A 101,079-nucleotide genomic window follows, 5' to 3' on the forward strand; every position below is an offset into this window, starting at 1 on the left:
AAGAAATCGTTTAGAAATGTTTACGAAGAAATGTTTACAAGCACTGCACAGCCACAGATTGTAATTTTCACAGCAAATGAATGTCCTCAATAATACATCTCAGTAAAAGAAGATCCAGCTATCACATTTTATCCTGTCACTCGTTGAGGGATAAACTTTATCTAAGACTATTCTACACAACATTTACATCAAAGACTTTTGCAGTTTCGAACCCTGTCAGATCTGTGAATGTCAGTATCCACCAGGCTGTCAGGAAGCTGAACTCTCCCCTGCCCTCCCACTAATTAGCCTTTTGTTTTGCTCCAAGGGTTAGAGGGTTATACTGAGTGAGAGTGGGCCTATGTGCAGCACTACATATGGGAAACTAGCAGCTAACTGAACTGAACTGAACTGAACTGAACTGAACTGAACTGAACTGAATCGATGAAAAAGTGTTAGTGGTTAGGCTAAAGGGCGAATTATAATAAATTGCATAGTTTGCAATCCCAAATTCTTAAGCTTCCTTCTTATCTTTAAACCTACAAGTGGTTGGCAACCGGTCTGTAGCTTTACCATTGTCTTCTGTGGCTGAGATCAGTCACTGCTGGATCAGCAGGGTCCCAGCTGTCCTCATGACGTGTAGCTAGACCACCACCATCCGGACCTTGGGCAATATGGTTCACGAAGACCAAGAGACTAAATGGCAAGCAAGACAAATTATTCAAGATGGACAAAACATAAAAAGAAATACAGAGACATTTGAAATTATACGAGTTTGGTTTTGGCTGTCTGACACTCACACAAACGAGCCATTAGCCACAAAACCCCGAAGGTTAATAAAGAACTACAAATCCCGGTGCGCCAGCGAGAAAAACAACGGACCCCCACGATTGAGGTGTTTGGGTTCATCGGAATCTTTTCCTTCAGACAACATCGGTATTTATTGCTCTCTGCATTTTCAGACCGTTAATGTTTTTTTTTATGTTTATCGTTTGGCCAAATATTTTATGGTATTCAATCATCATGACATATACGATGTAATTTAACCTAGTGACAAAAAGAACCCTACAGCCACGTGCTTAATCAGTATAACAGAAGCTTGTTTCACACCGTAACACGCAAATACAGAAATATAAATACAAAAGTGACATTTTCAGTGTTCCCTGAAGTGTTTATATTCAGATTTGACTCAAACTAGCCCACTAGCCTGACCCCCCACGTGATATTGCACACAAAAAAGAACGGGTTAATGTATTTTCCTACCGTACGTGAAGGGCGCAGTAGCAGCAGCAGCGCCACCGCATCAAACGGCTCATTCAGTGAGTGGCCGCCGCTTAGACAACAACAGGCTACCTCCCTCAGTCCTGGGTAAGCCCTCTCACATCTCCGCTATTCTTTATTACTCTCAACTTTGACCAAAAACAAGCTTTTTTTTTTTTTTACAAAGCTAATGCACACGCTTCCTTCATTTTTACTCATGGTCGCGTTACGATTCTTTTGAAAGTGATCACTGAGACGTTTGTGAACGGCGTACTCTTTTGTTCTCCTTTGACCATCAACCGGGTGATATTTACTTTTAATCGCGGCGACACTGTGACATATTTGGCATTTGATGACTTGGACATTGAGCTACGATTAATGTTGAATTATTATTTCATTGTGTCATGTTTATTGGGCTGTTATAACGAGACATTAACTGGGCAATTGTGCCATAACGTTAGAAGTTAAAACATCCGAGCTGTCATGTGAAATAATCGCCTCTAAACGTGGCTACTCTTTAAAACGTGGGTTATACAGTATGTCTCAGTTCATGTTTTCTATGTTTTTGTATGTTTTCTCATAGGATGCTGCAAAGCTATGGGACAAAGGAATCAAAAACACCTCCAGGCTGCTTTCTAACATAGAGCCATAAAATAAACAACTTAGGTTAGGACATGCTAAATCCTTTAGATAATTAATAAGTATTATGGTCACAGATGAAATAGATTCATAAGATATAACTTATTTGCCAATATTCTAGTGATGCTTTGGACTCCAGAGTTGAGATACCAGTGTCGTCATTGTTTAGTGGAGGCTGTTTTGAGCTGATGTGCTGCCAGATCAGCTGTAGTAAGACATGAACAGGAGATGCACATAACTAAAGGGGTGTAGTGCGCCCCGGTTTGATCGGCAGGGCACAGTATTAGCTCTTGTTGCGGCTCACCGTGTCCTCATGTCAGCCGAGCCAGGAAGAGCCATCCCCAGCTGCACCATGACTGACCACGACGACACTGGAAGTGACTTGTCCGAGTCTCTGGAGATCAGAGAGCTCCAGGACCAGTATGTGGACCCTGAGAATAGCTTCAAGTCCAAGAGTCTGCCTATTCTAAACGGACCCTGTGAGCAGGACAAACAGGCTGAGGAGCCGCGGCTAGTGGTGACTCATGTGGACCAAATCAAAACACCAGACTCAAGCCAGGCAGAGACACCTTCCTCTAGGACGGACTTCTCCCCATCTGCCTCCAGCATGGTGGGGCTCAGCAGCTCTCTGCCTGTGGAGGGGCACAGAGGAGCAGGGGGTAAAAAACTGGGCTTTTCCCTCGCACACCTGATCCGAATCCCAGCTAGAAAGTACGTGCAGGTTATCCTCCGAGACTCCCGCTGCTTTCTGTTCTGCATGTGCTACCTGACCTTTATTCAGTCCCTGATGGTTTCGGGCTACCTCAGCAGTGTCATTACCACCATTGAAAAGCGTTACAGCTTGCGCAGCTCCGAGTCTGGCCTGCTGGTCAGCTGCTTTGACATCGGCAGCTTGCTGGTGGTCGTCTTCATCTCTTATTTTGGGGGCAGGGGTCAGCGGCCGCGCTGGTTAGCCGTGGGTGGTGTGTTCATTGCCATAGGGGCAGCGCTCTTCTCCCTGCCACACTTTATCTCTCCCCCGTACCAGATCCAGGAGATGAACTCGTCTGCAGGCCATGAGGGCCTGTGCCAGACAGGGAACAGCAGCGGGAGAGACATGCTGGACGTGTCGTCCTGTCCTCGTGACCAGGAGGGCAACGAGCACAACCTGTATGTGGCACTGTTCATCTGTGCACAGATACTGGTGGGCATGGGGTCAACGCCCATCTACACCCTCGGACCCACGTACCTAGACGACAACGTGAAGAAGGAGAACGCATCTCTCTACCTAGGTAAGACAATCTAAATAATAGCACGGGGCATTGAGCCAGAGAGGAAATCACTTACACTGTGTAATCCATTTTATTGCCTTGGCTGTGAGTGACATTTACAAAATGGTTTGAATTAGGTTAGAGCACAAAAGCAATAAGGTGGTGACAATACAACTTCTGTTTTCATTTCCCTTGCACAGCCTTTTGGGCCACAAATCTATCTCAAAATTAATTGAACAGTGGTCCTCGATATGAGCTTGTTTTTGCCCTTGTCACATATAAGGTCCATCCATCCATCCATTTTCTTCCGCTTTATCCGGGGCCGGGTCGCGGGGGCAGCAGTCTCAGCAGAGATGCCCAAACTTCCCGATCCACACACACTTCCTCCAGCTGTTCTGGGGGGACCCCGAGGCGACACCAGGCCAGCTCGGAGACATAGTCCCACCACCGTGTCCTGGGTCTTCCACGAGGCCTTGTCCCACTAGGACATGCCTGGAACACCTCCCGCGGGAGGCGACCAGGAGGCATCCGAAACAGATGCCCGAGCCACCTCAGCTGGCTCCTTTCGACGTGGAGGAGCAGCGACTCTACTCCGAGCTCCTCCCGGGTAGCTGAGCTCCTCACCCGATCTCGGAGGGTGCGCCCAGCCACCCTGCGAAGGAAACTCATTTCGGCCGCTTGTATTCGCGATCTTGTCCTTTCGGTCATTACCCAAATCTCATGACCATAGGTGAGGGTGGGAACGTAGATCGATCGGTAAATCGAGAGCTTTGCCCTCCGACTCAGCTCCCTCTTCACCACGACAGACCGATACAGCGACCGCATCACTGCTGACGCTGCACCGATCCGTCTGTCGATCTCACGCTCCATCCGTCCCTCACTCGTGAACAAGACCCCGAGATACTTGAACTCCTCCACTTGAGGTAAGGACTCCCCACCGACCTGGAGAGGGGAAACCACCTTTTTCCGGTGGAGGACCATGGCCTCGGATTTGGAGGTGCTGATCCTCATCCCGGCCGCTACACACTCGGCTGCAAACCGCCCCAGTGCGTGCTGAAGGTCCCGGTTTGTTGAAGCCAACAGAACAACATCATCTGCAAACAGCAGAGATGAGACTCTGAGGCTCCCAAACCGGACACCCTCCGGCCCCTGGCTGCGCCGAGAAATTCTGTCCATAAAAGTAATGAACAGAACCGGTGACAAAGGGCAGCCCTGGCGGAGACCAACACGCACCGGGAACAGGTCTGACTTACTGCCGGCAATGCGAACCAAGCTCCTGCTGCAGTCATACAGGGAACGGACAGCCCTTAGCAGAGGGCCCCGGACCCCATACTCCCGGAGCACCCCCCACAGGGCACCACGAGGGACGCGGTCGAACGCTTTCTCCAAGTCCACAAAACACATGTGGACTGGTTGGGCGAACTCCCACGAACCCTCGAGCACCCGACGGAGGGTATAGAGCTGGTCCAGTGTGCCACGACCAGGACGAAAACCGCATTGTTCCTCCTGAATCCGAGGTTCAACTATCGGCCGGATCCTCCTCTCCAGCACCCTGGAGTAGACCTTACCGGGGAGGCTAAGGAGGGTGATTCCTCTGTAATTGGAACACACCCTCCGATCCCCCTTCTTAAAGAGAGGGACCACCGCCCCGGTCTGCCAATCCAGGGGCACTGTCCCCGACCGCCACGCGATGTTGCAGAGACGTGTCAGCCAAGACAGTCCTACAACATCCAGAGACTTAAGGTACTCAGGGCGAATCTCATCCACCCCCGGAGCCTTGCCACCGAGGAGCTTTCTCACCACCTCGGTGACTTCAGCCCCGGTGATGGGCGAGCCCACCTCCAAGTCCCCAGCCTCTGCTTCCTCATCGGAAGACGTGACGGCGGGGTTGAGGAGGTCCTCGAAGTACTCCTTCCACCGTCCGACGACATCCCCAGTCGAGGTCAGCAGCCCCCCACCCGCACTGTACACAGTGTTGGTGAAGCACTGCTTCCCCCTCCTGAGGCGCCGGATGGTTTGCCAGAATTTCTTCGAGGCCGACCGATAGTCTTCCTCCATGGCCTCCCCGAACTCCTCCCAGACACGAGTTTTTGCCTCTGCGACCGCACGAGCTGCAGCACGCCTGGCCTGCCGGTACCTCTCAGCTGCCTCAGGAGTCCCACAAGCCAACAAGGCTAGGTAGGACTCCTTCTTCAGCTTGACGGCATCCCTTACTTCCGGGCGCCACCACCGGGTTCGGGGATTGCCGCCGCGACAGGCACCAGAGACCTTACGGCCACAACTACGAGCAGCCGCATCAACAATGGAGGAGGAGAACAGAGTCCACTCGGACTCCATGTCCCCCGCCTCCCCCGGAATCTGGGTGAAGCTCTTCCGGAGGTGGGAGTTGAAGACCCCACTGACAGAGGGATCCGCCAGTCGTTCCCAGCAGACCCTCACAACACGCTTGGGCCCGCCAGGTCTGACCGGCTTCCTCCCCTGCCAGCGGATCCAGCTCACCACCAGGTGGTGATCGGTTGACAGCTCAGCCCCTCTCTTCACCCGAGTGTCCGAGACACGCGGCCGGAGGTCAGATGACACAACTACAAAGTCGATCATCGACCTCCTGCCTAGGGTGTCCTGGTGCCACGTGCACTTATGGACACCCTTGTGCTCGAACATGGTGTTCGTTATGGACAAACCGTGACTAGCACAGAAGTCCAATAACAGAACACCACTCGGGTTCAGATCGGGGAGGCCGTTCCTCCCAATCACTCCCTCCCAGGTCTCACTGTCGTTACCCACGTGGGCGTTGAAGTCCCCCAGTAGAACAATGGAGTCCCCAGTCGGAGCACTATCTAGTACCCCTCCCAGGGACTCCAAGAAGGCCGGGTACTCTGCACCGATGTTGGGCCCGTAGGCCGAGACAACGGTGAGAGACCTGTCCCCGACCCGAAGGCGTAGGGACGCGACCCTCTCGTCCACCGGGGTGAACTCCAACACGTGACGGCTGAGCTGGGGGGATATGAGCAAACCCACCCCAGCCCGCCGTCTCTCCCCGCGGGCAACTCCAGAAAAATGGAGAGTCCAGCCTCTCTCCAGGAGTTGGGATCCGGAACCCAAGCTGTGCGTGGAGGTGAGCCCGACTATATCTAGTCGGTATCTCTCAACCTCCCGCACAAGCTCAGGCTCCTTCCCCCCCAGCGAGGTGACGTTCCATGTCCCGAACGCCAGAAGCTGTGCATGTGGACCAGGTCGTCGAGGCACCCGGCCTCGACTGCCACCCAGTCCTCTTAGCACCCGACCCCTACGGATCCCTCTGCGGGTGGTGGGTCCACAGGAGGGCGGGCCCACGTCGTCCCTTCGGGCTGTGCCCGGCCGGGCCCCGTGGGCAGAGACCCGGCCACCAGACGCTCGCGTTCGGGCCCCAACCCCAGGTCTGGCTCCAGGGTGGGGCCCCGGCTGCGCCATGCCGGGCGACGTCTCGGTCCTTGATTGGTGTACGTCCATAGAAGTCTTGTGAGCTGCTCTTCGTCTGACCCATCACCTCGGACCTGTTTGCCATGGGAGACCCTACCAGGGGCATAAAGCCCCAGACAACATAGCTCCTCGGATCATTCGGGTACTCAAACAACCCCACCACGTTAAGGTGGCAGCTCATATAAGGTATTATGGAAAACATGGATCTCCTTTTTTATTTTCAAAAGGATTAGGATTGGCTTGGATTAGATTATGTTTTTCAAATGAATGCAGTGATCTCTTAAGCATCATATTTGTTTAAATAAGTGCTCATGAGTAATGGTGTAATCTATATTCGGCATACACTATCTCTGAATTGTCCACGGCTGCATGTGACCAGTGCAGAGACATGTGCCGCATGTGCGCAGCAAAACCCTGAGAGTTGAAGATTGCGATCATCCCACCGCGTTCTGTCCCTTCTGATTTAATCTCCGCGGCACGCAACCTCTGCACCGCGCTGAGGTAAATACAGAGAATGCAATGTCAAGCTCAGACCAGAGGCACCTGAGAGAGGAGCAGCCTGGATGGAGCAGAACTGGGTTGGAGATGATTTATGTTCCACTATTTCATACGGGGTGTATCTGATGCTTCCTAGTGTGTAGCACAAGTTCCTCCAATGTCCTTAGACTTGCATCCCCTGCGTGCTCTTAAATAGAAATAGTGCTGAACATTATCGTCTGTAATTATTGCAATTGCAATTAGATTTTCCATTTATAACTTAACGATTCTGTTTACAATGCACATTACGTACAGATAAAGCAGCATTAAGACCCAATGGAGGAGTTTCTTTTGTTACTGTTATCAGAGGAGATTGTGCAATAATTAATAATTGCAGACTTTGCAATTTACAACATTGTGATTTTTATATTTTCTTCCAATTCAATTCCTAAAGTTAAGCATATTTCCACTCCCACACATTTTAATACAGCAGCTATTTTCTAATTTATCCCGTGTGCTGCAGCTTCAATTTCATTTATGGTTATTGGCTAGACACATCATGCATAGCTGCCATCCACAGTAGCTGTCCATAACTCTGAAGGCGACTGTAGTGGAAATGATCCTTGGACTTTGAAGTGGGGGTTACTGGGACATGGGGCGCCCCTCAATCTGCTGCAGTGTCTCATAAACACGGCGCCGTCCCACTGACCTGTATTTGCTCCACAGTAACATGATGGTACGTTCATTATTAATGTTGTGCCATTAAGCATTACATGAACAATGTGCAACCACAATTCTTGAAAAAATGGGGCACTGTGTAAAAAAAAAAGAGAGAAAAAAAAGACATTGAAACATGACATAAACTGCATAACAGTGTGCATACAAATTGCCAAAGAAACATAGTAGTTATCTGGACAGTCCGATATGACCCGATATATCTAAATCAAGGTTATCAGACGCCAGTCATGTCAAGCTGCTTTTAGACTCTAAAATGTGGCACATTATTATCCACCGTGCTGACAGCCTCCAGTCTCCAGCACACTGCCCAGGCGGTGGAGCATATTTGCTATTGAATGCTCTCCCCGGCTGCTCGGCTGCCCTCAAGACCCTGCATCGATCCGTTTACTGCATCGCAGGGAGCCAGTGCTGCATACCGTGGAGCTGTGGACGGAGACACAGTAACAAGACTTACTTCTCTGCCTTTACAAATGCATCGGGAGTCAAGGAGTCAAGAGGGTCTAGTGAGCGCTGAGATCCACAAAGAACAGTGATTGTAATTGTATGTAGCTTGAAGTACATGACACGGCGACCTTGCCTGCTTTTTTTCTTTGTAATCGCTCTGGGACAATGTGTTCCACCATTTGACAAAACAGACGTGCTCCTACATGCAATTAGCAATTTTACTGGGACGCTTGGGTGATTACAGACACTTCCTAAAGTAACCATTGAGGAACAGCTGTAGGTGGTTTGACTAGATCTGTTACACAATCTTTTTGCTGTTTGCACAAGCCTGTTTACTCTTGCTTTTTAATGAAAACCCAAAGGGATTGATATTAATGTATGTGTTTTTATTATTGGAAACTACGTTTGATATATTCATATTCAAGTCAGTGTCGAGCACATCCAATTTGAAATGACTCAAATATAGGCCACGCATATGCTAAGGGGTTCCCTCTATTTTCACCTAGAGGGGTCTTTTTCCATCCCATTAATAACTCAATTTGCAGCGGCCCAAAAGGGAGGAGCGGCCCGCGTTTGTAGGACGTTCACACTGAGGGGTACTTCTGGTGCCCTTAGAGCCTGATTGTGAGTCTGTGTGTTGTAGAGTGTGTTTCTTTGTGTTCGGATGTTATCTTTGTATTTGTGCGCATTCCCCTTTTGAGCCTCTTGTTCCCTACCCTGGCCCCATGTCACTATAGCAATGTGATAGCAGTGGCCTCTACCTCTCACATAATTCTTACAGTAAATTGCCTGTAAAGAAGGTACAAGGTCCTGGCTCTAGTTTCAAAGCAGCCACCCACATCCACTTATTGCTGTGACAGTTTTACAACATGGCATTTTTGACGTTACCATGGTGAACTGCACTCTGTTTTGCATGAACATGGCTGGTGGTTACATGTCGAGGTTGGCGTCTTTGAGAAATTCAACAACAGTGTGATCCAACTCACAGAAACGCACGTGAGGCTGAAGGCTTTCTGTTGTATGCCCATTGGCTGTCTTTTGCTGAACAAGTCTGAGCTATGTATAACAGCTGGTGTTTAATATGAATGCATTGTGAGGAGTTAAGCTACTGCCAGCATTTCTTGAGTCGGTTTCCTTACGTTTGCAAGATAAGACAGAACTGCTACAATTCAGTAATGTAGATGAAAAGGTCAGTAATAGACCAAGGAAAAAATAGTTATAGTCTGGATTCTTAGCCCTTTTTTCTGAGACTGTGGCTCTTTGGACAGAGCACATTTCTGGCCATAATTGTCTTACTTTTACAGGGCATGGTTAAGGTTAGGTTACGGTACATTGTTGTACCCGTATATAAAAGTGTCCTCTGCATTTGCCGCTGAGGTGATCCTTCTCCAGGTCTCTCTTGACCCATGGTCATAATAGCTGGGCACCTGTCTTCAGAAGCTTCTCACTCTTGCAGTCAGAAGCAATTCAGGTTAAACACACAAACTAGACGTCTATTTAAATTCAGGCCACTCTTGAAGCCATGGCTCAGGACTGCCATAACTCCAGGACTATTTTTAAATGGCAAGAAAACATTTTTAGCAAGAGGCAATGAACCACTGTTTCCGTAAAATATAAGAAAATGTCAAAACCTATTTCCATTATTGAACACCAGAGCTTGTAAACCTGAATAAACTGATTTATAAGCTGTTACTACACACACTTTATAAGCTGTGGCGTCTACATAATGTTTCTAACCTGACTCTCCTTTTACATTAGATCGCCCACGCTGTGCTGGCTCTTTACATGCTCTGCCTCTTTCATATGAGGATAAGGTTAATTGATTCGTCCTAGCTGTCTGTCCCCACCCCCACCCTTTCCAACTCCAACTCCTGTCAGTGCATTTACTGGTCTTTACTGAAGTAACATAGCAGCTCCTGCATTATTAATCTTTCATTAGATGCTCGTGAATAAAAGCTAAGATGTCCAGACTCGCTGACATAACTTTGCTTCTTGCTGGACACAGCGGGCCTGTAGAGGAGACTGTTTATTTACTGAGTAGGTGGGAAGGGGTGGTGTCTGCCTGTATAGACGCATAGTGCACATAGGTGCTGGAGCTCTCCCTCGGACAAATTTAGAAAGAACAGTTGCTCTGGAAGGGTTAAAAAAAAAAAGGAAAAGTGACATGCTGTACAACGAAGAGTTCATGAGTATGGGACAGGTGGTTACAAAAGAAAAAGCAAAACCAAACACACACAAAATAAGAAATTAAATCTAAAAGTACATGAAGACCTCAGCCAAGGCACTGGTTCAATCTTGCAATATAAAGAATATCCCAGATGTCCTCAATATGGTGTCCATAGCAAGAAAAGTTGAAGAAGACCTTATAATTCAGGGGTAGATACTCTTCTCATCGAGCCCCAAATAATTTGTGTTGCTCCGATACCAGTTTTTCTGATCTGACACTGATACATTCAGAGTATTCGCCGATACCGAGTACCAATCCGATACCACTATAGAAACAATAGCGAAGCCTGTAAAAAATTATGCATAAACAAAGTCTGTGCACTGTGATTATGCTGCTTGATTCTATGAAGGCAACATTTAAAAAAAAAAAGATACAAACGCTAATTTGATTATTTGGGGTTTATAGACTGTATAGCCCAAAATCACAATTTGGTATTTGAGGTTTATCAAATGAGTTTAGGTACTCACTGATACCGATACCAGGAAAATCTGTGATTTTGGCATAAAATCTGATACCAGTATCAGTTTCAGAACAACTCTACAAATAATAATCATGACCTTTCTTAGATTTTCATGCACATAGTTTCAGAACAACTCTACAAATAATAATCATGACCTTTCTTAGATTTTCATAGCACATAACATATAATCGTGCACAGCTGTTGGTTCTTTCTCACTCACAAATGCTTTATGTTTGCGTTTGTTAGTCAGTGCAGTGTCTCGCTTCCATTAAACAGTGTGTCCTGTTTTGCTCAGTGGCAGCCAAAGCAAATGCACATAGCACATACACACAGAGATAAACACACTGCTCCCCAGAGACGTCTGCTGCATTTCTGCCCCCTCAGCCTCCTCGGCCTGACAGATCAACTTTCAGGACGGGCACACGTTTGCGCCTTCACACACTGGCACACGTATAGAATCATATAGCAGCCGCTTCCGATATCGCCAAGGTCCCTACTTTGAACACTGTGTACTGTACCTAGTACAAAATTACCTCTGAGTACTGTTAAAGCACAATTCATTTTTTCAATCTTCCACAACATAATGACCAGGTGCAGGGGATTTACAAAGTCAAACAGAGGCATTACAGGTCAAAAAATATAATTAAAAGCCATCACAGTAGCATTTTTCTGTACATTTGCGCTAACAGTCGGAGGGTCATAAAGGATGAGGAGTGTGGGGTTTTCACTCTTAATTTAACTTGACTAATTGGGTTTTACAGTGCTCTGAATTCACTTTGCTAAATTTGCTATATGCTGCGGCGCTGTCCCTCCTCTGGGCTCTTGAATCATTCAGTAGGAACGATGTATAAAGTCGAGAAAGAAGAAAGCGTGGGAGTCAATTTTCTCTCCAAAGGCAGCGGCCCTAACTGTAACAAGCAGGCTGCGGATGTCGTCGCCTAACCCCCTGGTTCACCACTGACGAGGGGCCATTTTTCAGCATTGTGGCTGTGTTTGTTTTGACCATGTGGGGAGGTTCCTGGGGAAATGCCACGAGGGCCGTCGGCGATCGCAGGAACACTTTGTCTTTTTAACTGCGTTGAGAGAGTGCGGGGGAATAATGACATTTTTCCTTTGTTGGCTGTAGCTTTTTGGTCCACTAAATCCTCCTTGATCCCCGGCTTTCCGTGGCCCGGGCCTTCAAATAAAATATTGTCCCAAAATAGAAGGGAGGCTGGTTTATTGGCTCTGATTAGGAATTGGGTTCCCATCTATTGAGCGCTTTAACGGTTTAGATTGTAGATAAGCAGTGTTGAGCCCGGGACAGCCATTGAATTCCTGAATTGAGCTTTACTTCCAACTAGAGGAGTAGCCAAAATATTTGAGTGTAAGATTTTACTCAAGATTTGATGTAAGAGAGGGTAACCAAATGTTTTTAAAAATATTGATTAGTTTACACAAGTACAAGTAAAAAGAGTAAATTTAACTACTCACATCTGTTTCTAACAAATCTTGCATTCAATTCCTTGTTCATCTGGTCTCAACTTTTGTTTTTTTTCTTGCTTTCTCAAACACTCGGCTGCTGCATGTCTTCCATGATTAGGCTAATCCGAGTTGGAGACAAACATGTTGTCCACTGCCAGTCCCATCCAGTCGGGAAATGGAGTATTTTCCCATAATTCTCAGGCCTTTATCTGTCCTTACTAGAAGGAATCAGCCCGGACTGTATGTTCTGTCATAGGATTCCAGTGCAGGCATATCACAGTCAGGTACATTACGCTCTTATTATTCAGCAAAGTGCGATGGTCGGCGTTTGCACCCACACAGCCCTCCAAGTCACTATTCAGGATAGTCTCAAAGGGTTTTTTTTGTTGTATTTTTTGGCCTGAGAGATGAAGAAAAATATCTCCATGCCCTCTCAGTGTTTAGCTGGTTATTGTTCTGCTTGACCTCTGCTCTTCTAACATCGAGACCGAGGGAAGAAGAGCCTCTTGGGAGCAGCGTTGATGGCATTTGCATAAAACCAATCTCCGCCTCTGTAAAATGAAAAGCATTCTCATCAAATTATCAATGCGTGTTTTAACTTGTCTTTGTGGGCGGCCTCTCTCGAAATTTTTTTTTTTTTTGCTTGTCCTTAAGTCCCACCCCTTAAGCACTGTTTCTGGGCAGAGTCCCTGTATGACCAGTAGTGTCATCTGATTGGTCAGATAGTCACTTCTGCTTTCCAGGCTAGAGACGCTCCTTTATCACTGTCTCCACTGTGACAAACTTGACTTACAAATAACCCTTTATCTTCATGGAAAATGTCAGCAGTTTTAATATATTGTATAACGCTCTCTTGTCTTTTGTCTATCATTGTCATGGTAAGAGACATTTATTGCACTTTTCCACCCTCCTCAAAAGACCATTATGTCACTTGATTACATCACATTGTAACAAAATGCCAGGCTGAAACATAGCAGCACAACGAAATGCCACTGTAAGTTACTTCGTGACCGCTGCTGTGGGTTTTGTAACTTTGCTGACCTTTCGCTCAACACCAAATGGCCCGTAGTAAAGCAAAGCGTACCATTCAGAAGAGCTTAAGGCTTTCTCTATTGTTGCATGGTAATACTCCTGTGTCCTGTTTACATATACTCACTTAAAACGGGCACGTGCCCCCCTCCTGACCTTCAGCTGTTGCCCTACTGTGCAGGCTGCTCATAGCAAACCCATCTGTGTGTTCGGAGCTTCCTGGAGGGACAGCAGCCTTCTCTCAGAAAGAGGGATGAGTCTGACCTCCGCCTGTGGGGCACGCACACACATGCTACTAGCACGCTAACACGCCCCTCGCAAGCGTTAACTCCACACATGCTAACCTCGCACACATGCTAACAGAGTCAAAACACATGCCGCCGGTGCTGAGAAATCGGCCTGCTGCTTTCACCAGTCTCCAACATGACAGTAAATGTAGCGTTAAGCTGGTTGTGCATTATATAAGAAGGATATTACGAGATGCGAGGGAGATACAGCTCATTGGGAACACTTTGTTTTGACTGGAACTGTCTGCATACATTAGCTGACGGTTTAGGAATGGGAGAATGGGCTTTGCATATTATGTGAGGGTTACAATGTGAAGGGCGCGTGTGATATTCCAGCAGTAAAGAAATACTACTTGCTAAACATTTCTCCATAACATTTGTGGATGAAAATTGATTGTATTGCTCTAAGAAGTGTATATTTTTGGTAGAAATAGTGACAGACCAAGGCCAAAAATAACACATTTTGTTGACGAACCGTAGTGTCACTGAATTCTGTATCTTTCAAACTCTAAAGAAACTAAAAAAGTCCAAAATAATCATCATCATGCGGACATATTGTGACATATTGAGATCTTGTGCAGCCCTAGCAAAATTCAGTCCCTCAATAAAGCTTTTGTGGCTGAATTGATCTCGGCCGGTATAGACCAAAGTGGCTGAATGCAGCGAGAGGAGCGGCGGTGCACCTGCAGTGGGGGTGGTGAGGTCTGTATAGCTTTGGGGGGTTGTCATGTGGAGCACGGGGCTAAGTGTGTGTTGAAGGCAGGGATGGCGTTGCTTTGTTTTCCTCTGAGCGTGCGGCGCTATTTGAACATCTGTGCCTGTTTGTAGACACTGCAGAGAAGTGTAGGCCACCAGTGACAACACAAGCGCTATGCTACTGTCACACTGTGTGGGAGGCACCTCCCGTACCTGAAAACAACAGTTACTGCAAAGGGGACTGTGCATTTGCTGGGGACTTGCTTGGTAAACATGAGATAATCTTAGCTAATCGTGTAGTTGGTTCGGGCTTTATCCGCAGTGATACAACACAATTCAATCTGGCCATTGTTGTCACAGAGCTTCCAATAGATACACATTTACAGAAAACGCCATCGTAATTCGTTACTGAATGTCATTTTTGTGAGATGACTTTAGACAGCTGAGTGAAACTGTAGCAGTGTGTGTGATTCTAAAAGCTTAGTGTATGAAGGTGTGAACAGTTTTGGAAACATTAACATTTGAGAGAAGAGAGACAAGAATCTCGTGAAATGTAGAACATTTTTGTCAATGCACAATTAAACAACACAATTAGACAGATTATTTAGGTGTTTGCAGCCTTTCTGATTGACTTTTTTTTGTTCTGCCCGTTGAATGGGAATTGAATACGATTGATTTTGCAGCCCTCTTTTAAGCCATATTAAACTTTTTTTTTATTTTGTATGCAATGAGAGTTCATAGTAGTTTAAAATTGAAGGTAAAGTCGCCTTTCTGCAGACCGAGCATGTGTTAGCTAGATCACTAAACCACTTCCAAGTTCCTAGCAGCCCTCGGATACAAGTGTTTTCAGCTGCCGCGAACGCGCCACATTTCTACAGTGATTTTGGACCACTCACCGCCTGCTTAGTGCGCGCAGCTCTTTCACAGATTCTTGGCATTGCCGCCGCACACCATATTGCTGTCCAATTTCAGTGAATGAGAGATGCTGAAAGGCTGCAGGTGCTCCCATCCTGTTCTAAATGCCACACTCCCTCCCGATGGGGTAAGGCGTCTTTATAATGTAAGTTAAGGTTCACAAAGATCCTCATTCACTGCACCATCAGCTGCCACACGCTAAAATGCTGGTGCTTAATCAATTCAAAGACAAACAAAGCACCCACAAGCTTGTTTTCCTAACAAACTGTGTGTGTTGGCAAGAAGCAATTAAGTGGCAAGGTTCTCTCTAAATTGGCTGCAGACTTACTGGTATGAAGCGCTACTAATTGTCCAAATTTCTTCAATAAAATAACTCCTACTATAGGCTTTGTCGCACAAAGAGGGGAGCTTTTCTTCTGAAAAGCATGAACTCAGTTAACTTGCGAGAGATTAATTTGAGTCGAGGACAGCGGGGGAATAGTTAGGTAAGAAATAACAAGGTAAGTGGGTCTGAACAATTTAAGAATAAATACCACAGGTTTGAAAGGGAATTAGCACATTTTTAAGGCTATTCAGGGCAGCGGAGCCTGGATTAGCTTTTCACAAGATCACTAAAATTATGTAACACTACTACTATTGCTAAAAGTGCTTAATACTAATGCAACTTTTAAAGGAATAGGCCACCGTTTTTACATACTAAAATATGTTCTTACCTCACTTTAGACGTGTTAATATATCCCCGTCTGGTCTTTGTCCGTGCGCTCTGTTACGCAAACGGAGCACATACGCAGCCTCTCCCACATGTCACATAGCTCCGAAAAAGCTCACGATAGAAGCTACCAAGCTCTTCCACGTGTTCCCTATTTAAATAAAGTTACGTGAAGTGTTTTCATGCTAAGTATATTTACACAGAAATGTAACATGTGAATTTTATAAGCAGATAAAAAGGGGGACTATATTGTGAGGCGTAATGATACGAGGAGCACAGCGTCCGCGTAGTAACTCCTAAAGACTTCCCCCGCTCACTTCCGTCAATAACCTTTAGGAGTTACTGCGCGGACGTTTTACTCCTCGTATCATTACGCCTCACAATATAGTCCCCTTTTTATTTGCTTATAAAATCCACATTTTACATTTCTGTGTAAATATACTTCGCATGAAAACACTTCACGTAACTTTTTTTAAATAGGGAACACGTGGAAGAGCTTGGTAGCTTCTATCGTGAGCTTTTTCGGAGCTATGTGACATGTGGGAGAGGCTGCGTATGTGCTCCGTTTGCGTGACAGAGCGCACGGACAAAGACCAGACGGGGATATATTAACACGTCTAAAGTGAGGTAAGAACATATTTTAGTATGTAAAAACGGTGGCCTATTCCTTTAACACCCTACGCTAGGGCTGAAATATCTAAACATCTATTTGCAGCTTTTCATTTTGCGATTTTGATTGCGCTTTATCTTGCAGCCCTACTTTGCACAATGTCCAAACTGGATTTGCATTTGTTGATTTCTAGATGAGCATTCTCAAAAATATGCCCATAACCTTCACATACTATCCTATACACATCAGCAGAACACTGTCAAAGAAAACATGAACTCTTTTGAGACATCAATATAATCCATAATACAGGATTTCTGCAGATTTTTTGTCCTGACATGGCTGAACCCATTTACCTGTGATGACTAATTCTCAGAATAGCTGGGCAATGGTTACGTAAGAAATACAAAAAAAAGGGTATAATGGTTTGGAAAAGTCAGAGTCTGAAGTGTGAAAGTATGAAGAATGTGAAAAGGGCTTTGTCACATTACGTCTGACTGACATTCAGGCACCAAAGAGAGAGATTGCTGAGCTGAGTCCATTTGAATTTGAAGTTAATTTGGATCTAGATTTCAATATAATGTCACTCCCTGACTGTGTCCTTTTTTTAAAAAAACGTGCGAACCAGTAACTTACATTGTCACTTACATTGATTAACAGTGGTGGAATGTTTGGGACACAAAAGAAAATCACAAAATCCAAAAACGAACGACAAAAATTGAAATACTGGGAAAGAAAGGCCACATAAAAAATGAAGACATTACTTTGACTGGCGTTCAGCCCCTAAAGAGAGCGCTGGGCCTTTCATTTGCCTGTCACTTGGTGAGAAGTGAAGCAGAAGGGAAAGGGAGGAAGGATTTCCAACCGTCTAATAAATAATGCTGTATAACGTCCCTCGGCCTCCCATGGCCATGCCTTGACTGACATTAAAGCGAAATTGCTTTGTGCTCCCTTCATTCACAAGAATCCTCCCCCACAATCCAGATGAAGGAAGGGCCCAATACGACTCTTAAGACTCTGCAGTCTTTTGATCCGTTGTACAATTGGTTGTTTTGACAAAACATTGTAAACAGCCTATACCTAGAAGAGATATGATCATATGAAGATAGATATTGTGTTGCCACTGTGTCAGAGTCTCCATTAGTGTAATGTTAAACTTATGGAGATTTTGAAATGTATAATACTCAATTATGCTTGTATTGTGTGTTCTTTTATCAATGGTGATCTTGAAGATATTCCACTGCTCTTACCAACAAAATACCTCTCGATCTGGGACTCTTTTGAATTGGAGAACATTAGAATTTTATTTTATTTAAATGTCAAATGCAGATATTGTAACCAGTTTTAATGCAGCCTAATTGCGGGGCCTATCTGCATGAAATTAAAACTGGCTTGTTGTGTTCTCTATTACTGAATTATAGAGAAATCATTTTCTCACAATAATATAAAGTAAAACAACTTTATTCAATCATAGAGACACAATTATTGTCTAACGGACTTAAATCTACAAGATAAATATGTCTAGTTTGTGGACCCAATTTCTACAGAATTTAAAAGGTTTCAATATATGACTTTTCAGTGACTCGCCCTCCATCTTAAGTCATTAATGAACTCACAGGATGCTGTGAATGCAACCTATGAAAGCTGCTAGCTAAAAGCAGCCACCTTTAACTTTGTGAGACTCCATATTCCCCACGCACTGACTTTAAACCTTTGTGAAGCCGACAGTGATGGATTAGGGGCCCCAGTCACATGTTCAAACAGATGAACAAGCTGCTTACTGACCCAGCATGCATCGCTGGTCCCAGCTCTGCTTCCATCACCAACTTGCTCTTGATTTTTATGACTTTGCCTTTTTGGATTTCTATACCGTGCACTGTCCGGCCCCTTCGGCCCATTTGAGTGCACTTCAGCAGCAGATTTGTCAGATTTTCACAGTCAGCTCTGATCCCCGAAGTCTTAAGCTAGCATCAATATCAGCAGAAAGTGGTCATGTGGAGGGAGTGAGGATCCGTGACCCCACGCACAAAGTTGTACGTCATACGGAGTGGGCAAATAGGAATCCCACAGGAAACACCTCAGTAATAAAAAGTGCTGTGTGTAACATTGGGGCACTATATCTCCTTCAGAACTATTAGACATTCTGTGCAATATTCATCCATGGTAAGCACTTTCAGGGGCGCCTGCAACTGAATGGCTATAGCAAGCATTAGATCCAGTATTACATCACAGCTCGATGGTCCAAGGTTCGAACCCCGTGTCTGCGTAGGTTTCCCCCGGGTACTCTGGTTTCCCCCACCACTAAAAATCCTTGCATTATGGTGTATACGTATGTGAGAGTGAGTTGCTGGTAGTGGTCAGAGGGACCGATGGCCCAAATGGGCAGCCTTGCTTACGTCAGTCTACCCCAGTGGCTACAAAGTTAGATTACTACATGCATGTAAAAATGTCCCATGTAAAGCACTATGTGACCATGTCTGTGAGAGGTGCTATACAAATAAAGTCCTTTCCTTTCCTTCCTTCCTAATCTTAAGTTTTAGATCAATGACATTTATCCCTAACTTGCAACATTTGGGCCAGAGTCAGATGATCAAACAGGCGTTTTCAGACATCTTTGTAGGCACCTTTGGTAACAGAGTTTAATAAATTGAGAGAGCTGGATACATTTTGATACACTGTTCCTCCTAAAACTACATTTGAGATTTTTAACAACTCTGTAGTGAATAACACCTATTTGTTAAGGTGGCAACAGACTGTGCTTATGTCTCACCTTCATATTCATCATTTTCTTTGATTAAAAAAATCACTTTCTAGTCTTCATAATTAAGTCCAATGACTTGTAGCCTTGCAAGAAGGTTGAAAAGACAGACCATAGTTGCTCACTTTTTTCCAAACCACTCAACCAGACAAAAGTCATGTCTCCATTGTTATTCCATATATTATTAATGCAGACAGCGTGTTCTTTCACACTTTCGTTGACTGCCGAACCATAGCGATGTCTCAAACTGCCACTGAGGAACAACTAAAAATAGAGAATCCCCTCCACTCTCTTTTTCTAAATATTTGATTTAGGGAAGTGAGCTCAGGGAACCCCTGCTTAGAAAGTAAAGCAGCGTGCATGAAAAATTGATCAGTGTTCTGCTGTTTGGGGCCTTTCTGTTGCGACAAAGAGTTTGGATTATTGCACTGCAGTGAATTGGCTTCTAAGACTTTCACAGATGACAAGAAATGAAACCCTCTCTACTCAAGTAATGTATGCTATTAAGCCAATGTCATATTTACCTGCTGAATTGACCAGTTAATCTTGCCTCAACAATAAAAAGAAAGAAAACATGTTGGTTTCTGAAGTAAACACTAACACACAAGTGCAGTCATTTGCATATTGATGATGGAAAACATATAAGTTGCTTTATTCTCCCTTGGGACTTGTTGCTTGTCAATACAGTGACAAGTCCATCATTGGCTCTTGACCTGTAGTCAGAAGTGAATGAATAACTTTACCTCTCCTGTCAGTTGTCTCTGTGAATGCTTAGCTTATCTCATAGATTTATGGACTCCGTCTTCACCTGCCATTGGTGCGTGCGTCTCCTATTCTAGACTCATCACTCATGCACTTCCTGACCTGAATATGGATGAGGCTGGTTCACAGGGTCACACTCTGGCATATGGAGCAGAAGGCTAAACAAGGAGGAGACAACCGTAGCAAAGGCCTCTGGCTATGCCCTTGTGACGAGGATGTTTTCAGGGTTTATCGGCGGAGGTGAGTTCTTACACAAGGGTGCTGCTGATGGGTGGCCCGCGCTGTGATTTTACTTTGATGCTGCTGTGTGTTGCGTTAATGGAGTCACGTCTTCCTTATGAAGTCTGAGCTGTACCACTGTGTGCTGACTTGGCGGCAGGATCAAGGTACTTAACTGTACTTTATCCATTAACATATCCCACACATATTCTGTATTTGAGCTCATGTTAAAAGGCAGGATCTGTATTACACTAATCTTAAGCTGTGGCCACACACTTTTATCCTGCTTTCATCTTATCTTAGCTATTACACAACCTTTAAGTTCATTTGGTCTGGATTCTGGAAATACACAGGTTTCAGAAAGTCAGGGCAGGTCTCATTTAATTATTTGATTCATCATTTAATGTCATGTCCATTGGCCATGTCCATCTTCCCCCATTCTGTTGCTCTCAATCACAGTTGCACTGTTTTTTTAACCCTGGTGAAACTCTAGGTTTGTGGTAAATTCCATTTATTGTACATTTCAAATAAAAGTAACTCTATGTGTTGGTTTATTCAAGGACTTCAACATAACATTGGATTAGATTGGTGAACTTGCTATACATAGTGTGTGAAAACCAGAAACAAAGTGTGTTTTGTGTACAGTAGTGGGTCTCGGTGGATATGACATTCCTCCACACAGTGATCATCCAGGGTTGATTTAACACATGGAAGAAAGTGACCCAGTTGTACAGCTGCCTGCTCCAGATAGTTGGTAGTGAGAGCTGAATGAGTTTCCTGGTGTTGTCACGCTTAGTGCAATGGGTTTGTGTGTGCTGACTGAGTGAGGACCGCAGGGGAATATGGTTCACCGTACCACAAGTGTCTGCACAAGCTCGCATAGCTTTTCTTTGTTTTATGTGCAGCCTGTAATCACAGAGTTCATCTCCTGCACCTGACAAAAATGTTGTGAACCGTAAAATAGCAGCTCATAGTTCCCTGATGTGTCTTTACCAGTGACCACTTCTGAGAGAATGTTAGTTCCATCTTTCCTGACATATTCTCTGTACAGACACATTGCCCCCTTTCACCTTATGTTTAATGCAGCGCCTGCCCAGTCATGCAGTACAGCTCCCTGTCTTTGTGTGTTGTGTGTGGTTGGATGTATCCAAACAACTGGTGCATATTAATCCATTTGTCCCACTGCCCTCTCTCTGCCTCGGAGAGGGGCCATGGTTCCTGTATGCCCTATAGCTAAAACTGTAAGGTAAGAGCTTGTAAGAAGACACTGCTTCGTCAGCAAGTTGCCATGACAATGCCGTCGATCCCAGTTTCATTGTCTTTCTGAGTGGGGAGGGTCATGGGACTGATCCTATACACAGGGATATATGGAGCCCTGTGTTCGTGAGCCACTCATCCTCTGTCTTCAGCTGTGGCCCCAGTCATTGTGCACACTTCACTTATTTAAGTTTTTCATATCTGAGGTGTCATTTATGAAAACTGACTCTGATTATGTAAGAAGAATATAAATCTGCCTGGACGCTAACAAAATGACAATAAGCTTTAGAGGTTACAATGTCTCTGAGAAAAACACACAAGGTTGCTGCGTGCTGCCAGCCATCATTCCCAGACTTGTTTGGAGGCTGACTGAGCTACGTAAGCTAATAGCCAGAAGGAACGCTACATAATTCATTGAAACTAAGTTTGAAGTCAGAGAGCACAGAGGAATTACAGATTACACATACCTCTGCACTTTATAACAAACATCCGTACAAGAGATGCAAAAACTACTTCACTGTATATGGGCGTAAACAAGTCAGTACTCGCCTCTGTTTTCAAGCGTGATAAAAGTGCTACTTGCGCCTCAGTCTGCCCTTGACCTGGCTGTGCCGGTCTTTCATTTGGTTTGTTCCTAAACTGTAATGCATTTCAGTCAGAATTACTATTAGCAGAGATTGATTTGGCCGTTGCTGGCGTTGATTGGTTTGAGCGGCTGCTCTGCATTCCCCTTCAGCCTGGAGCCTGTGACTGCAGGAGTCTCAGGGGTGTGAGCTGAGGAGAACAGAAGGTCAGTGGAGATGATGGTGGGGGTGGGCTGCTCCGCCATTTTATTGTTATGGCTGAAACTCCATCACAGCCAAAGCAGCTTGACTGGTGTCTGAGGTACAGATTTTTGATAGAACTGCAATCAATATGATCTGATTAGTTTAAGGTGGTATTGTATAAATGAAAAGATAGCTAAACTTTAATGTTCAGTCCACCATTGATATTTCCCTGTAGCCACCTCAGCATTGACACATGTCGCCATGCTGCTGCTGTTTGTTGTATAGGTCTCACTCATCCCTTGGAGCTGAATGAGTCAGAGTGAGGCAGAGGAGGAGGCAGAGCCGCTCTCTGAAGGTTACATTCTGTAAAGGCACAGTGCTGAGCCAGCTTCGTCACTCAGTTACACAGGAGGATCAGTCGTTTCTCTGCTCCCTCTCTTCCCCAAACTCCTCAGCGGCTTTTATTCCCCCGTATGTCTGCCGCTCGCCACGCCTGATCACTTTTATTTCTTGTTATTGAGCCATCCCCCTTTCCTGGGCCATCGATCACACACCACGCCTAAAAGACTAAATTGGGGTCAATGATGGTCCATAAAAGCCTTTCACCTTTTTCTCCTTTACTTCTCTCCTTGATACAGTCGCACCTCTTGGTCACGTGTGGCGTGATGTGCTTCATGTGTGCTGCAGAGGCAAGAGGCTGACCTTGGGTGACTTTAAAGCCACCAGGTTGGAATGACGACAGGCAGTGGAGGGGCAGTAAATGGCTTGCCATGGGTTTTAAACAGCATTTAAAAACTATTCATGACACTTCAGAAAAGCTCAATTGACCTTGATCTTTAATGGAATCCTTGGTAAATGCACCATGGACCAAGGTGTCCATGGTTTAATTTACTTTACAAATAGTATTAGTTTTTATTTGGAAGCATTTAAAACAAGAACAACATTAATAATTATGGTACATTTGAGGAATAAAGTCTATAAAACCTTTAGCTTTTATTTGTTTTGTACAGATAGTGTATTGTGGACAATGCTGATGTTTAGACTGTTGACTTTGTTTGCAATAAAGAGATGTGGGAAGGTTTTTCGTTCCTTTGGTTAATAGTTTTGTTTTGTTTCATTTTATTTTATGAAACAATAAATAAATGTAATGGAAAACTCCCAATCGATTACCTGTGGTGTGAGGGGAGGTAAATGAAGCCTATAACTGTGTCCTTCACGTCCGGACACTGAAGGTTTATTGCTCAATAGTGAAAGTAAGCGAGTGGCTTCATACGTTCCTCATTGGCATGCACCCCTCGCTCCACAGCAGCCCGCCTCCACTGTGTGAGTGTTTGCGGGTGATGGAGCGCCACTGCTGTGCCAGCATATTCCTCAGCCTGATGCTGTGCCCTTCAGCCCGAGCTGCACCTCTGCATGCCTTTATCCCAAACTCAGTGATCCCTCCCGACCAGTGTGGAGCGGGCACACAGTCAGGTTTATGACCCACTGTCCTCCAGCAGACCAATGCTGTTAATGTGATGGATGGAGAGGCGCGGCGACGCTTACACAATCACACCAGAGAGGCCAGAAATATGGGCTGCCTCTCAGGGGCCTGGGAAAGGGGAGAACGTGGGCTAACCAGGAGAGCAGAGGGTGCACTGCAGACTAGCCCTGTGCGTTGTCCGGTATAAATGACTGTAGTGTGGTGCAAGGTGTTATGCTTGGAGCGCCAGGGGGTCAGCCGCCTGAAAGGTGAGGAGGTGGGAATAACGTTCACACAGCGGTTCCTTTGTGTGGAAATCTATGTGCAGTTTTATCTGTCTTCTTTACGCCTCTCAGTTTTCTTTACCTATGAAATTCAACATTTTTGCTCTTTGTACATAATTATCATCTTACCGCTAAAGGCTTTTCCAGGATAAAACAATTTTCCCGTGCCTTGCGCTTGCACTAATACTCAAGATTTAAACCTCTTTGCCCTGACCCTTCCTCCTGCATCTCAGGTCGCCCTTATCACGGCCCCAGTCCTGTGCTTTACGATTGTTCATAATTCTGCTGCTTCACCGTGTAAAACGCAGGTTATGTGAGGTGTTTTTGATTACAAGATGGAAATAGTGAGATAAACCGTCCCGCCATCTTTGCCCATTTTAATGAATTGTTTATGGAGCGCGCAGTAATATCCTGTTACTCTGCAGGATATGAGGCGGAGCTGTGTGAAAGATGAATTACAAACACAGAGCACAGAGAAAATGAGAGATGCAGTGAAAAGGGAAGGACACCTGCTTTAGGTACGTACTTTAAGAGATTAATTTCTCAACAGGAGATTTGTTGGAGATGGCACGTTCGCTCAAAGTCTGTACAGGCCTAGACTTGTCTGCGACTCAGTTAATGTACATGGCACAATATAGAGACCAAAGCTTCAGGAAATTGTAAGACAGGACGATTACAATCACACTGGGTCAGCAAAGAGAATAATTACGCATTTCTTTATTTCAAATCATGTTTTAAGAAGAAATCTTAGTCTTCCTGACACTCTTTATAAAATTGTATGGACTAGTTGACTAGTGGATTAGTAAAAAACAATAGGATGCTGTGAAATCAATGTTACATTTTCATTTTGGAGGACATAACTCAAACATTAGATTCCCCACCACAATATTAAATGGCTCCATAGAAAGTTGTGATGTTGCAATGCCACGTGAATCTATTTAGAATTTGATGTTAGAGAAACACGTGGCAATGTTCGAAGACTTTGAGTGACAGGTACGGTGCTTTTTTAGTTTGTGTTCTGCCTAAAAGCATGCAGTAGATGTAGATTTATGTGTTCCCGGGAGTGTTATGTAAGCAGACAGGAGGTGTTGGCTGCGGATGGCGCTGAGATGAGACACTTGGATGTTGATGTGGACACGCACACCTGCTGCCTCTGCACTCAAACGAGTGCGAGTGAACAGACCGCCACGGGCTCCGATGCCAGCGTGAATCCAGCAATGTGACATTTGAGAGACACAAATAGAGAAAGTAGATAACTGCTCGAGAAAGGGGCATCATATGTTTTGTTTATGGTCCGATGTGAGCCTTCGAATTTCACATTGTCTTAACTTACTGTATGGAAAATGAACAAATAAAAGTCACTTCTTCTTTGATTCACGGCCTTATGACATCATCAGGTGGGAGATGAGTTTTTTGAGCTCTTGAGAAACGACAACATGGTAAAAAAAAAAAAGTTCAGAATATTATAGTTCCTTTTAGTTCCTGTGAAAATGAGAGAGAATCTGCTGTGCGTGAGAGAAATTAATTTAGTGAAACATGTTATGAGATTTCCACGCAGGCCGCCTTCATTAAAAGATTATCCCGGCCGTATACGCAGAGACACTCTAACGCCTTGGCGCCCGCAGCTCTGTTCCAGGTGTAATTATAGAAAGTTTGCCCTCTGATCACTGCTGCTAAATGGCTTTGACTCACGCCTGGGCTCCGTGTCCGCGGGAGCTTTTTCCACTTGTCCAACTGGGGTTATCTAACTTTAATGAGTTTTTCCCTTCCTGTGGCAGTGTGTGACGGGCTATGATTGGCTCACCTCAGTGGCAGCCTCCTGGAGTTTGGTGGAACAGGAAAGCAAAAGACCACTTTTTCCAATTCTCTGTGTGACCTCTGCGGCTTCATGGGCCGCTGTTCAGGGGTCTTGGGAGTGCGAGCGCTGACCCGAGGCAGCGCCGGGGCAGGTTGACCGTCCGGACAGCGCACCGGGGGGAACCAGCAGATGTGATTTAAACATTCAGACAGAACTGTGTCATCCGCAGAATTAATGAGGAGGAGGAGGTGATGGAGGTCCTCTTCTCGCTGTTTAAATGAGACCGAAAGTTTTCAAAGAAGGTCTTGGATTGGTCTTGAGAAAATACTCTTCAGAAGTGGGGCAAGTAGGACACAGTACATTCCAGTGAAAGCTTGAATACACGTTGCGAAAGATAGGAAAAACAAGAAGAATTCAGGGAGTGCTGACCTCAGCCAAGGCAATGAATGGAGCTTATTTATGTTTAAGTAAATCTTGTTTTCCCCCACAAAACATCTTATTACTGGTTTTATGTGATTTTTTTCTTCTTCTCTTGCAGCTATCATGTATGTGATGGGTGCCCTGGGACCTGCAGCAGGCTATCTGCTCGGAGGCGTCCTCATCGGCTTCTACGTCGACCCCAAAACCGTAGTCAATATCGACCAGAGCGACCCGCGCTTCGTTGGCAACTGGTAACTTCTTCGAGCACCTGCATTAAACCGAGTGTGCCAACCCTGCCTCCCCTTTAGCAACGCTGTCTCCTCTCCCTCAGGTGGAGCGGGTTCCTTCTGTGCGCCGTCGCCATGCTCCTGGTCATATTCCCCATGTTTGCCTTTCCCAAGAAGCTGCCTCCACGCCACAAGAAGAGGAAGAAGAAAAAGATGAGCTCGTCCGGAGACGTGTCGAGCGACGACGAAGTCATGAAGGAGAAGTCCAGCACAAAGAGCCAGAATGTGACCTCCTCCATGGGCTTCGGCAAGGACATCAAAGGTCAGAGGGAGGTTTTATCTCTTCCTAGGAGGTTCCTTCCCTGCTTTAGTCCTGAGGCGAAGCGCAAACAACGCTATTGGTGAACAAACGGCCTACACTTTAATCAATTGCAGGATTTGTCATCTTGTGTGAGGTCCAGCACTGATAGTATTGATTCTGGATGGGTCGTCCATACTGCTGTCTAATGAAGCAGCTAATTCACAGCCAACATTGCTGTGTTTGCTTTGAGAAGTTAGCAGTAAAAAGGGGCAAGGTTAAACACTCATTTTAAATTCAATCTTCAGAAATAAGGGCTCTTGTGGAATGCACCCTATTCCAGAAAACGCGCAGGTATGAACATGTACTGTTATTAGGCTGTTAAAAGCAAGGTCTTACAAATGTCAAGTCTTAAATCTCAGGTTCTGTCAGTCAGTGGTTCTTAAAGGCACACTGTGTAGCATTTTAGAAATCATGCACCTAATGACCAGAAAATGCTATTATTAAAGTGGGTAATTAAAGACTGGATTTGGGTGAAAACCTAACCCAAATCTCACATTTGGCTGCCTATTTCAACATCTCCATGGAAACGAGCTGGAGTCGTCCCTGCTCCCAGTAAAGGGTTAGGTTTAGTCAGGTTTTAGGAGAGGTGAGACACACAAGACACATAATTGTTTGCTCATTTTTTAAATCACTTTTATCTACATTTAGACAACAATACTGTACAGTACGTTAACCATGTACGCAAATATGCAACCAAATCTGTAAAGCTATTCTAGTCCAAACTCAAAATGATCAGTAAACATGAGACTACTCCTTTTCTTATCTGCCGTAGCTAACTGTGGAATAGCATGCCTGTTCCTTCAGTCTAAGCGTCAGGGATGTTTTTCTTCTTTTCCTTCTGCGGCGGACTCTCCAGGTCTATCCCGGTCTTCCCTGGGAGATCCCCGCTCTAGTTATGTTCAATTGTGCTCCAGTGTTTCCCAGTCCTCTCTCTGGTCTCTCTCTGCCTCCACAGTCAGACAGCTCCTCTCCGTCTCTCTCTCTCGCTCTCTCTCTCCCCGCTAAATGAGCTCTCGGGGGAACTCAGTCACGTTTCCACACACAGGCGGAGAAGACAGACTGCAGCCGAGCTAAATGCCGAAGCTTTATCATACGCAGATAACCGCAGTGAATCCAAGTCCGTGTTTAGCGTAAGCGCCGGGCTAATTATCTCGCGCGAACAGACAGTAAAGTATATTGGGTGTCCGCTCCTGTCTAGCTCGCCAACCCTTCCCCTCGTCCCAGCAGGTCGTATTGTGCGCGCCGTGGCCATTTCTGCCAACGAAAGCACTCCCCTATTTCAGATCCGTAATGTATTTTCACTCCCCGCTTGTCCCTCTCTGTGTGTGTGTGTTTTTCTTTTTTGTCCATCGCACCAATTCAGCATTTTCTGTGAAGGATCTGCTGTATTCAAGTGATGCTTTCTGCCCTTTAGATCGTAAACGAGCGGCGAAAAATGCAAACGCCTTACATTTTTAATAATGCACGTCTAAGGGACAGGGTTTTTGATTATGGCATTTTCCAAACTGTGGTCCACTGAAAACAATTATCAGCGTTCTGTGGCCCCATGGGAACGGGAGAATAATGGAGTGCCGCCTCGTGTCGTACAGTGAAGTGGCAAACAATTGATTAATTGATGAGATCGTAGGCAAGATAGTGTTATAAACTACTGTGTTGTCCCTGCACACATTTTACTCATGGTTTTTGAGTCGTGGCTTGTACAAAGAAAGCGTATTTTCACACTCTCCAAAGGGTTTGTCGGTAAGTCATCGGTTTCTTACTCCAGCCATGAATGCCTTTTCTTAAATAAAAATACTAAAGGTTTGATAGATGATGGATTTCAGACAGTTAAGTTTGGTTCCAGATAGTGCAGCTTGTTGACTAATTCAGAGTGCAGCTGCCAAAGACGTGGATATGTACCCCCACCATCTGTGCCCTTCCAGACCGAGATTAGCCCCAACTCCCCAGGAATGAAATAATTAGTGTGGCCGTTTAGTTGGTACTTTTGATCCGCCGTATCTCCAGCAGATGCCACAATTCCCCGTCCCCTGACGAAATTAGCCAAATTAGTGCCAAGATAGTGACGGCTGACTTGAAACGCGCAGTAATAGGACAGTTAGCTTCCTAAACCTCCCTCGCAGGAGATTAAAATTCACTTTGTCCTCACTCGGCTCGGTGACATGTGTGGGAACTGTCTGAAAATGCATGAAAAACTGGCCTCGAAAGGGAGATTTTCACAGAGAGGTGGGGAAGCTGCCACTTAGACAAGTCCCCAGACAAATATTTTAAGACTTAAAGCAGAAATACTCATGGCAGACCACACACACACACACGCTCACAGACAGAGCACACTGCAGCTTTGTTTGGGAGCTGAAGTTTTCAAGATAAAATACAAAAAGCTGATTAGAAAGTTTGAGTCTGGAGGGTGCAGATAAACTCCTCCTTTTGGCTGCTGTCCATTTTGTCAGTCCTCAGATAGTTCAGTCAAGGAGAGATTGGGTTGGAACTTATGATAAAGCAGCCTTTCTTTTCTAATTTGCAGCGATTCCTTGTGAAATATGTTACGGCCGGGATATGCAGAATTATACAACACAACAGCTTGATAAACAAATGGAGATCAAAAACAGGGCTCACAGTCTTGCGCAAACTATACAAATTAAAGTCATAGAGTGCTGAATGTACAAACGCAATTATCTTTTTTTACATTGTCGGTTGGACTTGACTAATTTCTTCTGATTGGGTTAATGTACGGGCGTGATATAACATTGAGCTCACCACCTTTTGCCATAGAGCCAGTTGTACTTCTACTACTTCTACTACTGCTTCTATTTAACATTTGCAAAGTGCGGCGTGAATGGAGGCTCCCACAGGAACGCACAGATCCCATTCTGTCACACAGTGCTCGGAGCCTCTTACTCTCAGCCTTGTGTGAGAAAATGACCTTGGGAAGAGAAATCTGCAAGCGACTGTTCAGGAAAGTTATAGGAGAAAACTGTATGCCACGGGTCAAATACGTAGCCTGCAGTGATCCCTCTTTCCTAATTGGTGGTTGCTGCAAAAGTTTCTTTGTTGGCCACTAACAAGGGAAACTATAGCAATAATAATTGCGCTCTATTTACAAATAAAAACCTTTGCAGAGCTTTAGTAATTGTTTGTGCTTATAAATGACTAACAATGGATGAGGAATGACTTTTAAACTTAATGCAAATTATACATTCTGTGAAAATCATCAAATAGACAGACATAGACATGGTCAGGCAGTGTAGAACAAACTTGCTGCAATACTTTCCCCGTTGGTCAATACTACACACTGTTTATCGCGCACAAATCTCAAAGCTTTCCTGTGGCCTTTATTTTTTATTGGGAAGTGCCCCAGAGATCCTGATCAATAAAATAAAATGATTTTCGACATAATCATAAATACTAAGCATTTCGCCCAGGCCACTCTCCACTGTGAGAGCTGTAGGGACCTTCCTCTATACAGTCCGTAGATGCTCCTTTAACAACATTGTGGAGAGTGACTAATCTAATCTTTAGGTCGAGCAAAGATAAATTGCTTCTCCATTTAGCCCCCCAGAAGTAGCGGTGAAGAGCAGCAGGCATTCCTCCCCGCCTGGTAACGCTAATGCAGCCGCAGCAGCACATGACCACAGTGTGATCATATAGACAGTGTCCTTAAGCCTGCCCTTGATAACTGTACCAGGACCACTGCTGTAGATTGGATTTGCAGAGCAGAGCTGTTTCATGCACATCCGCGTGATGGAGATGCCTAAGCCTCTATCTGGGATCCTCCAAAGACTCGGCACAAAATGAAAATGCATCCGTTTATTTCATTAATAAAGCCTAATGGGAGGGAGATTCATAATGACAGGATTTATGTTTGTTGTTTGCTCGAAGCCATGCGTGAAACAAGGACAGTTAGCCCGGTGTAATGGGGCACGCTCCACTGTTCAGATGTGTGTGTCTGAGACAGAGGCACTTAGAAAACCCCGTTAACTTTATTACGGAGATACAATTGTGCTCAATCTTAATGCAAGATTAATGAGATATTGTAAAGCATTCCTAATTAAAGCTTTCAGTGATGCCATATTGACTCTTTTGAAAGGACGTGTTAACAGGAACAGTGCAATGAATAGTTTACTTTACACACTTCTGGATTTAGTTTGATGACATTTTGCGGGGTTCGTTTTGTCTTTGTGCGCAGACCTCCCGAAAGCCGCACTGAAGATCCTGGGCAACATGACGTTCCTCTTCGTCAGCCTGTCCTACACAGCGGAGTGCGCCATCGTCACCGCCTTCATCACCTTCATCCCAAAGTTCATTGAGTCGCAGTTCGGGATCCCGGCCTCGAATGCCAGCATCTACACAGGTAAACCACACATGCACATGCACAAGACAGAAATATGAAACAAACAATCCACAATCCTGCAACCCTGACACTGAAAGCATTTTCCCTGTGCGTCTATTCTTTTCACATGTGTTATTCCTGTAATTACCATTCAATTTGTGCTCATCCGTGCTTTCACCTCGTTCTCTCACCTCTCCATGTGAATGAGATGTTCCCAGTCTTGTTGCTATGAGTCACAGAGTCGTGCTGCCTTTCATTCAGTAATAAGCGACAATAACACCTGCCTGCTGTAACATGCTGGTCTCTTTTGACAGCAGGGCGCTACAATGTTCATCAGCAGCAATTGTACAGCATATAGAGGAAACATGAAGCCCGTAATCCCACCGTCTGAGCCACTGGTCCTAGGCCTAATCTGCCATTAGGATTAATGCAGCAAGGGGTGATTGAAAACTCAATTACAGCCCTGGAAGGGGAAAGGCGTGCATCTCTTTCTGTGTGTGTGTCCAAGTATTCCACTGGCTAGCATATGGTGATTTTCCCACATAAACACCGGCACAAAGGCATTGCCTCATCTTAGCTGCTGTTGCCAGGATACAGGGGTAAGGGCAAACGGGTGGTGCAGTTACCATGGCGACCCGGAGGATGCCAAGCTGTTGGGATGCGGTGATGGAGGAAGAGGAGGACGAAGGGGACGGGGTTCTGTTGTTGTCGCTGGGTGCACGGTGGCTCACTTAGGAAAGACAGATGGACCCCGTCCCACTGTGGCGTTCCCATGATGAAACTGGACACCAGATCACACATGCATTCAGTGTGGCATGCAATTATTCAGGGGGGTTATTGTATAGAGAGTGTCCAGTGATAATTTGTTTAGGTAATATATGTAACTCCCGTAAATGCTGTGGCTTAATAGTTTTTTGAACATACCACTTACAATTATTATTTTTTACCCCCTTTTCTGTTTCAAAGGGACCTTTTTTGTCTACTCTCCTGCAGTGTCCCTCCCGCCTTTATTCCAGAAAAGTGTCCCTCAGCTAGACAGATAAAAACTCAATTGTGTTCACTTGCTGTAGACTCTGGTGGGAACACTGCACACTTTTATCCTCAGCCACTCATGGCCACACACATGTCAGGGTAAAATAAATAGTCATTTCTGTTACTGCTGCATCTGATGGGACTTTCTGTGCTACATACTCATTATCCATGGCAACAGAAATAGCTGTTACATCTCTCTCTCTCTCCAGCTCCCCATGACTGTGTGCGCCACTGCAGTCCCCAGGCCGCGCACATCAGGCCGGCCCTGTGTTCCTCAGTGTGGTGCCTCACGCTTCTTATCTGAGCAATGCCCACTTCCCATCATTATTTTTATACTTCCTCGGTGTGGCCGCAGCGTCTGTACTGTAAAGCGCTGTAGCTGGTCGCTGCAATCTTTCTATACTGCCCCTTTCAAAACACCGTGCAATCTTCGAAGACTGAATAGAGATTAAGTTCTATATGGATCGCAGCTGTTACATTATATCATAAAACACGTGAATTGTATCAAATTGCAACCCATTAGAAAAACCTTTGGCATAGTGTGGCTTATGTCGCTATGGTCTGATGTTGCTTGTGCGTGGACATGTAATCCCTGAGAGCGCAGAGGTTTAGTAGATACTGTGGGGAGAATCACTCCACGGCTGTTGGTTGTGAGACAAAGGTGACTGGTTTCAACACTTGTTTTAGATAAAGTTTCAAGACACTACTGAGACACGCTCCCCTACAGAACTGAAGAAGGAAAAAAAAACAGGGCTCTCCCATCTCTGTACAAAGGCTTGTACTGAGCTACGATGACACTTAGCGGCCGCACCATCCTGCCAACAGCCGGTGGACATTAAGCCTGCCGGACACGGGGCACGTGACTGGTCATGGCACAGACTCAAATGACTCACTGCTCCGAGCCCACAGCGCTTGCCCGACCACATCGACAATCAAGTATTTCTGTTTGTGTTAGAATTCACTTTATTTCACCCAGCTTGGCATGCAATCACGAGACAACTTGTGACCCGTGAGACTGCGCTACTTTTTACAGCCGCAGATAAATTCATTCAGTGTTGACATCTTTTCACGGCTTGAAGCGCCATTTTCTGCTGTCCAAGCTCGGAAAACAGACCTGGAGTTGTGCTTTGGTTCACTCATGCATATTTGTTTTGATCCTGTATATTCAGTGTCATACTGATGCACAAATTTGAGTTTTTCTCTACTTTACTTTACGTGTTTACTTATCTGTTTATGTGCAATGGTTGTGAATAAATATGGGGCTTTTGTCTTCACATTACAGGCCTCATCATTGTGCCCAGTGCCGGGGTGGGCATCGTTCTCGGGGGATACATCATTAAGAAGCTAAAGCTGGGAGCCCGAGAGTCGGCGAAGTTAGCCATGATCTGCAGCGGAGTGTCCCTGCTCTGCTTCTCCACGCTCTTCATCGTAGGCTGTGAAAGCATCAACCTTGGTGGCATCAACATCCCCTACACCACTGGGTGAGCACAACTGGGGTCAATCAGGCGGGGATGATTTCATGAGCAACTTTCAGGAATAAGAAAAGTGACCTGGTAATGTTCACAAACCCCTCTCAGTTAAGAGTATACATACAGGAAGCTCGAGGTGATGTGTTTTAAAGAAATGAATCATGCTTTCACACATCCATGGAGACGTTTTTATCCACTTGTGAGTGTGAAGTCGTACTGCCACAGGGGTGTGTGTGTGTGTGTGTACGCCCGGGCTGGTGGCACCTGTCTCCCTCATGTGTTGTGGCATTGTGATGGAGTGTGAGTGATTAATTATCAGCGCTCGCATCTGCTCATGGCTCCGCTGAATCGCTATGCCACCTCTATTTCTGAAGCGGAGCTCGACACCGCTGCAGCAGCCAGCAGTTAACAGCCTCACATACACAAACACGCCGTGCACGTCTGGCATCCTCCGCACGTGCTCGCAACAACACCTATAGGCATTAGACGCAGTGCTATGCGTGCCACGACCTTGGGATCTTACAACATGTGCCTGGTATGCTCATTGTTTAGTAGTTCTACGTGCCATTCCGTTACCAGTACAGCTGCCCAATAAAAGAAGCATTGAATATTTAATAACTGTCTTGCAATATTTTACTACTCTCAACCATTAAATTAGGTCACACTCTTGTTCCGGCAGTAAATTTCCCATTAATTTTTCCTGTCGTTTTTTCATAAAAAGAAATTGATGGTAAGGCGGCTGCACATGGTCTCAGCATTGTGGGTTCGAGCTCTGTGACCATCATGACCAAAAACTAGACTATTTCATTTCGCATATTTATCTCAAACTTTATCAATTGGAAAGCATTTTGTCGCATTTTCAAGTACCGTATTTTCCGGACTATAAGTCGCTCTGGAGTATAAGTCGAAACCAGCCAAAAAATGCATTATGAAGAAGGAAAAAAACATATATAAGTCGCTCCGGAGTATAAGTCGCACCAGCCATGGCAACTGCCTGGCCCTGGAGGCGTAACTGAACCTTTGACGAGCCTCCCCTGGCAGCACGTTTTTCAAGCAAATACGGTACTCTTTTCCAGGAGTCCACACTCGAATTCTTGTCAGGCAGAGTCAGTGTTAACACTAACAACTTATTGATGGTACATTTAGTATGAAGATACAGTCGAGTTCTAAGAGAAGGGTAAATCTATTCTTTAAATATTTTATTATTCTTTGTTATAGACTCTGGGTACCGTATTACTCACTTCATACAACATTACTTTAAGTTCAGTCTTTTCTGTACTGTTAAGCACTGACTTTTCTCCTAGTTAACCGGTGTGATTATATCCCACATATTTGCCGCAGCCTTTGGGGCCTGTAGTGACCCATTAATAAGTGTGGCCTTTGTTGGGGCCAGTTTTTCTAACGGGGTCAGCAGGATTGTGTGAGCCAGCAGGTCCACTCATTATGAGGAGTCCCGCTCTGTTAGCGCTGTTAGCACCCACATGAGGAATGCTAGGCCCAGCCCGGTCACTCCAGCAGTCTGCAGCTTAGAGCCACAAACCAAAATCCCACGGCTTTTGATATTTTCCCCGTGAACAGGGCATGTCCAGTTATGTAACTGGACTGCAGTAGCGTTGCAGGCTTTGGAATTGGGCAGAGAGTCAAATAGCTGCTTCAGTCTGAACCTAGATTACCAACAGACCTTTCTCTACATGTGCAATATTGATGGGAGAATTATTGCCCTGTGTTTGGATCCAGTTATAGTAAATCAGATTAGGCAGAGTGTCCTTTGAGCTGTGTTGGGGCTTTTTAAGCAGCGCCGCCGCATGCTCGCTAACATCTGGAGGGTTCAGCACAGGCCGCGGTACATCCAAGTAAGAGGATGTGTCTAATCAGTGCAGTGAGGCAGCAACTCCCAACAAGACAGGTGCCTTTTTCAACATGCACCTACAAAGTGCACTCACACAAAGTCTATCCTGGGGCAGGCCATATTCAACTAACTATCCAAGTGTGGATAGATTTCTGTCTTTGCGTGTATCTATTGCCCCCTTAACCATCCAATTTTGTTCAGTGCTTTTGCTGAAGTAATGATTTAGACGTATTTCTTAAACTTGTGCTGTGCGCTGTGATTTTTGGATGTCGCGGTCCTTTCCGCAGAGCTCAGAGCAGAGATTTCTAGAGAAAACCCCGGCCTCGCCTCAGTGCTCCCGCTTTAGTCCAGGCAAAAGTCCTGTTTGACTTAGGACTGCTGGTTCCCATGAGAGATGCCACCGCCTCACTCACGCCATCTCGGCCCAGATTACAGCTTCATTAGCGGGATTATGTTCCAGAGATCATTATGACAGCCATGTAAGGGATGTTCTGCTAGAAGAACAAGAAATATGAATTACTGAATTACCATTTTTGCTGAGCATGGCCAAAGGTGAAGTATTGGCTCAAAATTTGAATTCTACTAAAGTGGACCATGGTAAAATGTGTAGAATAATATAGTTAAAGGGGCTAGATGCCATTTTATACTCACTACTGCCATCTCAGGTCATACGTGTAACTGCACCTTCTATATTAAGCTTGTGCATGACGGCACTTGAAGTAATACCTTTTTGAGTGCAGGATTTAGAGGCAGTTGTGGTGAATAGGTCTGGGCTCATTCTACACCTGAAACATACAGGGGGAGGAAAATACTTAGTTTTATTTTTTTTGAACTCTGTATTGTCCCTTTAATAGTTAGTATAATTATTTTTCCTCTTTTCCCCCAGGCCTACACTGACACTGACGCACAGGAACCTGACGGGCAGCTGTAATGTGAACTGCGGCTGTAGGATCCATGAGTACGCCCCTGTGTGCGGCTCTGATGGTATCACCTACTTTAACCCCTGCCTGGCCGGATGCAGCACTGTGGGCAACGACAGCACCGGGGTGAGCCTGAACGCAACGCCGCCATCCCCTCTGCGCTTTGTTCTGCTGTCTAATAAATAAGCAAGACACATAAAGGCCTTTGTGCAGAGTGAAGAATAGAAAGTCCTGGATACAAGTGGTTTAGGCTAAAACTGTGAAGTCGCATAAAGTTATGACATGGATTGTTTTTGTACATTCCTCTCATAAAAGTACAGGAAATCTGAGGCTACACTACAATGTAGATGGAGAATTATAGCAACATAAGGAAAGGAAATGCTGAGATTCTTTGTTCTGCAGAGCCACAAAGTCTGGAGACATTCTCATCATTTGTGTTTGGGGTAGTAAGAGGTTGAGCCCAGAGTCTTTATCCATAGGTTTTCTTTACAGACAATTTTTCAAACGGTCAGTTTGCAATTTACCACCAAATTTCTCTTTAAATGTACAATTGATTAGAGGCAGAAAATAATAATAATTAACATAGAATTGCAATTGTATTTTTATTTGACTATTAGTCATACCAAAATTCAAAATAACGATCACGTTTTACAACTTTGTTCCCCATTTTTGTCACATTGATATCTCGTAAACAATGCGATGTTAATGTCTCATTGTCATTTGTTTGCTCTGTGCAGATGCGTAACTACACAGACTGCGGCTGTGTCCAGAGCAGACAGGTGATAACGCCCTCTACAGGTGGACAAGTGAACCAGCTGAACCAGCTGCAGCTGGTCATTGTCAAGACGTACCTAAATGAGAACGGCTACGCGGTGTCAGGAAAGTGTGACCGCACCTGCAACACACTCATCCCCTTCCTCATCTTCCTCTTTATCGTGACCCTCATCACCGCCTGTGCCCAGCCTTCTGCCATCATCGTCACGCTCAGGTGAGACCCGCTGCAAGGCTAGTTCATACTGTGGCCTACAGGAGAATGCACACTTTGATTTTCTCTTTTTTGTTTAGGTCTGTTGATGATCAAGAGAGGCCTTTTGCATTAGGAATGCAGTTTGTGTTGCTCCGAACTCTTGGTAAGTAAAATATTCACACATGAATGCAGGCATTGATGGATTCTTGTGAATTCTTGCTTTGTCTAAACAACACATTTCACAGATAAAAGGAAAAGGTAATGGTATTTGTCTGTGAATTTAAACATTTTTTGTTCTCAATCACACCCTATTCACACACATCCTTTCTGTCACTTTTTGCAACCAGAATCATAAGTAGTGGTGGTCAAACATTTGAAATGCAAAAATAGTATAGACCATCCATGATAAGAGTCAGATCTTTGATTATACAGATTTCACTGTTTGGGTCAACGTGTTTTTCTTTGACTCAAAAAGATACATTTAAGCCGATTTTATTATGGGCTGCTGTAATTAATGTTCCTCACACTTGTCGGAAAGTTTCTGAGCCTCACTGCACATAACTCTAAGAATGCAGCGCTGCAGTGAACTTGTGTGCGTGTAACAGAGGAACCCTGGGGGTTAACAGGCCATGCTCTGACATGTCTCTGATCCTCTTGGTATGACTATGTGAACATTCAACTGTCTCGCTGAATCTTGTAAACCACGGTCATATAGTGGTCAGCCATCTTTCTGTAAGACCTTTACCATAAGCGGATCACATCGGTTGTTCAAGTTTTTCACTGTTCGCCTTAAGGTTATTTGGTTTGGTGTTAATCTAAATAAACGTTCTAAGGGTATAGTGAGCATAAAATTCAACTTTAAAATATATTCTTGTGCATGATTGTGCCACCAAGTGGTCAAAGCCTGGTACAAAAATTGCATTTTGTGCGTGCTGTACAATTTCTAAACATAATGGTGATGTTTCCTTCTTGGATCAAAATAGTAAAAATTATGTGAAGTGTAAGTAATATGAAAGTATGTTTTAAAGATCTGACCCTTTCTTGCTACAGCCTACATCCCGACGCCCATCTACTTTGGGGCAGTGATCGACACCACGTGCATGCTGTGGCAGCAGGACTGTGGGGTTCATGGCTCGTGCTGGGAGTATGACGTCACCTCGTTTCGATTTGTGTACTTCGGCCTGGCCGCCAGCCTCAAGTTTGTGGGCTTCGTCTTCATCTTCCTCACGTGGTACTCCATAAAGCACAAAGAGGAGCGAGCCGAGCGCTGGCGCCAGCACCTACCCCCTCTGGGCACCGTGAGTGAACTGATCTGCCATGTGGGGGGGCACAAGAGCCACGCCCGCACGCGGTCCTGTCCTGTCTTCATACCGCCCCGGCCTGAGCCACCAGCCGCTCTGCTGCTCAACCGCGGCCACAGCAGCCTCAGCTGCCCCGGTAATGCCCTCAAAGCAATAACCCCTCCTATCCTGCTGCCCCCCCACCACAGAGGCTCCGCCCACGTCTGACCTGACACGTGCCTTCATCTACACAGATCAGGCACCAGGGGGTACTCCTCTCACGCCCTCATGACCACTGTAAAGGGCTGTCCATCAGAGACTGAGCATATCATCAGCTGCATCACACACAGAGGAGGCGGGACATTCTCCAGGTGCTACTGTTCAAAGGCAGGGCATTATTGTACAGGCCGCATCATCACCACAGCGTCGAAAGCACAATCTGTACTATGCAAACCCTGTGTACAGCTTCTTCACATGTACCTCCTCAACTATTTACATTGTGTCAACTCATGAGTCTTTTAGTACAATCCCTCTTTGAACACAGCATCACTATTGTTAGTCTGATTATCAGTTTCTACTTTACTTTTTAATTCTCTTTTTGTAACAGTGCCTCTTAGGCTGTCTGGGCCAGTTCAGTTGTGTGCCAGCTTCCAGGCTAAGAGCTAGCACAAGAGCCAGTCACTGTCCTCTCAGCTGAGTGACAGCGTTTTGCTTTGTCGCCCGCGGCTTTTGTTTTGAGTCACTTTGCCTTGACATGTATGTAGCTTAAAGCCAAGAAGCCGCAGTGGTACCATGTTAGATCACATCTCATGAATCTAGATATTTAGCCAAATAAACGACAGGCGTATCATCTTTGTCCCTGTGCTGAAGCTATCGTATGTCCACAACATTGGATTTCACTTGAAACAGAATGCAAAAACAGAATATGGCCCTTATTATCAGTGAAACTGTTGCATTCTTTTGGCTTTGTATTGTATTATATTCATTACAATGGTCATCAGATGTATATAGTAGTTCTCGTAGTCTAGGCATTTTAAGTGCTGCAAGCATGTAAACAAAGGAAACCCCTTTAGTCAGCGGTCCATACAGGTCCGTCAGTTCTTGAGTGTTTGGCGCCCTCTAGTGGACACGATTGTGGGAAGGCAGGTGAATGTTGCTGTTGTCAAGACCTACTGTAACTTCGAGTATGTGTGTATTAGTGATCGCTACACTAAATTTAATACTCCAAAGACTGACTGAGCAAAAGACGGCATTTATTTATTTCTAGGACAGAGTTGGAGGTTGTGCAATGTGTTCATGTAGATGTTCATTTTATACCACGGCTCATGTTCTATCCAATGCCTTTTTTTGATTCTATAAAAAGGAGTGTGTTACTTTAGTATCATCTTTGAGGGATGGGTTGCGAGTCTAAGATAAGTATTTTGTGATTTTTGATGACAATTAAAGTAAAATCAATGCAGTGAATATTCTTCTTCTTCAATATTCTTGTCAAAGACCCTATTCTGCCAGCTGCAGTGTTTCACCTGGCGATGGTCGATAATAGTATTGTGATTTCAGTACCTCAAATGATATATCAATAAGTGATTATTGTGTACATACCGAAATGAAACATATTTTAGAGCTTACATACGTAGAAGCATATTTATGAACTAATCCATGACATTGTAGGAGGAAATTAAAATCTAAAAAAAATGTCTTGTGCCTGAACAGTATTCACCCTGGGTATAGGGTCAGGGAGGGGGGTATCTTACCGCCATGTGTTTTTCAGTCCAAAGAAAAATGATCGAGATCTGCATTTGTAATGATTCTCTACTCTCCTCGTGTATTGATTTAAATGTTTAAGTTCTCCCAAAAACAAGATTTGCTGCTCCCAGGCTCAGATAACCTAGCTTTGTTTGGAAGTGCTCCTTTCACACTGGTGCAAAACCCCATTGTGAAAGAGTAGGAAAAAATACTTTGACAGGATGCACCAATTTCACTGGATTGGTTTGAAAATGGGAAATAAAATCGGGTGCTACAGCAGCACATTTAAATTACTATTTAAGTACTACTTTGCAGAGACATAATACTCAGACTTGCGGGAAAAAAAATTGGGACTCCGAACTCTACTCAAACAAACTGGGACTTGACGCTGACTTGTTCCTGAGGGACCATGACTCAACTTGAGGTTCAGGCCAGGGGTCTTGGCCTCAGACTTTGACTCAGACTTGCCTGATTTAGCGCCCAAGTCCTTGGTTCTACAGACATCTGAATATTCGATTTTCTAAACAGGCTTTTAAAAGATGGTTTTAAGTTCAAAGCTAGTTACTGTTGTTCCTGTAAGAATTCATATAAGTATTGTGTGGACACTACTCGGGAATTAATAAAACTCAGCTTGACTTGTGACTTCGACTTTGTTTTAATGGCTCAGACTTGGATCTGCGCATTAAAAACTTGGCTCAGACTTGGATCTGCGCATTAAAAACTTTGACTTTGACACTGATTTGATGGTGACATTGACATTGTGATATGACTCCTGCTTCTTTGACCTACTTGTGGTACATAATTTGTGCTGCGTTGGAAACCCCAAAGCATTTTCTTGCACCGGGAGGGGTAGAGAATCAACCCTAATTGCCAACATGTACAACATGCAAATGCGACACCGACGCGCTCTGTTCTGATGCCTAAACTACCACTGCGCGATGACTTCAACATTTCCTGCATTCGAGTTTGGGACAGTGAACTCCAGGGAGTCGAGTTGTGACCTGAAAGTCGAGCTTTTATTGCTTTGTGTTCCTCAGGAGCAGAAACCGAATTGATGTTTGTGAACTTTTGGTTTACAAATGCCTTGAATACTTGATATTTGTCATTAAACTAAAACAACCCAAATTACTTGTCTTATTTCACTTAGAATCGCCATCTTGTGCATGCAAATTACATCACATTAAGGATATTGAGCCAGTGTCTCAAAAGGCTTATTTGTTCTGAACTTGTTGAACACCATCTGCAAACATATAGGTAATTGAAGCTGCAAGCACTGATAAAGGCCCTGGCTTGTATACATCTCCCACTCAAAGCGTTCAAATGTTTTTTGTTTGGTTTCAAGGAGAATATATTGCAAGCATATCATAAACTGCAATTCTAGAAGATATAGATGGGTAGGCGCTATAGCTGTGAGTGGTGCAAATTTACTGACCTCTATTCATTCTGCTTCGGTGATTCAAATTAGAGTAAGATAGGACTGTGCCTGTCAATGATGTCGTCAATGTGACTCCGGAAGCAAAAATGAAACTGTTTTGTTATAGATATGTATACATTTTTATCATTCCCTCAGGCTAAGGAAAGGTTGTGTGTACGCAAGATCGCAACATCGCCTCGACTAATGTTGTCCTTGCGCCAGGCGGAAGATCGGGCCCTTAATGTATAAACCAATACAACAATAAAGTTTGTCTGTATCTATAAGCCTGAGGCAAGAACACTCCAGGCTTAAGTTGACAACAATGAACAGAATTGGATGAAGATGGATGAAAGACGTGAACGAGGTTGCAAGGGTTTATTTCAGCTTCATGGCTTTTGAACATACATTTCCAGACAGCATCAATGTTTCTGTAAAGCCATTGAACCAGATGGCACATGTTTAGGCGCACCATAAAATACATAGCTCATTGAAACAAAGAAGTAGGATAGTTTTACATGAAACGGTTTTGATCACTGCTTAAAAGTTCAAACGTTTGCATTTGAAATGAATGGGCCCTTTGCAACACTACACTGTGGATTATCAAGCACTACATAGCGCATACAGCAAAGATTTATCTGGTGGCATTTCCAAAAAAGTTACACAACACACACCTCTCCCATGTGACCCCCTGTGATAATTAATGATCAATACCCTTTACATTAAAAAACTGCTGTGAATGTGAACAATGTGCAAACGCTGCAAATTAAACTGGTGCAGTGGTGCAACTAATTCATGAATAGTGCTCTAACATGCAAAGTAAAAGCTAAAGCTATGCATTTCTCTGACCTGGTGGTACATTAAGCAGATCATTATAATGAATATATGCTTCCAACAGAACTGTTTCAAGATTGTCCAAGGTCATGACAGCGTTACAAAAAAGGCATATTACGTTTCCAATTAAAAAATATTTAAAAGCACCTTTGAATAAAAATGTTATTTATGTTTCTGTAACCTTTTTAGAAATGTCTCCAGCTCTTGCTGATGCTTTATAAAGTAGTCAGTAGAAATAAAATATTTAATAAAATCTGAATTTACACTGGACAAATCTCAAAGACACAAACTGGAGTTTGTGTGGGAAAGTGCATTTGGGGTGAGTGGTCCATCTGTAACAGAAGGGAGCGACTGAGGACTGGGCTGTCCAACTAAAGAAGTATTCACTCAGATGTTACAGGTGCCACCACTCACTGAAACATCCAACATCTAAGGTGTTATTCCCATCCTCTTTTATCCCAATACTCGCTTTAGCTGCATTAAGGCTCTTTTCTAAATATAGATTTGAAAACATAACACTGTTTTACTAATATGTAGGCACCTGTAAAAAAATAAACAATAACTTTAATACTTAATATACAACTCTTGCTGAGGTGGCATCACTCGCCTTTGGCAAGCTCATCTCCAAGTCACTGTCCCTATGACAACAAGCGGCTCACTGGCAGCTTGGCTTAAGGTCCTCCCTCAGAGTGTCTGAGCAGAGGGCGTAAGGTCCTCCCTCAGAATGTCTGAGCAGAGAGCTGAGGGGACGAGCCACTGCCCTCAAAGTCCACAGTGAGAACAGCCCCCACACTGTGCAGAGCACTAGTCTGTCCAGAGGGGGCACTGGCCTTTTCTGTGGGCCTTACAGTCTGGGGGGCGAAGGGGAGGTATCCCTGGGCCTGGAAGATGTCCTCCTCCTCCTCATCCAGGCGCAGGCCCGGGCCCCTGGGCTGTGGCTGCAGGCTGTTGTGCGTGCGCAGCAGGTGATCATGTCTTGTCTCTAACTCTGTCAGCCCATTCCCACTAAAGCCCTCCTCTACCTCAATGTCCTCCAGCTGAGTCCACACGGGGGCGCTATGCACACTGGCTGACTTGACAGAAGGAGGGAGGCTGGCGCGAGCGCTCTCTGGTAGCTCATTGACTTGAGTCCTCAGTGTGCTGTCCGGTAGAGGGATGGGGCTTTGTGTAGCTGGTAGAGTTGTAGTCAGGGCGGGGGTGGTTGTACTCGGGGTGGAGGTTGTAGCCTGAACCTCAGTTATAAATGCAGGCCACAGGTCTCCACTGCCCTCGTCCAGTCCTCCCCCAGCCCCGGAGCCCAGCTCTGGCAGGGTGGAGTCGTCAAATGTTTGGGTACGGTTGTGTTTGTTTAAATCAAGTAGCAGTGCAAACATGTAATCTACTTCCTTCTCAAAGTTGGCCCAGTTGTCTGGGCTGGGAGTGTAGTCAGGCCTGAGTTCATAAAGGCTTTCGTTGATACTGTAAAGGTCCTCCAGGCCCTGCCAGTTCACCTCCTCATCCGTCAGGTTGGGGAGCTTAACCCTGTCGTCCGTCCCATGATGGCTGTGTTCTGTCAAAGAGAGAGCACTGTTAGACCAAGAGAGGAGATCTTTTTCTCTTTATGCAAAGCATGCAGCAGTGCCGACTTCTTGCTCTCTCAATTCCAGCTTCACCACATTTAAGGCTTAAGCGACACACAGATATGTTCTGAGAGCAGCATTATTAACCAGAGCACCAAAGCATAAAACCGCAGCCACAACTAGCCAACACATGCTGTTTAAGCAGTTTGCATTTCAAAAAGAAACCGCAGAAACATGTGCTGCACAACAAAGTTAATGGAACACTTAATGACAGGCCTGGGCTGGACCAAATAGTCACCTGTAACAAAAATAACATAACTGAAAAGAAGAAGCAACAGAAACCGTGTAAATGCGGGATCCCAGGACAAAGTAAAGTCAAACAGAGAGGGGGCAACTCCGGTAATATTAAAAGCCAAAATAATAGTTGGGCTCAGTGCGTGTGTGTGTGAACTAGTGGCACTTTCCCTGAGAACAGAGCTTTAAGACTCACAGGAAGGAGAGGCTGGGTCTCCTCTTTGACCACTTTCGATGCTGCTGCGGCCTGGTGAGCAGGGCCAAAACACAGTCAGTGAGAGACAGACGTTACAGAAACAGTCTGAACCACGGCTACAAGCTAATGGCCACAAGCAAAGGCCAATGTCATTCTAATGTTCAATGAATGTTCAATGGGTGGTTGTGATGGACATGAGGATGATGTTTTATGACTTAATTCTAGTGCTACATCCACACACTTTTTGTTTTTATAGATTTTTACTTTTGGCATAAGATTAGTGTGGAAATAGCTACTCCTTACATTTTAATGCAGCTGGATTGGCCAAGCTGTTTAAGCACTAGCTTAAATATTTTATAACAGGCAACTAACAAGCCAGGGCTTAAAAGGCTTTTCTGTGTTGAATTTGACTGGCAGATTAAAAGAGAAAAACTGAGTGCACAGAGACGACACGAATGAAGCTGCATCAAATGAACAATGATGGTTATAATCTGTTAGCACAACCCCAGCATGCAGCCACACACCACGGTCAGCGCTCCAGAGCCAGATTAGTGGAAATGAGGCAATCAGCCCATGCAGGTGTTAAAGAGAAGCCACTGAAGACAAACAAAAAGACTGATACCTGTGGGGCTCATAGCTTCCTCCATCTTTAACTCCTGATCAGAAAAATAAAAGCAATGATTGTTAAACGCTTTGATTCAGACAGATGTGTGAGGGGGACAGAACATTCAGACTGGAGTCTCATGCACTCTGCTACTCCTGCAGACAAATGATGCAATCATTGGAAAATAAAGGGCACAAGGTGACGAGGAGAGACTGAGAAATGATGTGCATAAAGTGAGTTTAAGGGTTCAACAGGGTTTCCCTCCTCAGTTTAACACTCGCTCATGACGGAGGCGATGATTAGTCTGAAGTCACACTCCACAAATGCATGCATTTAACGGCTACATCCATTTCACTCAACTGGACTTTTTAATAATCGCCTCTTCCAACTCAAACATCACCCGATGGAAGCACAGTATCGGTTCGCAGAGCTGGCGTCGCAACCATTTGAGGGCAGCCTAAAAGATTTTGAGCTGTTATGTGAAATGTGCTGGCATGCTAATGACAAGTGCAGTTTGCCAACTCTGAAACACAATCAGTTTTCACAGTGCAGCCTTGCTGCTCTCTGCACTGCTCTCCAGATCCTAATTACAGACGTGGAGCTTTATCCTCGAGACATAATCAGTGTGGTCGGTACCACACACAAATGCTGTGGCTGACTTAGGTCATCGTGTCATTACTTATTAAGCACCTAAAATGGCAGGGACCGGAGCTTAAGGCAGGTCCTGCCTATAAAATACTAAAGCGGATTACAGAGGTGATGCATGAATGTTTTAAATGAAACCACAACTTTAACTGCAGCGCTGACAGAACACTCTAGAATCTTTCTGACGCTGTGCAGCTACAAACGAGGAGTAAAGCTTAGATATACAGCTGCTGGAGTGACTTCTATATGATGGTTGTAAGAAACTGAAAAGATGTGAGTGCAGATGGATGTGATGGTCTTCAGGAGAACACAACGGGCTGGTAAAAAAAAGGTAATGATTATGATATTGACATACAAACATGTGACACTGTGATGAATGGAGCTCCATCTGAAAAAGTGTGATATAGTGTAATACAGTGGATGGTCGACATGCACATGCAACATGCAAGAGAGATACAACCACACCAGAGACTGAAGCAGATTCTTCACATTTGCCCAGATTCAGGGTTTTGGTCTGTGTTCAATCTGTTTCAGTCTACGTTGGCATGACGACTACTTCTACACCCAGTGAACCGTTTTCCAGAGCACACGGAACATATGAAAGACCAGGTGCATTTCATTTACCTGAATCCAAGCCTTTAGGACGCGGATTACACTGTTTGTACCCCTGACAGCTCCTCATCTCCATTAGCTGAGCATGAAGACTGTTCAGTACCTCCCTGTCCACATTGTACACCGCGTTGGTTAGCTGCAAAACAAAACTTCAGAGAATTAGCATTTCTACAAACCAGATGGGCAGGATATTTCCTCTTGTTATCACATAAAATGCCTTTCAAATTACAAACTAGACTTGGGCCTTAATGAGGTGTGCTGTGCGTTTTTATAGCGGAACGCAGATGGACAGGGGTAGAGGAGATGCGGGCAGATGTTCACCCACCTGGTAAGGGTCACTGTTGAGGTCAAAATACTCCAGGAAGCCCGTGGAGAACTCGCAGAACAGAGTGTTGTGCGTCTCGTTGATGGTTCGTAAGCACCAGTAAGTGTTGTTGTTGGAGCTGGTGCACGCGCAGAAGCCGCCCACTGCAGAAAGGAACAGAAACGCAAGTGAAAAAGGTGGCATTACGCTTTTCGCAATTATTATTATCAATTCAAACACACTATCTTGCACAGCTTTTGGTTGATTTTATTTGCATTAAAAACGACTTACAAGACCAGAATGGCGCCGTTTGCCAGTGGTCATTGTTGTGTGTGAAACAGGTCAATCCGGGCAGGCTGCAGTCATCCCCCTTTTTCAGTCTCTTCTTCTCCTTTCTCTCCTTCTTGCGCCTGCGGATCTCGTTGTACAACTGCACCCGAGCGTCTACCTCATGCGCCGCTTCCCTAAGGGACAGAATTGAGAAAATGTGTTACAACCATGACATCAGCGCAGTGCGAGCAGCCGCGGCGGTGGATTTAGGGAACTTCCAGAATATTTAGACAAGGCGGCAACATGACAGCGTGTTTGTTTTTATCTTTAAGCTCTTATAATATTCACTTCCACCTCCAAGTGTAAACAAGCCACTGCTTTGTCTTCCACTGACAGCTGCTTTGTTTTGGAATAATGTCGTCCCAATGTTTTTCCCAATCTGCAAGATCGTCAGTTGCATCTTACCATCTTTCCACAGGGCACAAAACCAAAAAACAGACACAAAATGTGCATGCACAACTGCAGTCATTACATGCTCTTTTAAGGTAATAAAGTCTTATTGCAAAAGTCACAAAACAGATATGGTCATGCAGTGATGGTTGCATGAAAGGTTATCTCATGAGAGGAAATGAAGCAAATGAACAACATGTGAACTCACAACTATAAAAACAATTGGCAAAACAACTTAGATCAAATGCGATGGCTGTTATGCGTTATATTGCGGAGATGGTACTGCACAGGACACACAAAAGTACCAAAACTCACTTAAAAGGGTGGAGCTGATTTTTCTTGTTCTTCAATTTCTCCTTGTTTCGGATGCCTTTGCTAAAATAGCTGGTTTATAAACAGACAAATAAGATTGAAGCCTAAAGACAGAACTATTTTTGCAGCGACGTGTGAAAAGCGTACCTCTTTTTGCCGCAGTCGCACTCGTCGGGGCGCGTCCTCTTCAGGTGACCCCTCACTTCACGCAGGTTTTTGATCTTGTCCTGGAGCGCCTCGATCTGGAAAAGAAACATTTTTCAGTTTTCATTCAGCCACTACTCGGGGCATAGATGACCTCTGGCTGTAGCAACTCATTGTTTAAAGTAGACTTTGAAGATGTTGTTTAAGCTTTATTTTCAAATTCAAGTTACTGTCATTGTCAATCATCACAAAATCAAATCAAAATTACTCGTTAAAAAAAGTCAAAAATCTAACATAAGTTCACATGTATCTGTGTTTTCTGTGTCCTTGAGAGTCAGGGAAATGGGGTGTGCTGAGAAGCTATATTTTGAAAAATCCATCCCATGAACTATCAGTAAAAGTTAATTCCATAGATTTAATAAAAAAAAATCAAGATCAATCCATATGAGGAGAAGAAATGTAAACGCGTCACACCGGATTGCAGCCTTAGGCTAATTTCAATGCGTCGTCCTTCAAGCGCACTCTCAAACACACTCATTCATCCTGGTCTATTGTACATGTTTTTAGTGGTAGGGGAAAGTACTCAGAGGACACGGGGAGAACATGCAAACTCCACACAGAAAGGCCCCGTCCAGGTGGAAATCAAACCCAGGACCTTCTAAGCTGTGAAGCACTGCTGCTACATGCGTCAAATAATATTGTATTTTAAAGCCATAGTTTGTCAGTGATGACAATAAAATGGCAATAACACAGAAACTGATCTGGGAGATTATAGTCGATACTTTTCCAGCATTGCCATTACATAGAGGCCAACAAGAGGATGATTATTAATAATTAAGTGTCACTGAACAAAATAAATGTAATTTATAATAATTGTGAACACTCACCTCTTGATCTACATAGGTTTTGTGGTCCTTCCAGGCTTTAGAAGACTGGTAGATTTCCCGTTCACAATGGACAGAGTCATTCACCAAGATGTAGCACCTGAAATAAACTACGGGTGAGTAAACGTGTTAGAAAACCTAAAGTCTTACTTTATAAGTTTCTCGTACTTGTGGGTGACTCTGACTGAGTTGGGGTATCCCACAGCATTGGTGTCGTCTGCCAGCATCTCCTCTGAGCCGTCGTCTGTTCCCAGGGCCACGTCCTCGGGGTTGTAGTGGCGTTTGGAGATGACCCGGCGCCGCACAGCTGACTGGTCGTCCGCCTGGAGGTCCACGTCGTAAATCTGACCTTCAAATTCCACTGAGAGGGACCGGGCGGAGCGAGTGTGGACGAAGCGTGGGCGGAAACCTGCAATTCAAAAGACAAGTATGGTTATGTGCAGCTGAGGAGTCGGCCGTAGTTTGTCTTGGCTCCACAAGAGGGCATGAGACTACAGATAAAGCAGTACACGTCCCTAGTCCTTTTTTTGATCCTTCAAGAGGAATGTCATTGTCTTGTTGTGTCTTATTTTGTATACAACCAGTACTTTAGACCTCTACAAACCTGTTTAGGAGTTCACAGTTCAATAAATTCTCCTTCAAATGTAAATGCACCTGTTTAAAATGTGAACTGTATCGCATATCTAGTTGCCATACAGCAAAATGGCTCTTGTGCTCGTGTACTCACGGTGGCCTGGGGGGAACTGCCTCTGTGAGCGGCGGTCGGCCCGTGTCGGCTTGAGCGGGGCAGCGTCGCAGTCACAGCCGCGTTCTCTCTGGTCGTAGCTAGTGCGGGGCCTCAGGCTGCGGGCCCTCTTCCTGGAGCCCTCCTTCTGACCCCCCTTGCACTTCTGGATGCGCCACTTCCCGGTGATCTCCTCCACACAGTGCCATTTCTATCAACACAACATAACTTGTGGTTACATATAGTGAAAAGTCTTCATCTGTGTCTGTTTTACCACACAGATGAGAACCACCCAGAGCTCATGGCAATCTGTTTTGTGAAACTTCGAAGCCAGAAAGATTTACCGATAAAGCCAGCTGTAAAACGAAAATAAAAAGTCATCTTCGTGGATACTGCTCTGTGAAGATTTTCCAATAACATTTGCTTTTAATAGAATTTCTGTCACACCGAGTAACAAATCTGTGAACAATGGGGCAGCGTCAAGAACGGGAATCCAGCATAAAACCATTTCAAAATACTTTACGCCACACTTGGATGCTAACAATGTGCTGTGGCGACCGCAGAGAGTATAAAAAGTTGTTTATTTTCCCAACGAAAGTCATTAAAGCAGCCTTTGAAGAAGAACAACAGCATTCTCTCGCTGCCACATAACATAAATATTACTAATTATGTTTCTATGTCGCAGGCATCAGTGGTGGTCGAGGCTGCATCGAGGAGTACTTAGGGTCCTCTGCACTTCTAGTCTTTAATCAACAGTCAAGTCCATGAAAGCTTTGTCTTCCCTTGGGCTAAGTAGATGGTGGTACAACAGTCTTAGGTGGTATTTGGCGTGAAAAGTGCCAGAAACACTGATTTAGATCCATGTGGAAATCCCTTATTCTCACACATGTGGTGCCAAGTGCGTCATCGGACAAAAACACGCACGCACACCTCTAAATCCCCTCCGTTATATTTCTCAAAAGTTCATCCCTGCGTGCAGTGGGAGTCGGGGGGCTAATGGACGAGAAGCTGGTGATGTTTTGCAGCAATGGAAGAGAGACATCTGCAGAGAGAGGAGCGCATGATCCGGGGCAAGTGTGGGAACAGGGGTCCGAAAAAAATCAACACAAGGTAGATCATGTTTCCTGTGTGAGGACTCTGCAGTGATGGAGAGAAAACGGGCGACTCACAGCTACATCTGAAGGCACAGCGGGGCCTGGATTATAAAACTTAAAAGTGAGAAGATTTCAAGATCTCTGTTTAGACTTCATTTTGAGATAATACATACAGTTTATTTTAACTTTCTATCCAAGCGGAGGAGCAATTTTATGAGAAAACTTGCACCATGCCCGTTCACGCAGTGTCGTCTTCTACGGGGAGTCAAACTTGTGTCTCCTCCACTGCCTTGTAACTCCGGCCGTTCCGTCCAATAGGATTAGCGACATGTTCACAAACAACTTATTCTGTTGTCATGTGGTCAAAGTCCACAGACTGTGCCCTCGTAAGAATGTGTCCAGTCAGGATTATGTGGTCAAAATGATTCTCTTTCAAATCTAAATCATGTTGGACTTTATTCTTTTGAAAATGTCCTCATTGCGCTTCTGCATCGCTTTGTGGACTCGTGTTGTAAGACGGGGACAAGTGCGGCACAGAAAAGGGAAACAGTAAAGCCATAGCAGCAGCACATAGGGCCATTTTCTCAGCTTTATGACCTCTTCGGGCGCTTACGGGGAGGCCAAACTAAATCACGGCAGACAAGCCTCTTATGACTTGTGTAATTCAGCTCAACATTCTGATGTAATAATACCTCATTTACACCGTTTCTACACGTCCCCTTCCACGCGTGCTCCGTCTGAGCGCCGCAACAAAGTCAGACTTTACATTACTTTGACAAAATGCGCATTAGGTCTGGATTAGATCAGTTAAACCGCTCAAAAACTCACTACCTGGGTCGTTTATTGCGCTGAACTCCCAAGGCCGCGCGCTGTAACGCCGGGCCGCCACGCTGCCAGCAAATTAATGGGCCAAGATTAGAGACCGGCACAGAATGCGAGTGAACCACAAAATAGCGCTAAAGGGTGCAGTTATGAGCCAAGTGATGTTCCGTAAATGGCCGTTTGATTTGCGGCGGGGGGTAAACGAAAGTTCAGCTGTAGCGACGCTCAAAAGGTCACAAAGGCGTTGCTGCAGAAAAGGAAAAAATAAAAAAAAACACTAATGGGGGGATAAAAGGGAGGAGACGCCTTTTGTTTCGCAGCCATTTGAAGATACAAAGTCGCTGCTTTGGGTGTGTGTTTGCTTTACCTGCCCGGGCTGCTCGCATGGCGTCTGGAACTCGGCCTGCTGGCACGTCTCCCTCACCTTCTTGTATTTGGGCAGGCTGTTGGTGTGCGTGTTCAGTGAATCATCCTTCTTCCTCAATATCTTACTACACACACACACAAAAGGAGATTCAATCAATACATGCAAAGAAAACAATCTGCAGTCTAGAAAGGCGGCTTAAAAATCATGTGACGAGCTAAGAAGCGGGTTTGTTTTTGTTGCTTGCTGCAGTATTTGGGGCACAAGTAAACCACAAGTAAAGCAGCAGGATTGGTGGAAATTCAGTATTTCTTAACCCTTTAACCCCCACCTGAACCGGGTTTATTTTGTTTAGTTTGACCCAAATGTAAAAGCTTAGTAAAAATAGCGAGGACGAAAACGCAACAAAAGAGTGACAAAAAACGTGCTGGAAAAGCAACAATAACACAATAAACAAGTGACAAAAATACAACTTAAAAGTGACACAAGAGCAAGGAAAAAAAGCGATGAAAACACACACAAAAAAAACTATGAAAACACAACCAAAAAAAGATTAGCAGCTTTTGTAGGTCTTAGCTTTCAAATGAGGCTTTACACTGGCCCATAGTCTGTAAAGTCTCCAGTCAAGACGCTTTTAGTTTTGGGTAAAGCTGAACTGGAGAAAATGCACTCGGTTAAGGCTGCTTTGGGTGTGTGTAAGACATTCAGCACAAATGAGACACAAAAGACGCAGGAGCTCGTGGACCTTATGTACAGTATAGTTACATGGCAACAATAAAAAAAAAAAAAAAAAAGGTCAAACCAGAGAAAAGCAGGTCTAAAATCGAACCTGTTAAGAAGCGTTACTTTACTCAGCGGTACAGCACTAGTTCATGTACACCTCTGCTGTTTTTACATTTTAAAAGCTTCATCTGTTTCCTGACATCTGCGAGTGTCTGGGTCCCACACCAGCGCCCTTGCCTTCAGGCCAAGTTCTTTTGACCCCGCAGCTTTGGCAATGGCACCGGTCCACTCTGTCGCCTTCTCATGTGCCACTGCCACCGGGCCTGGCCAGACTTCGCCCCCTTCGCCCATGCCAGGCACCCTCCCTGTTCCTGGCTTTAGCCGCGGCCCCGCGCCAACACGGCTCTTAGCTCGAAATGACAGTGAGAAAGCGAGAGAGAGAAAGAAAAAAAAACACGGGCCATTTAAGACTAGCCTTGTTGTCTTGTCCGGAGTTGTTTACCGCGGGGGCTCCAAAAGAGGAAGGCGGCCAAAGCGCTCACACTGTGTGACTGGGCTGGAGTCTGTAAGGTTCTAGCCAAGGGCGATTAAAAAGCTCACAGTTGTCGTCTGTGTCACTCCCTGATGGCTGCATTATGTTGAACTGAAGTATACTCTCAAAAGGCCCAGCTGTCAATCAGATTATATGAGCTCACCGGTGGCATAGGGTTGTACGAGGGTACCGACAGCACAACATAGCGGGGGAAAAAAACATTAGCCTCTGTGATTAAATGCCCCCTGACAAGTCGATGGCGAAAAAGCAAAAAAACTTTCTCATAAACAGTGAAATCGCATATGGGGACAAACCGCCAGATGCCACGGCGTCTCACCGAACTTGTATAATTGACCGTCGCTAACTCGAACTTCTATCGGTGTTGTCAGACAAAGCAAAAGGAAGCCCGAAGCGTGGTAATTTTATTTATCCTTTTATTGGAAACGTGTCAGACATTGACGCAGTTTCTGGCAGCTGGGAAACGAATGCGTGCGTCACAAAGCAATTTGGTAAAGTCGAGGATGTGGAGAGAGCATAGCTGGGGGTGAAAACAGCTGCTGTATCAGAACGTGACAACGAGTACAAGCAATTACAACAACAAAAAAATGCCTCTGTGTTTCCTTTATTTAAGTTGTGTTATAACGTTGCCATGGTCTCAACTAGGGTGGCACAGTGTATCGGCAAACGATCGTGTTCTCCACATCCATATCGCAAGAAGCTATTTACTTCTCATACTGTGCAGCCCTACTACACTGTGAGCTCAATCCAATCGGCTATCTAATTGCAAGTATTGACACGACAAAGGATGAGCAGATGAAACATAGTATCGTGCGTGGGAGGCAGAGACGAGATTAGCGGCGTAGATTTCATTTAATCAAAGCAAGATCTGACTTTGTTTGTATTGTCGCTGATCAAACACAATGGCTAGTTATGTGGCAACCGCTCGTTCGTCCGTTTTCTTTTTCCTTTTTTTTGGAAATCGCCAAAGCGTGTTTTATTCCATCGAAGGATATATTTTAACCTCTTCCACCGTAGCCGCGCTCCAAGTCCGCTGCGGTCAGGAAGTGTCTATCAGATAACGCGGAGGGGACTTGGAAATGCTGGAAAACCGCGCTTGATTTTTGGACGCAGTCAAGATGCCGGGTCAGGGCTGTAGACCCACTGTGAGCTAAAATGACATGGACTTGTCTGTGGCGCAGAAATGAAATAAAGAGCAGCTTACCCCCGCTCCACCAGGAATGTGTCCCGCCAGACTTTGGGTTTCCGGTTGGGTTTGAATCTAGGGAAAACAGAACGCACGAGGTCTATTAAATTCATAAGAGCTACAGTACAGTAGAAACTCGGCATATTCATAAAGTGGTGCCAAAAGCACAGCTGCACTCATCCTGGATGCAGTTTACAAGATATTTCACAGCTCTGCAAGCAGCCTGCTTAACTACTGTAGCGGCAGAAAAGTTATTCCCTTCCGAGTATCACCTTATAAATATTTGACCGTCCAAGTAGAACTAGGCCTTGGGCAAAATCAAAGCAGGACAGATCAAAATTGTAAACCATGTCTAAACCAGTAAAAACACCTAACTTAGCCTCTTAACCCCGACCTGAACCAAGCACGTTTTCTCCAGTTTGGCTTTACCCAAATCTAAAAGCTTCTTGAAGAAAGTGTAAAAATAGCAACAAAAATGAGGATGGAAATGCAAATGAAAACGACAAAAATGTGACAAGGCAATGAACAAGTCACAAAAAAATGCAAAAAAGCAGCAAACGAGAAGTGATGAAAAAAGTGACGAAAAAGTGACAAAAATACGACGCAAAAGCAACAAAAAAATACAAAAATTTTACATAAATGTGACGAAAAAGTGACAAAAAAAAGACAAATGTAATGAAAAAGTGACAAAAATATGACAAATGTGACAATGACGTGACAAAAAAAGACAAAAAAGTGACAAAAACGCATTTGAAAAGCAATGGAAAAAAAGTTAGAAAAGTGACAATGCGGCAACAACATAAGGAAAATAACCAGTTTAGATGAGTTTTTGGGTAAAGCTGAACTGGAGAAAATACGCTTGGTTAAGGCGGGGGTTAAGAGGTCAAATACATTTGTAAAGTATAAATGAAATAACCTCAAATTCTAATGAGTAATCTCTAAAATGGCGGATTGCTCCATGTTGCCTGTAAGAGGTAATCATACTCTGCTGCATCTGATGGTTCACATTTCACCACCACTCACTCAGACCAATGTGAGAAACGCTTCATAAAGTGGACGGCATGTGTCTGTGCTTAGTTTTAGAGGGTCACATCATGATTTGATTGCACACCGTCGTCTACACTTTTTATAGTTTCTTCTGCAAATGATCAGTGGCCAAGCATCGAGACCCATTCAAAAAATCCAGATCGCTTGGCTGATTCTTGTGAATAATAAAATAGGTCCTTGAACAGACTGCAGCGCTCGGCTGCATCTAAATTAATCACTGGACGTGGAAAGTTCCTTTTGCACAATAATTGCGAATGGGCAGTGTTGTACGGCCGTATTTTGCACACAGCGTAATTACAGTACATGATGTCTCCTGCCCTGACAGCCCTCACAGACCTGTTCCCAGTGCGGTCCTGCTCCAGCAGCTTGAGGATAGACTTTCCATCCATGTCCGGAGGGGTGTCCAGGCCAGCGATGTGGAGGATTGTGGGAGCCAGGTCGATGTTCAGCACCATGTGAGGGTTTCTGATGAAGCACATGCACAAAAAAGGTAAACTTTAAAAAATCCAATTACGGTACTTCACGAGTGGCGTTTCATATTTCCCTGGATGCAGTTTACTTGGAGGAGTCACATGGAAAACTCCAATATATATATATATATATAACCTTATTTCAATCCTATCCACTTTATTTCTGGAGCACACTTTAAAACGGGACATTTCCAAGGTGTTGCTCATAGTTGATACACACACAGAGCATAAAGAGCAAAGTACCAATACGCAATAAATATGAGTGATAAAAACGAATAAAACAGCCCAATTAGAAACACTGTATTTTACTCACACGGCGCCTCGTTCTATGTTTGGTCCTCGGAGGAAAAATGGGACACGGATGTCAAAGTCATAGGGCATGGATTTCCCCTTGACCAGCCCAAACTGTCCGATGTGGTACCCATGATCCGCTGTGTAGATGATGTAGGTGTTCTCGAGCTCTCCGGTTTCTTCTAGCATCTCGTAAACCTAACAGGAAATATTAAGGTCTATTAAGCCACAGTTTTTCTCAAACGTGATCAGACGTTCGCATTAGAAGACTCACTTTCTGCACCGAGTCGTCGACAGACATCAGCGTCTGCAGCCGTTTGCGGTGGAGGAAGTTGGTGAACTCCATGTGGATGGGCCTCATGGGTCCCGTGTACTGCATAATCCAGTGTTTGTCCATGTTTGGGGCATAGTTGTAGCTTGGAGTTCTGGGAAAAAGATGATGTCAAATAGATTGGTGCCAGAGTAGCATAGATGTATTAAAATGATAGGTGTGTACAGCTACGTGCGGGTTATCATTTCTGCATCAAGATCCCCAAAACACCTGCCTGATACATTCTGCACTGTGCCGTCGAGCAACAGGTGCCACATTTGTCCACAACATTTTCGACATGCATCAGTAGCCTCTCTGTTTGTTGAAGGAAATGGCTAAATACTGAGCTGCTACTGCTTTAGCCATTTTTCCACACCTCTCTCCCAGCCATCCCTCTCCTCGCACACAGACGAGACTCTCCCGCTCCGCTGCACTCTTGGCACTGGCCCGTCATTTGTGGGTTGGCACATGCTTAAGAAAATAATAGGCCCCAAAGTCAAGTTTGCAACAACTTCTGGACCAAAAACGTATAAGTCATGGTCATCTGAAATGCAGGAATAACACGAGTGGGTAAACAGCACCAAGAGCCAAGAGAAGCTCTTCATCTATCTGTCAAGTTACTGCCCAAAATATTTAGAAATAAAATTATTTAAAAACCCTCACAACAAGCAGCTCCTTCAATAAGCAACACAACTACCTGACTTCTGCCCTCGTCTCCCCACGAACACTTTGTGAGAGGTGAACTCCTACCCACTCAGCTCGGCGGTCTAATAAGCTCCACAAAGGGGCCTGTCTCTGGGCAGTGGGCCACCGTGGTATGGGGTCCTGGGCAGCGGGGACCAGGAATGTGGAGGTCAGGAGAATAGAGTGAGTCCATAGGTGAGGTCACACCTGCCACCTGCTACATATATGCCCAGGGATTAGGCCTGGATTATGGCAGCTCAAAGCCTGCTGTTCACCCCAGAACTTTAAAAAAAAAAATCTCCTGACACTATGAGACTCCAAGCCACTGCCTAGAGCAATTTGTCACGTTTCAACTAGACTAGAATTCAGCTAAGGTGTACTTACAAACCACATGTATGTGCTCAGAGAGAGATTGGAACGAGCGAAGATCTAAGATACTGAGTAAAAATACCTTCAGTGAGGAATGTTAATGGCATTAACAACAAACCCGCTCCCTGCTATTGTTCCTGTCAGAAGTACAGACACCCGTTTGATTTATGAGGCGACTCCTCCGCTGCCACGCCGTCTCTTCTGTAAGACTTTTGCCATCATGTCTGCCCAAAGAACGTAGCATAGTAACAGGCAACTAAATCCCTTCAATCCATTCAAAACAAATCTATAAAACAAATTTCTTTATTGCATTCAACTGTGAAATTTTCCCACATTTTTTATAGGCTTGTATTGCCAATAAATATCAAAACATACACCCACTCGGCACAACAACCTGGGCATCCACGGCAACCGCTGACAACAAATCTGCAGCTAACCACAATGAAAAGGGGCAACCCCCTTTAGTCAGCGGCGGATCAGACCAGGCCCTTCAGCCAAAGGCCCGAGCTAAAAATAAATTAATAAAGTTTCAAAGGGTGTTCCGAAGCACACAATGCATTCCTCTCTGCAATGGGCACACTGGTGCTACTACTGATTGATATGGACAGGGTCAGGAAGCCCTCTGTCTGTCCTCGAGTGAATGAGGAAAGACGGGAGAAAGACGGGACAGGCAAAACAAAAGGTGAAAGTATTTTTGCTCACTTCACTGCTCTTTGGAAATGCATTCATGTGAGAACTTCTCAAATGAATGTCCAGTAGTTCAGGCTCTATTGCTACATCATATTTTTTTTGGTCAATTTGTAACAGCTTCATAACCAATCAAAAACCATCCCATTTCTGCATTGCCTCCCCCTCAGTAGAGAAAATGAGAGAAATCAGTTTGGCCCAAATGCTAGATCATATCCCTGATATTTTCCCCAGCTATTCTTGGATAATAAATCACAGTGATTTCACGCTTGCCCCAGCAGCTTCTCAGCAGCCTGTCATCGGCGGGGTTAGAAAGGCATGCGTGCTGTAATGTTATTGGATACACAAAATCATTATGAGTGAAGGTGGATGTCGATAGCAGCAGAAGTGGATTAGACAGTAAATATGGGTCTTGAAGATGCCCGCTGACCCTGTGGTTTCATATGATCCTGAATGTGGCTTACATGTGCTGGGAGGCGTTGGGGAAGTGTTCCGCATACTGCGGCGCAGAGTCCTCCGGGCCGTGGGGGGCGGCGTGACTGATAACCATCATCACAGGTCGGTGAGGGTAGACCCTTTTGGACATGCGGAAAAAGTTGATGCTGTCATTGGTGATCAAGTCCGTGAAGTAGTCCTGGGAAAAGAAAACAACCATTTTAATGCTTTAAAAAGGAGAGGGACACAGCAAAAAGTTATTTACGGAGAATACACAACAGCAGCATTGATAAAGTAGCTCACAGCTACACTTTCAATCACGGTGACATGTTTTCCTCTTGCAGTAATTTTCAAATAAATGGAGAGGAGAGCGGCAGTGAACCGGGGCCACTGAGTGCACTGCTGCACCAATCTGCCGAGTCAACAGCTGGCCGTCTGCCTGAGAGTAAATCCAAGAGTGTGTGTATACAGTGTATGTATGGGCTGCTGCCACATCAGTGACTCTCCCTCTATTCAATGTGACATGGTTTGATGTGAGAGCGGCCTGGTGTCTTCGATGGTATGCCGTTATGACAGCGAGCCCCCTCCTTTGTCCCCTCTGCCCATTGTATCTGTCCTCTTTCATCATTTTGCTCAGCTCAATTTTGTGCAACCCTTTGAGCCAATTTCAATTACATAATTCAACAATATGGGATTACATTAAATAAGACACAGTGAGCCTGCTCAAAGTGCAAAGAATCCAAAGTGATAAATGGTAAGAAGCATCGGGGAGGACACCCAGTAAAAGCAAATCACCTCTTACGAGAGTTTAGATCATTTGTCATGGAAACTTCAGAAAGGAAAAGCTATAAAGAAAAGGGAAATCCCTGGGTTAACGGCACGCCTCGTATTTGCATGGAATCAACCATTTTGTCATTGTAGTTTTATTTTCTATAAAACTACAATGACAACATGGGCAAAAGGGGTTGATACACAGAAGCGGTGACATCAAACACATGATGAAATGCCGTTTTATCAAGTTCTGTTGGGAATATAATTCATACAATGGCTCACGCCCCGAATCAAAACAAAAGTTTCCAGTAGATTAGCCACACTACCTGCAGTTTTGGCATGCCGTGCTGCTGCCTGGCATTCAACGCACGGAAGGGAGTGCCAGCATTTGAATGAAAGGGGAAAGGGTGATTTCCCTGAAATGTCAGAAGTGGGTTTGGCTGGTGCATCCTGTCACTATTAATAGGCTTTATAAACGGGCTCGCTTTAACGGCCCGGTGATGCATATGGCAATAGAGCCTGTGGATTATATGCACCTGGCAAAAGGTACAATTTTACTTGATGCTGCTAATGGTTCAATAATATGGGCAACTGCAGCCAAATGTCCAGGCAGGTCAGAACAGAAGTGATCCTTAAAGCAGACATTCAAAGTGTAAAGTATAACCAACTGTAACAGGGAGACTATCAATATGTGGCAGCTATTAATGATGTGATATTAAAGCCACACTGCAGAACATTGGTCTGGGGAAAGGCTTAAAGTACTTTAGAAGTACTTTTTTTTTTCTATTTGTGTGAAATGTGATGGCTTTAAACACATTCAAAGTGAAGAAAATGGCACTCCAGGTCCAGTTACTCTTCATCACATTCCAATAGCACCTGGTAAATCCAACTCGGGCGAACTCGCCATCCGGACTCTATAGAATAAGTGGAACAAATCCTTAATCAAAATGTCAAATAAAAGTCCTGGATCTAAAGGCGTCAACCTCAATGAACTCATCCTCCCACGCACGGAAAAACTGAGCGCATTTCTCTTCGAATCATGTGTGATTCGAGCAGCTGCGATCTCTGTGGTCCTCGCAGGTCGAAGACACCCATAAGCCCTCCCCCCCCCTTAGCCTGAAGTAGATTCATGGGTTTTCACAGTCAACAGCAAATAGTGTCCATTTGGTTAGTCGGCCATAATATGCTGACCGAGCCCTTACACTGTAAACACTTTGGCGTGAGTGAGTTTGCGCCCCAGTCCGACTTGGCACAGGAACAGCGGCGCTAACATTCGGGTGTCGTTTGGACAGGCCTTTTTGACACAGATCCAAAACTCTTCCTCTTCAATTCCCCATGTCTTTAATACCTCACTGCCTCGCATAGTCTCAGGCGAAGCTATGAAAATAAATTGAGTACTTGGTAAACACTCGGGGAGGCTGATGAGTGAAGGCCACAAAAAGGCCACCTTAGTCAGCAGAAACGCCAGAAACTGAGGCGAGTGTTAATTTCGGACAAAAATCTCTAAAATTGGAGGTTTTGGGATATTTAAATTTTACAGCGTCTGACTGCTGAAATGTATCATAATAAAAGGCAGAGAGCACCGACGCCACACGGAGTCAGCGCATTCCCTGTAATCCGCAGATAAGGATCCCTGCCAGCCTAGATAATAATCTTTGATACGGCTACTGTCTGTATTTAGCAACCCGGCGCAACCTCCAATTTCATCTCACGCAGTCTTCATATTAAGTCATACTGGGGGGAAACAAAGTGTGATTGAGTTAATGGGACTCCCTTTAAAAAGAAATTATGGGAACACATACCTTAGCGTACTCAGCGCCGTGTTTCTCCTTGTAACCATTTCGACAGACGGTATAATTATAGAAGCGGGAATTTTTGATCAATCCAACCCATTCGCGCCACCCAGGAGGAATGTAGCTGCCGTTGTACTCGTTGAGGTACTTGCCAAAAAAGGCTGTCGGGAAATAGGAAAGGAAAGTGAGTTGTAAAAGAAATCATAGGTCATACCGAAACTATAGCATACCTCCTGCGTGAGCTTATCTGTGCGCATTAAAGCAGCACGATAGGAGAGAGTAAAAAAAAAAAAAAAGCTCTATTCGATGAAGATCTTGAATATTGTGAGAATAGAGCAATGTTTTACTTAAAGTGCATATGACAGGTTAAAAGTTAAAAGTTAAATTATCATTTCATTTAACCGAAGCAGCAATTTGAAAGAAGAAATGTTGGCCAGAGAAGTTTTTTTTATTTGAATTTTTAAGCTGCTGACAGGAGGTGACATGTAAAAGGTAAAGTTCCCATTGCAGTTTGACTTAACATGGTCGGCACGGCAACAGTTTAAAATCGCTTGCCTTCATCTATGTCACTTCCTGTCAGTTTCCAATAAGGAAGTGAAACTATAAACTTCACAAAAATGGCCAAACTAAAGAAAATTAGTAACAATCTTTAGCAAAATCTTAAATATAATTGTGCTAAGCAATGTTTTAGCAAAAACTGTGTCTAATGTGCCATATGCACTTTAACCATGTCAGCACAGTTCCACTAATTTACACATTTCTTTCCAGTAGTTTGTGTGACTTAAAACAATACTGAATCAGGACTAAACTGAACTTTTGCACAATTTTAAGCTACCATGCATTGTAGTTTTAGGCCATGCTGCAAAAAAACCAATGTGTCAAAGACCTTGGAAATGTATGGATATTGCATCATTAATATTGCAATAACAATATATGGTGTATCTCTAATGTGCTTGTGTGGTAGAGGCCTTACTTTCTTGTGTAGGCTGGGCAAAGAGCCAGCCTGTTGCAGAAAAAGCTAATTGCACAGAGAACTAAAAAGGCGTGCTGCAGCCTCTGGACCCCACTGGGCCGCCCAGTGCAGCGCCTGCCCGTCACTCACACATACGCGTTCTGATGGGGCATGACAAGGAGCTGGCACACTCCCCATGTTTGCATTTCTCACAGCCAGACATAGACACAGGCTTACGGTAATTTCTCTATTGATCAACACGAGGGCAATGCCAGGGCAAAGTTTAAGCTGGATTTGTCTATAGAGCCTGTTGGCAAAGGGCCCGGGGTTAGAGAGGGGTTGTGGAAACCAAGTGTAACGTGTGGACATACCCGTTCTGTAGCCGGTGTTGTTGAGGTAGACGGCGAAAGAGCGTGGTTCGTGTTGAGCTTGCCACGAAGGGGACGAGCAGTTCTCATTGTTGGTGTAGGTGTTGTGGTTGTGGACGTACTTCCCCGTCAGCATGGAGGAGCGAGACGGGCAGCACATGGGGGTCGTCACGAAGGCATTGGTGAAAGACGTGCCGCCATCTTCCATGATTTTACGTGTTTTGTTCATAACCTGCAGAGACCCTGGGAAAGTAACAGTCATGTCAGATCTGTTCCTGAAAACAACATATGTCGTGATAGTCGTGACCATGATTTAAATCTTATCTTATTTGTTGGACACATTTTAGTACACTGAATAAATGTGTTGTTTCACAGAGCCGAGTCTTTTGTAGCCTCCAAGTGCTAAAATAATAATTATTCACTATGTTAATAGACCAGATGGCCATTCTGCACCGGCTTATGGCCTCTGTTTAATATTTCATAGATGAAGACCACAAGCCAGCTACAAAGAGTAATGTAGTGAAATTAAATGTGCACTCAAAGGCTTATGTAGAGAATGTTTGCCGCTCAAATGAAATGAGATGGTATTGAGAAACAGCAGGAAAATGTTCTTACCCAACTCCACGTCTTGGTCGTCGGTCATGATGAGGATGATGTTGGGCCGGATGTTTCTACGGTCTCTTTGGATGCGCCCCCTCAGCCCTTGGGACCTGGTGGTGAAGGCACAGCCTCCTGGAGCCCAGTCTAAGGAGAGCACGGCCATCCAGGCCAGCCACCGCAGCAGCATGGTGCCCGCGCAGCACACAGGAGGGCAGAGCTGGGATTACTGCAGGGCAGGAGGGAGGCCACTCGCACTGCCGCTCCCGACGCCACGGTCAACTGCAACAAGGAGAAATGAAGAGTTGTGGAAGTTAGGAAAAGGGACTTTCAGAAATACATATCAGAAAAACACATGAGCACCACTGAAACTATACTGCCTAACTTTCTCAAGTAGAAAGTAAACTGCAAGCACTACAAAAGCAAGGCATTCTCACCATCAAAAAGTCTCCAAACGCCTTTCTACATCCTCCTGTACTTTCATGCACTCTGTTCCTCTGTCCCTCAGCCCACTGTCACACTCTGGAAGTCTCCATATCCACTGAAGAGATGTTGTTCAGCCAACTGTGCCGTGAGAGCACCATTGGCTGACCACTCTCAAACACCCACAGCCACTGTTCGGCATTAGCCAATCCCGGGGCACCTTCCGCCTGTCACTCAAAAGTCAACCCCTGGTGAGTCAAGCGTGACAGAGGCTGGTGGGGAGGATGGGACCACACTGAGGGGGAGGGGGGCCAGGGGCACAGAGGCGGAGAGAGGGTTCTGCTACATTAACCCCAATGCCACTGTCGCCAATCACACATTATCACTGAGTCATCGTAGCACTTTGAAGCCTCCTGCTCTTTTCTGGAGTCACGCTTGACCATGAAGCCTAAACATCCTGTCTGCAACTACAAAGATCGTTACAGTAGAGTTTGGCCAAGCCCTGTCACAACTCAATGTAGTGCCACATCGAAGCATATTTCAGAGCTTAGATCATATGTAGCAGAAACACTGAAGGGCATGTTCTGAAGCATGAAGCTGTAATAATGCATCGTCCATCAGCGCCTGTGGAAACAGGGCTCCATGCTGTTCTCCTTTCTGAGCTAATGGCCTGAAAAGCGACAGCAGGTCCATGACACCTGAGCCTGGTACTACCCACTGGGCCGCTCCAGAAGCAGATTTAGCCCAGATTTGCATTTACTATTATTGCCCATCAGTCAACAGCAACACTGGGATATTTTATTCAACACATTAAGGAAGACGGACGATAAGGAGAAGGCAGTGCACTCATTACTCTATTAATTATTCCTGTATTAGAGTCAAAGAGCAGGCTTTTTATAGTTGGCTGCCGTGCCCCAGAGCGTCAGGACCAGCCGCCCAGTCATCACAACATGCCTGTGCAAACACTGGCTCCATTTGGACAAACATGCCTCCAGCGCAGGGTGGCAGAGTGCACAGCAGCTCAGCCTGAATCAGACACAACACAACTACTGCACCAACAAACTCTGACATACTGAAGCACATATGATCTGCTTACTCAACAAGCACATGTGAATTGTGTCTTCACTGTGCACTGGACAGACAACTACTGTAATATTTGCCGTAGTCTTAAAATTCAATTTAGCAAGCAGTACCTCTCAGCAACGGTGTGTTCATGCAAAGACAAGAAGTGAGAAAACAGACAAGGCGGCGCATTGTGGAAAGAGACACAAACCTTGTGGCGCTGATGTGGTTAGCCTTGGTGTTATCAATAGCTACACTGTGTGGGATGACTGAGACGGCAGGGCTAATAAAGTGGCATGCATAATGGCCTTCCGGATGTAGATTGAGGCTATGAGAGCAGCCCTCCCTCTGCCCTTTAGGTTACCTCTCGTCCTAACTCAATTTCACCTGATCCACTTTCCACAGGGTCACCCGAAGTTCACTTATGAGGACCTCCAGTAATGGCACACATAGATCATCTGACAACTGTCAATTTCAAAGTCAGAGAAATCAGCAGAGTGGCTTTTGATGAAGCTTTCCTTATGACAAATGGGCTGTGCCATGTGTGAAGTGCTCTGTCGTGGTGAGTGTTAAGTCTTACTTATCTTATCTCTGGTTTCCTGTTTAAATAAGTTGTACTTACCAGCCTTGAGCCTCAAGTGTCAACTGATGTGGATGTAAATATTGTTTCAAAGCCATATTTCACAGCTATTACAAAGTGAGGTCATGGAAGCACAAAGGCTGCAGAGTGCATTGTGCAGTGTGACGGTCAGGTGACGTTTTGTCGTCTCGCTTTTGCAGAAACATTGATTCACAATGAACCATAGAAAATGTGAAGACTTCGGCTTTTAACGGCCACCATTCAGTGAGTGAATCAGGTCAGTTCTAAAGAGTTGTGTTTTGTAAACATGGCTGACAAAGTGTTATCCGTGCGCTGTTCTTGCCCAGGGGCACTCTTGTGGATAAGAGCTAGTGAGAGATCTGCACCACTGCAGTCGCACAGGAAAGACACAATAGAAGAAGTGCTCAAAGATGTTCCAAGCCTTACATGTGTTACAGCCCCTTTATTTTTAATTAATGACTTATGACTTGAGAACAGCACGATCCAAGTGAGCAGACTCCTTCCACACATCAGCTGTACACACAAGGGGTCTTTATTCTCGGACTGGGAAGCTCATAGTTTCTTCTTCCTCATTGTTTTGGAGGATTAGCACTAATGACCCTTTAAATGGGCCTTTGCAGCAGTCATCGCGGTTAAGCCTGGGGAGGAATACTGCGGATGGACGGAACATAAAATGCCCAATGGTTCAAAGGCCTTGAACAAAAAGGCCAGTATGGACTGTAGGGACCCACAGCTGGCAGAAACATAAAAAGATTTGCAATTTTCAGATTAATGGCCATCAACACTGGGACTTTTAGAGCACCTCAGGATTCACTAATCTCTGCTCTCATAGTTTTTTCCACTTGCAGAAGAAGTCTCCCTCCTTCCTTCGGCACAGGCGGCACCGCTGACTCGGAGCGGCCGCTGTTGGAGACAGCTGTGCTTTGTGTGCGGAGTAAAGCGGAGCGGACTGGGACCACTGCTTGTGTAACCGCGCAGGGCAACAGTATTTGGCTGGCTGGCAGTTGTGCCCTTCACTTAGTGCCTCAAAACCGCACACCCCGCTGCACCCTGACCCTCCCCTGACCCGCGTGGTAATATGGCTTTGATGGCGGCTTGTTTAACCTAACCTCAGCAACCTGAGGCTACCCACACACAGGGGTTAAGAGGGGAAATTCAGAGGGAAGGAGAAAATTAAGTCAATAGGGGCGCACAGAGGAAGTCGGAATGTAACAGTATTTGTCACAGCGATGGCTAACAAGTTGAACAGGCTGAAAGGGAAGGTACAAAACATCATACAACACCTAAAGACTTATGAACCTAGAATAACTAAGGTTTTAAGTAACAATTTCACAGTGAAATGATTTAGACCTCTCAATCACAGCAGTGCCATTGTTGAACACTCATAAAAGCTACATAAAAACATAAACAAACTAGTATACACTTTCAGTTCCAACTGTAAACACTTGGAACAACATGGTTTTCAGGGATTAGACAACTGCCATCGGGCCCAAGGTAATACAGTGTTCAGAGGTGAGCGGGTTCGCATTCCCCAATACAAGATGCAAGTCAAACCCAAACCAGATGCAATGCCTGGCTAAAGTAAATCAGCCATTCATAAAAAGCCCCGTGCTATTAGGGACAATGGGTATTTCAAAGCACATCAAATCCCCTCTTATTCCTATCCATTCTCTTGCTCTCCCTCGCCCTCACGGTTTGCCCTGGCCATCTCTAAGGCGGCCAAGTCATACAGGAACAATGGTAAAGGGAGCGGAATGGCATAGTATGAAGTCGGCTGGCTGTGACTTTATACTGACGACTATTAGAGGCAAAGATATAAGGATTTACAGCATGTCAAGGAGGCATTTATAACTCCCATTTCAACTCCGTTGTCTTTGGTTGAAGCGGATGTCTTTCATTATAAACAATTTACACTCTGTAGTCACATGGAAGTGACTAAAGACCTAAACTTGAAAACAACACAAAAGCACATGTGTCATTTTCATTCTCACATCCCCAAAAGTTACAAATTGACAGTCGAACCAAACCAAGTTCACTGAATGGACTAACATCGAGCTGGAGCTCCCCTCTTTTTCTTAATGGATCACCAAACGATTACTGTGTGAAGCAATTGAGAACTTAACTTACCCCACTTTACTTTAGAGGCTCCACTCTGGCACAAAATTACTATATACACACACACTTCAATATAAGACATTTTCCAGTACTCTCTGAACAGGCATGACCTCGCTCCACTGCTAAAACTGATAATCGAGTGCCGTTTCCTGCTCTATCTCTCGCCACAGACACAACAATCTATGAACATTTTTGCACATTGGCTTTTTCTTTCTTTGATACTTTTTCCAAAACCTTTGAAATTGGACCTGAAGACGTTCTGAACCTACTTCAACAAGTGCTACATGTTCATTAAAGATGGAAACGAGCAGAAGATAAAACACCAGTGCTAATACGAGCAGCAAACTTTTTAGTGGCGTCTGATTGCTCCCACTCCGCTTCACAGGGGAAAAAACTATTAAGCGAAGCCTTAGATTAATATTGAGGTTTGTCCAAATATTTCTGTAAACCAGGCGCGTTTGGCTCGTCCCCTGCCACGAAGACTGATGAGGGCCTTTCCACACTGAGAGGGGCCTATGTCAAAGTGCAGCGCGTCCAGCCATCTTGAGGGGCAGGACAGTGCACCCATCGTCCCGGGACCCCTCCGAGCTGAACTGTAGCCCCTCTGTGCCGCTCACACACACTTTGGCTGCGGGCGCGTTCTGGGAAAGGGCTCAAACTGCGGTGGTGTTTTCAGGCTCTTAACTCCGCTGATTTGTTTGACCCAAGACGCCCAAATTGGTGCAGGATCTATGACAAAATTCCATGGAGAAAAAGCAAGCGGAGCAGGGGTGCGGAGAGATCACTGGCTCTTTGTTCCTCCCCATGTTTACGACCGGATAAGTCCTAAAACTGACAGGCCCGTTCGCAATCTTGTAATGTTGCGTGCTGCTATAAAAATTAACAATAGGAGTGCACAAACAAATTGTGAAAGCAGTGGGTTCAGGAAGGTCATATATCCCTCCATTTATTCCGAAGTTTTCATGTCGGAAAGTGTCCTAAACCAACTGCATTTGCTGATACTTTGCAGAATAAAATGCGTTTTTGAGCCGCACAACATCAAATGACTCTTACCCCAATGGCATAAGTTCATATTTGGGGGGGAAAAGACCAGTTTAATGAAGAAAAATGGCCCTATTTCAGTGAAATGTGAACCCTGAGTGCTGGTGGTTTCCCGTGCATCAGTAAGAGACCCTTTGTAGTGCCAAGGCGCCCAGGCCACCCCATCAATATTATGGATGCAACCTATAATGTACAATTAAAAGAATCCTGCTCGCATGGAACTTCAAAGAGAATTTATGCAGGTGGTCTGCGGAGAATCACCGGGGGGACTGTGGAGCCAATGAGGGAAATGATTATCATGCACAAGGCCATTGCAGAAATGAAGAAAAGTGGTCCCATTTATTTGTACGGGAGTGCGTGCATAACATGTGGGCCAGTGCTGGAGGTGGTATGTATTTAAGTGTTTATATCCTGAATGAACACCTTTAAATTAGGCCGTAAACCAAAAAGATCCAATTTTACAAGAGGAAAAGCATATTTACCCTTCAGCGGGGTGAAGGGAAGGTGGGACAGAAAGGGGGTTTGAAAGTTGCAGAAACCACCGCACTAATTCATGGCTGGCTATACCGGCAGAGTATTGCAAAGTAATCAGAAAATAAATGTCAAATGCCGCACGCTTTGAGTAGACACACACTTGTGCAGTTGTATCGGTGGAGTGGGGTTTTAGTAATTAGCCTACACATATAGAATATGTCCTAAGCCACACTGAGAAGCCGACCAAGTATAAAGAGGGTCCATTACAAGTTCAACGCAATTCACTTTAGCTTTTAAACATTAAAGCAGTACTCATGCCCCTAGAGGCCATATGTGCCACTGCAGGTGTTGTAGCACGTTGCGTTTTTTTACTCATTGACTGTCCGTGAGAGTAAATACTACGCTGACAGAAAAGACGGAGGTAGAGGGATATTGTAAATCCAATTACACAATGGAGATCTTTTTTTTTCACTCAAACTTGACTGTAAATACTGTTTAAGTGGAGCTAGCCCACAGTTAGCTTTGTCCGTTAGCCTGTTAGCTTCTTCCATTAGTGCGTATTGGTGGCTCCGACTCGGAGGCAGCGATGTTACAATTGTGGTTTTCTGGCCAGAGACACCAGGGGGAGATGAAATAACCCCCAATCATCCCATTAACACTTGCATTACCTCCAGAGGGACTACGAAAAGAATTTATTAAGGTAAACAAGTTGCTTAGTACTGCTTTAATACAATGTGGTGTAATAGCACGGTGCATGGTGAACAAGCACAAACTTATACATGCAAGTTAACCAGAGTGCTAATATTTTAGCTTTCATTTCTCAATACAAATCTGCCTAAGCCTTAGGGACTTGGGCTGACCCTGGTGCTACTGTAATGGGAGGGAAAAACACGTGAACGAAAGTAAAATTTAAAAGAATAAATATGAGGAAGCGCTTCAGATGAGTGGTGTTAGGGAGTGAAACTTTTTAAGCCATTGTTTTTGTTTTATTGATAGAAGTTTAAATAAATAAGTGGCTGAACTAAATTGAACATCGGCCCGAGTTGGAGTCCAGTCACCAGTTTTGTAAATTATTGTAGATTATCGTAGTTATTGGCTCCGATGGCTGACTTTTGGCATGAAATGTTTTTTTTGTGTGCTCCCATCAAAAACACGTCATCAGTCCATGAGAGAGTCACTCATGGGTGGCTTTCACGTCCTTTTGACACATCAAATATGTAACCCAGATAAATAATTCCCGCGACCACAAAAGAGAGCTATGGCAAATTGCTTCAATGGGTTTCCACTGAGGTAATTGTCAAGAATAAAGAGATTGACTTCTTTTCCATGAAATCAGCAGCACAGTGGCAGCAAAGAGGATGCAGAGCCAGAGGAAACCTGACAGCGAGCGAGCGAGTACAAGCTTAAAATGTTGGATGGTCTTGAAACTTTAATGATTACTGACTTAGGAAGTGCATGTGGAGTAGGTTTTTCTAAAGCTTTGAATTAGTGAAACCACAAGAGTATGAAAAAAAAATGGTCAAATGTGTCGACTTCAAGATTTAGGGGGAAAAAGTGCAATAAGCTGTGAGAGGAAAGCTACAATTACATCACAGTCTTCAGTTCAGGGAGTTCAGGTAGAAATTCATTAGTCTAGTTGACAAGTGTTAATTGATTCAAAGCACTGTCTATTATCTCTGGGAACCAATTAAGTGAAACCCCCCCAGGCCTGAGGTGGGGTCGTCGCAGTCCCAGTATAGTGCTGCTTCTGGCGGTTGAAACTGAACACCTCTTAAATATGAAGCATGTGCAGGCATATTCAGCAGACCCATAGACAAACATAGATGAGAACCAGCCTGCGTGACCCGGGATGCCATAAACTTCTCCACGACACCAACACGATACCGCTCGTAAAAACTCGATTTGTCCCGACTGCACCTGCATCTGCGCCTGTGGGCACATGTGCGTGTATTTGGGTATCACATTCACCGAGTGTCACTCAGTAAAGAGCATGAGTGAGTGAGTCAGGCAGTGCTGACTGCAGACAGACACACAACCTGTAATTTGTACACGGGGAGCTCTCCTTTCTATCGCCTGTGGCACTGGGTGGCTAGAAGAGCATGCCACAAAGTCATTTGTAATTTAATTAATCTGAGCCTGGCTGGGTAAAAATCTCAGGGCAGGCAATTGAGACAGGAGTTTTTGAGAGATTGACTGGTTTCTAACTTTTAGTCAGTGTTGTCAATTCCTTATTACAACAGCTGAAAGACAGTGCATTATGCAAATCTCAGTTTAAACAAGCTTTAATTCAACCCTTCATTCTGTCACTTTGTATCCACGCGGCAATGTCAAACTGTTGAAATAAGGACAAACAGGACCAGGGGCTAGGCCGCAGCACATGTCCAAGTATCCGCAGAGTTCTGCACTTGTACGTGCACACTCCACATGCACGGCATTGGCAAAGCCTGAATGTGTTTGTTCGCTCCGGGGGAGAGAGGAAGAAAAGAAGCAGAAGAGCTGAAACAAACGCATGCTGGCTTCTATTAGTCGAGCTGTGGAGCGCGATGGAGGGGCGAGAGAACGTATTCATTCCCCCTGCCCACCCCTCCCAGCCCTCCTGTCCCATTATCTCCACTCGGGATAGGCCGCAGATGAAAAGGGACAGCCCCCCCAGTGACGGCACTTCTGCCTCCCAACTTTACACCGACGCATTCTGACGGCTGCTTAATTGTACGTGATACAGGCAGGCCTTTCTCTTTCAGATCTAAAACAGATTGCTTCTCCCTGGGGAGGGGATTACTGGACAGGAGGAATGACAAAGCAGGGACAGTGCAGAGTCTACAGAGGGGGTAAAGCTCTACACGTTTCTCTATGTTTCTCTTTGTACATGCGGCTGTCACAAGGAGATTATAGTGTCCATGTGTTTGAGACGCTGCACGTGTGTCACAACGGGACGTAGCCTGCATATCTAACCTCTAATCAGGACTCTTCAATCTCCTCTCCTCACTTTCCCTTCACCTCTGGACTCATCCCTCTTTCACTTACCGCTGTCATGTCATCTTCCACTTCCCCTTTGTCCGTCTTGACCCAGCTTTCCCTTTCGGCCTCCTAAAGCTGTGCTGCGCCTACCACCACTGACATGCCAACAAAAGCTCCTTCGGACATCCCAGGAAAGGCATTACAATCCTCTTTCTCTCCTTTCGCCTTCAGCCACTAACGGCAACCTCACACTTTCCTGTCGCTCCATTCATTCCTGGGCTGAAGCTACAAGGGCCTGGTCAGGGGTCAATCCTGGTTACTGCATAACTAAACCATCGAAAAACACATAAATCATATATACTTTTCACAAAATCACACATTTCGACCACAACTGCTCGTCAAATCCACGCCACAGACAATAGAAAAATACCAGGCTCGCTCCAAGACAGGAGAATGACCTTAAACCAAAACTCTTGGGGGTGCTATTGTGAGCTCCAGATACCAAAATAGAAGTGTGCAAAGTTGCTGCCGGCATTCACATATGCATGCTGTATATCCCCAGAGGCACGTTCTCAAGAGTCAAAAGCTAGGCCTGTGTTTGAACAAACTGAAAGCATTGTTTGATCAGAGAGGACAACAAAGCGCCCGGGAAAGTGGCTGACTCATCTAAAGATAGCCTTTCTGAAGGGAACATGCAGGAACGAATGCGAGCCAATTGCTCCTTGTTCTAATACTGGTCATTTGCAGCGATGGGAGCCGTGCAGACAAAAACCAACCATGCAATCTGGCCGGAATAAAGGAGACTGTCATTAACCTGAAGAGATAAACAAGGGAAGGAGGAGTGGGCGGTTTGAGGAAATCTTTTCCTTTTCAAAAACAGGAACACACACACAAGCTTGTTGCTGGGCTCCAAGCGTACAGCAAACTACCACCTTTGATTTCCTTTGACTCTTCCCTTCAGGATTACTCACTGAGACTCACCTCCCCCCATTGATTTGCATGATGATGATGTGGCAGAGGTTTCCATCAGATGCCCTTCCAGGCAACAACCCCTCATCAGAGCTTGAGGATAATGGGAAATGTTCACCAAGTTATGCCCTCTTGTGGATATAGTGTGTATTGTAAACTACAAACACATCAAACTACTAGACCTTTGAAATGTGCTTGGCATATAGCACAAGATGAAGCAAAAAGAGAAACAAAGACTGATTAAATCATGAGCGCAGCGTTTCCGAAAACAGGGTGAAAGTATTACCCAGACTAAAAGCTGCAGTGAAACCTTCCCAGCCCTGCATAAAATCAATGGGGAACAAATGTGCAGCGCTTTATGTGTCATAACATGTTGATTTAAGGCTTCATGCATTTTTTGCAATTGTCCAACGTCAATGCCTCTGTCTGTTTTCATCAACCGCCGTGTATGAAGTCATGCAGGATGTCTGGGTATCTCTGAATCACTTTGGCTGGCGATTTCAACACGACGCAGTCGCTCCGTGCCTTATCACAAAACTGAATTCCAACTTTTACTGCGTTCCCACATGCACAAAGAGCACAGACTCAGATGATGGCAAAAAAACCGCTACTGGAACAACGTTTGTCTTGGCAAAGCATGGAGCCCTCAAACCTAATTATTTGCAGCAGCTGCTCACGGTCTTGTTTGTAGCAGAGTGAAGCTAAACTGTTTAGAGGATCTCCGCTCTTTTCTCTTGTGAACGGGCGAGTGTGCGCTGCATTTAAAACGTCCCCCCGCGCGACGCTCTGCTGCGCTCCGGGGCAGGGTAATCACAAATTGAATCTATACACCGCGGGGCAGAGTTTAAGTGAAGGGGTGATTTATGGACTGAGCTGGTCGATGCTGAAAGCTTGCGGTTTTTCTCTGGGTAACTTCACTTTGGTTAATGAACTGAATTAATGATTGTTTGCTTTTAATTCTGCTAATTGCGACTGGTGCTGGATATTGGCTTTGAGATGGACCACAGCTTGAAAGTATGCGTAAAAACGACTGAATGCAAATGAACGTTGAAGACCAATAATACAAAACTGTATACATGTAGGTTGAATAAATTGCATTTTTGATAAAGGACACCTTGCAGGGTTTTCAACACTAACATGGCACCTATCCGCACACCATATCTCAATATCTTCAACAGACCTCAAGACATACCCATCCCCATCTCCCGGGGATTTGCAACTAGCAGGAAGTGGAGCTATGGCTGGTTTACCAAAGTAAACACACAAAGAGACAACAGGAGCTTTCACCTATGCAACCAACCTCTCCACAGAGCCAGACTGCTGTCCACAAAACCTCCACAGCTGCACAATCTCTATCCAATCTCTATTTTCACACTGCAAAAAAAAAAGGACTGTATGTATTGCCTTAGATAGCCAAAAGTTAAGTGGGTATTTCCAAAAGTCATGCCTTCTTGACATTTGGGTCGGAAAGCTCTCTTCAGTAGCTCATCCATTCAGTGCAGCCTGACAAGATCTGCCAAAACAGGAGTGTTTTTGGAAGTAGATTTATGAAAACTTATTTGGACCGGAGTGGAGGAATGTTAAATTGTTTTTACATGTTAAATAAATATGCCCTGTTCATTCCCCTTAGGCAAAACTGGCACGCAAAAAAAAAAGCAGGTAATGCCATAATGGGCTTGATGAAAACTTTTTTTTTTTTGGAAATCATAAATCATTTCAGCGGACAAGTTTTCCCCCTAAACTTGCACAAGATGTCACAGGGAAACAAAATCGTAAATCTAAACTAACAGGTGAGCTCTTGTGCATTAGGGCACAAAATATGACATTAATGGAATGCGCTGCCTTCTAATCCACTGAGACGGAGGAATTTGCGACGGAGGGAATTCCTGTCATTCAGAGGGAAAACTATGAAGTCTCCGCACACGCACACACAGAGCGCTGCTGTACGGCGCTGCACACAGACCCGCAGCAGAAGCGAGCTCCGCAACAAATCCCTGCTTATACGGCAGGCTGCGACTCCTTCACTGTGAGCTCAACAAGTCCAAAAATCTGTGCAGAAAAACTAAGTGACAAAAGTTGGGGCAGTACCTGAAAAGGCAGAGGGCGCAGAGCGGTGTCCCAAGTGAGTAGGAATCCTCGGGGTTGAGCTTCTGCGTCCGCGTGTTGCTTCTCTTGCCGGGTCCTGCTCTTGCTCATAGGCAGGTGGGGGGGACACTTCAAGCTTTTTAGGGGCTCAGGGAGTATTGAGGAGGGAAGAGAGAGAGAGAGAGAGAGAGAGAGCGAGGGGGGGGGGGACACGACCACACAGCCCCTTGGAAGACAACCTTCTCTGCGCTAATCCCCGCTCCGATGTGATGACACTCTCTAACCTCCACCATCTGTTGAAACACGTCCCGGACCGGTCGGCAACACTAGCGCAGCACCACTGCCTCCGCGGCCCACCGCTGTTGCTGCTGTGTCAAGAAGCCCCCGCGCACGCTCTCTGCCCAATCACAAGAGGGGCTGCCGGGTAAAGGGGAGGCTGGGACAGAAAGGACACAAGGCAAAGGGAGACACACACACACACACACACACACACGCACGCTCACATTCAGCACACACACTCCGATGCAAGACACTGTGCTGAGAGAGTGAGGCAGGAGAAACCCCCCCCAGTCATCGTAACCTGAGAGGCGAGAGGAGGAGGAGGAAGGGACAGCGAGAGCAGAGAGAGAGAGAGAGAGACCGAAGGGGAGGAGAGAGAGTGGCCAATGCACAATGCCAGAGATAAGAAATAGTCACCAAGAAAGAAGTTACTGTCTGAATTCATGCGCATGTGAACATCTGTCCATTGTGAGGGCAGTCATTGATCACCTATTGACCGACACCTAGATAATGCGTTCATGTCGGACTTCAGCATATTAGAGAAAACATTTCATTAGAAGTTGATTGGTCGTTTCAACTTCTTTTATCACAAACCTCTAAAACTGGATAACTTACCTGCCATAACTCTACTCGAGTGAATTAAAGCCCTCGCTGTTGACATCCAAAAAGGATAGAGTGACAGTGACTGGGGAAGTTTGTTTTCCCTTGGCAACAGCGCCCCTAAACAATTAGCAGGGCTGGTCAATATAGACACAGGAGATTTCTTTCTTGTCAAGTCAACTTCAGAGAGTTGTATTCCGCTATGAGCGTATATAGTGCAAATATCCTAAAGGCCAGTGGTTCTCAAAGCTAAAGCTAAACAAACATGGCAAGCCACAGATGGGGGGGGGGGGGAATCCAATTAAATGAAAATCCTATTATAATCAAATACACATTTTGTTTTGAGTTCTGTTGATTCAGACATTCATTAGGGATGCTCAGTTTCTTTAGTTGATTAATTGCTTTATTTAAAAATGATCAAATACCTTAACAAGCTGTATAGGAAATAGAAAAAAAGCTCTTTCTGCCATGAATTTTAATGAACCGTGATAATAAAGTAGGATGATCAACTCAAAACAGGAAACTCAATAGTACTTCATCATCCGTCAACTAACGATTACCTGTTAGTATTTCTTTTATCGCTCCAGCCCCCGTCAGCGACCCACCCGTTGGGAACCACTGATCTCAGCCCTGAAGATAAGAACCCTGCACATTTATTTGACTTGCTGACGTTACTTAGCAGCTCACATAAAAGCCTTAAGAGACACATATAAACTTCTCCCCCGTCTGTGACCCCCTTCGTCCCCTGCAGCTACGGAGTATGTGGTCCCGAAGAATCGGAGCTCAAGTGGCCATAAAACGCCCGCATTGGCTCCGCGGTGGGACTGCTGTTGGCACTAAACTGTTACATCTGCAACGGCACGGCCCGGCGCAGGCAGGCGGCACCCCTCGCACCTACGTGTGATAAATCCTTACTGTCCCACGGCTGCATTCCAGGCCATCACCACCTATTGCCTTAAGTTAAAGAAAGGAGGGCAGAGGGGAGGACACTAAAATTACAAAGCTAAGACGAAAGAGAGAAAGAGGAAAGCAGTTGAGATAAGCAGCGGGGTTGGGTTTTTTACGGCGGGATGGCAGCGCAGCGAGAAAGAGAAACTGTGGCTTTTTTTTTTCTTTTTTTATGGCTAACTTTACAAAAAACACATTGAGGGGAAAGACATTCATCATTTTGTTGAGCCACTGTCCAACTCGCTAAGCCATTAAAAAAGGATTACGAGACCTGGGCTTCAAAGGCTGGCACTAATGAGTCGATGCTTGTTTGATATCCCGCAGAAGCAGAGAAGAGTTAATCAGAGGTGTGACATCATTTACATACTAGAAGAAGCGTCAACTTTCCCCCCCTCCCTCTTTCGCTGCCCTTTGATGCATCCTTGTGTATTAGTTTGATCAATGGCTCGGCAAAACAGTACGGAGGTGTGAATGGGACCTGGGAGGTCACGGGAAACTTGCCCTCCCCAAAACACGCTCAAAATTTACAGTCGGGTATCGCTTACCAATCCGATTACGCTGCACAAACACGCAAATATCAGAGCCCCCCCCCCCCCATCTTGATCCCCCTCAAGGTTCACTTACAAGGATATTGGATTAAACTAGATAAAGCCTATTTTGTACCCGGGATGTGAAACTCTCCGTAGCCCCGGCCTGATGTTTGCTACAGCGGCGAAGGAGAGAGAGAGAGAGAGAGAAGGCCCTTTGAGGGGGGGGGGACAGGGCTCAAATTAGATTAGCAAAATTCACAAAGACTGTCCCGTACGAGCCCCTCCTGCACGGGCACACACGCACCCCCCCGTTCTCACGGCCGAGAGGTTTCCAAAGGGCCTTCAGGCGGGCCAGGGGCTACCAAATCCCGGCGCTCTTTACTGGATTAAAAGATGGCCACCCCACAGAGGAGAAGCAGTGTTTTTGCAAGCGCTGAGAACATCTGTAAATAACAGAATCCCATGACGACAGAGGGTGATAGTTTTGACAGAAAACAACCTGGAAAAGAGGACGTGGCAACTGTTAAGGCATGGCCAGATCTAATCAGCATTTCACTTTTCATTTCTTCTGCAGTGACACAAAAGCAGGGATTGAGGGAGGTCTATTAAACAGCCTGATCTTATGAATGACTAAGTGACCTGTGGGGGGTCAAACTGAATCCAAATTCAAAAACACCTCTTAAAGAATTGATGTAATGTACGATAAAACACATTTGAAAAGAAGAGTCTAATTGGGCTTTGCGCTTTAGTATGGACATGTTGTTCATGAGTTTTGAAAAATGTTCCCGAGTTTCCCGCAGCCCGCCATGGGCCGGCGTGCAGGTGCAGGCAGGGGCCAGTGCTGGGGGGCTGCTCGGTTCACTAACCTCATTCTCCATGGCTAACTGAGATACACAGAAGTGTCATAGCTGTGATCCGGCCTCTGTGTCAGTATGAAGGGAGCGGAAGCAACAGATTATAGCCTGAATATGAATGAAAGATGATTGAATGGGTATAGAAAAGAAAGAAATTCTTGATAGAAATGGTTGGGAATAAGAATCCATGGACCACTGTTGATGAGAATTGGTTTGTTTCACTTTCTGCAGCAAGTTATATATTTTAAACTACTGAATTAGTGCAAAGCTTGCTTGTAGTCTGGTTAGATCAGGGGAGTCCAATTAATCTTTTAGTCGAGGGCCACATACCGACCAATACACAGTGAAAGGTGCAGGGCCACAGACTTAAAAAGGAAGAAAGTGTGCAGCTTTATTACAACAGGTCCCAGAATTCATAAGTGATCTTTCCGAATTTAATCAAGCAGCTAATACTAATCTTGATGCAAGTCCAGAAATGTGCTCATGTGCTCATGCCACAGGGCCACAGCTGAGAGGAGGGGAGCCCCAGCGTGCAGCAGGGAGGCAACAGAGGACACGCACAGTTGGTTATGAATGCGCAGAGGAGAAATGAAAGGCACAGGACGGGACGGCGGAGGGGGGAAACAAGAGATATATGTACAGTAGGGACCAGAAGCAGCAGCAGCAAGGGTAAAAGAAAAAATAACACGGCCCGTCGGGGGAGGGGCGGGGACCCGGTGGCAGCTGAACTTGCAGGACATGCGTGTGGAGCACTTTCACAGAGCGGTCTCCCTCCCGCTGGGCCATACATGCGCCCCTACGCTGCACACGAAAACCCCACGCACGCACACATGCTCGGCTTCATCTGTCACAATAATGCATACAGTTCAAGAGTGATTAATTACCTACTGGCGCATTTAGATTCATTTGGGAATATCGTAAGATTGGTGTGTTTTATCACTTTTTTGTGTAGGTCGCTGGTAAGTATAGCATGCTCAAGGTTTTAACCAAATATAGTAAATGTTTTGTGAGCTCATGCGATGTAGAAGTACACCTCATCTTCCCTCATCTATTTCATATAAAAAATGTGTTTAAAGATTTGCAAAGTGGCTTTCCAGACACAACACCCTGTGATCAACTTGAAATATACTATGTATGCCCATGACTAATCCATCAACAAATACTACAGTGGCAAAGTCTCATGTGCCTTGTAGTTACATGGCTTTTATCATGTTGTATATTGCAAGTGACAAACCAAACAGCGATGCATTTATATTCAAAACGTGTCCGAATTCAAAAGACTCTCGATTTTGACAAGTCTATTGATGAAAGAGTGTGAAAGCGGTCGACAGGTAGTTCCGCAGACAAACGCAATGCGCTCGCACATAATGAAGCTATTAGCAGCAACCTGAGATCAACTGTTAGCTAATGGTGATAGGATTTAGAGGCCCGTTCATAATGACATACAACAACACGCTTGAGCCAGGAGCCAGATGTGCCTTTCCTTCAAGAGCAGAGCGAGATGCTGATCAAATGCAGCTGAAAATGCGAGAGTAAACTTACTACGGTTTTGTGTGTTTTACCAAGTTCAATCAAGGAATCAAACGGCGAGGAAGAACAGCACCCATTCATGTTCAATTAAAGAGATACTGATTGGCAAAAGCAATTATAGGAGTTTGACAGCCGACGTGGAACGACTTAAAGACACATTTCTAAGAATACATAGGAACAATATGACAGTAGAGCAGTACAGGGGGGAACAAAAGGCAATTACAGATAGACCACCAGAGCAGCAGTTTTCTGAGCTAGATTAGGACTTCTGCTAAAGTGAAGGGAACTGATAGCTTGTGAAAGCCAGTGCTATCATTTTCCTGATCATGAAAACTGCAGAATGATGGAAGTGACTCAGGAGTGCGCCCTCAAGGCTCTGCGCGAGGCTGAGAAGCAGTCCTGGAAGACGAACAGATACAAGATACTGCAGATTCACCGGGAGATAGTGCTAATCACTGAGCTCCAGGATGACAGACGGTCTGACGGGCAAAACAAAAGGATCAGCGGAGTGACCAGTGTCTGCGGACAAGCCTCCAGAGCATGAGAGGAAAAAAACAGTAGTCATCATTACACATACAGAAGAGTGTAAGAGAAATAGTGCCATCAACTTACAATGGTAATGACATGTTTCTGCTTGTCAATAATGGGGAGTTTAATGAATGCTGTAAATGGTCCAATCAAGGCTAAACTAAATAGATCAAACAGATTTGTGATAACAAGACGACAACAGTTGGGGCTCCCTCTTTGCCCTCAACAGAGCCTGAGGGAACCATAAATCATCCATCTTAAACAAAAGGAAGACATTCTTTCCTCCCTATGACAACTTATTTTGAGTTGGGGATTGAAGTTGGGCCAAACTATTTATTTTTTTGTGACACATTTAATCCAAAGTATGACGTTATTAATGGAGTCTTTGAAAAGCTCAAACATTGACAGCCATATTGCACACTCCCAGCAAATTATTGTTAGAGAGACTTTAACTGTACAAAGTGACTCATACCCCTAGAGGCCAGAAGCGCCTCTGCAGGTGTCGTAGCACGTTGCGTTTTTTTACTCATTAATTGTCCGTGAGAGTGAATACTACACTGACACAAAAGACAGAGGGGGATATTGTACATCCAATTACACAATGGAGATCATTTTTTCACTCAAACTTGGCTGTAAATACTGTTTAAGTAGCGCTAGCCCACAGTTAGCTTTGCATGTTAGCTTCTTTTTCGTGATTCCATTAGTGTGTATTGGTGGCACCTACCTGGAGTCAGTGAAGTTGCAATTGTGGTTTTCTAGCCAGTCACCAGGTGGAGATGAAACACCCCCCAATCACCCCATTAACACTTGTATTACACCCAGAGGGACTACAAACAGGGTTTATTAAGGTAAACAAGTTACTTAGTATTGCTTTAAGTGGGAGAGACCAACATTTTACGATTCAGCTTTTTGTCCATGACTTTTGACTGATAAAAGCACAATGAATCAAATTTTTTTCATCGATTGCCCAGCCCCGATTTGGAATATAATACTAAACAATACAAGTATATTAGAGGGTGAGCAAGGTTTGAAACCCGCCGCTTGGAAAGTGATGCTTTTCAATTTGTTGAATCGCGGGGACAAGGATACACAGGGTGAAAGCATTGAACGTACAGGAAGTGTGTCATTACATTCAAAATGGTAGATTGGAAATGGTGTCAAAACGTGCCACATGGGCCTGCTGAGAGAAATAGGATTTGCATGGGAGCAGATTGGCCGTTGAATTATCCTCCTTTTGAGCCGCGGATAAGGTACACTTTTCATTCGTCAGCAGAACAGTCAGGAAGAAAAGACTGCTTACACTACACGTTTCCCTATAGTAGCCTGTCCGCAATCTAAAAAAGGTGAATGCTCTATTTAACAGCCACCATAAGCAAACAGCGTGCCCGGTAATAGAATGCAGGATGCTGTGTGCCGGGCTAATAGCCGTTTACTGCCGTTTGCTGACTTCCACATGGAGAAGTGGACAAACTTAGGTCATTCTCTTTCAATACAAACAACGCTCGCAGTGGCCAGGCAGATGAAAGCCCAGAGCATGCAAAAGGGGGCTTTCGTCCAAGTATTTGTTGTGTTCCAAAAGCACAGAGAGGCACAGCGGCACTGTCGATCCTCATTTGCACACAGATGGAAAAATGGACATATAATCCGTTCAGTCCACTCCAAAAGAGGACAACCTGAAACATGAGCCCGGAGCCACCGCACAACTGCGACTGCCGGGATGTTTATGACCGCCGCGCGACCACACAGCATTATATAAGTCCATGCATTTGTGCGTCCATTACCCACACAGGGAACCAATATGCTTTCTTTCTCATGTAAATTATAGATCACCGAGGAGCGTATGTAGGTTAGTCATGCGGACCATACAGTAAAGAACCTCGATCCTTACATCAGGCTCGAACATGTGCAAGATCAAAGAAAGTGCTTTTCAAACATAACTCAACAAAATTAATGACATGATTTACAAACAGTGTACGGTTCATATTAGGCTGATTAGCACACCTTTTATCCCGAATAAACAATTTCTACATCGCGCCGTTTTTGCTGAAAATGTGGTGACATATTTTGAACCAGTAAATGAAAACATCATTTCAAAGGCGAAAAAGGCGCATAAATCAACCTTCTGGTTTAGTCTAATGCAGTTTGACAATCTCTCGGAGGAGATTTACCTGCTGTTCGTGATGTTGTCAATTTTTGCAGCCAAATTGAACTCAGCCCTCTTCTGGCCTCTCTGCCGTATGAAATTCTTCAGTGGCAAAACAAGCTTCTATGACACTGTGTCATAAAAAGAAAAAATGTATTCAACCTTTTGAGATTCATACTTGATCAAAAATTTACATATGTGAATTTTAATGTCTCTTATGTTTTGAGAAGTGTTTGAAACTCTACGCAACTTGAAGTGCCGTGATGCCTGCTGTGGTTAATTTAAAACATAGCAATCCTCGATGTCTATGGCCCTCCCACGGCCCAATGTAACGAGAAAGCGCTGTCCTTAACTCCCACCATTGCAGAAAAACTCACCCCAACCCTTTCCATAGCACCGAGAGGAAAAAAAACACCCACCAAAGCTTCACTATTATGAAACAACGCACCACAGCCTGTCTTGATACCAGCGCTGATGTCTGACAGCGCTTCACATCCACGGAGCAGGGATGCCATCAGAGTAAATTTATCATGGGGAGCGAGAGGAAGGTCTTCAGAAAACGTGGCATCTTGAAAACACAGAAGGGGAAACATAAAGCTGTTAGAGATCAACATATCATTTTCTAACAAAATGTAAGACATAGTGATCAAGATGTGTTTGAAATCATTATCAAATAACACGCAAAGCAAAAATGTCCTTTAAATCACAGGGAAAAAAACAATAGTCTAACCATGAACGCATGAAGGACGGTGTAAACAAGATTTATGATGTGATGACTAAAATGTATCACTGATTCTTTCCATGATTCATTACTCTGAGCAAACAGTCCAAGAAACCCAGAGACCATTTTTCAAACAGGTGCAAATTCCACTGATGCCTTTGTGCATTTGGAGACTATTGCCTCTATCAACTTGGGCCAAGCAGCACAGTGATGGCCAGCAGAGATGTCTGACAGCCAGACCTGCTTTGTATCCCGTCCAAATTGTGAAACATACGAGTGACTTGAAAAGGCAGAAATGTTTTTGTCACGATAATTGGACGCAGGACTTGGGTTTTTTGAGAGAAAAAAAAAATCAATCAATATGTAGACGGCTGAAACTCCCGAGGCTTTTGACTGGAACACGCTTCCAATTTCACACTTCTCGTGCGCCCTGTTCAGTGCGGACACCCCATCCCTCACTGCAGAGTGTGGCTGCGTGGGTGGGTGTAGAAAACTCCCAGTAATCCAATTAAGCACATAATTTCCTTTTATTGAAATCGACTGTCAGAAAGCGGCCAAGTTGGAGTGAGTGAAAAGCGAAAAGCATTTTATTAGAATAGGAGGCTTTTCTGTGTACTGTTGGCTGCAAACGCAAACAAAGCATTAGAGCAAAAAAGAAAAAGAAAAAGGGGGCTCAGATCTGGGCAAACATGGCGGGGGCCTCCTTCCCCTCCACTTTGTAACTGTCCTGCTTGGCTGGAGATCAGCTCCCTTGTCCCGGGCCAGTCTTTAGCAGCGATAGCCTGACAAGGAGCCAAACTGTGCGGGCTTGAATATGCATGAGTCCGAGATGGGGCTCCTAACTGCGGCCACACAAAGACGCAGGAGCTGGAAGAGAGGAAATTATGGATTCATAGCAGCTGTGCAGTTAATGAGATGCTGCAGTAGTAAGACCTAGCAGCACTATAAATAAAATCTTTGACCCTGGTCTAAGTATCCCCCTGTTTCCAGCAATGAGAGGAGGAAAAACAAGAGCAGGAATTCCGAATATCCTCCTCGTAAGCGCTTATCTTCTCTCTCGGGGCACGGAATCTCAGCTCCACTGACAAGGCCAAACAGGAGAAAATGGGAAACATCTGAATGAGTTGGTCCAATTGTATCTTCCAGTGTGAAGATGATCCAAGAATTACCAATGATACAAGCTTGGCACTATGACTGATCGCTTTATTTTACGGTTACATAACGCCGACCTTACAGTGAAAGAAAGATTCCTTGTAAACATGTCTCGGCTTTCATGTCAAGGGAATGCTGTTATTGTGTTATTGACCACATATGAAGTACATACAGTGAATCAAACTGGCATTACTCTCAAAAGGAAGAGCGAGCAAAGAGCGTGAATAGAGCACTCAGGAAGGATGAGGAAAGAAAAAAAAAAAAAAAGAGTATTTGTCTAGGCCTAAGAAGGATGGCTCAGGTTTTCAACAAGTACTCATGTCCCTAAACAAGCACTCTTAATTCCCCATTCTTCATTTCCTGTTCCTGCCGGAGTCCAGGTGACCCGAGCACCCGCAGATCTGTACATGGGCGAATAAAGGATTTCCCCAGCAGGAGAACCGTGCTGGTGGGAGGCTGCAAATCATTTTCTATGGGCTTTAAAGGCTTTGTAAAAGGCCTATAATACAGTATTATTATTACCCGACTAAAATTGCAAAAGTTTTGTTATGGAAATGAGACCACAAATTGTTGGCCAATTTATCTGGTGTACTTGAACAATGTTTCGGAGGAACAGCACACCGAGAGTGTACAGCTTACGTGCACATGTGTCTTTATCAGGTCTGTAGAGGGCTGAGTAATGCAAAATGTCAGGTTTATATTAGTCAATAAAGAAAAGTATTCTTTTAAAGTTGGACCAGAGGCCAAAGATGGTGGACTTCTCAGCAGCTGGAAAAACACAGTTCTCTTGATCAAATCCTCCATTTTCGAGCAGTTTGGTAATGAAAGTGTAATTACGCAGAGTCATAAACGGTCAAATCCATCTGTTTGTCCAAGCAGTGCGGTCCTAGGAGAAATGATTAAAGACTCTTCAGTGTCAATGTTTGTAATCTTTGTTTTTCTTATGTCAAACTCGCAGAAAACTAATTATAAAAAGCACTCATTCATTAACACATTCATGACAATCATAAAAGCAGGCCCCTCACATCAGCAGCCAGCAGAGGACACAAGCTCAACATCCCGATGAGGTCAAAGAAAGTGTTCCTGTCAGAAAGTATGAGTCACGACCAGTGTCTTCGCTTGTGATTAAACCTTCAGAAAAGAATACCATTGCGAACATGTTTGTCGTAGATGTGACAAAGTTGCTGCTCTAGAAATTGCTCACAGGCAAACAGAGGGCCGTACAGGGACAAGATGTGTTTGCTCCGAGACTTTTGGAGTCAATTGTCAAGGCCACGCAAGTCTTAGCCATCTGGAAAGAAGCAGTAATGCCATTATTTACAGCTATAAATAGAATAAATCACAATCGCTGTTATAATCCCTTGACAACGCAGTGGCTTTAAGCACTACCTGATGAAGCAATAAGACAGACTTAGAGATGGATTCCTCCACTCGACCAAAGTGTCCTGTTTCCCCCGGCTAAACACCCACAGGGCTTATGAAGAGGACATGAACTTCAGCCTGTATGTTGCAGTGATAAGGAATATAGGGATTAGACATGACTCTCGTTTTCATGAAGTGTTCTTTGTAGAAGGGATTTACATGAAAAATATTTTTTAGAGCTTTTTACCGTAATACAATTTACTTCCTCCTGGATCCGATTCTAACCTTGGATCCAGGAGGAACAATGCGGTTTTCGTCCTGGTCGTGGCACACTGGACCAGCTCTATACCCTCCGTCGGGTGCTTGAGGGTTCATGGGAGTTCGCCCAACCAGTCCACATGTGTTTTGTGGACCTGGAGAAGGCGTTCGACCGTGTCCCTCGTGGTGCCCTGTGGGGGGTGCTCCGGGAGTATGGGGTCCGGGGCCCTCTGCTAAGGGCTGTCCGTTCCCTGTATGACCGCAGCAGGAGCTTGGTTCGCATTGCCGGCAGTAAAGTCAGACCTGTTCCCGGTGCGTGTTGGTCTCCGCCAGGGCTGCCCTTTGTCACCGGTTCTGTTCATCACTTTTATAGACAGAATTTCTAGGCGCAGCCAGGGGCCGGAGGGTGTCCGGTTTGGGAGCCTCAGAGTCTCATCTCTGCTGTTTGCGGATGATGTTGTTCTGATGGCTTCAACAAACCAGGACCTCCAGCACGCTCTGGGGCGGTTTGCAGCCGAGTGTGTAGCGGCCGGGATGAGAATCAGCACCTCCAAATCTGAGGCCATGGTTCTCCACCGGAAAAAGGTGGTTTCCCCTCTCCAGGTCGGTGGGGAGTCCTTACCTCAAGTGGAGGAGTTCAAGTATCTCGGGGTCTTGTTCACGAGTGAGGGACGGATGGAGCGTGAGATCGACAGACGGATCGGTGCGGCGTCAGCAGTGATGCGGTCGCTGTATCGGTCTGTCGTGGTGAAGAGGGAGCTGAGTCGGAGGGCAAAGCTCTCGATTTACCGATCGATCTACGTTCCCACCCTCACCTATGGTCATGAGATTTGGGTAATGACCGAAAGGACAAGATCGCGAATACAGGCGGCCGAAATGAGTTTCCTTCGCAGGGTGGCTGGGCGCACCCTCCGAGATCGGGTGAGGAGCTCAGTTACCCGAGAAGAGCTTGGAGTAGAGTCGCTGCTCCTTCATGTCGAAAGGAGCCAGCTGAGGTGGCTCGGGCATCTGTTTCGGATGCCTCCTGGTCGCCTCCCGCGGGAGGTGTTCCAGGCATGTCCTAGTGGGAAGAGGCCTCGTGGAAGACCCAGGACACGGTGGTAGGACTATGTCTCCGAGCTGGCCTGGTGTCGCCTCGGGGTCCCCCCAGAACAGCTGGAGGAGGTGTGTGTGGATCGGGAAGTTTGGGCATCTCTGCTGAGACTGCTGCCCCCGCGACCCGGCCCCGGATAAAGCGGAAGAAAATGGATGGATGGATGGACAATTTACTTCCCTCATCAAAAGCATACCTGGAGTTGGGTTGCTTTTGATCACACCTCTGGTAAACTCTGGAAGAACACAGCAATGACGTCTACCCATTGCTCGGACAGAAACTATGATTTAATCACTGAAAGTAATAAAATGAAACCGGCCACTGCTGGAGTGGCCAAGAATATATGTTTTTACCCGATTACAAACCAGACATTTGGACAAATCTGGCAAAAAGATCAAAAATATCGGCCGAGCATATCGGCCCCAAAAATCGGCATCTGCCTTAGACAAACCCATATTGGTCGAGCTCTACTGCCAACCTCCCACCCAGCTCCTGATCCATAACACAAACTCTCCTCTACAGAGTCGAGAGAGGCAAAAACATTGCAACTACAAAATAAAATGCTGCAGCTCATTCTGAAACGGTTGCTACATCCAGATAATTGGCAAAGCATCAGTTTTTTTTGTTTTTTTTAAGGAAGAGCGAGGGTCTTAAGGAGACAGAGGCAATTTGTCACGCATGTTTAACTGGAAGCAAAGCAAAGGGCAGCTTTGAATAAGATTCTGATCAATATAGTATTTTACGTCCAACAAAATCGTGATTAAGTTAGTGATTAATGTATGTCTGAAATGATCACAAATCAACATTTTAAAAGGTCTGTGGCTCTTATTAGTTTGAACATTTAAAACTTATTCTATCTTTGACCCATAATTGACCAAGAAAATCAAACTTCAAACTGACACAAGCTGCCATTGCCATACACTAGTCTGGCAGACATACCAGATCCTGTCCAAACAAATTCGTGTAAGCAAAGTTCCTTTTTAAGTGGTGCTTCTGAAGCCCATTTTTTATTACCAAATAGCTTTTCACCGCTGGCATTGTATTTGCTCCTTCTAGCTTGACAAGAGGGCAATATATTAAAATGTATGAGGCTTTATCCTTCAAACAGAGCCCAGTTAGCCACGGCCAGACCACAACACAGAAACGGAGTCGCCCCTTAGTCATTGTTTTTACTCAAAGGGTTTCATATCCATCCTGGCACTTTGTATGAAATGAATGATTGTACAGGAAGACACAAGTGGCTATTAAACTATTAGCAGCAGGAAAGGAACATGGCTTCCAATGCGCAATGATATACACACACGCCCAAACCAAATAACATGGAATTAAAGCTGCACTTAATGTGATTTGTAACGCTCCCCTTAATTTAGAACATGTTGAAACTAGAATTACGTTTCTTTTTTCGGTTTCCATGTTTGTGCATATTTTAAAAAGGATCTCTGCAAAAAAACAAACCAAAAAAAAAAAAAGACCCATTGCCTTGAGATTCGACTTGTTCCAAGAAAAAGATAAAGTCACTGTGTCTAAAAGCCAAAACACTTGTAATTTGAAATCTCCTCAATGCAAGCCAGATTTTAAATGCGAAACATACCGGAGCCGAAATCCCTTTTATTGTTATTGACAGGGCAGCGTAGCACCAAAACACAATATCCGACAACAAATACCTCATCTAATCTTAAAGTTGGCTAATCTCTTGCTGAAAACGTCTAAAAACACATTCCGCGGATATGAGAGGTTTATCACGCAAGGCTTCAAAGCTGTGACTGTGAGAACAAATGGGCACGCAGGTTACTCTGAGATCCTCGCCCCATCTTGCACTGATAAGAAGCTACGCCAAAATGTAGCTCAAAGTGAAAAGACCCATTTTCAGACAATTGCGAATCTGTATCCTAATCTATCAGCGTTTTGGGATGCACACTACATTTCTCAAGTTGTGGAAATTCAAAATCAAAAAAAAGGAGAGACCGTGATAACCCCAGACCAAGGATAACAAGTCTCCCTAAGCCCAGACCTCCCAGCTCTCCATGAAGAGCTGCAATAAAACCGCTCTAAATCAGCTCCACCACTTCTGTAGATAAACAACACGTCTCCGGAACATTGTCAGTCTGTCCACCTGTTTACCATTATTTGTCTTTTTTTATTCTCCCACCTGCTTTAGCCTTTCGTTCAAGAAGTATCTTACGGGAAAATGTTCACAGCACTTCTAAGGATTAGCCGCTAAAATGTCATGTTATTGCCGCTCACAGTGTGTCAGCAAGAAAAGTAGAAACGATCCAGACAACAGGGCAAGAAAATAAGACTTTGTTGTTTCCAGGTCGGAACAAATGCCACCTTTGTAATTTGTAAATTACGAAACTGCTTTTCATTTTGCATCTTAATTAGACCCCCTGACCGCTGCGTCATTTTCTCATGGTCATGTTGTTTTTCCACCGTAAACCATTTCGAAAATAAAAATTCACCTTAGTGGTTTCATGGCACCAATTCATAAACCGTTTTAAGGCCAGGACAGCGCTGCATGAAGGCTGTTCTTTGTAGCTCTAGTAAAAGTCGATCTAGCTCCGGACTGAAGTAAATATAAGTTCACCATGTTCCCATAACAGGTTTTTATAAAGCATTAGCGGAACATATTTTACAGGATAATGTGACTTATTTGCAAAGCTAAAACACAAATGCTGCGATCCGCCAATTCTTTCGCACACTTTGCAAGTCTGGTCCGGATTTAAGTTGGTGTCAAAGCAGGGGAAAAAAAACACATCTCTCAATCTGAAACTAAGAAAGAATTGGCCGAGGAATCTTTGTGTGGCAGAGATGCATAACAAGCAAAGTGAATTTCTGCAGTCTTTTCAGTCCAAACATATGAAAAAGAAGCACCGCAGTAGATCATTTTGTCCAGCTCGTACACCGTAATTTAAGATTCAGGTGAAGCTTCAACTGTGGAATTGACTGCTGGTAACTTTAAGTCCTTCACTCACCAAAGATCAGTAGCAATGAGAAGCAGACCGAGCCAGGCATCGGCGGTGGTGTAATGGCTTTGTGAGATTTTGTTCTTAACCCCAGAGCTTGTTTTGAAACCTCCGGGGGGCACTGGAAAATGAAATGCAAGTGCTGTGGAAAGCTCCGCACCTACACACTGGCTAAAGGCTCATTCGAATAGATGGAGCAGGGAGGCAGGCATTGTTGTTGAGGGGAACAGCTCTCAAAAGTAAATTGAGCGCGTCTTATCCCTCAATGCCCACTGTTCTCCAGGTGAAATAACCCCCACCGGGTCTACGAAGGATCCACCGTTACTTTCTGCATTCTTTCCGATGGGACATTCCTGGTTTAGGAGTGGAGGTAATGCTTTGTTGGTAACCAGTGTATGTCCCATCAGCTGGATAGGAATATTTTCCACATGTTCAAGCCAAGAACATATCTTGAATTAAACTCTTACTTAGCAGTTGATAAAAATATTAGGGCCTGACCAATATATCGGCCGGTCTAATATGAGGTATTTCTCATCGGCTATCGGGCGACAAAAATGCCAATATCTCTGGAACCAAAAGAGATAGATAGTGATCGCATTGGTTACAAAAATCGGTGACAAGTTTGTACACCTATTTTATATATTGTGTAATTTTGGAACCATAAGAGATAGAGATTTACCGTTTTTTGTTTTGGAATCTACTGATGTTTACCTTTCAGACAAGCTCCCTCTGACAACAGGGGGCGCTGTATATTCCTGCTTTTAGTATGTACTTCAGAGTTCAACACCGACACGTTTAAAAACATCATACACGGGATTATAGACCAGACATTTTACAAAAATATCAACAGTGCAACAGTATTGGTCAATCAAAATCCCCAATGATCAGCTTCGGCCTTAGAAAAAAACATCTGTCAACCTACATTAGATATTTACATGAAACCTTTACTGTAATAATACATGTTTATTGGGCCCTAAAAATCCATGTTGGTCGGCCCTAAGAAATACAGTATTTTATGGTCTGTATTTTGTCCTAAATCGATGCATTTGCGACGCTTACTGCGATGTTTACTCTACTACAGGAAAACACTTAACCTCAGCAGTAAGGCAACTGTTCTTCCATCAAAAAGGATCTTTCTTCTCACCGTCCTCAAAGATAAGTTTGATGGTAGCCGTTCTTAAGTCACATTTCCAAACGCATCTCTGTCCAGATGGCCTTAACTTGGCAGTGGCCACTTCTTAGACTGTCTGGGCTCAGTCAGGGTTACAATTTACCTGAGGCAACAGGGCACTTCCCTTTTGATTTCTGCACAGTTGCTCTGATCTGTCAAGCAGAAAAATAACCAGAGGCTACTTCAAAGACCAGGTCCCCTCACAGCAGCCGGGCCAGAATGCTACCGGCTTCTAGAGACGAGCCGACGCTAAAAGACGCCTTTATATGAAAATTGGTTTCATTAAGATCAGTGGAATACTTTGGGGGTCAGGGGGGAAAAGAAAACACATGTTGACAAGCAGAAACGTCCACACCTTCTTATAAACATCAACTCAAATTCTTCTCACAATGCATTTATGAGTTTTCCCCCAGGCTCTGTCCAACCGTACACAAAGGCCACAATGTGACTAGTCAGGAGTTACTGTACAACTGCTGGAAATGCTGAGGTGTAAAAGTAGGTTGGTGAACAACAAGACACTGTTCTAGCGGCAGCATGAGTGGTGTCTGTGTTGGTGAAAGCGAACACCGTACACTAAAACTTTATCTTAAGAGGTGTTTTATGGTTTCGACAGAGGGACGGGGTAAAATAGACCACTTATTCTGGAATAATGTTACTGCATACGCTGGTCTTGAGGTTTCCAATTACTATCTCTGATCGGACAGGGATTCAAACACAAGCCTGACTGAGTTAAAGTAGGTTTTGAAATTATAGCCGACCACAAAACTTAGGGTTTTGTACAAGACCGAGCTTAAACAGGGCCAGCACTTTTTGAATGTTGTTAAAAATTGCACACAAGTAAATGCTCAGATATCCAGACAGCTTCATATAAATGAAATGTATATGAGCACTAGTTTTAAAACACTGGAAGCCTGTAGCTCCTAAATGAGCATGATATGAAACACAATTCTGAGTTTGCAGTTTCCCGTAGGAAATTGTTCCTCGGTTCTGAAGTGAGTCAAGGAAAAAAACATAATCTCATCAAACACCCCAGATCAAAATCAAACTTCTTCTTTATTTATGTATTTGACGCTCACATGGTATTAGAGCTGAGCATGTGTGTTTACATGAGGAGCAGATTGTCAAAGAACTGTTCAGAGCACTGGTCAGGGATTCATTTATTTTCTGTAAACATAGTGTGTATGTGCAATCTTATACTGTGATTTCATATTATGCTGCAGCTTGGTGAGCTCTGGTCCAGATATGCAAGCGCAGCACTGACTTGACCAACATAAAAAGGGTTGTGTGTCCTATCTGTGACTGTCTACATCTTCTGCATTGACACAGATGCATTACCAGCCTCAAAAGCATGTGGCAAGTATTTCAGCTCTAGATAACAGGTTTCAGTTGGGCTCCCCCCCCCCCCCCCGGACCATGCGCTCAGAGCGGCCAGTGGCTCAGTTTTCAGAGAAAGTGAAGACATTGAAGTCATCTGTCTGGGGCTCTATGGATGCTTTTTGGAGAATGCTGGAGTTATGAGTTTGGCTCGTGTTACCTGGCTCTGCAGGAACTGACCTGAGTGGGACCTGTAGATTAAGGAACCATCTGGGAGCTGCAACTTGAACCTGGACAGGAGCAGCAGCAGCCGGGGACACTCCTGCTCTCATGTACGCACGCACATGAGCCTCCGGAGCTGTCTGGAACTACTTTTCACAAGAGCTTTATCAAACTCATAGAATCTCAATTGTGCATAAAAAATAGGTAATCAATATTGAGCGTCAAAAAAACTAAAGAGCATCATCCAAATCATCCAAAGGTTTACCTGATTAATTGCCTCCTGTGGACAGTGGCTTCCTGAGTGGCATTAGGAATGGTCTGGCAGGCTCCTCTGCAGTGGTTTCAGGACCTGCAGGTCCTTTAGTGGCAGACCTAATCAGTGTGCAGTGCACAGCACTGAGCCACAGGGAGAGAGAAAGCCTGGTTTCCATCTGAGAAAGCACTAATGGTTTCCAATGTCATCCTCAGGACTGTGGTCCTGTCAGAAAGGCCATCCTGATACTAGTTTTATTTTAAAGGGGAAAAAAATCCTCTTTAAATCTGCCTTTCATGTTTCTAGTTAAATGCCCTTCCCTAAAGCTAATGTCAAAGCCAATACTGTGTAGATCTCAAATAAAGACTTTGCATGAGAAGAGATATACCTTGTAAAAGCACACAATAGCTCACAGCAGACTATAACGCAGCAGATATAAAATAGCTTTATATTCCGAGGGCCCACAACATCACGCATCTGCTCATGTTGTTCATCTTGAACATAAATCTGTCTCATCTCCCACATCTTAATAATTGTCTCATCTTTGATCCATCTCGGTGCAGTAACCGTTCAGTGCTCTGTCTCCATCTTCATTCTAATCAAATGTTTGTTTTATAATGACAGGTCTATGATCCTCACTGCACCGAGCACAGGCCTCACAGCTGCCGCCTTCAAATACAGAACACACAGCACCAGCACACCATCTGTTAGTGCTCATTAATCAGACCATATCAGACGCAACGTTAAAACTATTGTTCACACCATCATCAAAAGACTTTAGTTCTGGCAAAAATACATAACAATCTATTTGCAACAAAACCCACACAGACGATAATAAACTGCACCTCTGCTGTGTTTTATTTTGCTGTGTATTTATATTTAGTATATAGATATTGTTTGGCGACATCTAAATGTAGAACAATGCAACACTAACCATACATAACACATGTGCTTCACAAAGAGACATCAGCAGCAATATAAAAAGATCAAAACTTTTTAAACATGTTATTGAAAGCAGATTAAGCATGACCACCCGGTAACTGAACTGCAGAAGTAAGACTATAGTTTTCATTTACTTTTACCAACTTTGTTCTACTTTCTGATGTAGAAGGTTTTAGTCATGTCCCCCTCTAATGCCCCAGACAAAAAGCCTCCCTGTGGACGTGACGGGGTAGACATTATTGTGATGAAAAACCTAATTCTTTCCAGCTACAGACTAAGTGAAAGTGAGCTACTATCTGGGTGCCGGTTCTTAATTGTGCATAACTAGAAAACTTGTAGAAAATGTGCAGTATTTCCTCTAAATAAAATATCTATAGTGTTCAGTTGGGAGCTGTACATTCCTCTTCAATGGGAAGCACATGGATATGTCAGAGAGGCAAAGGGCCTGTTGTTTGGACTGAAACTAGTGACTCCTCAGTATTTTTCAGATAAGACAAGATAATCCTTATATTATTATTTTACGAAAAGATAGATATTACAAACTTACAAGAGATACAAAAACAGCTGTATTCAAAATGTCTATTGGCCCGATTTTTTTGTTTCAACCTGTGGCATGTGCTACAAATTGCTTTCATCCCCTCACTCCCCCATCAACAATAAAACTCTTATCTCTTCGGCCGTATGAAAGTAGCTACTGTCAGAAATCAGGATCAGAAAGTACTGCAGTGTTTCACTTTTTGGCGAAGGTTAGGTGGAGCAATGCAAGCGCGGGCCCCAAACAATCTCGGATAATCGTCACAAAAGATTCAAAGATAACTCAAACACGCACGACTGGCCCCAGACACAACTCCAAACGTGTTTTCTTATGAGGGAGCAACATTGTAGAAAGCTCTAAAAAGTTAAGAGTGCATACACTAACCCCTCTTTAACTACACTTTTGCCACTTTGAAGCTTATCTTGAGACGTCACATACTTTAGACCTGAAGAGAAAGCGCTGACAATGGCGTTATCTGCTGACACGGACAAAAGACGACCTCTTAATACTTAACCATAATGGAAAGATCAGATTTGAGATTTTCATGCAATTTTAAAATAAGCACTGTCAGGGGAAAGGCTAATGGAATTTACAGTTTAGAAAATAGAAAGCGGCAAGTGTTAAGAGATAATATTAAAAGCCACAAAGGCCGGCAGTAACTCATAGCAGGAGGTGAGGCAGTAAACTATAGGCTGTTAAAACAACATGAAAAACACCTGTTATTTCAGGTTTTAAAACACGGCAAGAACAAACCACTATGACCAGAGCGCGATGGAAAAACCTCTTCAAGCAGCATCTGAAAAGTCCATCTTTAACCTTCCTTTCTCACAAAACGTAGGGCCTACGCGACAAGACAATATGGGCAGTGTTTAATAAGGCCATAACGACATCTGGGTGTGCCATGAAAATACAGCTACGGCAGGTCTGAGGCACGTTCTGCTTCAATCACTCCTTCAATAATCCAATGATGTGTGTTGCAATTGTAAGGAATAGTTTTAAAAGCAAAGTCTTGGAGAAGAACACAAACGACGATTCCCTTTGAAATCAGAAATAAAGTGAGTCGATCACACTTGTGCATTCAGTTGTGCATTTAATCCAACAGTGCATGGTCAGAAGAAGCCCGTCAATAACTGGGAAGAGAGCCTGGATTTGCACTTTGAAATGTTTATTTTTGCAGCCTTAAAACACTAAAGAGATCTAGTAAAACAGATCTGCTTTGGCTTTGGACAGATGCTTAGAGAAAGTACAGATTTAAGGAACAGACCTCTGGAAATTGGTGGAAAAGCTAATGGCATAATGTTCTGACTTCAAAGTAAAAAGCCTCCTGCTTGAACAAGCTCTGTCCGTGTCAGTCTGAAACACTGCCATGTTCTCCGGTTTTGAAGGACAGATGGATACTAATGGGGCATTAGCCTCAATGCTTCTTCTGCAATGAAAGTACCTAATAAAAACATTACGACATCTAAGAGCAATGTTCAAAGCCTAAAGAAATAGAGGGTCCTGAGACCATTATGTGTCATTGAAAAGCCCCACAGCTATTAGAGATGTGCTTTCATGGTGAACTGTCAAAGCTGCATGTTAAGAGTTCTTGATTTGACCAATGCTCAATTTTCTACAATGCCGTGTGTAGCGTTGGTAGAGTCTCTGCATCTCTGCAGTCCTGTGGACCACTTTCATTATTTTCATCACTCTATTAAACTTTGTCTTTGCTTTGGTCCTTGATCTTATCCTTTATACTTGCAGACTATTCCAGATGTGCTCTTGTGTCGGAGGTGCTTCATAAATCCTTCTTTTTTCCTGTCAGACACTGCTGAAGCTGCTCCTTTACCAGCTCGTCCACCCCCTCAATAATCAAACCACACTCAGACTGGCCAGCCCGATGGTATCCGTGTATCAGGGCTTGCTAAGGCGCTGTATTTTCTTTAGGAAATGACTCATAAATTAGCCAAGCTCCCAGCTCCCAGGCTGGCTGTGAAAGAGGCAGACAAGGTCCGCTGATTAGTGTGGCTGCAGGAGAGAAAGGCCAGACAGGCCAAGGCTGTAGGAGCCATTTAGGACCACAGTAGACTGACAAAGAAAACCTATTGATCACATGCATTCACTGGATGTGACAGAGGAGGGCAGGAGTCCGTGTATGCTACATGCATAAAGCCGCGATAAATAAAAGTGCAGCCTCAGTGGACACAAAGGGCTGTGTGTCAGAGGGAAGAGGAAATCTGCAAAAGCATTCCAGTACTTTATGGCCATACGCAGGAGTGACTGAGAGGAGTGAGCTTCTTCAATGCTCCTCCAGCCTCTGATAGTGACAGTCTAATCCAACCTCATCATTCCAGTAACACTTCAGGAAGAGCAGATCCGTGCCAGATACCCTAAGTTGTAACAACAACATTTACATTTGAGCACTTAGCTTTTGGACTTGCGTCAAAACTTTAAAAAAAAAAAAGCCGTCTGCTGAGCTAAGCCAGGATGATTTTGGTCCTCTATAGGTGCACCAGCTCTGCGACCACTGAGGATGTGTCACCTCAATAAATACATATTGATAATAGGAAAATAAAAGTGGAAAACAACAATACACAAGTATATGTTAAAAGCAAGTGAGAATTTAGGGGCCAACCTTGGGAATTATCTGGCTGAAAAAGGTAGTGTACAGGATCCTTTTATGTTCATTAACATTGCCCAATCATAGTTTTTTCTGATAAAAGTTTAAAGTTGCCATTCATCCTGAAGCCTTCATTGCCAGTTGTTCAGTCAGAAAAAGAACTCATACACCACGTGCAGCATCCAGCAGCTATAAGTTTTAAAGCCAGGCTCTTTAAAAGGAAATGAGAGTTGGAAGGACGACTATAATAACCCAGCTCTGGCCTGTCCCGATCTTATCAGCAGGTCTTCCATGTAGTCAGACATTATCGCCCTCAAGGACACCTGATGTTTGCTTTTCTTGCTCTCACTCGCTCGCTTTTTTTGTTTCACTTTTATCCGAAATATGTGTGACAGTCAGATATGGTTTTCTAACCTTGATGTGTTTTGGGGGTTACTTTTGCTGTCGTCAACATCCATTTAATATATTCACTTATTCTCGATCGGGGCCTCCAAGTAAATTTCCCTGGGCGACCCTGTATTGCCAGGGTCCATAAACAAAAGCTCCAGTAAAATATGTTTTCATTGGGAAAATACTATGAGGAAACCTTTTTCAATAAATGAATACTAATGAGCCTGACTGTAGCCTCATAAAAGCGGCTTAAACTTGTTTAGTTTCACTTTACAAGCCTGTGTCACAAGTTTCTGCTACATTGTCATTATTTTGTCACTCTACATTTGGTGGTGGTAAGCTACTATTGTAGCCACAGCCGCCCTGGGACAGACTGTCCATTTACCATGTGGCTATAATGTGTTGTTAATATCTGATCTCTTCTTAAAGGAACAGGCCACCGTTTCTACATACTGAGATACCTTCTTACCTGAGCTTAGACGAGTCGATGGGTACCTTTCTGGTCTTTGTGCATGTGCTCAGTCACGCAAAAAGACCAAAGATGATGTTAGCGTTCGGCCTCTCCCAGTATATTCCTATAGCTTAAACGGGGTGAAGCTAGAAGCAACCAAGCTCTTCCACGGGCATGCACACAGACCAGACAGGTACGTATAAACTCGTCTAAGGTCAGGTAAGAACATATCTCAGTATGTAAAAACGGTGGCCTGTTCCTTTAAGTCAGTGCCCTCTGCTGGACACATGTGGAATTCTTTCATGTAGGGGGTATTTCTAGACGGAGTTTAACATTTTTAACCTCCGTCTAGTCCCTTTAAGCTGCCCCCTAGTGGCTGGAGTGAGCATTCTGATTACTTCTTTGAAAATTCATCACTCCCCACAGGAATGTGCAAGAGACTTTTTTCTTCACTGTTGGAGAGTGTTCTAGATAAAACACATTATTGTTAAAAGGACACTAATTTTATTTATTTATTTAAACACATAAATAATGCTTTTCTTGTTGCCAGGGAAAGAAAAAAAGATCAGTATCACTTAAGTATTACTATGACAGTGTAGTTTAATATAGTAATAATGAGGCTCCCTCCAAAAGTGTAGCCACTCAGACGTTTCCTCACGTGGTTCAGGGCATAACAACCACAAAGTCTCACATAATTAAAGTGTAACAAAGCAGCGTTGATGATCCAGCGTATTTGGACAAATTAGGTTGTATGCTACCGTTTCTGAAAGAGCAGCCCATTCACACTTTACAACAGAGGACATGGAGATTTAAACTGTGAAAGAAATGGTTTATGGATAATCCCCAAGGATCCATTGGGACTTACAGGTTTATTTAAGCAGAGTCCCTATGGAGAGACTTCTAACCTGCTGTTCAGACAGACATAAATCCAATTTTAAGTGCATAGTCACGTATGTAAGAGCAGAATCTAAATTCAGCACACTGTTATTGGTGCCACACTGGGTCAATGAGCTTTGCAGAATAAAGTGTTCCTGCATGGTCAAACAAGGCCTTCAGAACTCCACGTCAAGCATAACTCTCACATTATTAGACCAAGCATTTCTGCCCAGAAAGGGTTTTTAAAATGGACATAAAACACAACTGTCTGGACTTTAGGACACAGTCGCATTGAGGCTGCATCAAGAGAGCATTTGAGAAGAGCCAGGTGACGTGCAGTCTTTGGGACAACAGGAGCGGCTGTGTGCAGAGGCAGGGATATGAGTCAGTGGCGCTGCTCTTGATTCCCAGCAGGACAAGAACACGAGGGGTGGAGGGAACAGTAAAGCTCCAGAGAAGGAGGGTCCTGGGATGGCCATTTTCTCACACCGTCAGAGCAGCTGTCCCTCACCTCCAGCGCTTACGCAGCTCGGACCAGGTCAAGTCTGCCTCAGCTGCCAAGACCACAGCACAGCCCACAGGACGCAGTAGCATTTTACGGCGGCTGCAACGAGGAAGGGGATCCAAAAACAAAGTGGGGGTGGAGAGGGCGGCCAAGTTGGAGGAAGTAAACACCAGCATGAGATACAGTAGTGACAGCGATTGTTATGCGTCAAGTTGTAAAAGGGTGAAATATAAGTAACTGGACGCCAAAACCGTCTAGGTAATTGTAAATGGTACAAACTATAACTCTAGCCATGGTTTATGGGACACATCCTATAAAGTGATTAATGAGCCGGGACAGTAATGCAATTTGGCAAAAGCATTTCAAATTGAATTATGCCTACTTTTATTATGTTTCCTGTCCAGACATGGAGCGGTAGTGGCCAGGTCTCGCAGCCAAATCTACCTCGTTCCCGAGTAAAGAATATAAAGAATGAGAGCCGCGTTCTCAGCCTCTCAGAGTCCAAGATGGTTGCATGCAGATTAAACATGCACGAGTTCAGCTAAATTGCCGTTTCTTACAGAGAGGAAATGGCTGAAGTTCTCACCTGAGTGCGAGTCATCAGGCCGTTGTTACGCAGTGAAATGTCAAATGGTTTTACAGCTGCATCGTCAGGCTGATGGCACAACATTAACCAGGACCCGTCACCTCCTGGAGAACAAAAGGTAAAGCTAAGGGAGTTTTTGACAAACTCTTTTTCTGATGTCGTTTCCAGCGTTGTCCCAAATTTAGAGCAAAAGAACTAGATCACCTGGTTCTCATTTGGGTAGCTTTGTTGTTTCTTATTGTTGCTGTCAGATTATGAAAGGATTTTAGAAGACTTGCTTCCAAAACCTTCCCCCATTTCCACCTTCTTGCTGCTTTTCCAAATGAAGGATCCATAAATCACTAACATATCCATACAAACCGGTCTACTCCAGTGGAAGACCTACCGCTCGGTGTTTGGAGATTTGGATGTGTTCAGACATAATGAGCGAATGCAAATGTCCCATTAATATTCAGATATTTTCACTTCCTGACTGACATGGTTTAGCTTCCAAATGGTGGCAGATGGTGACAGCGTCAAGATGGGAGTCCAACTCATTTACAGTAATGCCATTCGCCAACGATTATATTATTTTATTATTGTAGATTCGCTTTTCCACAGGTGTTTCTCGTGATATCAGCTTTTTGTTTCATTTTGATCGTCGGCATTGGTTTGCTTTGGCACGCTTTGTAAGTACACCGTTGATGGTTGTCCTTTATCAACTTCTCAAAATGTTTTTACATATGCACAACATCTCCTCTGAGACAAAAACCAACAAAGACCGCCGTGAAAATGGGACGTTTTCCTGTCGGCCATTGCTTCCACCTGTGCACACAGCGTCCAAACTTTGTCCTCATTAGCACATACAGAGGCGTACACTCAAGAGGGACACAGCCGGACCCTCTTGGATGTGAGAGCGTGGTGTTTGTAGAAATCAAGCAGAACAAGTCCCTGTTGATCGCACCGCGCCCACCGCCGGCTTCCTCTCTGAAGGGCCTGGCTGGTAAATATCAGCGGGACAGAGATGTTTCCTCCTGCGCGGCTCCTTGACCGCAAAAGCAAACACTCGGAGCTGACAAGTGGAATAACCATTGCCCACTCCGTCTCCCATCCTCTGACATTCTCCGCACCTTCCCCCGCACAATCTGACTTCCTCCGTTTCGCAAGCCTCGTAAACAAAACACGCCAAACGCTCGCATCGCATGAGTGAAGCAACCACCGCGGCCAAATGTCACCCCTACGCACATCCTCAGAAAAGTCTCTCCCCAA

The 101,079-nt window shown here is 44.7% G+C and overlaps 2 protein-coding genes across 5 annotated transcripts; one reads left to right on the forward strand and one right to left on the reverse strand.

Moving 5' to 3' along the window:
* The first annotated feature begins 1,255 nt into the window (after positions 1-1,255).
* On the forward strand, positions 1,256-40,946 carry slco5a1 (solute carrier organic anion transporter family member 5A1). The gene is made up of 10 exons (XM_079575727.1): positions 1,256-1,347; positions 1,823-3,149; positions 26,486-26,618; positions 26,699-26,916; positions 31,139-31,303; positions 33,597-33,795; positions 36,519-36,678; positions 37,290-37,540; positions 37,618-37,682; positions 38,570-40,946. The coding sequence occupies exons 2-10, from the start codon at positions 2,192-2,194 to the stop codon at positions 39,025-39,027; spliced, it is 2,607 nt and encodes an 868-aa protein (XP_079431853.1). The 5' UTR covers positions 1,256-1,347; positions 1,823-2,191; the 3' UTR covers positions 39,028-40,946.
* A 2,560-nt stretch (positions 40,947-43,506) lies between these two features.
* Positions 43,507-75,590, reverse strand: sulf1 (sulfatase 1; the record flags this gene model as incomplete). 4 transcript variants are annotated; one of them, XM_079575863.1, is made up of 21 exons in its annotated part: positions 75,030-75,590; positions 63,317-63,580; positions 62,705-62,944; positions 61,391-61,542; positions 58,847-59,016; positions 56,607-56,757; positions 56,355-56,530; positions 55,908-56,036; positions 54,543-54,599; positions 52,069-52,192; positions 49,789-49,996; positions 49,230-49,470; positions 49,065-49,161; positions 48,181-48,275; positions 48,037-48,105; positions 47,293-47,465; positions 47,023-47,165; positions 46,710-46,833; positions 45,459-45,492; positions 44,837-44,887; positions 44,164-44,336 (listed from the first exon to the last, which is right to left on the reverse strand). In XM_079575863.1, the coding sequence occupies exons 2-21, from the start codon at positions 63,486-63,488 to the stop codon at positions 44,303-44,305; spliced, it is 2,640 nt and encodes an 879-aa protein (XP_079431989.1). In that variant the 5' UTR covers positions 63,489-63,580; positions 75,030-75,590. The 4 variants fall into 4 exon arrangements, with proteins under 4 accessions (XP_079431987.1, XP_079431988.1, XP_079431989.1 ...); XM_079575864.1 differs by lacking the exon at positions 44,837-44,887; XM_079575861.1 differs by lacking the exons at positions 44,837-44,887; positions 45,459-45,492 and having other exon boundaries at positions 43,507-44,336.
* Between the last annotated feature and the right edge of the window lie 25,489 nt (positions 75,591-101,079).

The sequence above is a fragment of the Gobius niger genome, assembly GCF_951799975.1.
Source record: "Gobius niger genome assembly, chromosome: 18".
Classification (NCBI taxonomy): Eukaryota; Metazoa; Chordata; class Actinopteri; order Gobiiformes; family Gobiidae; genus Gobius; species Gobius niger.

What these genes read in the sequence shown, in the direction of transcription:
- slco5a1 (XM_079575727.1), top strand. Translation starts at nt 2,192, where the DNA reads ATGTCAGCCGAGCCAGGAAGAGCCATCCCCAGCTGCACCATGACTGAC. An exon ending in CCGCGCTTCGTTGGCAACTG is followed by an intron (nt 26,619 to 26,698) that starts GTAACTTCTTCG and finishes CCTCTCCCTCAG; the next exon opens with GTGGAGCGGGTTCCTTCTGT. An exon ending in TGTGTTGCTCCGAACTCTTG is followed by an intron (nt 37,683 to 38,569) that starts GTAAGTAAAATA and finishes TTCTTGCTACAG; the next exon opens with CCTACATCCCGACGCCCATC.